General features: G+C 42.0%; 1 long non-coding RNA gene across 2 annotated transcripts; it reads right to left on the reverse strand.

Annotated features, from left to right (window-relative positions):
• Positions 1 to 27,543: 27,543 nt before the first annotated feature.
• Positions 27,544 to 99,945, reverse strand: LOC135187749 (uncharacterized). Of its 2 annotated transcripts, none has more exons than XR_010307431.1 (3): positions 99,782 to 99,945; positions 79,743 to 79,881; positions 27,544 to 27,783 (listed from the first exon to the last, which is right to left on the reverse strand). It is a non-coding gene; the product is annotated as an uncharacterized LOC135187749 (long non-coding RNA). The 2 variants fall into 2 exon arrangements; XR_010307433.1 differs by lacking the exon at positions 27,544 to 27,783 and adding an exon at positions 77,572 to 78,421.
• Between the last annotated feature and the right edge of the window lie 38,115 nt (positions 99,946 to 138,060).

The raw sequence follows: 138,060 nt of genomic DNA on the forward strand, positions 1-138,060 counted from the left end.
ATGTTTCCAGCTTCATCTCAGGCTCCATACCAAATGCAACAAGTTCTGAACTAGAGGCAGGGGGCACTGGATATGGAAGATCTCCACTACTGGCCCTAGATTCAGGTTGTTCCTAGCTGGATGAGTCCCAGTGTTTGCAATCATGGCCTGCTGGGGTTGAGAATCATATCATGAGCATGACTGGATGCTGCAAAACAATCAAGCGTATTTCAGAAAGCACAAGATACTGAACAAAATTACTGACAGATTTAATGGATGAGTCTCTGTGGGAAGATATCTCCTACCCAACCAGATTCAAAAGTGGCAATGATTCCACTGTGCATGAAACAGTGTGGCATTGCCAGGTAAGTTTTTTTACATCCCATTTCATGACAGTGCATGTGAACAGCCTGCATTAATGGCAGTCAAGATATACAGGGAATCCTCAAACATCAAAAAAGGTTATATTCTACAACTAAGTTCATTCCACAAAACAGTGGAGCACTTAACCACACAGCAAAGTGTATTCTTAAACACACTAAAATCTCACCTACATTTCAGACCATATTAAAGCATTTTCACAACTCGATGAATTTCATTGCTTTAGGCTGCAAAGTAGATTTAAAGAGGTTAAAAGGTGTACAGTCTTCGTTTTAAAATTTTAGTGATTTTTCATTTCATCTGAAAGTGGGGTCTGAATTCCTGTCCATAGAATGGGCATCTATGGCATCATCGAATTTTCATGGAGAGAGTGGTCAGGCACTGGAATGAGCTGCCCAGGGAGGTAGTGGACTCCCTGACCCTGGATGTGTTTAAGGGTAGTTTGGATGTGGTGCTTAGGGATGTGGTTTAAGATGAATCTTGTAGAGTAGGGTTCTAGGTTGGACTTGGTGATCCTGAGGGGCTTTTCCAACCTGGACATTTAATTCCAGTGAGGGTAGTGAGACACTGCAGCAGAATGCCCAGGGATGTGGTGGATGTCCCCACCCTGGAGGTGTTCAAGGCCAGGTTGAATGGGGCCTTGAGCAACCTGCTCTAGCGGGAAGTGTCCCTGCCCATGACAGGAGCTAGATGATATTTAAGTTCCTTCCAATCCAACCCATTCCATCAAACTATGAACTACACAAACATCCAGTGGCAATTTTCAAAATGACACCAAGCTGCTGTATCTAATTTGCTCTGAGACTATTTCTATAGATTTGTCACAAGCATGTGCCCAAATGGAGCAATAACTGCAAGGCAGTACTGTTCAATAAGATATAATGACTATTTATTCTGTTTTCCCCCTGCTCTTTTCCTTTACTCTCTTGCTTCCTAGGGCAAAAGTTCACAAACACAGGACTGTCTCATCTGTTTGCAAGATGACTATTACCACTGAGGCTTCCCAGCAACTTCAGTTTACAAATATTTGGCTGCAATATGAGATGATGTGCCTTGCATTGTTTGGAGTTTTTTTCACCCAGAATGAACTCTCACACAAAACTGTTATTAACCTCAGCTTCATAGTGATAATTGGTACTCAAATGATTAGAATTATCATTACCATTTTTTTTTGTTGTGTAATACTCAAAACTCCATAAAGGAGTTTTGATTTCTTCAGTTCTTTAACTTTCACAGCAGCAGCAAAATAGCACTTTGGATAAGTTGTGTATATCCCAGGAGACTTCTCCTCAGAGAAGAAAAACAAAGAGGAGAGGGAGAAAAGGAGGAAAAAAGTAAGAAATAAAATAAAAAATAAAACAAAAATCAATAAAAGATAAAGGAAATAAAAAAGAGAGTTAGGGGAGAGATAGTGAGGGGGGAAAGGGGAGAGAGAGGGGGGAAAGGGGAGAGAGAGGGGGGAAAGGGGAGAGAGAGGGGGGAAAGGGGAGAGAGAGGGGGGAAAGGGGAGAGAGAGGACAGAGAGAGGGAAGGGAGAAAGGGGGGGAGAGAGAAGGGGGGTGGGGGAAGGGAGAAAAGAAAAAGGAGTCAGTCAGAGGGACTTCCTTCTGCTTGTGTTAGGCTAGTATATAAACGATCACAGAATGTCAGGGGTTGGAAGGGACCCAGAGACATCATCGAGTCCAACCCCCTGCCAGAGCAGGACCATACAATCTAGCTTAGGTCACACAGAAACACATCCAGATGGGCCTTGAAAGTCTAAAAAGAAGGAGACTCCACAACCTCTCTGGGGAGCCTGTTCCAGTGTTCTGTGACCCTTACAGTAAAGAAGTCCCCCCTTGTATTGAGGTGGAACTTCTTGTATTGCAACTTACATCCACCACTCCTTGTCCCATCACAGGGAGCAAGTGAGCAGAGCCTGTCCCCCGCCCCCCCCCCCCCCCCCCCCCCCCCCCCCCGACACCCAGTCTTCAGATATTTATAAACATAGGAGGTAAATATAAGTGGGAACAACAAACATGAGCCCTGAGGCTTTGGTCACCACTGTCATACACAGAATACTTAAAGAAATGAATGCAGAATCCATGAGGTCCCTTATTACTACTTCAGAAACTTGAAAGAACAGTAGAAATAATTGACCTGCTTTGATTATTTTTAATGGCATTGGCAGTAATTGCAAGTATAATTTTGATGTTTCTAATATGGTCTAATTTCTACACAGTCTGCAAGCATGAGGGAGGGTTCCTAACTCACTGGTTAATGCCATTAAGAAGATGACAGGGAGTTGTTTGCCAAATAGTCTTTACATCTGTTCTTTAAAAAAGCTTTATCAATTCTGTCTTCACCCTCCTCTTAGTTAATTGAGAACCTTGTTGCATATCTGTTTTTTCAGTTGGGCTTTGTGGTGGTTTAGGTGTTATCCGCCACCACACACTTTAAGAAATACCCAGACTAGACTCAGACGGGCTCTGGGAATATAAATGAAGCTATTTATTTACAGCTAGCACAATATACTAGCAGCTATTTACAGTATATACAGTTATATACAGAAATATACAAGGTAAAAACAATACAGAAGCACAACTCCCCTCCCAGAAACCTGAGTCCCCAGGAGGGGCTCTCAACCACCCCTGCCCCCAGTCCTAAGGAAAAATAGAGGTTCAGCCAAGAGGTTAAGCAGCAAGGTTAGTGGCAGGCGAGGTTAAGGAGATGCAGCTCAGCCAGAGCCCAGCCCGAAAGTGAAGGCAAAAATGGTGAAAGTGTTATCTAATGTTTACATTCTTCTTCAGCAAGGCTCTGAGGGAAGGAGACATCACCTTTTTTTTTTTTTTTTTTTTTCACAGCCTATGGTCTAGTTCCTCTCACCAAAACATTCTAGCCTGCTTCAAACTAGCACAGTCCACCCCTGTCTACTTCACTCAGAGTATTGCTAAGAACTACCTGATGTAATCTAAACCAATATTTACACTAAAACAATATTTACAAGTTCAGTTCACATTTCATTCTGACTATCTCAGATGTAGGTGATTCAAAAGCTCAGAACAGTTTGTCTTCTCACAGATGAGACAAGAACAGGGACTCCCAGGTGACGTTGGGTTCGTGCTCATGTACTGTAGATTCTCTTGTAGATTCTTTCAGTGTTGGACACCGATGGTACTTAGAACAGAAAACTCCTAACAGCTTGTATTATACACTCTGAATTTAAACTCTCTCAGCTAAGGTTAGATTTCTCTGTGGAATGGATTTCACCATTCTCCTGCATTACCCAGTAGGTGTGACCAGGACCTTCAGCAGACACCACCCCTCGGACAGGTTTCCCTTCACCTGACGGTGAAAATACCCAAACAGTTTTCCCTAACAGATTCTTTTCACGTACAACAGGAACTTTATCACCGTCTACTGTTTGGACCAAGTCTGATTGTGCAGGTCCTGCTCTGTTTACTGAACCTCTACTATTTACCAACCAGGTAGCTTCTGCTAAATGTTTGTCCCAGTTTTTCAGAGTTCCACCCCCCATGGCTTTTAGGGTGGTTTTCAGCAAACCATTGTAGCGCTCAATCTTCCCTGAAGCTGGAGCATGGAATGGTATGTGGTAGATCCACTCAATACCATGCTCTTTGGCCCAGTTTTTCACAAGATTGTTCTTGAAATGAGTACCATTGTCTGACTCGATTCTCTCTGGAGTTCCATGTCTCCACATGATCTGTCTCTCCAAGCCAAGAATGGTGTTGTGTGCAGTAGCATGTGGCACTGGATAGGTTTCCAGCCATCCGGTGCTGGCCTCTACCATCGTTAGCACATACTGCTTGCCAGAACGAGATCGAGGTAAAGTGATGTAGTCAATCTGCCAGGCTTCACCATACTTGTACTTTGACCATCTCTCACCATACCATAAGGGCTTGATTCGCTTAGCCTGCTTAATAGCAGCACAAATGTCACAGTCATGGATGACTTGGGTGATAGCATCCATGGACAAGTCAATTGACCTATCGTGTGCCCATCAGCATGTTCCATCTCTGCCTTGATGTCCAGATGAGTCATGGGCCCACCGACCTAAAAACAATTCACCTTGGTGTTTCCAATCAAGGTCAAGATCAGAGTTGGTATCAACTTGAGCAATCTTAACAGCTTGGTCTGCCTGCTGGTTGTGTTGATGTTCCTCAGTAGCTCTGCTCTTAGGCATGTGTGCATCTACGTGCCGCACCTTCACTGGAGTTCTCTTCAGCCGTGCATCAATGTCCTGCCATAGATCAGCACACCAAATAGGCTTTCCTTTCCTCTGCCAACCATTCTTCTTCCAGTCCTTTAGCCAACCCCATAGAGCATTGGCTACCATCCATGAGTCGGTGTAGAGGTAAAGGATAGGCCAATTCTCATGTTCAGCCACATCAAGAGCAAGTTGAACAGCTTTTACCTCAGCGAACTGACTGGATTCTCCTTCTCCATCTTTCGTTTCGGTAACTCTCCTGGTTGGACTCCAAACCGCTGACTTCCATCTTTGCTTGTTCCCAACAAGATGACAGGAACCATCTGTGAACAAAGCATAGTTCTTTTCCTGATCAGAGAGATCACCATAGGGAGGAGCTTCCTCAGCACAAGTTATTTTCTCCTCCAGAGGTTTGGAACAGTCTGTGCCTTCCGGCCAGTTGGTGATCACCTCCACCAGACCAGGTCGGTCAAGATTACCCATTCGTGCTCGTTGGGTTATCAAAGCCATCCATTTAGACCAGGTTGCATCTGTGGCATGATGCGGTGATGAACCTTTGCCTTTGAACATCCAGTTTAGAACTGGCAAGCTAGGAGCTAACGGCAATTGTGACTCAGTTTGAATCACTTCAGAAGCTGCTTTATTAGCTTCATTCTGATTCCCAGAGTTAATTAACAGTCACTCAAATGAATTAGCCCCACGTTGGGGAAGCCAAATTAAAAAATATGTGGTGGTTTAGGTGTTACCCACCCCCCCCCCCCCCACTTTAAGAAATCACCCAGACTAGACTCAGACGGGCTCTGGGAATATAAATGAATCTATTTATTTACAGCTAGCACAATATACTAGCAGCTATTTACAGTATATACAGAAATATACAAGATAAAAACAATACAGAAGCACAAGTCCCCTCCCAGAAACCTGAGCCCCCAGGAGGGGCTCTCAACCACCCCTGAACCTTCCCCCTGCCCCTCTCAACCTTACCCCAGTCCTAAGGAAGAATAGAAGTTCAGCCAAGAGGTTAAGCAGCAAGGTTAGTGGCAGGCGAGGTTAAGGAGATGCAGCTCAGTCAAAGCCCAGCCCAAAAGTGAAGGCAAAATGGCGAAAGTGTTATCTAATGTTTACATTCTTCTTCAGCAAGACTCTGAGGGGAGTAGACATCAGCGGGTTTTTTTCTTTTTTTTTCACAGCCTGTGGTCTAGTTCCTCTCACCAAAACATTCTAGCCTGCTTCAAATCAGCACAGTCTTACAACTAACTTTCCAACTTAACACTGAGTGAAACTTCTCTTGTTATAGGATGATCACAGAATGGTAGGGGTTGGAAGGCACATCGGGAGATCATCTAGTCCAAGGCCTTCTCTAAAGTGGGTTTGCCTAGATTAGACAGGAACATGTCTAGGTGTGTTTTGAAATCCTCCACAGCTTCTCTGGGCAGCTTTGTTCATCCTCACAGGATTAAGTGAAAGCCATTACCCCCTTGTCCTATCAATAGAGCTAGGCCCATTCTCTTGATGTCCACCCTTTAGACATTGATGATCATTGAGAAGATTCCATCTCAGTCTTCTCATCCACAGGCAAACAGCCCCAGGTCTCCCAGCCTGTCCTCATAAAAGAGATGTCCCAGTCCCCTTGCTATCTTCATGACTCTGCATTGGACTCTCTCCAGTAGTTCCCCGTTTCTCTTTAACTGGGAAGCCCAGAAATGGACACAGTACTCTAGGTGCAGTCTCATCAGGGCAGAGTAGAGGAGGAGAAGAACCTTACCTGACTTTCTGGCAATGTTCTTCCTAATGCACCCCAGAACACAGTTGGTGAACTCTCCTCTCTCAATTCCAATCAACGTAACAGGGGACAGGTAGAAGTATGTTTTAAATAAGCTGATTTTTTCCATTGCAGTAACATTAAATAACACTTAAAAATGTCTCTCCATTATCACAACGACGTGAGTGATTAATATTTCAAATTAATTTATAACATTCAAAGTGTTCTCAACTTTGCACATGCAATTATGATGTTCAGCTGGCAGTGCCTGACTGAGGACAGCTGCTGACTCAGATTCCTGAGAGAAAACAGAAGATTCAAAACCAATTTTAGGTGTAGTTGGCAGTGAAAAGGATTTCCTTACATAGCCTAGCATGTTGAAAAATCAGTTTACTACTCATAATGCTTAGATGCTATGTTAAAGTCTGAGCTGAGCTGTTCAAAGTTGCTTGTTTTGATTTGAGACTTTTTTCATAAAGACACAGGAGCTATGCAATTCAGAATGCAGTTCCAAAAATATTGCTATCAAAGACTAAATTATTTTTATTACTCAATTATGATCATATAAAGCCTGTCTACAAACTAGTTTTGCTGAAATTCAGTTATTTTACACCAAGGAAACTACAAACTCAACTTTTTTTGTTCTGTCTTATTACAAGAACAGACTACAAAGGTTTGATTCGTTTTTGAAGCTGAGAAATTTCAGGTTTCTTTTTATTTTGAACATACAACATTCCAAAATTATGAACGTAATGCTTTATATACAAGACTGACTTAAGTGCCATAAAACTGAAAGCAGGTAAGTTCAGCTCCTGTATTGGTAGAAATTCTACATCTAAAAGTTTTTACATGATAATGGAGATAACCTATTTCAACAGAAGATGCTTTGCAATGCTATTTGCTCAGACACAACCGTTAAAATGAGAATCTCTGCCTTGGTGAGACCACACCTGGAATACTGTGTCCAGTTACAGGCTGCCCAGTTCAAGAGAGACAGGGATTTGCTGGAGAGAGTCTAAAAGAGAGCCATGAGGATGAGTAGGGAACTTGAGCATCTCCCCTGTGAAGAGAGGCTGAGAGCCCTGGGGCTGTTTAGTCTGGAGAAGAGAAGGCTGAGAGGGGATCTGATCAACATCGAAAAATATCTGAGGGGTGGGTGTCAAATGGAGGAAGGCAACCTCTTTTTGGTGGTGAGCAGTAATAAGACAGGGAACAATGGACACGAACTTGAACATAGAAGGTTTCACCTCAACATGAGGAGAAACTGTTACAATGAGGGTGCTGGAGTCCTGGAGCAGGCTGCCCAGAAAGGTTGTGGAGTCTCCTCTGGAGATTTTAAAAATCCTTCTGGATGTGTTCCTGTGTGAGCTACCCTGGGTGATCCTGTCTTGGCAGGAAGGTTGGACTCAATGATCTCTGGAGGTCCTTTCCAACCCCTAACATTCCATGATTCCATGGATCAGAAGCAAATGAAAGCAACCTTAGGGATAAGCCCAGGAAAAACTATCCAAACGAGTGAGAAGAGAAGTAACTCTGCACAAGGCTTATTTTCGGTGACAGGTTTAGGTTCCCTTTAGGCCAGACATTTGGAAGGAGTTCTTCACATAAAGAGTGATTGGCCATTGGAATGGGCTGCCCAGAGAGGTGGTGGTGTCCCCTTCCCTGGAAGCATTTGAAAACAGACTGGACGTGGCACCTGGTGCCATGACTTAGTTGATTAGATTATGCTGGGCAACAGGTTGGGCTTCATGATGTCAAAGGTCTTTTCCAACCTGATTGTGTTTCTGACAACAAATAGAGAAAAGGCCTGAACTCAGCATTAGCAGAAAGAAGGATTTTTCTCTTTTGATAAAATGTCCTTGAAAGGATACATCAGTTTTATGCATCTTCTCTGCCAAGTGCTCTTCACAGGGGATTACTATTACCTTACCTTTTATTGCCACAACACTCCAGAATTTTGTTACGCTCCATGCTGTGCAAACACAAAACAAAAGGAGAGCTCCTGCCACAAAAGGCTTCATTGTCATGCAGAGAGAGTCTCTGCTGACAATCAGTAGGGGTTAGGAAAAGAAATTTGCAATCCTTCAAATCCAGGGTAATTTTTCCTCCTTTTAAAGAGCCATGAGGATTTCCCTTCCCATGGTACACCCACCAAAGACCCTCTCACAGTATTAAAGCAATAACTTTCCATCAAAGATGAGCAGTTATTGCTGTTAAATTTATGTCTGAAATTTCATCTCTCTGTCTTGATTTTAACAATTTATAGCTCTATTAAGTCATGTGAAATAACCATAAGAACTACTTCTAAATTAAGGACTTCTTCAATTATCTTATTCTATCTGAATGTCAGTCACATTTAAATTAATGAGCACAGCCTAAAGCCATGTCTGGGAATATGTAGTGTGCAAACTCCAACTTTTAATTGTAGTTATCATACTAGGTAAAGAAGGTCTCACTTAAGTTCCTCTCTACATAGCTTACAGATCACCTACATATATACTTTATGTGGAATTAGGCAACGATTCTCTTCTAGGAGTTCCACTACATTCTACATACTGGTTTGTTTAATTTTTGACTTTAGGTGATGGTTTTATTTCTTTGGACATACCTTCCTTCAGGTCAGTTGAAAGTGACAGCATGCTAGGCAGGTTTTCCCATGGTTAATATCTCTTAGCTTAAAATCCACCCAATTCAGCCCTCAGCAGGTTTGGATTTATTCTACTTCATACCTGGAAAATGTATTTTATGGAGGTAAATTGTGAGAACATTTCCTATATCACTACAGCTGGATTTAAAGAATGAGTTCTCTGCAGTACACACTAGCTCCAAAAAAAAAAAAAAAAAAAAAAAAAAAAAAAGAGAAAAAAAAATACTTTGGCATCTGTATTCTGAACCATATTAGAGATAACAGATCTACTTTCCCTCCTTCAAACTCAGCCCATGTGTTTCAGGAACAAATGTTAACAAGGCCTGCATGGGAAATAACATCCTGTGGAGCATTCTCTGTTACTTTTCCCTTGAAAAATAAGCGTGACAGAGATTAGGAATCATAGAATTAACCAGGTTGGAAGAGACCTCCAAGATCATCCAGTCCAACCTAGCACCCCACTCCATCCAGTCAACTAGACCATGGCACTAAGTGCCTCATCCAGGCTTTTCTTGAACACCTCCAGGCAAGGTGCCTCCACCACCTCCCTGGGCAGCCCATTCCAATGCCAATCACTCTCTCTGTGAAGAACTTCCTCCTAACATCCAGCCTATACTTTCCCCAGCACAACTTGAGACTGTGTCCCCTTGTTCTATTGCTGGTTGCCTGGGAGAAGAGACCAACCCCCACCTGGCTACAATGTCCCTTCAAGGGGAAGAACTATCATTCCATCAGCGATACACTGAGCACGTAACGTAAATAACTGATCACTGATGAGCTACAAAGTCACTTAAAAAAAAAAAAAAAGCCCCCCCCCCTGTTATTATAAACCTTCAGGTAGTTGTAGACAGTGATCTTATTACTGTCTACAACTACCTGAAGGGACATTGTAGCCAGGTGGGGGGTGGCCTCTTCTCCCAGGTAACCAGCAATAGAAAAAGAGGACACAGTCTCAAGTTGTGCCAGGGTAGGTATAGGCTGGATGTTAGGAAGAAGTTCTTCACAGAGAGAGTGATTTCCCATTGGAATGGGCTGCTCAGGGAGGTGGTGGAGGCACCGTCCCTGGGGGTCTTCAAGAAAAGCCTGGATGAGGCACTTAGTGCCATGGTCTAGTTGATTGGATAGGGCTGGGTGATAGGTTGGACTAGATGATCTTGGAGGTCTCTTCCAACCTGGTTGATTCTATGATTCTAATTCATTACCCAAAACATACAGTGTATATTTCATCAAATCCAGGCCATTAAACACGTAGCCCTCAGTTAGTGCTCGTGGAGCAGAGAAGGGCAATCTGTTTCTATGCCCTGCCTGGGAGTCAGGCAGTCTGGATTCTATTCCTAGCTCAGACCTAAACCATTAGGCCAGTCACTTCATTGTTCTGTTCTTCATTCTATGTTCTTAAATGAGATAATAGCATTTATCTTATTATTTGGTCCCTCCAAAATAGAAATTCTTCATGTCAGATGCATTTTCTTACTGTATACATCTAGCTCCCTGGTGCTTCTGGATTTTGGGGGAGTTTTGGCAATGACTGCTGAATTTACTAATAAGAATGGAAATATTCATCACAGGGTTAATTTTTTAAGGCTAAAGCCTAAAATACATTCCTAAATCCCTTTTGAAGTGCTCAAACAGGGAAGAAAGAGCGATTCAGTTAAGAGGTAAGCAAAGAAGACAAGTCAAAATTAAAGAAAGATGACATCAAGCCGTTGGAGTAAGTCCAGAGGAAGCCACAAAGATGATCAGAGGGCTGGAGCAGCTCTCCTGTGAGGACAGGCTACAAGAGTTGGGGCTCTTCAACCTGGAGAAGAGAAGGCTTCGAGAAGAATTTGTAGTAGCCTTCCAGGATCTGAAGAGGGCCAACGTGAGTCCCTGGGGAGGGACTATTTAAAAGGTCTTGTAATGACAGGATGAGGAGTAATGAGTTTAAACTGGAAAAGAGGAGATTTAAGCTAGATGTTAGGAAAAAGTTCTTTCCAGTGAGGATGGTGAGACACTGGAACAGGTTGCCTGGGGAGGTTGTGGATGCTACCCCTCAGAGCTGTTCAAGGCCAGGTTGGATGAGGCCTTGAGTGACCTGTTTTAGTGGGAGGTTTCCCTGCCTACGGTGGGGGGTTGGCACTAGATGATCTTTGAGGTCACTTCCAACCTAGGCCAATCTATGATTCTATAATCCACACATAAAAATATATCACTGCCAGTTGCAGCTTGGTTAGAAGAATCAAAGTAGAGGAGAGTAAATAAGTGTAAAATATATTCTGGTTCTTCAGAAAAATAAGGAAATAGATTAATTTTTACATTTCCATTATTAAATTTTAAGATGTTTAAATAAACTTAATTTTCTTATTTTCCCAAGTTCTGCACCTGCTCACCCTTTGTTTGTTTTAGTTCTTTAGTTGTGTTTTCCTATCTGGCAGTGAGTTTTGCTCTTCTTAACAATGGCTCTCATTCAGACACTGCCTTTCATCCTGTCGTGTTTACAGATAATGCAAACAGAGTCAGATTCACTTCAGAACACATTCTCAGCATTGTCTTCACTATATGGTTTTCTTCAGAGCTTGTCTACTTTTGCTCCGTGTCATCCCTTGACAAGACCTTCCAACCTGCACGGATAACTTGTAAAGGCTTATGGATTCCTCAGATATGTTGTGGATACATAGGAATTCTGCTTGCTGATAGAATATTTCCACAGAAGTTAATGAAAGTTCCAATATCTTCCATTTAAATCCCTGCTTAGGGAATTAATAGAGATGTAAACCACAGCTTTGCATACAATTAACATAATATTTGCAGCAAAATCTGAGGCAGTAAAATGGTGTCTAATATTTTCTCTGGGACAGATATCGCCAACCAAGGACTGGCCTTGCAGGGGTTCGGCATGAAGCCATTTCTACCTTCAAAGTTCTGTGGCTTTCAAGCAGGAAACATTGCTCACGTTGATCGCTCTGTGTTTACAGAATATTGACTTTATTATCTTAGGCTACAGAAACATGAAGACAAGAGTTTTTCTCTTGTGCTGAGACAGAGCCAAAGAAAACAGGGTCAATCCTCATTCACAACAGGGATCCTCAGATTGTATTTAGCATGACCTTTGCATACAGCTAGTTGTTTGCTCTGCTCTCCCACCAATTCAGCTGCTTTCCCATCTGCACCTCTGTGACTGCACAAAGTTCCTGCAACACAGGGCAGAAGCTTCCCATCTTCTCAACAAACTACATCTTGGAGTAGGGAACAATTGACTTATGCTTTCCTCTGCAAATTTAAGTACTGTCACTGAGACTTCATTGCCATGAATAAAAGATTGAATATCAATCAATGTGAGATCAGAACCTAAAATGCAAGATACAGCCCAAATCAGGAGCAAGTCAGCTGTGTTCCTGTGGCTAGGAACTGGTTTTAAATCTGTGTACAACAAGCATTCTCTGACAAATACTGATCTAGGAGATTTTTTTTTCCTACCTACAAAGCAGTATTTCCTAACAGGATGCTGTGTCCATCCTACACTGCACTCCTGCCTTTCCGTAAGATTCGTGGTTATAGCTTGCTGCAGAGTCACAAAGGTTGGAAGATACCTCAAAGATCATCCAGTCCACCCTTCAACCCAGCAGAGAAGGCTCCACTTTAAGCTATGTCCCTCAGCACCAGGTCCACACACTGCTTAAACACTTCCAGGTATGGTGACCCCACCACTGCCCTGGGCTCACTATTCCAATGTCTGATAACCCTTTCACTGAAGATATATTTCCTAACATCCAGCCTAAACCACTTCCTCTAGTCCTGTTGCTCGATACCATGGAGAACTCCCATCAGGTAGCTGTAGAGAGCAATGAAGTCTCCCCTCAGCCTCCTCTTCTCTAGACTGAATAATCTGAGCTTCCTCAGAAGCTCCTTATAGGCCATGTGCTCCAGATCCTTCACTAGCCTTGTTCCCCTTCTTTGAACACACTCCAGCGTCTCTATGTCCCTCTTGTAATAAGTGACACAGAGCTGAACACATGAACACAATACTCAAGATATGGCCTCACCAGTGCTGAGTAAAGGGAGACGATCACCTCCCTGCTCCCGCTGGCCACCCTGTTTCTAATCCAAGTCAGGATGCCATCAGCTTTTTTGGCCACCTGAGCACACTGCTGACTCACATTTAGTCGATTGTCAACCAATTCTCCCAGGTCCCTCCCACTGTGAAAACTGACAAAAGATAAAATGACAAATGCTAAGACCAGCCACACTGAAATCAAGCACAATTGCTGCATAGAAGTTGTTGCAGTTTGTTTTCTGGAGCAATAAACCCAGTAGTTCCGCTTCCAAACTTTTGAAAAGAAATACAGAGACACAAAAATCTAAAGCCAGCAACACAAACACTACAGCAGGAAGAGATTTTTTGTCTGGGAAAATGATCAAGACAACCTAAAAAAGTGTTATTTCTTCCTAGAGCAAGGAAGAATTTGGAATTGGTGCATTTTCTAATGAAAGAACATAGCTCAGGGTATCTTGGGTAAACTCTAGTAGAGATTCCAAATTTACATGTCATTTTCAGCCACCCTTAGTCTGATCTAGCACATCTTTCAAACGAGAGTCATACACAGATGGAACTGTAGCCCAGCAGATTAGTTTCTGTGTCTGCAATTAGAAAGATAATTCATCTCTTTCTGCAACTTCTGGACTGCCATTTCATCTGTCCCACAATTAGAAATATGAAGGGGAAAGAAAGCCATTGTAGCAAAAATGGACACAGTATGAAAGAAAGAAAAGTGAAGTTAGTAATGAAACATGTTTTGTTCCACTTAGGAACTTTCAGGTGATATTTAAAGACAGGTTTAGTGCACAGAATCTGTCACTTTGGACAATTCACATCACTGATGTTTCCCTGCAGTTCCAATTGGAAAGGATAAATTCATATCATCATAGGAAAAAATGCAGCTCTACTTCCCACCTCCCCCTTCTTTTGTACAATACTATTTAAATTTCTACCTAGATTAGTGTCTTGGTTCTAGTTTGAATTTCTCAAAGACTCAAAATATATATAGCTAACAGAACCAATACAATTATAGGATGCCTTCCCCTCTCGCCTGTTTTGGAAAGAAATTAATTGGATGTAGAGAGGAAAAGGTAAAACACACCCAAATAAATAGTCTTACATCAATTTGGAAGCTAAAAGAGAAAACTTCAACAATAAATATAAAGCACTTGAGGTAAGTGAGTTAGAAAGAGGTATAGGGAAGGAAAAAATAAGATACAAAAAATATCTATATACAACCAGATTGATGGCAATGGATTTGTCCACCTCGTGGAAGGATGGGCACGTGGTAAAACAAAGAGCAGCAGGAACAAAAGGGTGGTGCTGGCAGGCAGGGAGACAGGGCAGGAGAGATGGAAACAAGAAGTTCCTCTGTTTTTATAGGGGGCTAGATGGGAAGTGGGAATGGGCTAACCACTACACCTGGGGCCAGGTTCATACCCACCCCTGGGGAGAAGGCAGGAGGACCTAAGGTCAGGTTCAAGACCACTCCCCCAGGAGGGTTAACCCTTTACAATTAGGAATTCTAATGTATTCTCTCAGCCTTCCTAACAAAAGGAAAGTTATTATTTTTTGTCTTTTTATGATGCTTTAATAGAAAAATTACAGCATTTTATTATGAAACATTATTTCTAAGACTGTAGGACAAGTTAAACACATTTAAATCACTGACAGTAAACCACTATAAGATCTGAACAAAACAGATTTCCCATTGTTTTGGCCACAAGTCAGACTAACCTTGCTTCACAGGATTACAGGTTATTAGGGGTTGGAAAGGACCCAAAGAGATCATCATGTCCAACCTCTCTGCCAAAGCAGGACCATACTATCTAGCTCAAGTCTAATAGGAACACATCCAGATAGGCTTTGAAAATCTCCAGAGAAGGAGACTCCACAACCTCTCTGGGGAGCCTGTTCCAGTGCTCTGGGAACCTTACAGCAAAGAAGTTCCCCCTTGTGTTGAGGTGGAACCTCCTGTGCTGAAGCTTACATCCAATTGCTCCTTGTCCTATCACAGGAAACAAGTGAACAGAGCACTCTTGATCCTCAGCCCTCAGATATTTACAAACATTTATTAAACCCCCTCTCAGTCTCCTCTTCCCCAGACTAAAAAGCCCCAGGTTCCTCAGCCTCTCCTCATCAGGCAGTGCTCCAGTCCACTAATCATCATTGTAATTATTTTGAGTAAGTTCATTCGTATCAGGAGATTTCACTCAAATGCTATTTTCACAACAAACAAACAAAGAAAAAAGTCCAAAATCGCTATATTTTTACATATTTTCTGCTGTATACATTCTTGGTTAGCCATATTTTCTCATAACCTGTAATAATCACCAATGCCTTTGACATCAAAGTGACAGAACAACCAAAATGAAGTTGTAATAATCCTATGAAATATCTGTTTTGCTAATATGTAACTTCTAACAAAGGACAAAGGAGATTTGCTGAGCCAAGAGCTCAACATAATCTTCTGTAGGTCAACAGAGTTTCACAAGGGAAAATATATCTTGCTTTGTTTTTAGCACAAGTTCTATTCCTGCTTTGAGCAATCTCAAAAACTATTTTTTGATAATCATTTGTTTCCAAGTACCAGTAGTATGGAAAACTCTGACGCTTTTTTCTGTGACATTACAAAAAGCATGTTAAGAAGTCATATATGGGGAAGGAGAAAGAAAGAGCACAGAGAAGCTTGCAAAAGAACCTCACTTAAGGCACTACATGAAAAATAAGTGTTTGACTAGATGAACTCAGTGTGTCCTTAGTAGATATCTACCTTTATATATGTCGTGCATGTCTTGAATCAAAAGCAATTGAGCTTAAATAACAAATACTAGAAATAGAGGAATACAAAATCCCAGTGAGTGAACATGAACAATACTCTTGGTGTGCAATCCAGTAAGCACATGGAATTGTTAATATCACTGAAAGAGCACTGGACAACTGAAATTGCAGGAAAGGAACTGGCACAAGAGGAAAATAAATCAAAGGCTAAACAAAACCTTTATATAGAAGAAAAAAAGAAATTAATCTAGAAGCTGTCAAGGAACTTGGAAGATGTAATGTATTGAATGAGGCAATGCCACAAGGAAACAAATGTGGAGAGAGATAAGAAAAGTGTTGAGAATGCAGTAGGAAAAGCGTCAAAGAATGACATAACTGATGAAGCAAAAAAAGAAAACATGGGCAATAGGATGAGACTCATGTCACTTGTGAGATCACCAGTGAAAGCTGTAGATCTCTTATGTATCAATGAGGAACCTGCCAAAACAAAAGCCTGCATCTTTCTAATAAAAAGCAAAGAACATTTCCATTCCTTCCCAGAAACAAAATTATGAAAAGAAATATGAGGCAAAATCTGGTGCTAAAGTGAGATACAGTAGCTCAAACATCATATTTGCTTCACATTAGAGTACCCTGGATATACACCACACACACTGGTCATCTACAGATGAAACCAAGGAAAAGTCACCACAGGGAGCAGGGTTTAATTTCTCATGTGTGTGTAACATCTTTATTTTGCAAAGGTCTACAATGATAAAGGCACAATGAGTAAATCTGAAGGATTGAGATGTCAACTTAAGGTTTTTTAATGTATGATTTCTCTTAGTCTGTGATCTTCCAAGCACGTGGCAGGATGGCTTAGTGTTAAATCACCAGAGGATGTCATCTTACAAAGTGCCACTGAGGATCATTGGACATTAAGGACCTGAGGGCACCAGCTGATGAAAAACTCAACATGAGCTGGCAATGGTCATTTGCAGTCTCATTTTGATACTCAGCTGCATCAGAAGTAGTGTGATCAGCAGGACAAGGGAGGTGATTCCTTCCTTCTACTCTGCTCTTATGAGAACCCAACTGGAGGACTATATCTGGTTCTGCCATGGTCTAGCCTTGAGCTCTGTGGTAAAGGGTTGGACTTGATAATCTATGAGGTCTCTTCCAACCTTGGTGATACTGTGATACTGTGATACTGTGGTGCCCCAGCATAAGAAGGACATGGAGCAGCTGGAGTGGATACGGAGGAGGGCCATGAAGATGATTAGAGGGCTGCAGAACCTTCCCTATGGTGACAAACCAAGAGCTTGGGCTGCTCAGCTTGGGGAAGAAAAGGCTCTAGGGAGACTTTACAGACTTCCAATATCTGAAGGGGGCCTACAAGAAAACCATGAAGGGACTTTTTACAAGGGCTTGTAGTGATAGGGCAAGAGTGAATGAATTGAAGCTTGAGGAGAGCAGATTTAGACTGGAGATTGGGAAGAAAGTCTTCACAGTGAACATGATGAACATGTTCACTGGGACAGGATGCCCAGAGAGATCATGGATTTCCTCTCCCTGGAGGTGTTCAAGGCCAGGTTGGATGAGGCCTCGAGCAAGCTGGTCTACTGGAAGGTGTACCTGCCCATGGCAGGGGGGTTGGAATTAGATATCTTTAAAATCCCTTCCAACCCAATCTATTCTATGAATCTATGTATTAAAGCACTAGTCTAAAAGTTACTCTCATAACAAGATCTTTATTCAAAAGGCATACTTCAAAATGTGTGACTTTTGACTAGAACGTGTCTCTCCCATTGGTTAGAAGTATTTTGCTACATTTATCGTAATATCATAAATTACGCTAAAGAATACATAAACATCACCCAAGGGAAGATGCGATACTGGTGAAGAGAACAACTGAGTTAAACCTGAAGCTTCTTAGTAAAGAACTTTAGGAAAGTTATTTTTAAAAAAGGCTTGAAAGTTTAACATCCACAAACTAATTTAAATGTCAAAGTAACTTGCTGAAAGTTAAACATACAATTTAATGTACAAAATCAATATGACAGGAAAGTGACTGCACAAGAATACATAAAAGGTGAAAGTAATATTCTCCTATTCACTCCTACATACTTTAATACCTTCTTGAACTGAAATAATGTGAAAAACATTTTGCATTTGCAAACTGACTCAGATGTAACCTTAACTGTATTAGAATGGGTACAATAAATAACCTATATATTATCTAATGTCCCACTAAGGTTCAGTATGCAACAATGAAATAAAATGCTAAGGTGACTAAAGGAATCTGTTAGAAATTGAATTCCAAGGTCTCTGTTAGCAATTAGAGAACTTTTTCCTATTGCTCATCTCAGCAAGAACTATTATTCTCCTAAGAGTACTTCTAATCAATATAAGAAAGCTTTGAATCATATCTTTCTGGATGCCACTTCTACCCTTAATGTCTCACAGGGTTCAAAATGTTAAACTATAGCCAGGTACACCACTGTCAAAACTTCCAGTGCTCCACTTTTTTGTGTGAAACAATCATCTGGCAGAGCAGCTATGTCAGGGGCTTACAAAACAGACATCTTATCTATCTACTCACAGAAACTTATCAGGAGGTTAGATGACAACTACAAAAAGAGCATCTTATTCCCTGAACAAATTTAGTCCTATTTCCTTAAAATCTTCACCAAACCACTGAAATTATCCTTAAGGACACCAGTAGAGCATCTGGCTACTGTAATACTAAGGATAGTATCCTTTTCGACACTGCATAGATGCAATAAAACACAATAGAACCAAATAATCAGGGGACAACACCCTATTCTGACTAGATGCAAAGCACCTTTGAATATCACAAGATTAAGAAAACCCAACTTACTCCCTACGACAAACTAGAAGGACATCTTTTTCTGTAATGCATACCATAATACCAATAATTTGCCTGTAGGTCAAGTTTAAACAATACTTTTTGATCTCCAGTGAACTCTCCCTGCATTTTCTAGGAAAGATAACTGTGTTGGTAGAAAGAGATCACATTTAAATATCTGGTTAATTTTCATCATTAAGAAGGAATCAGAATGAGTATCACAACACCTGATTTTCTAAGTGTGGCTGCCATTAACAAATGGGTTACCCAGAAACAGTATTATTAATCCCTTTGGCGACTCTAAGGTTTAGGACAGGGTCAGAGTATCAGTAGCTCTGAGTTTTAGGGCATATAATGCTAGTTTATTCAAAGGAAACTCAAGCAGGTCCAGAGGAGGCCACAAAGATGAGGAGAGGGCTGGAGCAGTTCTGCTTTGAGTACAGGCTACAAGAGCTGGGGGTCTGCAGCCTGGAGAAGAGAAGGCTTCGAGGAGACCTTGGAGTGGCCTTGCAGTATCTAAAGGGGGCCTACAAGAAGACTGGGGAGGGACTGTCTTGTAAAGACAGGATGAGGAGGTTTGAACTGACAGAGGGAGATTTAAACTGGATGTTAGGAAGAAGTTCTTTCCAGTGAGGGTGGTGAGACACTGGCACAGGTTGCCCAGGGAGGTTGTGGCTGCTCCCTCCCTGGAGGTGTTCAAGGCCAGGTTGGATGAGGCCTTGAGTGACCTGTTCTAGTGGGCAGTGTCCTGGCCTATGGCAGGGGGGGTGGAACTGGATGATCTTTGAGGTCCCTCCCAACATAAACCATTCTATGATTCTATGAAATACGTCTGAATCTCCTAAATGGAATCTGGCTGCAAACAAAATCTGCATTTTCATCTTCCTTAACAAGTTAAGCAGACTATAACATTTGTTAGGTATGTTCTGCTGGGCAGAGAGCAATGCAATACATTCCTTTCTTAGCCTTAAGTTTACATCTGAAAGAATTAAACTGTTCTTGACTTCATTGTCCCATTGTATCTCTCCTACATCAGATAAGATGGGTGTGCTCTTGCTCTCTTTGAAGTTGTATCACTCACTCCAGTGAGAGTGGGATTTGACCTGCATATTTAAACAACATCTAAACAAAGAGCTTGAAAGACATTGTGTGTAGTTTATACAGCAATATCCACCCTTCATTTCTGAGTACAAGATATCTTGTTCTGTTATGGAAGTACTTGAATTATTAGAATGATCACTGAAAAGCTCCCAACCAGAAGATCTTTACCATTCGGCCACATTGTTTCTTATCAGTAATTTTTTTCCTGTCCCATGGAAGCACTCTTTTAATTTAAACAACTAACCATTGAATCAGAGCAGTATTCTTTGTTTAGTTAAGATATGAGCCCTGAGACACAGCAGCCTGGCAAAACAAACCTGAGTTATTTGATTAAAGAAAAAGCAAGGTTCCAGTGGCTCAATGAGTTATCTATTCCTGGTATCAACTGAAAGGTTCTTCAAAATATATAACACAATTCTCATCAAAAATAATGTGTGGGAACTCACTCATTTTGTAAATATAGGGAAATGAAGTATTTTGCTCTACACTTTCTATAGTTTCCCCTTTCTTTCTCCAACTTATTTGTGCCTCCATCTCTTGCACTACCACCTAAAATAACTTTCTTACCTCTCCACATACTTTCTGTCCAAAGTCCAACTGGAAAAATTGTAGGGCTCAAGCACCAGGTGCTAATGCTGTCAGGACAAGTTACAGAATGTTGCCTGGCCAGGTGAAGAACAGTTCCTTGATTGGGGCAGATTCAGTGTTCTGCCAATTCTACTTCTAAACAGTATGAACAGTCTTGCTGTATACACTAAGTGATCTCACAAAATCCTCAAATCTCACAAGATTATGCTCCTGGGTTTCTTGTATTTAAGATGAGTTTGTACATACTAATGAGAAGTTTAAAAAATAGAACTGGCAAAATTATCAGCATAACTGCATATATACTCTCTCCTCTGATCGAATGTATGAGGGGATAATTATGTTTCTTCTCTTTATTAATCTCTTACCATTGTAGCTTGAAGGAGGTGTGGGCTTCCAAGCCCTTTGAAATGATGAACTTTGTGTAGGTGTAAGTACATTCCAAACATAACTGTATTGCTGGTGGAGGAGGGAATAAGAAAGTGCCTCTGAAAGTTACAACATAAACCAGTAAAATCCACTGAAAAAAACAGTAAATGATAACCTACTTTGGAAAGCTAAGGTAGCCACCAAAACCAGAAGAAAAATGATCTTGAAGCAGCCTGTCCATATCCATTGCTATTCACCTGTCATTTTTGTCACCAGAAGAACAGTAACATGCATTACAATGAAACTCAGAGTAGCTCTCCCATGGACAGGGACACTCTACCCTAGAGCAGGCTGGCCAGAGCCCCATCCAGCCTGGCCTTAAATACCTCCAGGGACAGGGCCTCAACCACCTCCCTGGGCAATCCCTTGCAGGGTCTCACCACTCTCATGATGAAGAACTTCCTCTCCACGTCCAGACTGAACCTGCCCCTGTACTCAGCACTGGTTAGGCCACACCTTGAGTGCTGTGTCCAGTTCAGGGCCCTTCAATTTAAGAAAGATGCTGTAGTGCTTGAACGTGTCCAGAGAAGGGCACCAAGGCTGGTAGGGGGACTGGAGCACAGCCTTACAATGAGCTGCTGAGGGAGCTGGGGATGTTCAGTGTAGAGAAGAGGAGGCTCAGGGCAGACCTCATTGCTGTTTACAACTACCTGAAAGGAGGCTGTAGCCAGGTGGGAGTTGGTCTCTTCTCCCAGACACCCAGTGGCAGAACAAGAGGACACAGATTCAAACTGCACCAGGGCAGGTTTAGGCTAGATGTTAGAAAGAAATTCTTCACAGCAAGAGTGATTTGCATTAGAAAAGGCTATCTGGGGAAGTGGTGGATTTACCATCCCTGGAGGTGTTTAAAAGGAGGCTGGATGAGGCACTTAGTGTCATGGTTCAATTAGAAAGGTTAGGTGATAGGTTGGACTCGATGATCCTGGAGGTCTCTTACATCCTGGTTAATTCTATGATTTTGTGATTTGAAGTCATAATAAGTAAAACCAGTCTCAAATACAAACATAAACTGTAATCTCTAAAGAACATGGGTTAGAAGACAGTCTTCAGGAGATGTTTTCAGTGTTTCCTTGCACACTAGAAAACAGCACTCCATTGCAAACATGCATCTTGGTTACACCCGCTGTAGTCCTAAACTTAAAGGCACCTTAACATTCTTCATGCCTCGAAGCTGTGCTTGTGACCAGGACATCTGTGCTGGCCTATTTGTGTCACTGCATAGCTGCAGTGAATGCAGAGTTTGCTGTCCACAGCAGCTTTATACAATTCACATTTTAAAAATTATTTTGATTTCTTTTCTCCCTTCACATTTTCACAGGGAATAAAAGCATAATGACCCCACTCCACCCCAGATGGGTATTTCCTGGTAATTAATTAATGGCAGTTAAGGGATTTTAGATTTGCTGCTGGCACTCCATGCAATGAATTGTCAGCCATCAGGAAATACCCTCCCTACCTCTCATATCTGCCAAATTACTAATTAAACATCCAATACTGAAAAGCAAACATGTTTATCTTGCTATTGGTTTCTGCTTAAATGAAATTAGAGTTCAAATGAAATTAATCAATTAAATCTTTTACTGTCAAAAATCTGAGCAATAGGATTTGTACCAGTGACCACCTTTATTGGTGGAAAAAAGACCATAAAGAAAATTTTAAATGAAGTTGCAAAAGATATAGGCAACTCTGTCTGAAGCCCTATCCTTATTAAATCAATGTAACTATTGGGTATGGGCACACACAATATACTTTTAATTGTTGCTTAGATCCAGCTTCTCATGATAATTTTATGACTGAGTAGAAATGGTTAGAAGCCAAAAAAATCACTGAAAATGTCCATGTATTTGATCTGTGTTTGCTAAATAGGAAGACATGAAGAGAGAGACAACGAAGGAGAAAGGGGTGAGGGAGAGGAGAAGAGTAGGGGCATGGGGGAAAGTGTTCAAAATGGGTCTCATTTTGAGGGAATAAATTCATAAAAGCAGTTTAAATAAATGAAGGCAAAGTGGTGTTGTTCACCTTTGACTGTATAATTCAGGGCTCAAATGGCACAGCCAGGATATTTGGGAGCTAGGGTCAACACCTCTCTGTACGTGAGTCAGAAAAAATATTTCAATCAAACAGGTTTCTTGATTCCTTCGTCTCCTATAGGAGATTCTTATGCCCCCTACAATACCTATAAAAAAGTAATTCTTCCTGCAGAAGTTTTTCTATTTTTGATAGAAGGAAGGAAGGAAAGTATGAGTAGTAATGCAAATAGTGAATTTGACATGCCCCAAACCATCCCATCAACTGCTTGTTGACAGTGTTATAGACAAAAGGAAATGTCCCTCCATAGCTAGCTTTGAGCAGCTTCATAATTTTCAATACCATTGGCTGAAACTGGTGTGTATCTATCTATATATATATAGATATGTAAAGTTGAATTAAACATTAAGATTTATCCAGAAATGGATTTACCTCTTTTGATGAATATTAAAATAAATTATTTTCAAATTGACTCTTAAGAAAAGAAATCAGTCTGTGTTCGAGCTGAATAAATAAATCATACTAATGCAGTCCACTGACTTAAAGGAAATTGCTCTCAGGTCTCACTGCTGTAAATGCCCAGCCCACTCTTTATATTTCTGTCTTCTGCAGAGATCAAACACAGTTGTAATTGTTAACAGGGATTACACAGGAGATGTGCTCAACTACGCTCAGGCACTGGGTAAATAACTCTAAATTTCTTTTGATTTTCTTATTATCTTTCAGTCTGTTGCACAAGTGTAGGACTCTTGGAAACGTTTAGCATGACAAGTGTCAGTGTCCATTATTACCTAACATCATCAGAAACAGCCAGAACAAGAACAGGGGGAGCGGTTTCCAGGAATGATGAGGAAGGCTTTGTTTGGATTATCCCTTGCTACAGTGATTACCACTGATCAGCACCATGAGTGGTAGGTAATTACTCATTTTTTAGCCTCTTCTATGATGTCATTTCAAGAAACAAAGCTTTCATCTCTTTAAATGTTATCTCTTGCTTTGGCATACACTTCACTTGGACCAAATCGCATGTTCTAAGAGAAGTTAGGAAAAGAGCTACACTTTCCACATTTGCAAAATGTGGAGATATGTTTTTTTGCAAAAATTGGAAAGCCTTAGGATTTATCAAACATATCTGTCTTCCCTTTGTCACCTAGCATCTTGAAAAGTAAGATCTCCTGCTAGAATAACTGCACTTTTTCATTAGACTGCTGTAATTAATTATTATAAAAATACTTTCAGAGTACAAATCATGTGTTCTTCACATGCTTAATTAGTAGGAGCCTGCATCAGTGCCTAATGGAGTCAGTGAAAGACCTTGAACTGATGGCAGTTAATGAATCAAATTTTTTGTTGCTAGTCAGGTTTAATAGGCTTTTCAAAGGAAGCAGTGAAGGGCTGATAGAACATCTGACTCCATTCCTTTTAAATAATTTTCTTTTCATCTTTTTCAGAGAGATGTTCAGAAGCTGTTGACAAGAGACTTGCTGTATTTCAGCTGAAACAGAAGACAAACTTCCCCTTTACTTCAGTAGCAACATATTTTTATTTGCCCTAAGCTCTTCTCAAAGGTCTTCCTGTAATTTTAGATATGTGCTTTACCTACAAGACAACAGATTGTTTTGCAGGACCATAACAAAACCTCTGAGTCAGTGGAATTGGATCTTTTGGGGCCAGCAGGTACTTAAGGCATGTACTGTAATAAGGCACGATATTATGTTAAGAAACACAGTTGATCTATACCATACACAAATGTTTAAACATTTGGCAGCATAGAGGCTGACAGGCAAAAATGTTAGTTCTGACTGCAGCTGGTTAACTTGTTAGAGTCACTCCTCTGAGAAATTTAAAACACTTATTACTTGTCGGGGTACAGAGGCTGGCGAGAGGCGAGATCGGGGTACTGACGACTCGAGACAGCAGCTTCTAGGCATCAGTACATCAGTACGATTTATTAAGGCAATGCAATGGTTTATATAGCCCCCAGAGAGGGTGTGCACAACCAGCCTGGGGCTGGCCGAAGTGGACAGTACAGATTGGCCCCAAGTTATGTGTAAGGCAGAGATAGGTTACCAGTGGTAAACAACCTGTGAGTACCACCCAGGGGGGCTGGCCAGGATCAGCCCCCTGGGGCTGTGTCCACCCCAGGGGCCTTCAATTACTAGGGTCAAGAGCTTGCATCCTTTATTTCATCTTTTTATTCTTTTTAAAACAAAGAGAAAAAACGTGTCCCTGTAGAAAAGAAGCATCACCTTTTCAATCACCACATGAAAGTACAGCTACAGTTAACAGAAGCAGTATTTTAAAAGGTGGTGGAGCTCTACGTACTTCTAAATGAAAGTTCTGCCTTTCTAATACACTTGAATTCACTTGGGGGAAAAATATCTCTACCTTTACTGAGCAGCAAGGCTTTATTCAAAGGAAATTTATGGTTAGGTGTTCTACTATTCATGTTACTATGATTCAGGGTATTAAAAAGTGGACCTGCAGAGAGTAAAACAAATGTTTGCATCCTTGTATCTCCTAACAGCTACCCTAACTTCAGTGCCAAGGCTGTTCTGAATTAGGGCAGCAGCCACAGAATCACAGAATGTTAGAGATTGGAAGGGACACTGAAAGATTATCTAGTCCAGCCCCCCCTGCCAGAGCAGGATCACCTAGATTAGGTCACACAGAAACGTGTCCAGGCAGGTTTTGGATATCTTCAGAGAAGGAGACTCCAAAGAACTGAAACTGCACAGAGAGGGCCTGAAACAATCTGGCACTCTCCCTTTGCAGCTGAGCCAGGCAAGCAAGAGGAGATGTGGAAAGGAACTACCCACCAAACTGGGTGAAGTGGTTGCCACACCAAAACACTGTCCTGCCATTCAGCAAGACTTGGACAGACTAGAGGGCTGGGCAGGAAGAAATGTCAAGTGTAGAGTCATGCACATGGGAAAGAACAACCCCAGGGATCAGTATAGGTTGGAGGCTGACATGTTGGAAGGCAGCGAAAGGGAAAAGGATCTGGGGGTCCTAGTTAATGGGGGGCTGACCATGAGCCAACAGTGTACTCTGGTGGCCAGGAGGACCAACGTCATTTTGGGGTGTATTAGAAGGGCTGCTGTTAGTAAGTCAAGAAAGGTTCTCCTGCCCCTCTACTCTGTCCTGATGAGGTTGCATCTGGAGTACTGTGTCTAGTTCTGGACCCCCCAGTTCAAGAGGGACATAGAACTGCTTGAGAAAATCCAGCAAAGAGCCACAAGGATGGTTTCAGGGAATGCAAAGAGCCTGAGGGAGCTGGGGCTCTTTAGCTTGGAGAAAAAGAGACTGAGCAGTGACCTCATTGGTGTTTATAAATATGTAAAGAGTGAATGTCAGGAGGATGGAGCCAGGCTCTGCATGGTGATGCCCAGTGACAGGACAAGGAGTAATATGTGGAAGCTGAAGCATAGGAGGTTTCATTTAAACATGAGGAGGATTTTTTTTCCCTGTAAGGGTGATAGAAGACTGGAACAGGCTGCCCAGAGGAACTGTGGAGTCTCCCTCTCTGGAGATATTCAAAACCCATCTGGATGAGTTCCTTTGTGATCTGTTATAGGTGACCCTCCTCTGGCAGGGAGTTGGACTGGATGAGCTTTCAAGGACCCTTCCAGCTCCTGACATTCTGTGATTCTGTGAAGTACAAAGAAGTATAATCTGCCTCTGAGATATGGATATCAAATAAAGAGGAGATGCAACTCCAAGAATCTTCCAATTTACATCAAGGTTGCATCTGCCCCTGGACCTAGTACAGAGCTTTATAATAAGATATACCAATTCTGGACTGACAGATCTAAATACCTATGGTAAGGCAACTTAGGTCCAAAAGTAACCACCTGAATGAATCCAGGCTTTCTATCTTCCAAAATTCTTTCATCTCTTCCACCTTCAGGAAGAGCTGTAAGAAACCAATGTATCCAAGCACCAGATACCCAAAGACAACACTCTTACAAGGCTTGTTCTGTGTACACACAGAATGCTTACACCTCAGCCCTCAGTCCCATTCAGGGAGCATTAAGTGTCTGTTGACATGACTGCATATGGACTGCATCCACTCCACCCATCTACCCAGGTCTGAGACAGCTCCCATCCGGAAGCCATGCAGCAGCACTAACTGGATGCTGAGAGGCAAGGTATGATAACTCAGGCTCTGTGCCACACAGATTAGGTTACACAACTGCTGGCCAGAAATGCCTCACATCCGGCCCACTTAGATTACAGGGAGAACAGATTCATAACAATATGTTCTTGTACTCTCACACAGGTAGACATACTTCATATTTTCTCAAAACATAACAGTACAATTCCCACACCTTCCTTTATTGGCAGATGGTTTCAGAGGGGAAGGAAGTAGTTTTACTGTACTCAGTAACTATAATCCATTTCCTCGTCGAAAAAGGATAGCAACACCTTTTTGAACTACTCAAGTATCAACTGAAATTTTGCAGAGGAACTTGTGAATAAAACATTAAACGAGTTCAATAAGCAAAGAAAAATATCTAAGGGTATCTAAATGTGGCAGAGCACATCGAAAAGTATATAGGCATACTTCTAATTCAGTTTGTCTATAGCAGAAGTTCAACACATGATCTGATTTGTGTATGCACTGGAGAGGTGTTAGCTCAAAGCCACTACAACTGCAGGACTTACAGACAGGCAGAAACACATTAAGTCAGTATAGGAACAAGCAGCAAAGCAATGGGACTGAAAACCTGTAAAATAAAGATAGATATTAACAGAATATTTATCGATTAATAAATGGCCATACATGTACCTGATATAAAACAAGAATCCTGCAACAACAGAATTGCTAATAGGCTGCAAAAAAAAACCCCATCCTACTAAGCCAAATGTTGTGATAAAAAGTAAAAGCTATGCATAACAAACAAACTTCTCTGCTGAAGAATGTCCTCTTGTCTCCAGCCTTCTCAGAAGGTAACTTAAAAACACAGTGCCCGGTCCTTCGGATTGGCCTGTAGGACTCCAAGGTCACAGAAACAAGCTGTAATTAAAAAGGGTGTAATGAGGAAAGGTCATGAAAAATGAATAGGAACATGACCCGACACTACACAGCAGAGAAGTACAAAAACAAGCGGGGTGGGAAGGCGCCAGCCAGAATGCTTTCCTATCTAATCAGCTGTGTCTCTGATAAAGGAGGAAGTAAGTTAAGGGAGGGAGTCTCCATCACTTTAAACAATCCCCAGGACTCCATTTCTGCGAGGCTAATGTAGTGTTTTTAGGATTGGGGCCAAGAGAATACTAAAAGGAAGCTTAGCAGTCACTATTTGTCAGCTTCATATTTGCTGGAGAACAATAATGATCTGTTCGAACTAGGACAGCAAACACTTTTCCTAAGCCACTTATCAGTGTGAACGCAATGGTGCCTACTTCACTCCATGAAGCCTCACAAAACAAAGCCTGATCGACATCTCTGCCATGGCAAAGTTCTTCGTTCACATTGCAAATACCCAGTCCCCCACTGACTTTCACAGTTCACTTCTTCTTAGCTATCTCAACATTTCAAACACACTGTTCTGATCCCTCTTTTTTTGTAGCAGGCAACAGAGGTATACAAGAATCAGCTCTACTATAGTTTAAGGACTTGAGCACTCAAGGAGAAATGATCAGTAAATGTATTTGCAGGGTTGTCTACCATGTAACTATAGTTTTTGTAATAAGCAAAAGTTAATTCTTCCAGGAGAGAGGGAAAATAAACAAACAAAAAACTCAAACCAAATTAACAAACCTCTCCCCCCATCCCAGTCTTGAATTGAATAGACATAAGAATGGGGAGAACATTACTTATATCATAAGCTATTTTCTTGCTTTTTAATGTCCACAATTTGCTTTTAATTTCTCTATTAACTTTTCCCTTGTCAGGTAGCAGATGATGAGGTTTGCTACACTTTTCTCCATTACTTTATAAAGTTCTTACCCTTCAGTACTCCAGACAGTCCATGAAGTTACTTGCATACTGTAACCCAGGATATTGATTTTTGGTTTTATTGTGCATAAATTATATTCAAAGGGTGGCAAATATCTAAAATATATTTATTCTATTACCTATACCATTCATATTTAGCTGAATAATTTCTTATTGCAACTATAATGTTGTAAATAGCACAAGCTAGATCAACCTGCCTATGTGCAGCTGGCAAGCAGTGCTTAGAAAGCACTTCAATTTCAGAAGAAAAGAGCCCTCATGGTAGAATGAGGCAGATTATTTCAAAGACTGAATACTCATTGTATTTTTTTCTGTATAAGACTCATTTTAGCACTAATTATCTCTTGGAATATTGCTTATAAATCTGACAATTTCTGAACTCACTGCATGCTTTGCTGTATGTTAGCTGTTGAACTAGCTCTGTGCTTTGTTAGTGGCCTATTTCTGCTGGCAGGGAGTACGTTGCTTTATTTCTTGTATGGAGAAGTATTTATTTTTGTAGCAATTAAAAGCTAACAGAGAATTAAAAAAAATACACAGAAACTTGAGCTGGAAATCTGAAATAAGGAGAGCAGTCAACTTAAGATATGTATTTTCTAGAGTCCAATGGCTATTATGTGAAGCACCAATATCAATCATATAATTTTTAGGGTTGGAAGGGACCTCAAGGATCATTTAGTTTCAACCTCCCTGCCATGGGCAGGGACACCTCACACTAGATCAGGTTGCTCAGATCCACATCCAGCCTGGCCTCAAAAACTTCCAGGGATGAGGCCACCACCTACTCCAGCGTCTCACCACCCTCATGGTGAAGAACTTCTTTCTAACATCCAATTTGAATCTATCCACTTCTAGTTTTGCTCCATTCCCCCTAGTCCTATCGCCACCTGACACCTTAAAAAGTCCCTCACCAAACTAGTCAAACTGATCCATCTATCAAATTGATATCCATCCTCACACTAATGCTCTCTGTCAAAGCTATCTGAATTTAACACCTAAGGTCATTTTACCCGAACTGTGGTAGTTTACTCTGCATCCCATCTAACAGGCAGAATCATCAAATGGAACAGGCAGCAGGAAACTTCTCTAGTGTAATGGACCATGAGGATCTCTGCCTTGAGCAACTGAAGGTGACCACCAAATGAATACTGTCCAAATTGTCCGATGCCCATAGGAATTCTCCAGGAAGGCTCCACATTTTGAGAGTTCATTCATAAATATGTTCCAGCTCTTTGCTGCACTGGTTCCAGACAGCACTCCAAAACAGAACTGCACCATGTTTGAAATTATTGCTTTGGCTTTGATTCAATAATTACTTTAATGAGAAAAGTGAGTTGTTTATATTAAGATCTCTTACTTACAGAAGACAAGCTGCTAGAATTCATTAGTTATTATTAATGCAGGTATACAGAACATTGCAGGCTTCAGCTCCCTGGGATTGGGTAATTGTAAAAGGCTTTAAAGCGAAGTAGCTTCTTCATTTGCATGAAGGCCAAACAGCATCAAAGATTTTAAAAAGACTAACTGATCTGCATGTACCTTTTTACCATCTAAAAGCAAAAGCCATGGAACAAAAGATTTGAATATCTCACACAATATTCCACTAAATTCCAGAGCATGTTCAGATCCCTGTAAAAGTCTCCATTTGTACTCTGGATAAAAACATTGAGATGAGTTCTCCAGTTTGCCCTGTTCCATGTGACCCCTCATCACCACCATTTTAGAGTCAAGGGTTAAACATCTGTTTCCAAAACCAACCAATCTAATAATTTTCCATGCTTAAATCATTTCAAAGATGCTGAAACTACTTCTCCCCCAGTCCCATACTCAAACAATAACAAAGCCTTCAAAAGCTACAATGTGATACATTACAAAGTTGGAAACAAAGCTACATAAATTATTTTATTAAGACATTTCAATACCTTCTCAAGTTTCCTGAGCCTGAATTCTGAATTTTGAAGTTTGACCTAAAGTAAGTATTAAGGCAATATTCAGACACCATTAGGCTGCATTTGTGGCTGTGCTAGTTTGAAGCAAGCTAGAATGTTTTGGTGAGAAGAACTAGATTATAGGCTGTGAAAGGAAAACAATGGTGATGTCTGCTTCCCTCAGAGTCTTGCTGAAGAAGAAACAAAAGCATTAGATAACACTCTCACCATTTTGTCTCTCTTGTTTGGGCTGCTGACTGAGCTGCATCTCTCTAACACCCTCCACTCACCTTTGCTGCTTAACCTCTTGGCTGAACCTCTATTTTTCCTTAGGACTGGGGTAAGGTGGAGAGCGGCAAGGGGGAAGGTGCAGGGGTGGTTGAGAGCCCCTCCTGGGGACTCAGGTTTCTGGGAGGGGAGTTGTGTTTCTGTATTACCTTTTACCTTGTACATGTCTGTATATAACTGTATATACTGTAAATATCTGCTTGTATATTGTGCTAGCTGTAAAAAAATAGCTTCATTCATATTTCCAGAGCTGACTGAGCCTAGTCTGAGTGATTTCTAAAGTGTGGGGGGGCAGGGAACACCCAAATCATCACATATTTTTATTTGGTGCCCAACGTGGGGCAAATTCATTTTGAGTGACTGTTAATTAGCTCTGGGAATCAGAATGAAGCCAATGAAGCAGCTATTTTACTTAGTGGGGGCTATTGTGTGGCCTGTTTTCTGTTTTCTTGTGTATAATTGGATCAAAGTCCAAACTGGTTATTTTTTGCTTAATATAGTTTTTAAGAAGGTCAAAGCTAAACTTGCAACCCTTTTCTGGAGATGGGGGGATCTCATTCTTGGGTATGCTGCTTTTAATGTCACTGAAAATTTTACTAGTAATATTATAGGGGTATTTACCAATGAAAGTATTTCTGCATTATCTACCACACTGATGAGAGTGATCCAGCCCAAAACTGAGATGTCAGACCTTTGTTCAGGATTTTGTTCATGTCAGACTATGGCGTTTCTGTCAGGTGTGAATTTATGTCTTGTAATTTTGATTTTCATATTAATTCTGGCATTGTGTAAGAAAAATTCAAATGCAATGCCTGTAAGAACTAGGAAGGTCTATGTGTCCAAAACGAAAGGGACAGTGTCACAAAAACAAAGCAATTCAAACCAAAACAAAGATAATTCAGGGGCAGAGCAAAGGACAGCCACACCACCTCCCTTTCCAGATTCTGGGAAAGCTGCCAATAGTCCTAGTGGGAAAGATAACACGGCAGGATTGGCAGGCATCCCAGGAGTACAGGCAAATAATCAAAGCCAAGATGTTCCCTCAATTAATAGCACTAGTAACACTAACTCAGCCAGTTTGAATCCTCAGCCAGCAGACAACCAGAACCCTGTTAGCTCTAAGGCAGATCTGAACTCACAGATCTCAGGTCAGACCCCCAGTGATTCAAACCCTCCAGTAGACACATCAAAGTCTGTGGCAGCTCAGGCCACATTGGTGCCAGCCAAAGCCCGAGCAAAAACACCTTTGACAAAGTGTGATTCAAAAGAGGATATAAGAGAGGGTACCTCTGGTGAGGAAGAGGAGACATATAGTCTTTGGGACCTGGTGAACATGCTCAGATCCCAGTACTCTGATGAGAGGAGCGCTGTGAGGTTGGCTGCCAAGAAAGAGTATAGTTCAAATGAGTTTAAGAATGCTCTTAGAAAAGTTCTGTTTCTAGGCCAGGGACATCCAGATCAACAAGAGGAAGAGGAGAAGGATGACATCCAAGAATCCAACAATCCCCTCAGAGAGGTCAAGGAACTTAGAAAAGAATACTCAAGGGAATCAGGAGAGTCAATCCTAAGCTGGCTAGTGAGATGCCGTAGCATTGGTGCCAATGCCCTGCAGGTAGAAGACAAGTCTGCCAAGCAGCTAGGACCACTCACCAAGGAGAGTGGAGTGGACAAATACCTAGCAAGTACTCTTGGTAAGGTTAGCTTGTGGACATGCCTTCTATTGGCTGTGGCTAGGAGATATTCTTCCTGAGATGATCTGCCAAGGGCTGCCAAGAAGTGGAACACCATTGAGCAGGGAATTAAGCTTCTGAAGGAGTTTGCTGTGAAGGAAGTGCTTTATGGAGATCATGGCACACATGAGCCTGATGACATTCCTTTGGGAACAGGTCTCATGAAGAAGCTTATTAAGCTTGCTCCTTCATCCAATCTTGGACAGCAAGTTTCTATCAAGGAGTGATAATAGAAGGTCTATCACTGTTGGTGAATTCACTGACCAGCTCAGGCAGATAGAGGACAGCTTGTCACATTCTGGTTTAGTCTCTGCCATACAAACAATGACTAAAGAAATAAAGGGGATGAAAGATGGTATTGAGAATAGCATGAAAGAACTGAAGAAGGACCTTAAAACCTCAATTTCCAACCTGGCAAGAGATATCATCCCTGCATCATCTGAATGGGTGCATGTTTCTGTTGCGGAGGGCAGTAAAAATTCGTGGCCGAGAAGAAAATTTATCAAAAATAGATATTTTTTATTTTTACAAAACCCGCCCCCACAACTATATATACAAAGATTAATTTCGTTTGATAAACAGGTTCAGTTGCATGAGAATTCTACGAGGATACCATTAATAATCTGACTATATATATTTGGAAGTCAGTTTTTGGAAAAGGCTTTAGCTATTAATTAATAGCGGTTTTCTTACTAAATTAAGCTAAGCCAAATAACTCACTCAGGCTGGCTCGTGCAGTCGGTCTTCCTCCTCCAGCGGCTACAGGAGTCGTTAAGGGTCGTTAAGGGTCGTTAGGCAGACAAAGGTGTGCCTAACACCAAAGCAAGTCCTTTATCTCTCTGCAGTCCAGGCACAGGAGAGTGAGCGAACTCGTCCAGGCACAGGCAAAATCCAAAAGCGGGAACCCCAAAGGCGGGAAGACCCCCAATATTTATACCCTTCGCTAGACAAAGGGCAGAGTTACCACACTTTAGGCGCGAAAGCGCACGGCCAATCCCAGCCTGGCTCCAGCGCGGGAACTCACGGGGCAGTCGCCGCCCCCTTCTCGGCTGCAGGGCAGGCGAGGGGGGGGGGAAACCAGGCGGCTTTTCCCCTTTCCCCCCGAAGTCCGGGCAGGAGAGGAAATTAGGGGTACAGGACTCCAGGACATCCCACCCCGGTGGTAATGAGCATCTTTGTCTAGAACTTGAGTGAGAAGTGATCCCCCTTCAATTTAGGAACCTATTAATATATATATATGGCTTAGCCTTTTCCAACATTAACAATAGGTAATATATTAATCGCCCCAACAATATTTAACAATACTTAACAAGGCTTAACAATAGCCCAAACAGTATTAATAAAGCTACACAGTCAATTTGAAGATTGCTCTGTTCCTGGTAGAGCAACCAAGTTCATGGCAGAGCCTTAGATGCTCTGAGTCCATGGCTGGAGGTCACAGTCCGTGGGTCCTGATGCCATCATCCACTGGCCACCCCGGTGATATGACTCCATCTCTCGTGTAGCTGGTTCTCCTTTTCCCAGGTGCTGGTCAGGTGGTCAGGAACTGGTCCTCTGCCTCGACCTTAACCTGTAAGGAGACAAAAATCTGCCTCGGCCTATAAAGGCCAGGCTTAGCAATTAATAGTTGGGGACGATCCACCGTGCACTGATCCGGTGGCCTTTTGTACTGGGGCAGGTGGTCAGTGACCACGTGGCTCACCTAGGCAGCAGGTCTTTATTCTGGGGGCTTCTGTAGCTCTCCCCGTGACTGCTGACCATTAAAAGCTGCCGAGCCACTATTACACTAATTCAGTGTTTTGCCTCCCGTGTGGGAGACGAGAAAGGGTTAACCTTTCTGTCTGGGGACGAGCTGCAGTTCCCAGCGGGGGGGCTGCCGCTTCTGGGCGAGCCGCTCTGGGAGCCACCGCTGGGCGTGCCGCTGTCGCTGGCCCTGAGTTTCTCTCGGCTGCCTCTGGATTTTGCAGCCGATTTCTGAAGGCACCGCACTAGATCCTTCAGCTGCCAGTCTGCCAGCTGCCTTAAAACAGTTTTTGGTACCCCTAAAGTCAGGGCTTGTCTATACCAGCTGTTCTTTTCTCTGGGTCTCCAGTCACTCTGTTGGTCTCTGCCCCTTCCCCTCGGGGAGAAGCCTGAAGGACCCGTCCCCCTGGGGGGGCAGTCCTGCACTGGCCGGACCTGCCTGCGCAGAGTCCTGGGATTTTCTGGGGGAGAAGCACGAGACTGTCTCTCCCCAGCCCCTTTTCCTTCAGGAGACCCAAACCCAAACTGCAGCCCGTGGGCATTCAAGTCAGTTAACAGTTCAGCCCAAGTCATTACGTGCTCTTTAGCACCATCGTTCTCTGCATTTTCTCCAAGCACACGTTCAATTTTCTCAACGTTCCTCATTAGTTGGATTTGCAGAGTTGCTGGCAAACCCTTCATAATAGGGTGCAGTCTCTCCGGGTCCACAGGGGCATAAAATGGGCAATCATAATGTCCCTTATCATAGATAGCCTGGACACAGGCAAGTCTGCGGAGAGCAGTGATGAGCTCAGAGGAGCTGGTGACCTTTAGTTCCGTCGGCTCCCCCCGGTAGGCTGGGCGGACACTGCTTGCCCAGTAGGCTATCCGGGCGGTGAGGCTGTGTGTCCCCTCGGGTTCACGTGTCAGGAATACATCGTCCCCCCAGTCTCCAGCAGCTTCCTGCGAGTCTAGAAGGACCCGGTCCCCACCGGCTCGGGACACTCGATACACATAGTCAGCGACTGAGTCCCCAGGATCTCTCGCATATTTGACTTGTAAGTCACTGAGCTGTGCATCTGTAAACTGTTTTTTGATCACGGTGGTCCCTGCACCGCCTTTCCTGCCCTTCACGGACTCAATTCTTATCACAGGCAACACGTGCCTCTGCACCGCGGCGCCCTCCTCACCGGAGCTCTCTTCACCGCTAGCTACGGGAGAGTCCGGTCGGGACCTGCGCTTTCTGCGTGGCTTTGAGGCTTTCTGCCGCGCAGAGGCATGTGCAGAGGAATTCTCTGAGTCTCTGGCAGAGTCTTTTGTGCCTGGTTGCGGGGAACTCCTCTCCCCCGAAGAGCCCCTCGGGGCATTCTCTGCCTTTCTCCCCGATTCCCGCGAATCACTCCATTCAAATTCAGACACGGAGACCGAAGAGGTGGTGTCTGCAGGCGTTACAAGCCTTTCTTTCATCCGGGCAGTCAGTGCCGCGGTCAGGCTCTTTGTCTGCGCCAGCATGCTTTCCCAGATACTTTGGCATTTAGCTTTTTCGGCTAATAAATCCTTTTCCAAGGCCTGAATTCTTTTTTCATAATTTTCAAATTCGGCCAGAGTCTGGGTCACGACTGACCCCAGAACAACAGAGAAATGCTCCATTGGAGACTCAGTAATCACAGGGTCTGAGCGCTCAGCTAATTTCTCCAGGATTTTCTCCGGATTTTTACAATTTTTCTGAGCCCAAATTAAATCAAGACCTGTGATTAGGCATCCCTTTTCTTGTAGAAATTCTATGATTGAACTACCCTGCATACACTGCGCCATAAGGTTGCGGAGGGCAGTAATAATTCGTGGCCGAGAAGAAAATTTATCAAAAATAGATATTTTTTATTTTTACAAAACCCGCCCCCACAACTATATATACAAAGATTAATTTCGTTTGATAAACAGGTTCAGTTGCATGAGAATTCTACGAGGATACCATTAATAATCTGACTATATATATTTGGAAGTCAGTTTTTGGAAAAGGCTTTAGCTATTAATTAATAGCGGTTTTCTTACTAAATTAAGCTAAGCCAAATAACTCACTCAGGCTGGCTCGTGCAGTCGGTCTTCCTCCTCCAGCGGCTACAGGAGTCGTTAAGGGTCGTTAAGGGTCGTTAGGCAGACAAAGGTGTGCCTAACACCAAAGCAAGTCCTTTATCTCTCTGCAGTCCAGGCACAGGAGAGTGAGCGAACTCGTCCAGGCACAGGCAAAATCCAAAAGCGGGAACCCCAAAGGCGGGAAGACCCCCAATATTTATACCCTTCGCTAGACAAAGGGCAGAGTTACCACACTTTAGGCGCGAAAGCGCACGGCCAATCCCAGCCTGGCTCCAGCGCGGGAACTCACGGGGCAGTCGCCGCCCCCTTCTCGGCTGCAGGGCAGGCGAGGGGGGGGGGGAAACCAGGCGGCTTTTCCCCTTTCCCCCCGAAGTCCGGGCAGGAGAGGAAATTAGGGGTACAGGACTCCAGGACAGTTTCTGCAGTCAGGAACAGACACCCACCACCTGCAAGGCAATTCCAGCCCAGAAGGAGACAAATTCCACCTAGACATTAGCAATCACGTGCGTCACTGTGGATAATTCTGCGTGACCAGTACGGTGAGAACATGAACAAATGGAATGGTCAACCTACTTCAGCTCTTTCAAAGAGAGTCAGGGAACTGCAGAGGGGCAGAAACAGAGGCAGCAATGCCAGAAAAGTAGCTGTCACTTCTTCAGCTGCCCAGAGCAATTGCAATTATTCCAACAACACCAATCACTGTGTATACCCTACATGCCATATTCAGCATTAAGGGTGCCCTGCCTCCAGCCAGGAGGAGGAAAGAGATAGTGGAGAGAACCGAATCTATTGGAATGTATTCATTAGGTGGCCTGGCAGTTCAAAAGTTCGGAAATACAGGGCTTTAGTTGACACAGGTGCTCAGTGTACTTTGTTGCCATCCAACTCCAAAGGGACAGAGTCCATATCCATTTTTGGAATCACTGGTGGATCTCAAGAGTCAACTAAGTTACAGGCTGAGATCAGTTTAACTGGTAAAGAGTGGAAGACACATACTATTGTAACTGGTCCTGATGCGCCTTGCATTCTGGGAATTTGACTTTTTGAGACAAGGTTGTTTCAAAGATCCTAAGGGTCACAAATGGGCTTTTGGAATAGCATCTGTAGAGATTGAGGATGGTAAATTGAAATTGTCCATCTGACCTGAACTTTCAGATGAATCTACAGTTGTGCGACATCATGACATAGAGGACCTGGAAGTGCCAACTGCTACTCAAACTGTTCACCACAGGCAGTACAGAACTAACTGTGACTCTTTGTTGCCCATTCATCAGCTGATTCATCAACTGGAGAGTCAGGCTGTCATTGAGAAAGCTCATTTACCTTTCAACAGTCCCATCTGGCCTGTGCGTAAGCTTAATGGAGACTGGAGACTGACAGTTGATTTTCGTGCCCTCAACGAGGCGACCACCCATGAGCGCAGCTGTGCTGGAACTCCAGTACGAGCTGGAATCAAAGGAGGCTAAATGGTATGCAACCATAGACATTGCTAATGCTTTCTTCTCTATTCCCATAGCAAAGGAGTGCAGGCCTCAGTTTGCATTCACCTGGAGAGGAATCCAGTACCAGTTCAATTGTTTGCCTCAGGGGTGGAAACACAGCTCAACCATCTGTCACTCAGTCATCCACAATGCACTGGAGAAAGGTAAAGCTCCAGAGCACATCCACTACATCGACGACATCATTGTGTGGGGCCAAACTGCTGAGGAAGTCTTCGAGAAAGGTAACAAAATCATTGACATTCTGTTGCAAGCAGGTTTTGCCATTGAGAGAGACAAGGTCAAAGGACCTGCCAAAGAAATTCAGTTTCTGGGAGTGCGGTGGCAGGATGGTCGCCGTTACATTCCTCAGGATGTGATCAACAAAGTCTCCACCAGGGCAGTACCTACCAATAAAAAGGACACACTTTCTTTCTTGGGTGCAGTGGGATTTTGGAGACTACACATTCCTGGTTTCAGTCAGATTGTCAAACCTCTGCACGATGTGACTCGTAAGAGAAACAATTTTGAGTGGGGACTTGAACAACAAGCAGCCTTTGATCAGATCAAGCGAGTAGTCCATGCAGTGGGCTTGGGACCTGTGCAATCTGGTCTGGACATTAAAAACATTCTGTACACGGCTGCCAGTGACAATGGTCCAACTTGGAGTCTTTGGCGGAGAGCTGCAAGTGAGACATGTGGTCGTCCACTTGGTTTCTGGGGTCATAGCTACAGAGGTTCAGAGGCAAATTACACTGCAAGAGAGAAAGAGATACTAGCAGCCTATGAAGGAGTGAAAGCAGCTTCTGAAGTGATTGGAACTGAGTCACAATTGCTGTTAGCTCCTAGCTTGCCAATTCTAAACTGGATGTTCAAAGGCAAAGGTTCATCACCGCATCATGTCACAGATGCAACCTGGTGGCTGAACGTGAGAATTGGCCTATCCTTTACCTCTACACCGACTCATGGATGGTAGCCAATGCTCTATGGGGTTGGCTAAAGGACTGGAAGAATGGTTGGCAGAGGAAAGGAAAGCCTGTTTGGTATGCTGATCTATGGCAGGACATTGATGCACGGCTGGAGAGAACTCCAGTGAAGGTGTGGCACGTAGATGCACACATGCCTAAGAGCAGAGCCACTGAGGAACACCAACATAACCAGCAGGCAGACCAAGCTGCTAAGATTTCTCAAGTTGATACCAACTCTGATCTTGACCTTGATTGGAAACACCAAGGTGAACTGTTCTTAGCTCGGTGGGCTCATGACTCGTCTGGACATCAAGGCAGAGATGGAACATACCGATGGGCTCGTGATAGGTCAATTGACTTGTCCATGGACGCTATCACCCAAGTCATCCATGACTGTGACATTTGTGCTGCTATTAAGCAGGCTAAGAGAATCAAGCCCTTATGGCATGGTGAGAGATGGTCTAAGTACAAGTATGGTGAAGCCTGGCAGATTGACTACATCACTTTGCCTCGATCTCGTTCTGGCAAGCAGTATGTGCTAACGATGGTGGAGGCCAGCACTGGATGGCTGGAAACCTATCCAGTTCCACATGCTACTGCACATAACACCATTCTTGGGTTGGAGAGACAGAACATGTGGAGACATGGAACTCCAGAGAGAATCGAGTCAGACAATGGTACTCATTTCAAGAACAATCTTGTGAAAAATTGAGCCAAAGAGCATGGTATTGAGTGGATCTATCACATACCATTCCATGCTCCAGCTTCAGGGAAGATTGAGCACTACAGCGGTTTGCTGAAAACCACCCTAAAAGCCATGGGGGTTGGAACTCTGAAAAACTGGGACAAACATTTAGCAGAAGCTACCTGGTTGGTAAATAGTAGAGGTTCAGTAAACAGAGCAGGACCTGCACAATCAGACTTGGTCCAAACAGTAGACGGTGATAAAGTTCCTGTTGTACGTGAAAAGAATCTGTTAGGGAAAACTGTTTGGGTATTTTCTCCTTCGGGCGAAGGGAAACCTGTCTGAGGGGTGGTGTCTGCTGAAGGTCCTGGTCACACCTACTGGGTAATGCAGGAGAATGGTGAAATCCATTCCACAGAGAAATCTAACCTTAGCTGAGAGAGTTTAAATTCAGAGTGTATAATAGAAGCTGTTAGGAGTTTTCTGTTCTAAGTACCATCGGTGTCCAACACTGAAAGAATCTACAAGAGAATCTACAGTACATGAGCACAAACCCAATGTCACCTGGGAGTCCCTGTTCTTGTCTCATCTGTGAGGAGACAAACTGTTCTGAACTTTTGAATCACCTACATTTGAGACAGCCAGAATGAAGTGTGAACTGAACTTGTAATATTCATTAGTGTAAATATTGGTTTAGATTAGTTTACATCAGATCTCAGCAATACTCTGAGTGAAGTAGATGGGGGTGGATTGTGCTAGTTTGAAGCAAGCTAGAATGTTTTGGTGAGAAGAACTAGATTATAGGCTGTGATAGGAAAACAATGGTGATGTCAACTTCCCTCAGAGTCTTGCTGAAGAAGAAACAAAAACATTAAATAACACTGTCGCCATTTTGTGTTTCTTGCTTGGGCTACTGACTGAGCTGCATGTCTCTAACACACCCTTCACACTTATTAGCTTGAGTGGAGTTTTAATGCTTGCAATCAATGCATAACTATGCAGCATTCCCAAGGATATGCAATTATATGCAGTTTTTGGGGAAGAAACAAAATCCACTGTCACTTGAGTTAGTGCTTCCTCTGATAACCCTTTGCCTACGTAATTAATCATCACTCGTGAAACGTTACTACAAGTTCCAAATATAATTCTACACTGCTCCAAGTGTACAAGTCACTTTTTCTGACAGTAATTTGTTTCTTGATATCATGGTTTTGAGTTTTGCTGAATTAAGATAAAGAAAAAACAAGAGGCACTTGACCTGTTACCCAAGATACCATGAAATTCTTGATTAAGGGGCAAAAATAGAGGCAATCACTTTTTATATTTTCAGGACAAACTAAGTTAAACAATTCATTAAAGGACACTTCTGTGAGCCTTTTCTACATTATTTTTTTCATGTGTTCCTTATGTATGAATCTAAAAGAAAATTCCCCTCCTCCCCCCCCCAAGACTGTACATGCTCCAGGGGCTTATGTTTCAGTTAAAGTAACATCCCACTATAAGTAATATCACACCTAATTAACAGGGAAATTAAACTGTTTTGACAAATATGTTTTAATAAGGAGAATAAGTATTCTCTAGAATTCTTTATAAACAGACAATACTTGTGCTCAACATAAACATTAAAAAACAAGCAAACAATCAAAAACAAAGGTAGTTTAAACAGAATACCTAATTTTGATGTACCTGTTTAGTATTAGTTACTCTACATCTGACTTGCATTCGTCAGAGATGGTATCATTCAGGTGATTTATACCCTTCAGAAGACATCCCAACTTTATGTGTAAGTGGATTTTTAAAGTTTCTAAAAGGCTGCAACAGTTTTTCACACACTTAACAGTATCATAGAATTGGTTTGGTTGGAAAAGACTCCTAGGGTATAGAGCCCGACTGTCAGCCAAACACCACCATAGCCATTAAACAACATCCTCAAATGCCATATCCACACATTTCTTGAACACCTCTAGGGGACAATGACTCCACCACCTCTCTGGGTGACCTATTCCAATGCCTGACTACTCTTTCAGTAATATTTTTTTCCCTAATGTCCAAACTGAACCTCCCCTGATGCAACTAGAGGCCGTTTCCTCTGGTCCTATCTCCTGACACAGAGAAAAAAGACTGACACCACCCCCACCCCCCCCTTATTACAACCTTCTTTCAGAAGGTTGTAGAGAGCAATGAGGTCTCCCCACAGCCTCCTCTTCTCCAGATCACACTGCCCTGGTTTCTCTAGACCCTTTGCAGCTTTGTTGCCCTTCTCTGAACATGCTTCAGCACCTCAATGTCTTTCTTGTAGTGAGAGGCACAAACCTGAATTTAGTATTTGTGGCGAGGTTGAGTACAAGGAACATAATCACTTCCCTATTCCTGCTGGCCACACTTCCTGATCCAGGCTAAGATGTTGTTGGCCTTCATGGCCACCTGAGCACACTGCTGGCTCATGTCAACTAGCACCCTAAGGTTCTTTTTCAGGCAGGCCCCTTCCTCCCCACCAGCTTGCCTTTCAGCACATGGGGATGGCCTGTTCCTGTGCCTTTAAGAGTTCCCTCTTGGACAGTGTCCAGTCTTCCCAGACTCCCTAGGCCCTCAGGACTGCCTCCCAAGGGACTCTGTTCACCAGTCTCTGAAACAGGCAAAAATCTGTGCATGAGAAGTCACAGGTGGCAGTTTTACAGACCCTCCAACTTTTCCAACAACTGCATTTCATGATCACTGTGGCCAAGACAGCCTCCAACCACTATACTGACCATAAGCCCTTCTGTGTTCACAAACAGCAGGTCCAGCAGGGCACCTTCCCTAGTTGGCTTCATCACCAACTGTGTCAGAAAGTTATCTACAAACTCTAAGGAGTTTTGGGACTGCTCCCTCTTTGCTGTGTCATAGTTGCAGCAGACATCAGGGAAGTTGAAGTTCCCCCCAGGAACAAAGGCCAGCTATCATGAGACTTTTACCAGATGCTAAAGACTATTTTAGGTGTCTCTTCCTCCTGGCTGGGTGGTCTATAACATGCTCCAACTCAGATATCTGCTTTGTTGGCCTTGCCCTGATTCTTAGTCACAAACATCACCATCAGCAACCTCAATGCAATCAAAACACTCCCTAACATACAGGGCCACACCACCACCTCTCCTTTTTTGCCTATCTCCTCTGAAGAGTTCATAGACATCAGTTGTAGCACTCCACTGGTGTGAGACATCCCACAATGTTTCTGTGATGGATACTGTATCATATTTTTTCTGATAGGCAATGGCTTCCAGCAATTCTTGCTTGTTTCTCACACTGAGTGCATTAGTGCAGATGCACTTCAGCTGGTCTAAAGGGTCTTGCCACCTTTTTGTGCTGAGAAATCCCAGTTTCTACCTGGCTGCTTTCAGGTGCTCCTATGCTGCCCTCAGGCTTATTTCTAGCCAACCAGTTTTGTGCCTTTCCATCTCCAAATCTAATTTAAAGCTCTTTTAATGAGCCCTGCTGGCTCCTGGGCTTCCCCTCTTAGACAGGTGTATCCTGTCTTTTGCCAGGAGGCCTGGTGTCCTGTAAATCAACCCATGATTAAAGAACTCAAAGTCATGTTGGAGACACTAGGCTTGGAGCCAGGCATTGACCTCCCAGCTCTTCCTGTTTGTCCCTTCATCACACCCCATGACTGTGGGGAAAGAAGAGAACACAACTTGCACTTGCAATCCCTTGACTAGTCATTCTAAGGCCCTGAAGCCTCTCTTAATTGCCCTTGGACTTCATCACTGCTTGCCTGAAAGCAGCAGATAGTAGACTGAAGACCACACCTGGAAAGGTAACTTCTCACTTCATTAGCCTAGGCCCCTGGGAGAGAGCAGACTTCTCAAAGATATGAGTCTGGCCTTCATATCAGACCTTCCACTCCCTTCAGAAGCCCATTATGAAGACCAAACCTTGGCAACTCCTCCAGTTTGGCTAGTCCATCCCCCATGTCACTGTTCTAATTCTCTTTGCAGAGCCATAATTAGTGTGCAAATAATTAGTATATTCCAAAAATTAGAGGGTTACCTACATATAGCAAATTAAACTGAAATATGAAGAGGGCACAGCTTTTAAGTCCAACACCTGGACTATCAGATGAGTTTTAAAAATTTGGATGATAACAACACTACGAACAAGAAGATGCAGACCTTTTTTACCCTCTTTTCTTCATTTTTGTAATTTCCACTAAATAAATTAGATTTGGATTTTGAACACCGAGAGGTAAGTACTGAAAGGACTTATTTGAAGAAAATTGACAACACGTAGAAAAAGCTCTCCTAATTATACACAAACCTAAGCATCATTTTTCAGGTTGAATTAATAACACCAGTGGAGCGCCTGGGTAAAATGACTCTTTGTTCACCAATATGATTAGATGGTCATAGTCCACTTTATTTCTGTGATGCAGAGACTTATATGCTTTCCTGCAAGAGGCGTGCTCCACCAAGATTGGTTACATATAGAGGGTACAGAGTTACATGTGTGGCATGGATAGGTCAATATACCATAACAATCTGAGGATCAGCCTCTGGGACTGGCTAACTGTGCAGCTGGCACTCCACCCCCTGCAACTGCATGTGAGGAGTTGCTACCCAGTGCCTGGTATCAAACTCCCAATATGGATTCAAGGATGCTCCCAGCACGGGTTGCTCATGTTTATCATTTTGTGTCCTCTGCTAGCAAGAATCTCTCCAACATTGAATGAGCAAATATCCATGATTTTATGTTATTGATCAAGTTAGAAACAGTCAATTATTCTACTGGGACCATTCTTAGGGCATTAAACAGTGTGATGATCTATAATTAAAAAACTACAGTTCTAAGGCTCAAATTTTGATGGGATGTTCTGGAACATCACAACAGGAGGTCATCCAGACTTCTCAGTCCTGAGATTCTAGTCTATCCCTTCTTCCTAGCCACCAGTCCTTTTACCCTTTTATATTCATTATATACAGTATGTGTTGCAGGCTGGCATCGTGTACCACCATGTAATGGGCCTTGCCGGCTAATACCATGAAAAGATTTTCCTCACAGTAAGGTAAATCCAGATTGTTTACATATGAGGCTTCTGGATTTTTGCACTGCCTGAAGGTAGGTACAAACAGACGAAAAATCCAATCTTGGCTCTGTACCCTTATCAATATGTTTGCAGCCACAAAATAGGACAGGTGTTTTCCACTGTGCCAGAAGTCACCCACAAAGCCAATAGTCAGCCTGTCTACCATCTGGAGCTCAGAAGCACTTGCACTCCATCATCTCCCATTTCAGTGTGACTAATTTATTTTACAGGTGCCTTGTTGCAGTCCATTTACACTGAAAAAAAAAAAAAAACCAAACAAAAAAAACAACCAATCCAACCAACCAACAAACCTTCTTGGGCACTGGCTTCAGTGTTTGCAAACCTGATCTCATAGTGGCATAATTACAACATTTGTTTTGTGACTCATTCAGTGATTACGTGCCAACTGCTAACTGGCCACTCCTTGTCACTCACTATTTGTCAGCACAATGTTTATCCAAACCAGAATGTGCTGACCAAAAAGAGAATGCTGTTAAAAATGCACTTAAATTAAATCACAAAGTTGCTCCTCTTCTTTTTTTTTTTTTTTAAACCTCCCTGTGTAATTTTTGTCATGCACGACACAATCACTGAAGATGTGTATCCTATACATTGAAAAATCATAGCAGTTTTTGGTGTAGTTTCAATTCTTCTCTGTTACATTTTAAACAGATTTAACAACAAAGCCTTAAAAAGACTTTTAGTGCCTTCAGATGTGCATTGACTTTAGATTAAGAATATGCTCCTAAGCCCATCCCTGATGTTTTCTACCACAGAACAAGGGCAAGTTGCTTGCTAAAACTCATATGAGTCTCTACACACTTGCCCAGGTAATGCTGGAGGAGAAAGCGGAATGGAGAGCAGATAGGGACAGTGATAGCCTGGCTTACCCAAAGGCCTTCAAAGGTATCTGAGAAAAGGTTTCTTTACATTTCAGACTCCACAAATTCTGCTAGCACATACAATTTACACAATTAATCACTGTCATCTGAGATGAATAATACAACGTTCTACTATACCAAGCTGAAAGTATTACACGTTAAAGAAGCCAGTACACAGCAATTTTGGTGATTCTTGCAGTATGACTGTGCAATCTCAAGATATATGAAAAATTTGGTTAATGACATATAATGTTCAAATAAACATCAGTTGGCTGCTTTTAGAAATTAAATTTGACTTTCTGTTAAACCAAGGCCAAGATGGAGAGAGAAACAACATTTCAAGATGCTAGAAATACCATTCAAATTATACTTGAAATGCTGAACCTTATAACCACCATGCAGATAGGCCAAATAACTGCTTTTAAGACTTGAACTGATCTACTGGTTGCACATACACACAGTTTGATATACACAGTAGTGTACAGCTGTCAAACCAACACAGTCTTGCAAATATAAGCTGACAGGTACAGAACTGTAAATTTTTTTTCAAAAGTTACCAAAGTGGTAGACAAAACTCCAGTATTTCATTTACTGGAAAAGACCTTGTAGTAGCCTTCCAATATCTGAAGAGGGCCTATAGGAAGGCTAGGGGGGGGCTATTTCCAAGGTCTTGTAATGACAGGATGAAAAGTAATGGGTTAAACTGGCAGAGGGGAGATTTAAACTAGATGTTAGGAAGAAGTTCTTTCCAGTGAGGGTGGTGAAACACTGGCTCAGATTACCCAGGGAGATTGCAGATGCTCCCTTTCTGTAGGTGTTCAAGGCCAGGTTGGATGAGGCCTGGAGTGACCTGTTCTAAAGGGACATGTCCCTGCCTATAGGGGGGGCAGGTAGGAACTGGATGATCTCTGAGGTCCCTTCTAACATAAACCATTCTATGATTCCATGATTTAAATTTAATTCCTTCTACTCAGCCACTGTAAGGATGGCCCTGGACAACCTGCTTTAGATGATGCTGTTTTGAGTAAAAGCATTTAGCAAGACAAAGTCAACAGGTTCCCTGCACAGAATCACAGAAACATTCAGGTTGGAAAAGACCCTCAGGATCACCATGTCCAACCTATAACCCCTCTGTAGTTCTAAAAGAAGAGCTCTATGAAATGAAATCAAAAGGACAATGGAAACTATCAGTGTTCTGCTGAGTTCTAAAGCTGATGTCAAAGAAATAACATATTTTAATTTATTTATTATTTTTTAGTTCCCATTTGGTTCTTCTAGAACTAAGAGAAGTCTCAGGGGTGACCTCATTGCTGTCTACAACTACCTGAAGGGAGGCTGTAGCCAGGTGGGGATTGGTCTCTTCTCCCATACAGCCATCAACAGAACAAGGGGACACAGTCTCAAGTTGTGCCAGGGGAAGTATAGGCTGATATTAGGAGGAAGTTCTTGCCAGACACAGTGATTTCCCATTGCAATGGGCTGCCCAGGGTGGTGGTGGAGTTGCCATCCCTGGAGGTCTTCAAGAAAAGCCTGGATGAGGCACTTAGTGTCATGGTCTAATTGACTGGCCAGGTCTGGGTGATCTTAGACATCTCTCCCAACCTGGTTGATTCTATGAATAGCTAAAGCTACCCTTGTGATTATACTCTGGATTATATCTATGTAAAAAATGCCTTGGAAAGGAATTATTAACCTACAGTAAACACATGCCATGGTGTTGTGGAGGGCCTGTAGGCCCGCAAAGAGGCTTGTTTATGCCTTACCTCGCCTGGACATGTCTTTCTGCCAGGACCCCTGGTTGTAAACAGGTTGTGTAAGCCACACACACCCAGCTTGTGTCTCCCTGGGGCAAATCCATGTGATCCCCATATTTGGGAAAGTCCAGGCAAGTAGCTTCTGCCTATTATGGTAAGGTTGGCTTACTGCCAACCTGATTGGTCACTCTAGTGGCCAAAGAGGCCATTAATCTTGGCCCACAGTCAATAAATAGGGGTGAACAGGTAAGCAACGTCCTCTGACCCTACCTGCAGCTCAGCTTGGACCCTATTGCAGTGCCCTGCTGCTCTGACTCACCTGCATGGCACAGACTCTGCACGGCTCAGACTCTGCACGGCTCAGACACAGCTCTGACTCACTTGCAGCGCTCAGCCACTCAGGCCCCCATGCTCGGATGCCATTGTATAGCTCCAATGCTCAGAGGCTCAGACCTCATGCTTTGATTTATTCACAGCTCACCTGCCTGCGTACCTTAGATGCAGAGCTCATTTAAGCCTGCACATAATATATATATATGAGGAGCCTATAGCCTCCTAAGTCAGATGTGCACATCTACACACTATATTGCTACCAGGACCAGATCCTGCATTGCATTTACCTACGGAGCTCGGACTCCTAGCAGACACACACGCAGCCTGAAACCGTGAAGAACCGTGTCAGACAGCACGATATTCTTCTCCTGCTTCTGAAATCCTGCCAAGCTGATAATCCCTGGACAAAGCATCCAGAAGGAGCCAGCAACACCAAGGCAGAGATCGTCATTTGCCAGGAGAACAAAGGTTAGAGAAAAACCAATATTTCCCTACAAATTGGGAAGATTCATCTTCTCCCCTCAAGCCGGGAAGATTCCAGCCTCAAAGAGTCCACAGGCAGAGACCCTTGAGAATTGGACACTAGGCACAGGCTGTGACACAGCCCTGGAGGGTGATTAATAATTAACAACACTTGTGAGTAAAAGCTTTGATACATCTGTAATATAAGTTGCCACTACCATAGAGCAGAAAGAGTTTCAGCCCGCCCTGCTGGGCAAAGAGCATAAAGATCCCAAGCGGCATTAAGACGCAGGGAAAATTCCTCTCTCTGTTTATAGTTTGAATGTTTGCTAGTTAAATAACAAACCCCTGTACATATTTTATCCTAAATTGTTTTCATAACCGTGTGCTGAACATTAACACAGTGGTTGAGGGTGGCAAGAGTTCAGAATATTGAATTTAATAAATCTATATTTTTATATTAAAAAATTATCACCCCAATTAATTTCTCACCTCTGCCAAATAGGTGTAGGCACTGAGAGCCCCCTCCACAACACATGGAAGTGCACTAAATGGATGGACTGACTGTCACTCCTGCAGAAGTATTTCACAGCATACCTAAGTTCTCATTTTTGTCTTTGGTAGATGTCAAACAGATAATGAAATCTCTACAGTAAGGTTCTTGCTCTTTCCTGTGATGAAGGAGCAAACATATAATTGTGGTTTAAGATTATTTATTACTCAAGAAAATCAGAGCAAAGGAAAATGTTCCCTGTGATATAGCATGCAGAGTAAAGTGGTTGTCTGTAGATACTGCCAAATTCCCAGTGTCTTTCCAATGATATTATTCATTTCTCCATTTCAGCCTATAGCTGGGCTGAAGAGTAATGAAGAGTAAGAAACTTCTGTCTTACTCTTCAGCTGAGCTACAGGCATTTCTCAGCTTCATAAGTATTATATACAGGATAAGTACTTAAAGGTTTAAAAAATAGAAACACCTTGATTCTGCCTCATTGTAAATGCTATCCACATGTCATTTAGCCTTAAAAGTCATTAGCTTGTGATTTGATTTAGAAGTATTTCTTAAGAGCAACAAGAAAGACCTATTGCCCAGCCCCGTTCACCAACAACCAAAGATCATGGTACTAAAGAGCAGCTACTCATGCAAAAGTCACAAGTGCTTCCAAGTAGTTAAAGTAGCAAGAATCACTTCAGTGTTCTCTCAAGATACTTTAAACTCAAGTGCCTGGACTGCAATGTTCCTCGTGGATCTGTGATTCAAAACTCAGTTTAGTCTACTTTAGTAACATGACCCTAACCTTTCTGACATGCTTATAGGGAATGTCCTACAGCTTTCTGCCTCTGGTTTTGTGTGTGTGCCTCAGATATCTGTAGAGATTTAAGTATGGTTCTTACTAAGGCCAATTTTGCAAACAGAAAATCTGCGAAGCATCTTGAAGTCCTCAAACCAGGAAACTAATACATACAACTAAGTATAGATTATCACTAGTCTTTATGGAAAAGCACTTTTGGAAGTTACTTCTTCAGTCACTGTCATTGTCCAGTAAGCCATTTTGTACTCTCAAATGAGCACAGTCTGAGTCATGTGTTCTATTACAAAGGAAACTAATGAGGAAATAAAACTACTCCATTAATGGAGGCTGTCTGCAGGAAGCTTATTCATGTGCATTAAGAACAAAACACATCTGATACTATCAGATAGGATACTAGGATAATACAATGCCATATATTGGATGTCTCTCCAGGGATATTTACTTTCATTTGGACAGCTTGTATGGAAACAGAAAGTGGAAAGTTTGGGATTATTTATAAAACCACCTGGTTGAATTTATGAGACTCAGGTTGTCACACAGGTAGGAAGAATCATGACACAATATCAAGAAATCATCCATGCCTCTCCAACTCTGCTCAAAACTCTTGTATGCTCCCTAACAGGCAACTGAGGGATAGAAGAAACATCCACAATGAACAGCCTTCATGAATTCTGACATTAACGAGACAAAGCAGCTCCCCAGGCCACATAATTGAATATCCAGACCACAAGAGCACCTACATCTTAAGATTTTGCTGAAATTCAAGATCAGAAGTTATTAAAAAATGAGTTCTGGAAGCAATGGTATAAGATTTTACCACCAGCTTAAGTGGCAATGAATTTGCACACAAGAAATAATAATGATTTGTTATTAATTTTCAACAAAATATGGAGCTTAAACCACTTAGATATTGTTAACAAATGTTGTGGTACAAGGTTATGTTAGGTCTACACAACTAAAAGATGCAGAGAAATCTAATAAAAATAAATGTTTTCCAGACTATACCTGCCCCCGGCACAACTTGAGACTGTGTCCCCTTGTTCTATTGCTGGTTGCCTGGGAGAAGAGGCCACCCCCACCTGGCTACAACCTCCCTTCAGGCTCATCTTCAGCCTACTATCTATCAGTACCCCCAGGTCCCTTTCTTCCTGGCTGCTTTCCAGCCACTCTGTCCCCAGCCTGTAGCGCTGCTTGGGGTTGTTGTGGCCAAAGTGCAGAACCCTGCACTTGGCCTTGTTAAATCTCATCCCGTTGGCCTCTGCCCACCTATCCAGCCTGTCCAGATCCCTCTGCAGGGCTTTCCTACCTTCCAACAGATCAACACCTGCTCCTAGCTTGGTGTCATCTGCAAAATTACTGATGCTGGACTCAATGCCCTCGTCCAGATCATCAATAAAGATATTGAACAGGACTGAGCCCAGCACTGATCCTTGGGGAACACCACTAGTGACTGGCTGCCAACTGGATGTGGCACCATTCACCACCACTCTCTGGGTTCTTGATCCATATCAGAGTGAATCTGTCCAAGCCACGAGCTGCCAGCTTGACCAGGAGATTCTTGTGGCAGACAGTGTTGAAGGCTTTGCTGAAGTCCAGGTAGACTACATCCACAGCCTGCCCCACATTCACCAGGCAAGTAACCTGGTCGTAAAAGGAGATCAGGTTGACGAGACAGGACCTGCCCTTCCTAAACCCATGCTGGCTGGGCCTCATCCCTTGGCCATCCTGTAGGTGCTTTGTGATGGCACCCAAGATGACCTGTTCCATGACCTTGCCTGGCACTGAGGTCAGGCTGACAGGTCTGTAGTTTTCTGGCTCCTCCTTACGACCCTTCTGGCGGATGAGCATCACATTGGCAGCTTCCAGTCTTCAGGAACCTCTCCAGTGAGCCAGCACTGCTGATAAACGATGAAGAGTGGCTTGGCCAGCTCATCTGCCAGCTCTCTCAGCACCCTAGGATGGATCCCATCCGGTCCCATGGACTTGTGAGAATCCAAATGTCTCAGCAGGTCCCTTACTTCTTCCTCATGGATTAGAGGAGGACTGTACTGGTCCCTGACTCCATCCACCACTTCAGGAGTGGAGCTGTCCTGGAGACAACCTGTCCCACTATTGAAGATTGAGGCAAAGAAGGTGTTAAGCACCTCTGCCTTTCCCTCATCTTTCGTCACTATATTCCCCTCTCTATCTAATAAGGACTGGAGGTTGTCCTTGGCCCTTCTCTTGCCATTCAGATATTTAAAGAAACATTTTTTATTTTCCTTGACAGCCACGGCCAGCCTGAGCTCCAAGTGGGCTTTTGCCTCTCTAATTTTTCCTCTACAAGACCTAGCAACTTCCTTGAACTTTTCCTGGAACACCTCCCCTCTTTCCCAAAGGTGATACACTCTCTTTTTAATCTTTAATTCCTTCAGTAGCTCCCTGCCCATCCAGTCTGGCTGCCTCCCTCGTCATCTCCTCTTCCGTCTCAATGGCACAGCTGCTCCTGTGCCTTCAGGAGTTCTTTCTTGAAGCAGGTCCAACCTTCCTGGACCCCTTTGTTTTCAAGGGCTTTTTCCCAAGGAACTTTCTGAGTTAGTTCCTTAAATAGGCTGAAGTCACACCAATTATGATAATTAATGTCTAGTGCTAGCATACTTGCTTTCCAAAACATTAGTGAAAGAAATATCCATTATTGAAGTTTCCATGTCCATTTCTATCAGCTCTCCTAATTAATCTGGTGTTTTTTTATCCAGTGATAACTCACTGATTATGCTGTCATTTTCAGGTAGTGCCATATGATGGCCTATATGATGGAGAAATTAAATACTTCAGTATCAACAGCTTGCATGTATACAGGTCAATACTCTAGGAGGAGGGCAGACCAAGGAATTCAGTTTCCACCTTACTGTCTGTTGCAAAGATTGCTGTTAAAACAATTAGAATCAGTCCAAGAAGATTTGCCTCTTTCCTCCACTCCATGAAGACTTCTGTTTTTATCTGATGCAGAAAAGAAAGACTGTAAGTAAATGTTTTTTGACAGAGATTTCTGACATTGCAAAGTGTTGCTGCAGGTCTAGCACAAAATGAGCAAATGTGACTCAGTTGAGTTTACAGAAGCAAGATTTCCTTTTGATTTATCCTAATGCTGGCTGTAAGAAAAGCTGCTTATCTTACTGGTGTACTTTGTACAACAGGGAACACCACAAATTTAGGAAGAAAATACTTCCAATTTCAGAAGAATTTTTTTAAAAATAATTTACAAATATATGTGCTTTCTTGGGAACCGTAATTTTCTCCTCTTCTCATCATGGAGTCTGCTTCATGGAGCCTGACTAAAAAGGCAGAGATTTCATCAGTAAGCCTCAGGATTATTCTGCCAGCAAGGCTCTACATCTGACATTCTATATTCTGACATTTTATTACTAGCTGTGATCTGACCCAATGGAATGGCATGGCATAATCAGATGACTTCAAGTCGGTGGAGGATTTGGAGAAAACAGCTTCTAGATGCACCATTGCATGTTCATGTTGATGTGAGAGGAGTTCACAGCAGGGACACAAAGAGTGTTTTTAAGCTACTCATTTTCAAACTAAAGTGAAGGAGTGGCAACGAATAATAAATTTTGAAGTGGATTTCAATTATGTCTCTTCAGAAGTCTCCTATGTGCTTTCACTACACATTTCATTTTTGCCTAGGAGGCCAATGAGGAATTGAGAATTCGCAGAGGCTGCAGAAACATGTAGGATTTCTTTTTTAAATCTTTTTGCTATCCCCATTTGTCTTCCAAAATGGTCAGTGATTAAATAAGTTACCATGGCATTAAAAGCTGTGCTTTTAATGTCAAAGCATTTATGCTCAACAAAAGGAGGAAGAAGAGCAATGCTTTTCTTGTTACATGCTTGTACGCAGTGCCTACCACAAAAGGGTTTGGGCACATCATAACAAACTTCCATCTCATGATCTGATTGTAAAAAAAATTTTGCATACCACGACATCACACACTTGAAGTGATATTTTGGTTTGAAAAGGATTACAAACACTCTCGAGCCCACTGGATAGAATCACTTCACTCGCTGTCATACTTTTCCACCACCTGCTCTTAGCTACCTTCAGAGAAAGGCACCACATCAGACCTTTGATCTTACATTTACAACATTTTGTATATTTATACTGAGAGTATCTTAAGATCTATATTAATCTGAGGTAAATGTTGTCAGATACATGTAAAGCTTATTCCCCTCATACACTCAGTTTATGGAGGGCCCACAGGTTATGATTTTATTTTTCTTAGTTTTATGTGACATACTCCTTTAGAAAATAGTGCCTGTGAAAATGGGGCACAATTGGCAGTGTTGTTTTGCCCTGTGAAAACGGCCTTCTTGAGAAACACTGTATAATTGAACTGCTTAGTACATGGAACCACAGGGAACAGTCAGATCCTGAAATTACCATCAGGAACAGAGTTCAACTATTTGAAGCTCTTTGAGTTCTATTCGAATAGCTTGAATCTGTTTGCTTCTTTTGGGTAATTTCTTTCTCTCAAAGAATCTACAAATACATCATGAAAATGCTTCAGTTTATGAAGTCACAGGATGAGCACATTCTTCTCTTTAGAAAACAATTTGTCTTATTGTGCTACTATATAATCCCTGAATGCACTATGGAAACAGACTGGGGATAGTTGGACTTCAATGGGAATTGCTGTTATCTCAATGGAAACAGGATACAACCCTAAGGAAATTGTACTCATCAGTATAAATTGAAAAAGTAGGGTGGAATTAGTTTTCGTGAAGAGCTTTTTACACCCGTAAAGCTTTACTCTGAACTAAGCATGCTCCAAGACCTTTTGTCCTGTTGACTCAGCCTTTGAGGTGTTAGTGCTCAGTTGCATTGATTCCACAGTTTGTCCAACTGCAACCTAAACTCCACAGGTAAGTGGTCTGCTTTAAAAGCCAAATAAATAAAACACTCAAGAATATGGGTTATTTTGAAAGACTTTTTAAGAAAAGAGGATTTTAAGCTTTTTTAGAGCTTACTCTAACAATGACTTCCAAAGCATTTTCACTTGAGTATGCAGAACAGAGAGGACTATGACCTCCAACACAGAGGAAGGGAATAAAATGATCTGAGAATATCAGAAGATTATCTTCTGAACCGAACTTGCCTCAAAATAAAACCCCAAAAAACCAACAAAATTATCAGTGTGTGTCATAGCTACACTCTGTTACACCATATCTTTTAAACATTTGTTAAGCATGCACCATGCAACACAAACATATGGCTGGGAACAGAATTTTTCCAATTTAAAATGGTACCAGTGAGGATTTCCAGTGTCAATGGCATCTATAAATAATTGACAAAACCTCACTTTCAAATAGCTTTCTTACCTTCACCTCAAGAATTTCAGTTTAAAAAGTTACTATTCATATTCCATTACAGTAGCAGTGAAGACACAATATGATTTCAGATTATCTCAAAAGAAATACAACAAGACAAATATTTGGACTAACAGGAACCTATGCCCAGAAAAGATGATCAACTCTGAATAATCCTTTCGGATACAAGCAATTACTACAACTTCCTTCCAAAGCCAAATATTATCACAGAATCACAGAATGTTAAAGGTTGGAAGGGACCTCCAGAGATCATTGAGTCCAAACCCCTGCCAAAGCAGGATCACCCAGGGCAGTCTGCACAAGAATGCATCTGGGAGGGTTTTGAAAGTCTCCAGAAAAGGAGACAAATACATAGGAACAAATAACAAACTTCATTTGTGCAATAATAATCCCTGCCAAGAAAGCTTACTAGTTAGGATTTAGATACAGTGAGTAAACTAAAAAAGTCACCTAACAAAGAAAAAGGGAGATTTAAACTCAAAATATGGCAGCTGTATAACTTCATACTTAGGAGCTGTTTAAAAATAGACAGAAACAGTGGTAAGTGGTTGGTTTTGTTTTGTTTTTAATCTGAGTATTTTCTCACAAAATGAACTTGTTAAACTGCTCCAAGATCATTACTGAAACACTAGCAATTAAGGGATTTTGAGTATTTAATATTTCCTTTGAAACTCAAATATTACAGAAACTGGGTGGAAAGGAAGGGGGAAAAAAATATATCATTTGACTCCCAGAAAAACTAAAATCCTCAGAACACAGCTCTCACCATGCTTTCATAAACAGATTTGAGTTCAGCTATTGACTTACAAAAGAATTTGCCAGCTAAAGACAAAACCTCTAGCCAGTGATTTATGACAATGGTAGGAAATGCACTCAGAGCTGGGGCTGCTCCCAGAATTTTTGCAAGTAAAGCAGAAAAAAACCCTCTTTGAAACAATTTGCTTATATGAATGAGCACATGATAAACACAGCATGCTCTGGCTCCATGGAAAGAGAACAGAGTTGGTTTAATCAAACAGGAGTCATTGAAAAACTTCATAAAGTACTTCAAATATGAAAAATTACTTACAAAAGTAGCTAATCTTTCTTTCAGAAACAGAGAGATTCTGAAATGCCATCACTTTCTTCCAGGGATTCATCTCTTACATTATCATTTCCCTTCTGGTTTTCATTTTTCAGACTTGCCATGGTAAAAGTAAGTAGCTTGGCTAGCCTGTGACTGAAACGTCCACATCACCATGGCTATTTTTTGCAAATCCTGAAAGAAACCAATCCTATGAAGTTGGACGCTTTGAAAGGCAAGATTCAATCCACATGTGGATCCTACACTTAAATGTTGACCCCAAGATCACTGCAGCTAACATTTCTTAGGATCAGAGCCCTGGTGATTGCACAGGGACTGTAGCATACTTGTTATTATTGAAAATAAACATTTCAATATAAAATTAAATAGGATACCATAAGTACTGCATACTCAGCTTCCCCATAGGTTGAAGACCACTAGAAGAGGGGTAATTTTGGCACAGATGATGTCTAGGAAGAATTCTCAGGGAATAGAAGCTGTCCTACTACATCACTGATCATGCTATTGAAGGGAAGAGGTAGTACCCACTCAGAAATGTAATACTCACAAACATAGATGTGACTACAATAAAACAAAAGACAATTATCAACAATAGAATTTTAAGCAGATTCTTTTTGTAAGATTCTTTAGGAGAACTTATTGCAAAGGACCCTGCAGCAAACACGAAGAGTTTGTAAGATATTTAGGAATGTCCTCTTGAAAACAGAACACTTGTTCAGTTTTTGTTTGATATTAAGAATTTCTCCCGTGAGACTCACAGTGATATCATCACTTATCAGCCAAAAGATGCATCAGAACTGAACTAATGAAATTAACTTTCTCCAAGACAGAAGTTTACAACCAAAAGAGACAGCTACAACTCCCTTTCAGGAAAGAAGCAGCAGTAATAACATCTAATTAAAATTTGATATAAAGTTTTGTAAGACTTTTGTAATGTAATAATACAGAAGAAATCTAATCTTGGAACTAAGATAAGATCTATCACTTGACAGGTTATAAAAGATTTTAAAATAACTTAACAGAAATATGACATTATTATTTCTAATGAATGGTGCCAACATGAATCAAGTAAATAAGTGCAGATTGCACAGCCTATAAAAAAAACAATAAATTCTGTTAATGAAATTGTTGTATTCAAGAAATCCCCTGGCACGTTGATTGTTCTAAATCCAAAGTGATGTTTCAAAAGCAATTACAGTAGCCAGGTCTTCATTTTCCTGTCTCACAGTAAATCAAAGCAATGTGCTGAAAGTAAATCAGTTGCAATGCAATTTCTCAGTGATATTGTCAGTGGCCAAAAAGCAGCATGTGCTCCCCACTATAAACAGTTAAATTACTGACTCTTTAGCAGTGCTGAAGAGGAAAATTGTGAAAGCTTTTAATCTCAGAATGCATACTTTTAACAAAACACAGGTTCACCAATAGAAGATGGATGCTTAAACATAAAGACAAAAAATATTAACAGCATGCTGCTATTTGATTGTCAGGTCCTGCACTTGGGCCACAATAACCACAAGCTACAGGCTTGGGGCAGTGTGGCTGGAAAGCTGCCTGGCAGAAAGGGACCTGGGGTTTGTAATTGACAAGCAACTGAATATAAGCAAGCAATGTGCCCAGGTGGCAAAGAAAGCCAGTGGCATCCTGGCTGAGATTAGAAATGCTGCGTCCAGCAGGCGCAGGGAGGTGATTATGCCCTTGGACTCAGTTCTGGTGAGATCATACCTTGAGTATTGTGCTCAGTTTTGGGCACCTCAATACAATAATGATGTGGAGGTGCTGGAGGCAGTGCAGAGGAGGGCAACAAAACTGGGGAAGGACCTGGAGAATAAGTGTTATGAAGAGCAACTGAGAGAGCTGGGGATGGTTAGTTTGAGGAAGAGAAGGCTGAGGGGAGACCTCATTGGTTTCTACAGCTACCTGAAGGGATGTTGTGGAGAGACTGCTGCTGGTCTCTTCTCACAGGTAATTAGTGGTAGAACAAGAGGGAATGGCCTCAAGCTGCAACTAGGTAGATTTAGAGTGGACATTAGGAAACATTTTTTTTCCCAGCAGGAGTGGTTAGGCATTGGAATGAGCTGCCTAGTGAGGTGGTGGAGTCACCAATCCTGGATGTATTCAAAAGTTGTTTGAATGTGGTGCCTGCGGATTTGGTTTAAGGGTGAACTTCGTAGAGTAGGAATAATGATTTGACTTGGTAATCCTGGGGGTCTTTTCCACTTGGAATGTTTCTGTCATTCTGTGATTTATCAAGCATTGCCCAATAAGCTATACATAAAATTACATCTAGGGCTGGCTAAAAAAGCACAGGACAGCTTCCCTCCACAGGCATTGTGCAATGCCAAGCACTAATGTTTGGCCAGGAGGCTGCAATGCACCAACACATTTGTACAGCTTCATGCCTGTGCCTGTTTGGAAATAACCTAATACACAACAAACTGTACAAATTCCATGTCCCTGTGAAGCACTGAGGTATATAAAGTTCATACTGACAAGTCTAACTGCACAGAGTCTTGGTCATGGAAGACCACCATGTGAAACAAAGTAAAAGCAAGGAAGCAAGGAACCAAGCAAGCCCAATGCTTGGTCTCTGCAACATCTTATTTGCCAACTGAATGAAAATGATGCCTTATGCTTTCAAAACAGCTGCTTTGGCAGGCTAGAACAAAAATGAAAGGGAGGAAGACAAAAGACCAGTCAGAAGTTTTCCAGTTCTTTTTCAGTTATTCTGCAATTATTCCTTTCTTTCCAAGGAAAATCATTTGGTTCTGATTTTGATTAAGAGTTTTTAGCTGGGAACTTAGGTCAGGAAGGGATTTCTTGGAGGTGCTAGAGTCACAGGCTAATGGGACCTCCTTAGCATAAAATACTCATCAAGGGACTGGTCCCACTGTATACTTGTGTATCTACATGGAGAAGCAAGTCCTACTTGGGACAGATGCTTCTTTGACCCATATTCATAGTTCCATGGGCAAGGCAGCAATACTACTACTACTGCTATGACTACTGGGAGAAAAAAATTGCTAAAAGGGTTTCATACTTCCATAATAATATCTAACTGACAAAGATTATTTCCCTGAAAGTAAACAACAGAAGATCGAGGATTCATTATTCAGTGTTCACATCATCTTTTCAGCCAATGAATTACCTGAAAAGCTGCCAGCTTTTCCACAAAGTCAGAGCATACTGTGTCCATGCTGTTTGCCTTGAATATGCACTTGCTTTTTCCAGTAACAAATAGCTACCTCTCTGGCAATTTATGCTGAGCCCTTTGCTGCAACCTTAGCTGTAACTCTGGCAGACTTCCAAGACTATCTTTTCAGAGACTTTCAAAGCAATCCAAAATCAGCAGGCAACACGAAAAGTTCTCAGCCCCTCCTTGGGCTTGCACATTGGCCTCAAACAGTTATGCAAACGTAAACACAATAGCAGTTCTTTCCAGTGTGTTTCTGGAGCATGCTTTCCATTTTAATGTGGTTTGTTAGGCACTGCCTGCTCTGCAATGTGAGCCACTGCACAGAAAGTGTGAGCATCAGGGGGATTTGCTTCAAAACTACACTCCTAGAAGTGCACAACTAGGAGTGGCTTCTCCATGTAGATCCACGTGTACATAGTGGGACCAGTCCCTTGTCGAGTATTTTGCACTAAGCTCTGACTCTAGCACCTTCAAGCAATCACTTCCTGACCTAGTTCCCAGCTAAAAAAGACAAACTTTTAATCAAAATCAGAGTGGACTACAGCAAAAATCTAGTGAAGCTGTGTTGTCTTTGTATCGCATTACAGAGGTTTAAATACTTATACTGAGTTTTCGTGTTAGAGTCAAGGCTGGATTTTTACTTCTATGTTCAGTAAAAAGTGAAAACCACAAGAGATATGGGCTGCCACTTGGCCCACAGAGGAGGCAGCCAGTTTAAAGCTTATTCTGGGGAGAGCCCTTCAGAGAACCATGTATGTCAGGGATATCCTCACTGCAGAAAGGTGCAGAGCATAGCAGCAGACATGATTGATGACACAAAGCTGTCTGGAGTGGCTGACACACCAGGGAATTGTTCTGCCATTCAGCAACACTTAGGCTGGAAAATTGATTAGAGAGAAACTTAAAATCCAACAAGGGCAAGAGTAGAGTCTTGCACCTGAAATAGAACAACTCCAGGCATCAGTATAGGTTTGGGACTCACCTGCTGAAGGGCCATAAAGGGGAAAAGGACCTGGGAGTAGTGGATGGAAGGTTGACCACGAGTCAGCAATATGCCTTTGTGGCCGAGAAGGCCAATGTCATCCTGGGGTGTATTAGAAGAGCTGTGGTTAGTAGGTTGAGGGAGGTTCTCCTCCCCCTCTACTCTGCCCTGGTGAGGTGACATCTGGAGCATCATGTCCAATTCTGGACCACTCAGTTCAAGAAGGACCTCAGAGAATTGCTTGAGAGAGTCCAGTGCAGAGCCAGAAGGATATGTGACCTCATCAACGTTTATAAATATGTAAAGGGTGGGTGCCAAGAGAATGGATCCAGGCTCTGCTTGGTGATGCCCAATAACAGAACAAGGGACAATGGATGAAACTTGAGGCATAAGAAGTTCCATGTTAATGTGAGGAAAAAAAATTTCCCTGTGAGAGTGACAGAAAACTGAAACAGGCTGCCCAGGGAGGTTGTGGAGTTTCCCTCTCGGGAGAGATTCAAAACCCACCTGGATGCATTCCTTTGTGATCTGGTATAGGTGATCCTGCTCTGGCAGGGGGGTTGAACTGGATGAGCTTTCGAGGTCCCTTCCATTCTGTGATTTAAAAAAGCAGAGATACAGGCAAAGATAGGTAAACACCTACCTTTCCATAATAAACTTTTGCCTTACTATAACAGAAGTACAACATTTTCTCCTCTCTTATGAGCACAGCTTCATATTTCTAGCACTTGTGAAACTGCTGTCAACTGATCAAAACACAGAGATTCTATTTTCACAACATATGACAGAAGAAATAATGATCTCTTTTTTTATGGCACAGGCCAACCCAAGAAGCTGCAGAGCAGCAAAGCACATCTCTTTGAGGATTTCCAAGACCTGGTGATAATCATTCTCCATTTTGTGTGTGTTTGTCTGCCTAATTGCTAGTAATGAAACTACAAATACACACTTTACATTTAATGACACTTAGATATATCTTACACCAGGAAATGAGGATTCCACAGTTCAGCCTTTAATCTTAAAGCATGGCTAAACTGATAACAAATCTTATTTCTTAAAAAGGCAGCTTAAATAGACCTTGAAGATAATTCATAGAATGGTTTACCTTGGAAGGGACCTCAAAGATCATCCAGCTGCTCTTGCTACAGCCCAGTACACAGCTGTCTGAGCTGCACTCACACTGCCAGCTCATGTTGAATCTTTCAGCAGGGCTGCTCTCAGCCATTCCCCTCCCAGCCTGGATTTGTGCTTGGGATTGCACCAACCCAACCTTACATGTGGCTTTGTTGAATGTTGTGAGGTTGGCCTGAGCCCACCTCTCCAGCCTGCCCAGGTCCCTCTGGATGGCATCCCTGCCCTCTAGCAAGTCAATACTTAACTATATTAAGTTTTCACACATCAAATTCCTGTTAATTCTACCAAATTTCTAATTTACTAGCATTATATTTAGTATGGCCAGGGTAAAAATCCTTTACCAGTGGAAAATAAAACCATCTGCCACCTAGGAAAATAAGCATTAAAAAGTTAAGATCTCCAAAACACAAATCAGATCCTACCATCCCCTCCAACAGCACTGTGTTTTCATGACTTGGGAAAGTCTCCTCTGATTCTCTCAGCATATACCAACAGTTTGTTGGTTTGTGATTGGTTGTTTGGGGTTTTTGGTTGTTTGTGTTTTGGTTTTTTTTTTTTTTGTGGTTGTTCCCCCCCCCCCCCTTTTTTTTTTTTTCCTGCAGTGAAATCTTTGTATTTTTTCTCTTCTACACAATGAAACTCTTCTTTTGTTTCTTGGATATTTAAAGGTAAGGAGGTTCTATGTAATCTTAAGGAATAGATAACCAATGTGTTTTAAAATGAAGCCTGTTCACATCTGTTTCTAACAACCATTAGAGTTTTAGCTAATTTTATAGCTAATGTAACAAATGAAAGCTTAGTAAGAGAAAGGTTGTATCCTGTCTGAAGAGACTTCTTGGATTATTTTGACTATAATCAGTTTTCTCAAAGGCTTTGCATTATGTATCTCATGTGCTGAAACTTTTTTTTTCCTTCTTTACCTTTTTCCTTCCTTACATTTGATCAAAAAATCTCAATTCAGAAAAGACTGTAGCCAGTGTTGCAAGACTGAGACACACAAAAAAGGACTCTTGAACAGAGCAGGTCATATTAAGTAGGACTTCTGATTTTGCACTTGTCTCCAGGCCCATATACACATTTAACTAACAGATGCTGGATTGCCTAACCATCTTTTCTGCAAGAACAAACACAGATTGATATTAATTTCTGCAGATGCAATACTTCAAGTTTCAGCCAAATGAAAATTCAGAGTTTGTTATTTTCAACACAAAAGAGGGTTCTTCTAATAATGTTATACCTATCATCAACTCAAAAAAAGTTAATATTTCTTGGTGCTTTCTGTAATAATGTTTCTTTACTACTGTGTCCTTTAAATATTATAGACTGAAAATTTCTTGTGCTTTGCAAAAGTCTTAATTTCCTCAAAACTTCAGCTTCTGTTCTTAAAATTAACCCAGTACAATCTAAGTTGTTTTACTTTCTATTCCAAATATACTGTTTTTTCCTTTAAAAGGAGAATCTAAATGCAGTGTATATTTAATCTCAACACAAAAATCAGCACTGCAGTGCAAATATTTCACATGGAAAAGCTAACCAGAGTAATCCAGGTTTTATCTCAATACTTAAATATCACTTATCTTAGAAGTCTTTTTTTTTTTATTTTTTAGGCTTTAAAAAGCTTAGAACTTTGTGAGAAACTCCCTTTTCTTTTTAAATGACAGAAACACCTATTTTTCAGAACAATAATTCACAATAGCTGAGTTTCTGGAACTCAAGAGACACTTTTAAAAGTGCTGTCCAAGCTTTATTTTACTACAAACCACAGCAAATGAAAGAGAAATACTTGGAGAACAAGCGCACCACATACACACGCAAGAACTGATGTCAGAACTAGTTAAGGAAGTTTCTAATGAAAGAGTTAAAAACAACAACAAAGATGATGATGACAGATTTTTTTTTCTCTTTTTCTTTTTTAAATAATGAAAACGAGAAAGAGTCTTGATTCTTTCTCGTTGCTACAAGTGACACTCCCCTTCTCAGATTGTGTAATAAGTGAGCAACCATTATGAAAATTTCACCCATGTCAGGCTTCAAACCTGAGGTCATACCAATATACTGACTCCACGGATTTCCCTTTCAAATGGGATGCAAACAATGAGGACATGCTGTTCGTTAGCAAGTTACTCCCTTCACACAGCAGAGCTAATGCATTGAGGTGAGTAGTTTGTGACCTTCGATATTTACTGAAAACCAGCAGAACTTTCCTATGAATCACAGTCACATGAAGAGAGCTTTAAGAAAAGCACCGTTTCTGGCACGCGCACACAGCCTCCCAAACAACAACAGCTCTGCTTTTGGCTTTTCTTATTCACAAGATTCTCACAGCAATGCTGCATTAAGCAGGCCAACCAAGAGAGTGACACTAAGCTGTAAAAAAGAAGCGTTTCATGTCTGTTTGCATCTGCGGTGGAAAACAAGACTTGTCTGGATTCTGTGGCCAATAGAGAACATTGGCAAAATAGCCTGAAGTTTTCCTAGCTATAAGGCAGCACACTAGAAAACCTAACAGTTTAACAAAGAAGCTCAGCATTTTCTCCCATCGTTTCACTTTTTTTTTTTTTTTTAGTATTGCTGATTTGTTTTCTCCTGCTGAGGCAAAACAGTCTCTTTCTCTTTTATGTTTGCCTGAAATGAACTGCAATAACTAAATAAAAACATTCATTCTAAACTATGTTGCTCCCCACAGACATCCATAGAATGGTTTAGGTTTGAAAGAGACCTCAAAGATCATCCAGCTGCAACCCTCCGCCAGAGGCAGAGACACCTCCCACCAGACCAGGTCACTCAAGGTCTCATCCAACCTAGCTTTGAACACCTCCAGGGAGGGTGCATCCACAACCTCCCTGGGCAGCCTGTGCCAGTGTCTCACCACCCTCACTGAAAAGAACTTCTTCCTAATATCTAGTTTAACTCTCCCATCTTCCAGTTCAAACCCATTACCCCTTGTCCCATCATTACAAGACTGTGCAAATAGTCCCTCCCCAGTCCCACTGCAGGCCGCCCTCAGACACTGGAAGGCCACCTCAAGGTCTCCTCAAAGCCTTCCCCTCTTCAGATTGAAGAGCCCAAACCCTCGCAGCCTTTCCTCATAGGAAACCTGCTCCAACTCTCTGATCATCTCTATGGTCCGCCCTCTTGACTTGCTCCAGCAGTTCCACGTCTTTCTTGTGCTGGGAGCTCCATCAAACAAAGATCTCTCTGTGCTTTACTCTTAATCTGCCATGGGATCAGTAACCACTGTTTGTGAGACACATGGGACAATAAATAATGTTCCTGGATACCTTTCTAGTATCAGGTATTTGGAAGAATTCTGGCACAGAAGAGAAGACAATGCTGACACAGTTCATGAGGCTTCCCTGAGGAGGCTGCATTAATTCACAGCAATTGTGGGTTTGCTCTCTCAAAGAATCCACAGTGCCTCCAATTCCTCAAATCATGCAACATTCCCTAGCCCTTCTTACCCCCTCACAGCAGGTTTTGAGGAAATTGCCTGAGCTGCTGGAGCTACAAATCTGAACCCACTAAAAACAAGACAAGATGAGAACAACCTCCCCAATAAATAATATTCATATTAAAATTTGTATAATTTCTGTATCTAAACCCAATCACTTTTTTTTTTACACTTCAGTTTTCCTAGACAATAAATTCCATGGTAAAAATTACTTTGATGGGATAATAATTGTGAAGCTAACTCTAGATATATTCATCATGATTAAAAAGGGGGGGTAAAGCTCTTGACTGTGGAGAAGAAGTGGCAATTCGTGGAGCATGATCAATTTTAGAAATAATTTTGTTCTTTCCATACATTGTGCAGTCACCAGTGGAAAAATCCTATTATTTCCAAAGTTAAAAGGTTATAAATCAAACAAAATAGGAAACAACTCCTCAAGCCCTCTGCAAATAGAGCACAGCTGCAATAACAGTTCAGTGGAACAAGAGTTTGGGTATATTCATTCTGCAAACACCTTAAATCATCAATAGCCTTCATTCTAATTGTGTTTTATTGTGCAATAATAAATTCTTGTTCTATTTGGCAGCTCCAAAGTTTAAGCTGAAAAATTATTTATTATATTTTAGCACTGTTTACATTTAATCTTAGACTAGCTAAGATTGGTTGTGTGACCCTAGTCCCAGGTCAAATAACAGACCTTTTACCATGTTATGTGATTTAAGGCAAAGTACCATCTGAGCTAAAATAAGGAAGCTGTAAAGGAAAGAGGAAGCGGGTCCAGGCACTCTCTAACACAACTGATTGTAATAAATCAGCTGGACAGTGAAGTGGGGGGGGGAAATTTTCATAAGATACAGGCAGGATGTTTGTCACGTTTTACAAAACGATGCTCAGTTAATGCATAAGCAGCTTTTCCCTTGTGCAGTTGAATTCTTATTTTTAACAGGTTTATACTTAGAAAACCAGCTGATGATTACATCTTTTCCATCAGTGCTTGAAACTGGAGATCAAAGAGCAAGTTAGAGGCTTTTGTCATTTGAAACTTATCCCAGCAATCATCAGCGCTCAGCTGCCACACAAGCAGAACAAAATGCCATCCCAAAGCCAAACTATGATTTCTGAGTGGTTTAATTGGGGAAAGAATGAACACTTAGTTCCACAGAGATTTCACCTAGAATGAGGAATAAACAAATGAGAGAAGAGAGAGGAGAGACATGCATCAGCTACAGTATAACCCTCATGGTCAAGACTTTAAGGATCTTCCCGTATCCTTTAGCTCATAGAGTATGCTACTGGGGGGGTTTCTGTCACTGAACACTTCTCTATGCCAATGAAGGTTCTTTCCACACACAATGACCAAAGCTGTAAAACCTAAAATCAGGACTTAGATTCCAAATCTTCTAATTCTTTTTTTTCCTCACAATTAGATACACAACTTTGCTGCAGCCCATTCTTGAACATCAGGCTGTCACAATATTCTCCCGTTTTCATAAAACTCCTGAAACCTACCATGGGAGTATTAAAAAGATGAGAGCTTTTCAACATGACATACAATTCAAAACTGAACAAAATCAGCCAACTCTATTCTGAGACAACCTAGTAAGAGCCAAGCTGCCAAGCTCTTTGTGCTGTGAAGTGTGTCAATTCATTTGCATCTTCTTTTTTTCACACTGTAATGACCATTCACCTCTACATCTATGACTCCAGCAACACTATTTGCATTCCTTTTATTAATAATGACACACCTCATAGGAGACAATATGGATAAAACCATAGTAAAAAAAAAAAAAAAAAAAAAAAAAAAAAGGATACTTCAGAAATTACTGAATCCAAAACACATAAACACATGCAAGTAAAATATATTGGCAGACACATATTGCTTCATAGCACATTTTTTTACTACAGGTCTCCAGACAATTGCAACACTCTAAAATGTAGGTATCTTTTGTAAGTTACTCTCTAGGAACCAGCTGCCAGATGGGTGGTGTGTATATCTAAACATTCATCTTTCACATCACAGCCATCTATGATTGTATAAATGCTGTGTAGCTCTACAAAATAGGTGCAGGTTTTTTTATCCTCAGAAGATTTCCACCTGCAGGCTAGACATCCGAAATAAATTCATGTGGAAAACTGTTGGAGATGTCAGTCCAGGAAGGCTAATGCATATGTGCTGGTGCTTAATGGCTCAAAGTCAAAGAAGTAGATGGTCACAGGTGGAGTTCCTCGTTATTAGGGTCTGGAAGTACTCAATACAGAATCATAGAACTCTTTAGGTTGGAAGGGACCTCCAAGATCATCCAGTTCAAACTCCTCGCCATAGGCAGGGACATCTCCCACTAGAACATGTCACTCAAGGCCACATCCAACCTGGCATTGAACACCTTCAGGGAAGGAGCATCCATGACCTCCCTGGGCAACCTGTGCCAGTGTTTCATCACCCTCACTAGAAAGAACTTCTTCCTAATATCTAGTTTCAATCTCCCCTCTGCCAGCTATCTTTATAACTGATTGCGATGATGAAACAGATGCACACTTACTAAGTCTGAGGATGACACCAAGGTGAAAGGAGAGGTGGATACAGCAGAGACAAGAGCTACCTTAGGAAGAGAGTGTATCAGGCTAGCAGAGAGGACTGAAAAAACAAACATGTGAGGTTTAAGAAAGATAAATGCAAAGTCTTGCATGTGGGATGGAGTAAACCCAAGCAGAAACACAGGCTGGGACTTCACTAGCTAGTGTGTGGCTCCGGAGGTATGGGATACAGCAGTCATCATGGAGGTTAGCCATATCCTGGGCTACATTAGTAAAAGTATAGACAGCAGATCAGGGGTTGTCATGACTTAGCTTTTCCAAATCTGGAGTGCCACATCACATTTAAGTTCTCCCATTTCACCAGAGACACAGACAAACAAAAAAGGCCCATAGAGAGCCACCAAGATGATAAGACAGTTGGAGAATGTGAGGCATGAAGAAAGGACCAAGGAGATGGGTTTGCTCAGCCAAAAGAAGAGTAAGTTTGAGGGAACTATTCAGCCTTGAAATACTTACCAGGCAGCTACAAAGAAAATAGCAATACTGTCTTCAGAGGGGTAAATAGTGACACGATGAGAGGAAATGGGCACAAGTACCTTCAAGAGGAAGTCCATGTAGTAAGGTGAAAAATTCTTCAGCATGAAAAGATTTTTGAAATTGCAAGAGATTACACAGAACAGTGGGAAAATGCCTACCACTCAAGCTGTACCCTATAGAAATCCTCTCTCTTATTCCAGTTCTCACTCTTACCAAAATTCTAAATGGTTTTAAAAATAAAATAAAAAACAAACAAAAAAAAACACACCAACACCAGAACAGGTAATTTCTGAATATTATTTTACAATATAGTGCGGCCACCTTGAAGGGGAATGTTAATTCTGCAATTATGTGTTTAAAATGCAGCCTCATTCTCCATGGAATTAACAGAACAGATCAAAATTTCAATTGAAATTCAACCTTAAAAGTATTTCACCGGTAAATTTTCCCAAATGGATTCTACAAGCAACAATCACAGGAAATTCACTCAACAAACAATTCAAACTCTAAGCTGAACTAATTTTCCCCAAAATAATATATCCCTAGGCTTTTAGGTGTTTGAAAGCTATCTGTGAGGAGAATTTTGTCAATGAGAAGTTATGTGCTGGAAATAAGCAGTCAGGCTCATAAATTAAACTGCATGTCATGAAGTCCATCTCTTTATATCAGCATCCATTAAAGTAACATTTATTTCAATCATATAGTAGCAGCTTAACAAGATTAAATAAATTAATGACAAGAAAAGAGATTAACTCTGCTGGAAGCATTTCAAATACACTGTTTGGACACACATTAAGGGTTTGACGGGTAGACTACTGGCTTGATGGTCACACCCAAAGAGTGGCTGTCAACGGGTTCATGTCCAAGTGGAGGCCAGTGACAAGCAGAGTCCCTCAGGGGTAGGTCTTGGTACCAGTCTTGTTCAACATCTTTGGCAGTGACATGGACAGAGGCACTGAGTGCACTCTCAGCAAGTTTGCTGATGACACCAAGCTGTGTGGTGCAGCAGACATGCTGGAGAGAAGGGATCCATCCAGAGGAACCTTGACAGGTTGCAGAGGTGGGCACAAGCCAACCTCATGAGGTTCAACAAAACCAAGTGCAGGGTCCTGCATCTAGGTTGAGGCAATCCCAAGCACAAATCCAGGCTGGGCAATGACTGTCTGGAGAGCAGCCCTGAGGCGAGGAATCTGGGGGTGCTGCTGGACGAGAAGCTCAACATGAGCCGGAAGTGTGCACTTGAAGCATCAGAAGTGTGGCCAACAGGTCGAGGGAGGTGATTTCCCCCCTCTACTCAGCTCTGCTGAGACTCCACCTGGAGTACTGTGTGCAGTTCTGGAGCCCCCATTACAAGAAGGATGTGAACTTGCTGGAACATGTCCAGAGAAGGGCCATTGGGATGATCAGAGGGCTGGAACACCTCTCCTATGAGGACAGACTGAGGGAGTTGGGGGTGTTCAGTCTGGAGGAGGCTCCAAGGTGACCTTATTGTGGCCTTTCAGTATCTGAAGGGGGCCTACAAAAAAGCTGGGGAAGGACTATTTAGGATATCAGAGAGTGACAGGACTAGGGAGAATGGAGCAAAGCTGGAGATGGGTAGGTTCAGACTGGATACGAGGAGTGAAAGCCTGGAATGGGTTGCCCAGGAAGGTGGTTGAGGCTCCATCCCTGGAGGCGTTTAAGGCCAGGGTGGGTGGGGCTCTGGGCAGCCTGCTCTAGGGTAGGGTGTCCCTGCCCATAGCAGGGGGGTTGGAACTAGATGATCCTTGTGGTCCTTTCCAACCTGACTGATTCTATGATTCTATAAAGAGTGCCCTCTGTGTTGAGTGCTGGGGAAATACATTACTAAGATGACTTCCACAAGACTGGCCTGACCTACAGCCTACTTAAATCCTTTTATTGACAGCTTACGCTTCTGATTAGTGCCATATACACTTCTGTTTATTTTGTCAAACACTCTAGGTCCCCCCTACCTCACCAGGCATCTGGTAGTTACTCAAGGAAGTTACATTCAAATGTAAAGAAATACTCTGCTTTAACATTTTTCAGGACAGTCACTTATCCAACTTGAACAAGGCTTTGCTTTCTTATATATCCAGACCTTTAGTGTGATATTTTATAAAACAATAACTTAAACTTTTAAGAAAAATGAGTAAATAATCACCTAGGGAAAACTTTTATATTGTTCTAATTAGTATTATAGTAGTTGACCATGAGCCAGCAATGTGCTCTGGTGGCCCGGAGGGCCAATGCCACTCTGGCATGGATTAGAAGGACTGTGCCTAGTAGGTCATGAGAGGTTCTCCTGCCCCTCTACTCTGCCCTAGTGAGGCCACATCTGGAGTACTGTGTCAAGTTCTGGGTGCCTCAGTTCAAGAGGGACATAGAACTGCTTGAAAGAGTCCAGCACAGAGCCACAAAGATGATTCAGGGAATGGAACATCTCTGTTACAAGGAAAGCCTGAGGGAGCTGGGGCTGTGCTGCTTGGAGAAGAGGAGAGGTGACCTCAACAGTGTTTATAAATATGTAAAGGGTGAGTGCCAGGAGGATGGAGCCAGGCTCTGCTTGGTGATGCCCAATGATAGGACAAGAGGCAATGTGTGGAAGCTGAGGCATAGGAAGTTTTACGTAAACATGAGGAATTTTTTCCCTGTGAGAGTGACAGAAAGCTGGAACAGGCTTCCCAGGGGGGTTGTGGAGTCTCCCTCTCTGGAGATATGCAAAACCTGCCTGGATGTGATCTTGTATAGGTGATCCTGCTCTGGCAGGATGGTTGGAATGGATGATCTTTAGAGGTCCCTTCCAGCCCCTGACATTCTGTGATTCTATGAAACATTTTCTTACTGTGTGTGGTGGAGGGGCTGCAGCCCCAAAACAGAGGCCTCTCTCTGCCTCTACATGCCTGGACATGTCTTTCTGCCAGGACCCAGGTAGTAAACAGGTTGTGTAACACACACACGCCCAGTCCATGTACCCCTGGGGTCCGCCCAGGTGATCCCCATATTTGGGAGAGTCCAGGCAAACAGCTTCTGCCTATTAAGGTAAGGTTTGGCTTGCTGCCAAGCTGATTGGTCACTTTAGATGACCAAAAGGGCCACGAATCTCGGCTTACAGTCTATAAAGAGGGGTGCAAAGGAGCAACACGTGTTCAGAGGTTCAGACTTAGCTGTTCAGACTCAGCTCTGATCCACATGCAGCCCTGACTTGCATGCAAGGCCTGGACACAGGATCTGGCCCTCACTTGCAAACCTTCAGAGGCTCAGACCTCTTGCATTGATCTTGACTCGCAGTTAAGCTGTCTGCGAATCTTTTGGAAGCAGAGCACATTCACACCTGCACTTGATACATATATGGGGAGCCGATAGCCCCTAAGCTGAGAGCCAGCTGAGCTTACTGGCCTGATATCTCGAATTATCCACAGAGATCAATCTCCCTGCAGCCTGGCACATATTGCATGCCCGCTGCTCTGACCTGAAGATTCAGGTCAGCAGACCTTCCAGATTGTCTGCAAACTCACAAACACAGCCTGCTAGCTGTGAGAAGACAGTGCCAGAAGCTGCATGGACAAATCCTCCTCCTGCACCTGGAAATCCTGCCAGCTGATCATCCCTGGACACGCAGCATCCAGAAGACCAGCAGCATCGAGGCAGAGACCACTTCACACCAGGAGAGAAGGTTAGAGAAACCCTGTTTACTCCAGAGACTGGGAACACTTATCATTCCTCTGCAAGCTGGGAAGATTCCAGCTTCACAAAGACACGGACACACTGGGCATGCTGTGACACAATCCCGGGAGGGTAATTAATAATTAAGGGCAACATATTTAAGCAAGCTTTAATTTCTTTGTAACAGAGCAGACAGCTTTCAGCCCCTGCTGGGCAAACAGCATAGCTCTTAAGCCTAAGGGAAATTTCTCTCTGTCTATAGTTATTGATAATTTGATATTTCCAGTTAATAATCAAATCCTTGTACATAAATATATCATATCCTAATTGTTTTCATAACCATGCACAAAAGAACTATTCAGTGGTTGGGGGTGGCACGAATTTGTAAATGTTAATTTTAATAAATAATTTTATAAAAAATTAATACCACCTCAAATTCATTTCTCACCTCCCCCTAATAAGGGAGGCATAGAGGAACCCCCTCTGCAACAAAGTATCACACTGCTTTCTTGACTCTGTCTCTAATGTCCATAACAGTGTCACTACTGGGGGATGAGATTATTCAAATTTCATTTCACTGGGCTCTGAACTCACAGTATCACAGTATCATCAGGGTTGGAAGAGACCTCACAGATCATCAAGTCCAACCCTTTACCACAGAGCTCAAGGCTAGACCATGGCACCAAGTGCCATGTCCAACCTTGCCTTGAACAGCCCCAGGGACGGCGACTCCACCACCTCCCCGGGCAGCCCATTCCAGTGTCCAATGACTCTCTCAGTGAAGAACTTTCTCCTCACCTCGAGCCGAAATTTCCCCTGGCACAGCCTGAGGCTGTGTCCTCTCGTTCTGGTGCTGGCCACCTGAGAGAAGAGAGCAACCTCCTCCTGGCCACAGCCACCCCTCAGGTAGTTGTAGACAGCAATAAGGTCACCCCTGAGCTTCCTCTTCTCCAGGCTAAACAATCCCAGCTCCCTCAGCCTCTCCTCATAGGGCTTGTGCTCAAGGCCTCTCACCAGCCTCGTCGCCCTTCTCTGGACACGCTCAAGCATCTCAATGTCCCTTTTAAACTGGGGGGCCCAGAACTGAACACAGTACTCAAGGTGTGGTCTAACCAGTGCAGAGTACAGGGGCAGAATGACCTCCCTGCTCCTGCTGACCACACCATTCCTGATGCAGGCCAGGATGCCACTGGCTCTCTTGGCCACCTGGGCACGCTGCTGGCTCATGTTCAGGTGGGTATCAATCAGCACCCCCAGATCCCTCTCTGTCTGGCTGCTCTCCAGCCACTCCGACCCCAGCCTGTATCTCTGCTCATTATGATACCAAGCTACATATTTCCTATTCTTCAGTTAGGTTTTCCAGAATCTAACTGTGACTGTCAGATTCATGCCATCTCCAAATTTAGTTTCTATTTGATACAAATAGGAAAGCCACAAGAGCAGAAATGCAGACTGAAAACAAAGCTGAAAAAAAAATCCATTTGCGGTGATTGGGCACCCGTCAATGTACACTATTGATTTCAATTATCATAGTTAGTCTAATATTAATATGAAAGATCAAAGTTAGAGCTTTTCATTTAGCAAGACAGGGAGGGAGACTATACAGAGATCCATCAGGTCACTGTGTCTTATCTTATGTGAACAATCATTCATATTTATTCCTATTCACTATGCTTTCATAGTCCATCTTAAAAGCAAGTTGTGAGGTTTTTCTCTCCACTATTTAGATACAGATAGAAAGCTTCTCATTTAGGGCCTAAATTTATTCATGCCTCATTTATACAGATATTTTACTTTGTACTGACATACAATTTAGCTTAGATAAAGCTACTCTCAATAGGTACATGCAGGGAGAAAGAGAAACCTCAGCATGCCTTTTTTCCTAGGTTTATATTTTGTTGGCCTCCCTTTGTACACTAAAAAATAGGAGAAGCCATAAAACAGAACCTTGAAATATTTGTCAAACCCATTAAAAAAATAGCACTGTTATCACATTTTGAAGCTGTGAAATAAATGACCTAAAAACTTGAGTAGCAGCCTAAAGGATGGGAAATACCAAAGTGTGTAAAAGCAAAATGCAACTAGTTGAGGCTGACTTCCTCTGATGAATACAGAGGACTAATTTCTCTGATTACCAAATGGAATATTCAGCCCAGACGTCTTGTATCTGCAAAATTCAAAGACTTATTTGCAGAAACAAGACCTCTGAGCCTTAGTTTACTGAGCTCTGTAATCCACAGTGAACCAACAGTCCAGGCTATCAGCTGGGAAATTTTGGATGAACGAGTGAGAAGGGTTAAGGTGGATTCTGCATTAAATTTATACTAAGTGTTCCCTTTAAGCAACATGCAAAATTCATCTGAATTGCTAAAGCTAAGTGAAATAATAACAAGAAAGCATACCTGATATATGAGAGACCCATATAATGACTTGAGCAAAACAGGGGTGCAGTATTGCTTTCAGTGCTTTCCAAATGGAAATGCCGAACAGCCACATCAGGTTTGAGTCTGAACCACTCTGAACTACTATTCCAGCAATTTTCAAGCAGAAACCATGTGTGACTTCTCATGCTAACAGTTATAACAGATTTAATGTCATTTTAAAGGGCCTTTATCCTGTCTCACATCTGTCACATTAAACAATGTTCCATTCATAAACATTTATCTTTCTTCATTCCCAGGTTTCAGATTTCTCCTATGCCTTGCTCCAAATACCCCTCTTCTCAAATCTTAACAATGAGAGTTCAAGTTATACTGTCTTCCCAGCAGAGTAGGATTCAATGTGCAAACAAATCAGCAACATCCTTTAAAAGTAACTGATGCTAAACAGCTTACTACTTCTGCTTGCCAAAATATCACTGCATATTAATTCCACAATGCCCCTGCCAAATACATATGTGCATTGTTAAAGACCATGCATGTGCCACCTTTACATTCTGAATACAGATAAGGACACAGGGCTGGCACTGAATAACGATTTGAACACTTACTTAGTCTGAGGTGTACAGCCACAATTCAGCAGCTTAATAATTCACCACCACACATTCCACCACAGAAGAATTGATCTAGTTGGGGATGCCTCTGCTTACTGTAGGGTGTTTGGACAAGATGACCTGTAAAGGTATTCTATGATTTTGACTGCAGAAATATAACAAACCAGTTAACTAGTCACTAAGCAAAGTTTAAAAGCTCCTCAACATTTGTATTCCTCCAGGAAACACTCCTTTTGCTTTCCTTCAAGGAGCTGTCAGACTATGAAGCTCATTATGTCTGTACACAATTGGAGAAGTACAGCACAGGCAGCTCTACCAGCTAAAATGAAGATTCATGTGCCACTCTTCTTCCAGAACCTCTCGGTTCTTTTTTGATAAAGCCACAAGAAACGAGGATCATTGGGATTTTTTTCTATTTTCACTTGTAGCTAAATAAAATGTAAAGGAACATGCTGATACGGTCTATCATCTAGGACACCAAATTATTATCTCTAGGAAAAACTGATACTAGGTTGCATCCACAAGAGCAGCAGCAGCATCAGAGATATCCCACTCTACTCAGCACCTGTCAAAGCACATCTGGAGCACTGTGTACAATTTTGGTCTTCACTGTACTCTGGAAAGTGTCCAGAGAAAGGCCATGAGAATGATCAGAGGACTGGCAGATCCGCCATGTGAGGAAAGGCTGAGAGAGCTGAGTTTCTTCATCCTTGAGAAGAGAAGGCTTAGGGGAGGTATTATCATGTTTCACTACATAAAGGGTGGCCAACAAGAGAATGGAGTCTCCCTTTTCATAGAGAGTCACATGGAAAAGAAGAGAGCTAATGGGTACAAAATTACTGTTGGGGAGATGCCCACTGGACTACAGATGAAACTTCTTCACTGTGAGAACAGCCAGATGTTGGAATTATCTCCCAAGAAAGCGTTAGAATACCCCACTTTGGTCAGTTTTACAACTCAGCTTGACCAGATGCTGGGCCAGCTCACTTAAACTCCACTGTCACCTAGAAAGGTTGGGCCAGATGATATTTGGGGTTCCTTCATACCTGGCATTCTGTGATTATGCCAAGTTTACCAGCACTTTGCAAACAGGTCTTAACTACAGAAAATAAATGTAACACCCCCAAATGTAGGGAACCATCAGAGAATACCAGAGCCCTATATTTCTATCTATTAACTTTCAGCAGCTATGTGACCTGCAGTAGATTTCTATTATATTTTTTCCTCTCAGTAAGCTCGGAATATCATCATTATTTCACACTTATTTAAACCACTGGAAATTAAAATCTGTTGGTTGTTTGGAGTTTTGGTGGTTTTTTTTTTTATAACATACCATAAAAGCACACTTTAATTTTCATCCTCTCAATTTAAGGGACTGGCATCATGCTCTAAAAACCCAGACAAATGCCTAAAAGATGAATGTCCTTTCCCTTGGGAACTACTGCCTTTTGTACATTTAAATGCAATTCCTGGCAACACAATGAACAGTGAATAAATCTTTCTTAAAATGGCAACTGCTGGTTTATTTTACTAAGTTTTTTTGGAGGGAGATCTGGCACTTCTCTCTGTTTAAATTACCTTTCAAGGCAGTAATAATGCATCTGTGTTTGGTAATAGGAATCTTAAATTCCTTCCTGCTATTGTATAATGTTTCTGTTATTTTTTTTTCTCTTCAGAAGCTCTGCTGAAATTTCAGAGGTCTTGGTGTTGTCTGGGGGCAAAAATCAGTCCAGAGATAAGCAGAGGCAGTTACATGAACTTATCAAGTCCCATTTGCATTTACACTATGAAATAAATTTATCAGACTCCTCCAGAGAATCCAGAGAGGATGTTGAGGTATGATTTTCTGCAGTACAACAAAATGATTCCACAGTGACATGGTCTGACTGCATACTCACAAACATGACATTTTCAGGCTGTAAACTATTTATCATAGAATCACAGAAATGTAGAATTGTCAGAGCTTGAAGGGACCTCAAGAATCATCTATTTCCAACCTCTCTACAGGGCAGGGACCCCTCACACTAGGTTCACATTGCTCAGAGCTACATCCGGCTTGGCCTTAAAAACCTCCAGGGATGGGGCTTCCACCACCTCCCTGGGCAAACTGTTCCAGTGTCTCACCACCCTCATTGTGAAGAATTTCTACCTAACATCTAGTCTGAATCTATCCACGTCTAGCTTTACTCCATTCCACACTCCCCCAAGTCCTATCACTACTTGACACCCTAAAAAGCCTCTCAGCAGCTTTCCTGTAGCCCACTTCAGATACTGAAAGGCCACAATAATGTCTCCTTGGAGCCTTCTCCTTTCCAGACTGAAAAGCCCCAACTCTCTCAGTCTGTCCCCACAGAAGAGGTGCTCCAGCCCTCGGATCACCCTCATGACCCTTCTTTGAACATGTTCCAGCATGTCCAGATCTTTCTTTGTCACACTGGCTCCAGAACTGGATGCAGCACTCTAGATGGAGTCTCACCAGAGTGGAGAAGAGTATGTAGTACAACATACATGATTTTCTTGTTGTTCCTTATACTAGGACTTCACATCCTTCTCACTCCAGCGATCCCTTTCCAGCCTACTTCTTCCTTTATTCTACAATTAGCACTTCACAATAGTCTCCCCCTGAAGTTACAAGGAGACCTATTTCTGCACTGTCAAGTCATAACCTTGTCCATTTGACCTACACAAAATCACTTGTCCAAATCCTTTAATACTTTCCATCTCAACAGCTCACTCAGCTCACTTGTCATCCATACTGCTTGCAAACATTTCCTGCCATATCTTAGCTCTTAAGAACCTCTTCATGCAGCTAATTGCCTCCACACATACTCCTTCGGACTTAGTCTGATAATGAAATTATCCAAACTCCCCATTATATCATCCTGTGAGTTCTGGATTCCTAATGTACTAGGTACCTGCTTTTACTCAAGCAATTGGGAAGAGTCTTTGGAATAAATTTAATCTATAGTTAAACCTATTGAGCTCTCATTTAACATAAGAAACATGTAAAGCAATTGCCAGCTTAGAAGAGTAATTTTTAAAATCAAATGACAGTTGTTGGTTGTTTGGCACAAACAAAACCATCTGTCAAAATGGTAAAACACCAAAGAGCTAAGAGGAAATAACATTATACCTAAATGTTTCAAGATTTAACTGCTGACAAAATGTATTCTTGTAAATCAAAGGACAAAGTCTTAGCTTTTATTTGAATCAAAACACAAACCATCAAGTTTGGCCATTGTTCACATGAAAAATTTGTTCTCTGTTTTGACACCTGGAGACTGATTCATGTGAAGAAGGTGCTGCCTATATTAGCTTATATTCCTAAGGATTACTTGACTTTGAAACAGCAGAAAAAACAGTATTTCACTTGCAAGATCCTGATCTAACAAGCAGTACTGAATGCAAAATAGAGCTATGTTTTGCTGCCGAAAAGTAGAGTCAACAGTCAGAAGACAGGAAGGTAATTAAAGGTTTGGCTTAAAACCAGGCCTAGAACAGTTGTCAGAGACTCAAGGCATTGTTTTCTTAAGTGTCCATTAAATTAAATTAAAGCTACAAACACCCAAGAACCTTCAAACCAAAACAAACCATTTACCAATCCTGCTGTATGACCTGACATCATAGTTCTCCTGCTTTTATGAAGCTAACATCCACACTTGGATGATGGTATCCAAGGAAAGAATCCACAGTTCCACTGTTTTTATCCATCTCCCTGGGAACAAGTTAAATTCATCTGCAAAGGTTTACTAAGGTATTCCCTCTGTGTTTATTCTGGAGTTGGAGAGGTTGTTCCACATACCAATTGTTCTGCACTGCAGCTGATCAAGTGAATATTCAGGAGAATACCTTGTCAGTACTTAACGTGGCCTGAAGCAGTGCTCATGTCTGCTGGACTCCTTATCTGTGATCTCACTTACTGCTTGTAACAAGGCAGGAAAAGGTAGACGTGGGAGCACAAAACAGCACCAGAAATTTTCCTTTCCTACAGAGTCTCAGAATTTGTCTCTGACTTCTCCTTTTTCCTCATTTTGCTGTCTGCCACCCCCTAGAGCAGGAAAAAATGAACAAAATTATTCCATCCTTGGGTGGAAGTTATCCATAATTTTCAGAAAGGCAAAAGAATTACCTTTGCTCCCTAGTGTTTCACAGATTGTACTGGGTTGGAAAGGACCCTTAAAGGTCAGCTTGTCCAAACCCCCTGCGTTGAACAAGGACACCTCCAACTAGATCAGGTTGCCTAGGGCCACATCAAGTCTGATCTTGAACGTCTCCAGGGATGGGGCCTCAGCTTCTTCATAGAAAGGACTAATCAAACAGTGATTAGGAAGTCGTCATGAAAATAAAACAAGAGAAGGTGCAGCACTGATTGCAGAGGTGGGGGCAGGGGAGGGCAGGGAATGAGTAAAGAAAAAAAATAATACCGACAAAGGAAAAGCAACAATACAAAAAGAAATGAGAAGTGAAAGACTAATATAGAAGAGCAATCAATAAAGTAAGTGTAAATGAAAGAAGCAAAAAGAAACAACACAGGAGGAGAGAAACATGGATGCAGGAGTACTAAACGAAGTGCCACAGGTCTAGAGAAGACAGAGTAAATCTGTGCTCACTGGTAAGGCCTGCTGAGTAAATACAAGCTAAATATGTACAATCTAAATATTTCAATTTGAACCCTATACTAGTAAAGATAATTTCATGTGCTTCAAAACCAACTGCTTTAATACAGAAAAGCATTTTTTTCCCATGCAAAACTGAATTAAAGGTTCTTTGGCTATGGCATTTTCCCCACCTGGATTTATCATACATTTTTTTCTGATGAAAATAAATAATCTCCAAATTTGTCAAAATGAAAAAGCTAATATGACCTAGTACTGAAAAAGATGTGGGAGATAAGTAAGCAAAGCGGGAGTGAGAATTTTTAATTATTGCTACCTAGAGTTCTTTTAAAGTGTCATTACTTACTAAAGTAATAAGTTAATGTAGCATTCTGGGGAGAGAAGGCTTTCTGTTGATATTGATGAAAGACTGCACCCAAACCAAGAAAATGAGGAAAATCAAATTCAATAAAAACATGAACTTATTTTCTTTGATAATTCTGCTTTCAAATGTATTTCCTATCCCTACCATCCTACTTGTACTGGGATAAAATCTATAAATAGGGAAACTTGCCTCAGATTTCACAGAAACTAACAGCAGCTGCTTCTCGATTACACTTCACTCATGAAGACATTTACACCTGTGAGTGACTATTTTAATCAAGGGATCCCATTAGGTTATCTGCATGCTGGATTTTATCAAACTGTACACTCTGTAGCTAGCATAATGAAATTAGCACTTCCACCAAAGAGCCAGGTAGGGAGTGAACTTACTAATAAAAGGTAATGTCATGCCAACTTTTCCAAACAGCTCTTTTGTTTTGACTCTCCATCTGTCCTCTGCCAATACGGAATCCACTCCTCATCATGGCCAATCTGTTTATGAAGATGTCTGTTTCCAAGCGGTCACAGCCTGACAGGGGGGGGAAAAAAAAGCGAGCTATGGTACAGCCAGAAAATACTGAGAGTATTAAAATTAATGCCAAGAAAGACACTGCTCCCTACTGACTCATCTAGATAAGAGCAGAGAGCATTTTCCCAGTAATAAATTTCCTCAGTAACAAATTACTTATCCACAGATAAAAGAGCTTAGAACTATCAAACAAACCTCTGTAAACCAGTAGCCAGATACTTATTTTTTAAACAGAATTTAGATTAAGCACACAAAATGCAGTGCTGCGAGGAAAATTAAACAAGGAAGATGCTCAATATCTCCAAAGTAATGCCTCTTCTTCTCCTCTAAGTCTTAGAAAGGGAAAATTACAAGAAAAACAAATCCCACACAAATAAACCAGATAATATTTATTAATGATTACTGTAGGAGGAAGGATATTGAAATTCTTAGCAATAGATGGAACTATTTTACTCATTTTTAATCTGGCAGCTTCAGCTATGTGCAGCATTTCACCACCCTTCCTAATTTCATCTGAGATCTGAAAGTGGAAAGCTGGAATGGTGCCACTGCATATTAGCACTGATTCAGTTGTGTTTTAGAGACATGGGACAGAGCAACACCAGTAACACTTTCATGGACTTGACAGTTTGCAAAAACCTACCAAGATCTGTACTTAGATTGTTTTGATGTGCTGGAATCACATATAAGGGCTCGTCTAGCCAAGGAAATGCAAAAGAAGCTGGAACATCAGTCTTAAGCCTGATTGCTGTTCTCTACTAACTTCCCACAAAGTCACTTCCTGAGAGGTAAATGGGGTACTTCGTGGGTTAGTTTAAACCATTTCCAAAGGCAACGGCATTCCACTATAGGAAAACGCTTGTATTTCATCACTGCTCAGAAGCTAGTGAGAAATATCAGCCTTTCACTAAGAACTTTGTGCTGTTTTCTTATGTAGACACTACATTGATTTAAATGCTGGGGAAGGGAAATCAGAACTTCTGAACATTTGTCCAAATTTATCCAGATTTTTCCATCTACACAGACAGACGGACACATTTCCCCCCTTCTGTTTCTGATCTGCTTCTGACTGTAAATAATCCAGCTTTTTGCAAAAGCTCTTGTTTTGTGAATGAACCCTGGGCTAAATTTTCACTGCTGTCCAGGAGCTGGGTTTGCCTCTTTGCTTTAAATTTACACTAGTAAATAACTCTAAGCCCTAAAAACATGCACTCTACTTTACACTAACAGTTTACCTGGCTGGGAATGCATTCTGCATAATAAGACAAACTGTTTGCTTGCTGCATCGAGTAGTAGGCTGTTGAAAGGATTTGTGTTTTATGCTGGGCAGTATGATAGCAGATATTTCTCTTACACTATGTTTTGAACATGCACACAGGCTGGTAGGCTGCATAACAGTGTTTTCAAGCTGCTAGGCAGAAATAGGATAAGGAATGGCAGGACACAGATATCCATCTTGACAAAGTGGCAGCTATGGCACATTTAAAATCTTGCCAGTGGTCATTAAACTACAAGGTACAGAAGAACTTTGCAGGAGATGGCAGTAGGATTCTGCTTTCTATGAATGGATAGATATGTTCAAATTCTCGTTGCTGTGTTGGTTGCCCAGTTTAATACGCTGCTGTAAAATTCCATTATCAATGAAGATGTCGCAGCTTGTCACATCCGCCCTCCTCTCTCCGGCAAGAAATCAGGAAACAAAGGCAATTAAGAGTTCCAAGAGCCTGCCTTTTCCCAGCTGTACCATATCTTCCTCAGTTTAAGGTAGAACAATTGCAGGAAATGGTGGAATTGTAGCTTTTTTTCCTAGAAGGGGACTTTGAAACTTAGAAAAGCAACGCCTATCAGTGCTCTACTTACACAACCATGAATTGGAGGAAACTGGGCACATCAAGTGAATTTAAGCTGACTGACATGACACAGGACTAGATTGTCACTTCCTAAAAGGGATGGGCAAATACACTCCCTGGATGCACCTTCCTCTAACATTTCCTGTGCTTTTCCCTATTAACCCACTCCCAATATTCCACAGAAAAGTTTGGTATGTGAACACTCAAAAAAGCATCAAAAGCTAGCAGCTCTGGCACTGAAATGTTGTAAATGCAGGAAGAACAGACTTTTAAGGCAGACAGCTAAGAGATCAATCATGAGCAGCAGCTGAACCGACAAGCTCACTGCCTGATGTTGCAAAAACACTGCTGAAAAGCCCAGTGTGGGCCCTAACATTTTGGAGTTAAAGTAGCCTCTTGACTTCACAAGTCATATATAAATGCAAGCTTATTAAGCACTAAAGACACAGTGGGGGGAAGTACTGTGTTTGAAGCCATTAGTTCCTATGGAAAATTCATTATTAACAGGATCTGAAGCCACAGCTGACATCTTAGCAAGAGATATTTCAGATAAGGAATAGAGATTGAAGCGCAAGGCATTTCCTGGGGATTAATGACTGGCTGGTGAAAGCTAATGGCACCTGGCTGAGCTTCAGGCTTTGAAACCCAGCTGATCTCCAGGTCCCAGGAAATACCTTGAACTTCAATCATTAATGTTACTGTAATATGTCAATTAAATATGTACATGTGCACACAGGTCTACAGTGTTTTAACAGGGGACTTGCTGTTTCCGTTGGCATTCTCCAGGACATTGCTGCAGAATTAGAGCTCTGTAAATTAGCCAGCTTGAATCATTTCTCAACATGCCATTCATCTTATAATAGATTACATATGGTATTGCCACTTGCCAGGCTACAGCACAGACATTTTGCATCTATTTCTTCACATCTTCCTGTTTTAAATGTCTGCTTGGAGAAATAAGATCTCTGGGTCAAAACTAGATTTCCTCCTTTAATCACATTCAGTCACATACCTGCTCTGAATTGAGCCTGGAAGTTTAGTTGCATGTGGTTTACCTCCCAAGTAGTAATTTTAAATAGATATGCATTTTTTTTTTTTTCTTTTTGGACACATACTGGTCCAGAATAAGATTTTACACTCCTAATCTCTCAATATTTTGCCTATCCAAACTAGACACTGGCACTGCTATGAAGACAACCTACCCACTCCCACAGTAAGCAATCAGAGACTATTTCTGATGTGCATCCTGAATGTGACTTAAGCACACACTGATCCAAACCTAGGAGGAACTGTTCCAGGCACAGTGCTATGCTGACTTGCTTTTGTGATATAAGCTGGTGTCGCAGCAGTGCTTTATACACGCCATGCAGGAGGCAATTGCAGCATTGCACAAGAGTGCTGTGTCCAGCTCTGGAGCCCTCAATGCAGGGAGGACACAAACCTGATTGAGTGGGTCCAGAGGAGGACCACAAAAATGATCAGGGGAACTGGAACACCTCTGCTACAATGACAGACTGAGGAAGCTGGAGTTGTTCCACCTGGAGAATGGAAGGCTCTGGGGAGACCTAATAACAACCTCCCAGTACCTGAAGGGGAGCTGCAAGAAGGCTGTTTATGAAGGCCTTCAGTGATAAGACGAGGGGCAATGGTTTGAAATTAGAGAAGCATAGATTTAGACTGGATGTTAGGAAAATGTTCTTCACAATGAGGGTAGCTGAGCACTGGAACAGGTTGCCCAGGGAGATAGTAGACGCCTCATTCATGGAGATATTCAAGGTCAGGTTTGATGGGGCTCTGGGCTAGTGGAGGATGCCCCTGCTCTCTGCAGGAGGGTTGATGAGATGACCTTTAGAGGTTCCTTTCAACTCAGGTGATACTATGGTCATATCAAACAGATGCCTCTGCATTCAAGCTCAGAAGCAGCCCTGAAGGACATGGGAGGACAATGGGATACAGCTCTCCAGTGTTGCCACTTTTAACTTGTTGAATGAAACAGAACAAAGTCACATCTTTAAATTTACACAGAAATATTCTTCATGGAACTGCAACAGATAACTTTGACTACTGCAGTTTTCTGTGCTGCAGGTAAATAACAGCTGAACTCACTTTAGTTATTAACATTGTGGGGGCTTTTTAAAAAAATCACAAAGGCATTGGCAAATTCGGGATATTTGTCACTGAAGTCACTTCATTTTAGCAGTACTTTTTCATTCCTGGCCCAGGATGCATGCTCATAGCCAGAATAGCTCAGAGAAAAATCAAAATTTTATGCTCATTCAACAGAATTTGAGACTGAGGTGAAGAGGTTAAGCCTCAGACAAGGCCACACAAAAGGTCAGCAGAAAAACTGAGAGCAGAGGTCAATAGTTCTGATTTCCAGTCCCCTTAGCCTAAACACACAGCTCCTTTCCAACAGTTAGTTCCACAGGAATTCTCTCAACCGCAACCAACCATAAACTCCCTTTAGAATAAGATTCACAATCTCCTGGTTCATTATTAGTCTGCAAACAACAGGCAATTGGAAACACAACAATTTTGCAAGCTTATGGTTCTGTTTAATAACAAAAGTGTTCCTCGTGTGTAGTTAATAGTAAATATCAGTAATCCAACATTTTTACTCCTTCTTGATTTTTCTCATCACAATAAACACACACAAAGGAACTCTATTGTAGAATTTCTAACATTTATGTTCCTGCAGAGAGAATAAGCATAAACTGCACATATTCCTCCCCATGGGTAGCACAATACTCTACAAGTCCATTAGCAGTGCCAGGGTACCAGCTACAGCTACATATCATTTCCCAAAATGCAGGCCACTTCTTTCCTCTATTGAACTGCTTTATTTTTTTTCCCCTCCTCTTAGCTGTAACTTCATAGCCATGCATAGCACAATATACTCTTGCACCAGGTGTGGTCCTGAATATTGAAAAAACAGCTGCAGACAAGATTTGTCTCCTTTTTATGCTATACGCAATGAAGTGCAATTTTGCCTTTTTGCTCTCATGAGGAGAGCTCTGGGACTAATTTAATTGCAGATTTTTCCTTTTTCTCCTGCCTAACACAGATCCTGTTCTAATCTAATGACTAATGCTAGGGCCAGGAAAGGAACAAGTTTATCCCAGCAGGAACAAAACCTCAGGATGAAATAAAGGAGCTATTTTGTCAGTCTAAATAACTGAGAATTCAACTTTTTAAAAAAATGGAAATCGTATTAACATCAGTTACTTCAGATACAGTAGAACTGTTCTCTTTCTGTGTTAGTTTTTCATGAGTAAAAAGAATCAGAGTGTAAATTCTATGTGAATTCTGGTTGCCAAGCTTTTGATCTGCTGGTATCTCATAAATTATAAACTACAGAAATTTTAAACCATGCTCTTCTTCCAAGAAATTTGAAGAAAATTATTAGACAGGAGAAAATTAATGAAGAAATGTGAAAACAGAAGGATTATCAGAAGCAAAATTTTATGGTGTTACAACATTTGTCTCATCTACATAGACAAGCAATCAAACCAAAGTGGTTAGAGATATTTAGGTCCCAATTTGACTTATCCCAGTAGGAAGTTCAAACTGGATCCAAACTAAAAAAGAAATTAAGAACCAGAGACAGAGTATTACTGTGGATGGATTTGTCCAACATGTTATCTCCCTCCCTTAGGTTTAAGAAACAGAAGTGGGACTATATTGCTGCCAAAACCAGCAACTAGCAGCCCAACAAGAATGATGAAGTGCATTTTAGAGAGGCAGTGATAGTTGTCACTTGTAGCATGCTCAGGCCCTGGATAATGCAAAACCAGATAGAGAGGCACCTCTGCAGCCTGAGTAGCAAAGGATGGTCAGAACTGCCTTGGAGAAGAGGTGGTTGGTATTAGAACACATATTTTCTGATCCATCATTAAAGTCTTTGCACAATTATTACTGCCTACAAATTCCTGGAATAAAGTTCTCAGCACCATAGCACTATGCTTTCTGTAAGCACCAGGAACAGCATGTCCAAATAGTCAAGGCAAAAGGAGCCACTAAACTGCTATTAAGTGGATAGTTTACCCAGAAACTTCACCAGATACAGCCCTTTGCCACCTGCTTGGTAATTACAGGAATCTACAAGTCAGCTATCAGCATGAAAATCTCCAAAACAACAATTGAAGGTAACTGTGTACACACTAGCATCCAAGAAGTTTCTGAGTCACCAGGATTTCTATTTAAGGATTTACTGAGTGTTACAAGGCCTTCCCAATTATTCTGTAAAAACAATAACGAACAAAGTGGGTTACTGTCTTGTGTGCATTTTAGATTGTAACCACATCCTCTGCCATTCCATAACAATGTTCCAAAGTCTGCTTCCATGTAGCTCTTGCAAAGTACCAGATATTACATTTTTCTTTGTCAGATAAAATCTCATTTCGGGTTTCAGTTGTTCAGTCTAGTTTTTACACTGGAGGAGAAAGTTAATCCACTTCACAGGACATGTAAGCAGCTGTTTAATGAAGCTGCCAACAACCACCTTTTACGAAAGGATATAAATAGACAGAGTGGATTCTATTTATGAGCCTCCAGTTCTGAGCCAATGTTCCTTTCAATCCCTCTGCCAGTCTCAGAAACAAGACACAAGAATTGAAGCAACAAGAGAGAAAAGCTGACCTTCAGCAGCTGGGAGAAGCTGTGATGCAGGTCTGAATCTGCATGCCAGAGTTTTGGGAAATTTTGTCAATTTTTTTTTTCTAAATCCGATTCACATCTTGTGACTTGTAATCACTTCTTGGAATGAGGAAGAACAGTAGCAGAGCTGTGGATTTTGTATAGTAACAGAGAACTCTGGATATGCCCTCACATTTATGCCAAAGGATGTTTCTGTGAATATACTTTATGTCCTTTTTTGAAATCCAACCTCAAGACATAACTTCTGCACAAAGTTGTGTCGGTTTCAGTGTTAACTGGGATATGAAGTCAATACAGAATGTTGCCTGAACCAGTTCTAACACTCATTTCTTAACTGTGCATTTTGAATACTATGAATTAAAAGCACCACTTTCATTTTCCCCATCAGCCCATTCTTCAGTGCAGTGAAGGAGCATCAAGCAAAACTGGAAACCAAACCTGACCTGGTGAAATCAACAACAGCCACAGACTGAGAGAATGGTTATATTTCTAAAACAAAGCCTGTAGTTACTGAAAATTAACCACACTCCCGATGAGATTTGGTACGAACATCTAAAAACAGAGGAAAAAATAACTAAGTATACAAATTATGGATGATACAACTGCTGAAAAAGCAGACAGGACTGGCCAAAAGAGGAAAAAACTGGCAAGACCCTGTCAGTCAATAAAAAAATTATACAAGAAATAGAAGCTATATGACTTTTTTTTTTTTTTTTTTAATTCTGTGACCAAAAGATAAAGGCAGGTCTAACCAGAAGCAGATAATATGACTTTTGTCACAAGCCTGAATATCTGAAGAGGCTAACTCTCTTGGTATTTTTTTTCCACTTATTATGAACTGCAGAGTTCTGAACAGCTGATGTTTTCTGGATCCAGCAGGCAAACACGTCAGCAGGAGATGAACTACAGTACACCCAGTTATGTCAGGATTCTGCATGGCTTTTAGCACTGGGCGTGAACGGTAACTTCCAGGCATGTGAAACCCAGAATCAGAGGCATTTCTCACACCATTGTGGTAATAAAAAATCCTCACATTTAAAAAGCAACTTGCAGAGGGGGAGCTTACTGGGGGTTGATTATTATTTTCTTTTAATGGTGCATAAAATCCACTATTACTGCAAGAGAATTCTTTTGATGCCTCCTTGCTAAAGCCTCACTATTATCGTGTTGCCTGTTGTGTGTTCAGGGAAATCGTGCATGATGAAAATCAACTTGAGTTTTTACCATTGCAGTTCTGAAGACATGCCTGAGGAGGTGGAGCAGTCACCATCCCAGGAAGTGTTTGAGGGGAGGCTGGATGAGGCACTTAGTGCCACGATTTAGTTAATTAGAAAGGTTAGGTGATAAGTTGGACTCGATCTCGGGGGTCTTTTCCAACCAGGTTCATTCTGTGATCCTGTGAGAAGGTATTTTTCCGTTTATGGATTTCTGCAGTTTTCTACAGTTTCCCTGGAAATATTGTGAATCCAAGATTGAACAACAGAAGCCCATGTTTTAAGATAATTAATATTTTCATCTTCACAAAATTTGCATGCAAGTGACATTTGTATTTTTGAGGCTCTGTAGTATACACACAGCGTAACTAGGATGTCCTTGCACAACCTTAGCTATTCTCGAGGATTTGAATTACAGACTCTGACAATGATTCCCAGATTTCTTTCCTCCTCACTCACTTCCCTTTTGTTCACACTTGTAATTCAAACTGCTTCTACAGAATCTTCTTCAGACATCCTTCTGCCAAATGAAAATCTCCTCCCAGGTCATGTCTCCCCTCCACCCCACACACACACACACACACACACACCCCACCCATTTTGCTGTAACTGTCAACAATTCCACCACTGTCTCTATCCCACAAATCCTTGAGTACTGGTATCATTTTCAGCTCTTCTCCACTTGCAAAGGTTCCATGCGCCCAAGCACATATTTAACGTTAATCCTACTGCCCTCCACATAATCCCTCTGCAGGAAAGTTTCAAAATAGACATCAAATAAACACAGACTGGTTGAATGAAAGGAGGATTTACCAGCCATGGAAGACCTTACATAAACCTGACAGGAAAAAAAAAATGAGCTCTTACTCCTGTGAAACAAGTTGTCCTTGGTTGCTCATGCCAATTATTAATCTTCTGGTATAGAGCAATAAGAATGGTACAGAACGATAAGAATGGCACAGAACGGAAAATAATCATTAGCAAGTCAACAATACTTTAGGCACTTACTGAAAAAACACCATCCACATTAAGCAAGACAGCCTGCTGTGAAAGCCTTATGTAATATCAGGTCCTATGCCTATTTCATAGTTTGGGGACAGCTACATCTTTGTTACAGAACATATAAATAAATCACCCATCATAACTGGACTTATTTAGTCACTTCCTCATCTTAATTCTATCATCCACACAGTCTTAATTCATCCACTGGCACAAGCTCTTTGATTGCTACCTTTAAGTCTGACCCTATGACATAATTGAATATCTCCAGGAATGAGAACTGAATATCTCCATGTCCCTGGGCAGCCTGTTCCAGTGTTCCACTACCCTCACTGTAAAGAACTTGCTCCTAACATCGAATCTAAATCTGCTCTTCCATGGTTTGAAGCCATTGCCCCTCATCCTGTCATTGCAGGCTTTTGTAAACAGTCTCCTCTCCATCCTTCTTGTACACCCCCTTCAGCTACTGGAAGGCCACTATTAGGTCTCCCCAGAACCTCCTCTTTCCTAGGCTGAAAGATGAAAAGCCTTTAAGCTATGATTTCAAGATTGTTTTGTCTTTTGAATGAAAGTGTTAAGAAAGGGGTTGAATCTGGGTTAGAAGCAAGTTGTAGTGAAGCTGATATAAAAAAAATATTAAATCACCTATCAAATATATAAAGAAATTTTCCCCAAACTTATTTACAATTAACACACAGGGATTCTATTATGTGGACAGTAAAATTATTTTTGCAGAATGTATATATACAGTCAGATAAAATTTAATAATTTAGGAAGGGGTTTAGAAAATGTTTACAACTGGAGAGTCTTGCAGCACAAACTGCTGCTTAAAGGTTAAACAAACTTTCACAAACTTCAGAAAAGAGAGTCAGTTTACTCACTGGTTAGAGTCTCAATATTTGTAAACCAAAAGTATACATAGAACCATAAATGAGAAAAAATATAGTCCCAGCCAGGTGGTGATGATGTGGTAGGCTGTGCAAGTTTGAAGCAGGCTAGAATGTTTTGGTGAGAAGAACTAGATTACAGGCTGTGGAAAGAAAACAATGGTGATGTCTGCTTCACTCACAGTCTTGCTGAGATGTATAGGAACAAGAAACAAAAACATTAGATAACCACTCTGACTGGGCATTCACTCTCGCTTGGGCTGCTGGCTGAGCTGCATCTCTCTAACACACCCTCCATTTTGGGCTAACCCACTTTGCTTCTTAACCTCTGGCCAAACCTCCATTCTTCCTTGGGACTGGGGTAAGGTTGAGAGGGGTGGGGGGAAAGTGCAGGGGTGATTGAGAGCCCCTCCTGAGGACTCAGGTTTCTGGGAGGGGGTAATGTTTCTGTATTACCTTTTACCTTGTATATTTCTGTATATAACTGTACCTACTGTAAATATCTGCTTGTATATTGTGCTAGCTGTAAATAAATAGCTTCATTCATATTCCCAGAGCCGGCTGAGTCTAGTCTGGGTGATTTCTAAAGTGTGGGGGGAGCAGGGAACACCCAAACCATCACGCAGGCCTTTGCTGCTTCTGTAGCTCAGATTGAGCACGTTGTCTGAGAAGATCCACAGATGCAAGGCAAACCCTCTGTGGCTCTCAGGAGGTCATCAGAGCAGTCAGCCACCTGGGCAAAGCAGGATCCAGGCCTGTGGGCTGAAGCAATCCACTTGGATGCTGTGCTGTGAGGGTTTGGGTATTACTCACTCCCCACTCTTATAATATCACCCAAACTAGACTCTGCCAGCTGGAAATTAAGGAATGAAGGTTTATATTTACAGCTTAGCACAATATACAAGCAGATATTTACAATATATACAGAAACATACAAGTTAGAAGTAAGAGAGAAAGACAATAACCCTTCAGACCTCAGAGTCCCCAAGAAGGGCTCCCAACCACCCTTCCACCTCCTTTCCATCTCCTCTATGTTATCCCGTACTTTGCCTTATGTGCAAGGTGAGTTTGGAGGACCAACCAGGTGGGTTAGAAAGCAGAAAGACTAGTGACACAGAAAGAAGGAAAGTTCAGGCAGCAGCTGCAACAGAGACCCACTGTTATCATCTATGTTTTGTGTTCTTGTTTTTATACATCTCAGCAAGCCTGTGAGTGAAGTAGACATCACCGCTGTTTCCTTTTCACAGCCTATAATCTAATTCTTCTCACCAAAATATTCCAGCCAGCTAGACAAAGCAGGCTGCAAAACAAGGCCAAATACAGTGTCTGTGATAGACTGAGAGGCACTAAGGCCCCTGTCTGCAATACTGTGCTTCTTCCCAGGGAAGAAAGGGGAGGGGGGGTGGCAACCACAAGGTGGGTATTTAGGGTATGTATTCTAGGTATAATTTGGATCTTCCACCACAGAAAGAAACCACAAAAAGGAACTTGAATAGGTTCTGCATTCCAGTTTGGAGCTCCCGGACTGCAGCAGCATCTCCTTGAAACAAACATTACCATAGACAAGAGTAACATGCACTAATGATGGAACATTGTAAGCTGAAACAGTTACAACACATACAGTATGAAAAATAAGGGATTCAAGCCTTTTTGTTTCCTTTAGTCTATCTTAATTCAACATAAAGTGAACAAAATGACCCATCATGTTCATTATTACCTGTTCTAGTGGGAGGTGTCTCTACCTATGGCAGGGGGTTGGAACTAGATGACTTTGAGTTCCCTTCCAACCTAAACTATTCTGATTCTATACCTCAGAAATTCCTCAGATCAAGCAAGTATAGTACATATTCTGCATTATCAAGCTGAAGTATTAAATTTGAAAGATAAACCTACTCTAACTTTCATGAATGTGCAGCATTTTCAATTATAAGTTAATCTTCCACATATATTTTCAAATATAATCAAATGTTGGCTTAAGGATTATAAGTTGCCTGAAATAAGATGAATGGGGCCTGATACTTAGCAGAATTTTCACTTTATAAAGTCAGAATTTGCTCTTCTTGTCTAACCTCTCTGCTGTTATTTTTTTCCAAGCTGTTGGACTGAATGAAGTGGTTCTATTCAAAACCATAGCATGAAGCAGAAATGGATTTTACAGAATTAGCAAAGAGAAAATATGAATCCGAGCCTACCAGATCAGGAAAGTGACAAAGACAAAGCAGAAGAGTCCCTGGTAATAGCTGCAGCTTACTGCCAAGCATTGCTCTGACAGACAGCTACAGCTTCTCTAGTTTCAGATAAGAACCATCAAGATGATGCTCTTTGCCAGAATTCTTAGATGTTTTTACATAGCCCTAAATATTATTCACTGGCTGACAAGAAGGTTTGGGTATGATACAGATATTTAGCATTTATCTCGTATAAATGGGCAAAACATTGCCTAACCTTGGTATTTCTCAATCAGTGAGTATCATAATTCCCTCAGCACTGACTACAAAAAATTTGTCCATGAAAATATTTTCAACTTAGAGGGTACTATCATTACTGACTAACCAATCTGACTTGTGAGTTTTGATTAAGAAAATAGTTTCCATAAGTACCCATGGAATATATTCCATGGAACACAGCACTTGCTTTTAAAGCAGGCGGGGGAGGAATCTCAAGAGATTAAGTCTTGTCTCCACTGTCTTTGAACTTATCTCTTCCTAGTTCATAGATGTTTTCAGTGTCATCTTTATAAGTACCATCTGAGTTTGTCATTGTGCATTCTGCTTTCCCATCCGTGACTCAGTGGTTTCTATCAGTTCAGCTCATAAACAGGACAAGCAAGCAAGCCCAGAGCCATATGGGAACATAAGTGCAACTAATTACTGATTTGTTTTAGTTTCAGCCAAACTTGGACTTGATCCTAGTACTTTCTTCACAGAAGCCATTTTTCACATGCTCAGGCAAAGCAAAGGAAAATTCAGTTGAGATTTAAGCAGTCAATGCATAGTTTGCAGAATGCCTATTTCTTAGAGCTTAGAAGGGCCTGTTAATGACTTAGCTGCCCATATCCACAGACTGGTATTAACACCCACATTTCCTACTAGGGAATACATTTAGATAAAGCTTAATTATTTTTGAGATGCAGAGGTGATGAGAGAGCCAATCCCAGCACAAGCCCATTCACAAGCTTAATTTTTCTGGAAACAGGCAATGGTTTGTAGTGAAATATACTCCATATCAGCATAGCCCTGGAGCATAGGTCAGGAAATAATCTTCTCTCAGAGAAAAGTCCTCCAGCAGCCACAATTGCTCAGTCAGCAGACCCCACATAGATACTGTAGCAGAGAATCACATAATCATAGAACGTTAGGGGTTGGAAGGGACCTCAAAAGATCATGTCAGAGCAGCATCACCTAGAGTAGGTCACACAGGAATGTATCTAGATGGATTTTGAATGTCTCCTGAGGAGACTCCACCACCTCTCTGGGCAGCCTGTCCCAGGGCTCTGTCACCCTCACAGCGGAAACATTTATCCTTATGCTCGCACGCACCAGCTTGCACCCATTGCCTTTTGTCCTGTCATTGAGCATCTCTGAGCAGAGCCTGGCTCTGTCCTTTTGACACTGCCCTTCCCATATCTATAAACTCAAATGAGGTCACCTCTCAGTCTCCTCCAAGCTAAAGAGACTCAGCTCCCTCAGAAGATACAACTGACAACATAGTAGCCCTTCCTACAGAGGGGATGTGCTATAAAACAATAACAGACATCCACCTGGAGGAAAAGTCTTACAACTACAGTTTTAAAACCCAATTTTACACTACTTCCTGGTGGTTCTTCAAGATTTAAAAATCTGGTTATTTAGTGGTTTTGTTGAGACATCTGTAGCATGGGTTGTTTTCCTGTTGGATTTGTTGGATTTTTTTTCCCCCCCAATAGTTAACTTTCTTTTGTTTTCCCTGCAGGAGTTTAACCCAAAAATTAAACAAAAACTTCCCAGAACGTTTGTGCATTTAAAGATCATTTAAAGAAAATACACACACAAGAAAACGACAAACCAAATGACAAAGCTGTGAAGGATATGAAAGCAGTGCACACACACACACAAAACCCCCAAACACCTTACAAAGCATCAGACAAGATGAAGAGAGAAGGAGCACCACCAAGAAACACAGAAACATTCAGGTTGAAAAAGACTCCCAGGATCACCAGGGCCAATCATTATCCCTGCTCTACAAAGTTCACCCCAGGCACCACATCTAAGTGACCTTTAAGCACAACCAGGTGACCCCACCACCTCTCCATTCCAATGCTTGACCACTCTTGCTGGGAAAAAGTGTTTCCTAATATTCGATCTAAACCTACCCAGTGGCAGCTTGAGGCCATTCCCTCTTGTTCTATCACTATTTACATGTGAGAAGAGACCAGCAGCAAAAGAAGATACGCAACTGGAAATTTCATAGTTGAGGAAACAAGATGAAGAGTCACATGGAGTAATTTTTCCTTTGATATTCTATTCCAGAGGAAAGAGAATTATGTTTTCTAAGTGAACCTCACTAACACTTGCTTCGAGATGCTGAAATTTTGCTGCTTCTGGATGACATTCATACATTGACAAGTTTTTAGAGCCTTGCATTTGGTATTCATCCAACTGAAATAATTTTCCTGTCATTTGAAAGCATTTTTTATTTATTGTGTTTTTACGCTTGATATCCTGACAAAACTAGCACCCACTGTTCAGAGGTCATAGAAATTTTTCCTAAACAATATATCAGCACATAATGTTCATAATAGATGGCTCCACTGAGGCACAGAAGCTGCAGTTTGAGGAATACAAGGACTAGAACAATTAGGAAAATTGTTCCTCTAAATTTCAGACTTGTATTCTTTCATTTCAAATCTCTTCAGAATCAGCACAAAGAAACAGCTCATCTTTCTCAACACAGCTCATCTGGACAAGCTTATGATTTCACTCAGAAAAAAAAAAATCAAAGCCCTTCAAACATTACAAAAACCAGTAAAATGAAGAGAATAGCATTTGTGCAGAAACAAACAATTGAACACAACATTTGGCTTTTATTCCCTTGCTTGATTCATTGAGAAGATGGAAGCCAAAATGCCTTTTCTTGTGTGTTTTTTGTTTTAATTTAATGCCAATATCAAGGAAAAAAACCATTTGGTTATTCTACACAATATTATAATTGAAATTGCCAGAGAACACAACATCTTTTGCACAGAGTACTGAATGTACCCTGCAACTTTCTCAGGTTTTATTTTCAAAATTAAAAGGGCTACTTGGTGCTTTCTTTAATGTCTTTCCATAGAGACAGAGCTCTTGTAAAGGATTCAGTCTCTAAGACACCTTCTCTTACCATCTACTTGGCAATACTAAAGATTCAGTTTTGTTTGAAGGATGTAAGTCCTGTTAATTTTTCTGGACTATAGTGAATCGTTTTAATATCTAGAGTGAGAAAGTCTGAGATCTGAGAGGTGTTTTTATGAGTGTTTTATTAATGGACTATTTAAACACAAAAATCACTGCACAAGGTAAAAAACATGGAAGGGAAAAATTCTAATTCTCCATCCAGATTCCCCTACAGATTATGCTCATTGCCAGGATTGTTCTGCTTTTTAAATGGCAATTGAAATCATCTGGAAGATAGTGCAAGACTTTTGTGCACCTCGATTTTTACAAGGTTTTATTGTAAGCTGTGAGAACTAACTGACAATCTCAGTTTTACTACACAATAAGGCTAAAATTCCATAAGTTTTTAAAAATCCCGTGTGTGATCAGGTTTTTCTTTTCATGGCTAAGCCAACGCCGACAGAACACAGATGCTCTAACATGGAATCTGCAGTGTGACCTTCAGAATTTGCATCAAAGAAGAGGAGAAAGACACAGATCTCCTGTTTTTTGCATCCATTTTTAAAACAACATACTGATTTCTTTTTTATGCTAAACAAGTTTTCTAAGTTTTTCTGACTCATTATCATCTTCCTCAGGATAAATTTAAAAAAAAAAAAGTAACATTGGCTTCAATATTTTGTAAATCTGGGTACAAACAATTTAACTCATGATCTCTGTTCCCCAGATGGCATGCATCACTATAATACTACTGATTACACTGGAGCTACGACATTAATATCTAACATGTCCTTGAACTAGGAAGATTTGTAACAAGGGAAAAAGCTTCCAGATTAACAAGCAGAGGACTGCAGTCAGTTAAGAAAAAGCTACACAAATGCTGTATTTATTTGCAATTTGGCAAAAAGTGTCCTGAAAATTTAAAAATAGCTGGAAGAATGAGATGGAAAAGGACAAATTTGCATTTCATAGGTACACCCACTGGATTTTATAAGAAGTTCTGCAATACGATAAGTGTAAGAAAAGTTTTCTGTCCTTGTAAGCTGTTGCTTCTTGGGAGCACACACTGAAAACATGCAAATATTCAGAAAAAAAAAAAAAAAAAAAAGTGAAACAGCAGCAAAGCAGACAATTACATAGTTAGAATAGCAGACAAGAAAATTCAAGTAGCTACTGTGTATAGCAAGCAGTTTGCAAGTAAGTGCCCATTAGCACACTATAAAAACTTGAGATCCCTCTGAAAGTAATGCCTGCTGACAAATCTTACAGTCATTCTGATACCTGTTCAGCTTGTGGCTGCGGCACAGCACAAGTGAAGCTTCCTTGCAAACAATCCTTTCCGTATTGCAATCTGACACTACAGGTGTTGGGCCATAAATACAAAAGCAAGTACATAAAAAAAGTTTATGTCTGTTATAAGTAGAACTTGTAGCTATTCTAGAGTAACAAAGGATCTAAAGTATCCTGATTACTGTTTTGTCCTAATAGCTTCTGAGTGTTAACATTTTTCTTCTGTAGTGACAATTGCATAAATCGGACAACTTTAAAATCAGGTAACAGACAATTTCAAGTGTTGCCTAAGTAGAAATGATAGTAAATAACAGAGAACAGGAAATACATTCACTAAGCAAACATGGATATGATCCTTGTTGGCTAGACCATTGCTCCACCTAAAATAGCAATAGAACAAGGGGAAAGACATAACTGTCCTCGGAGCAATCCTTATGGCTTGGCTGCCATCCCTCAGAGCCAGGAAAACAAACGAGTGGCCTCCACAAACACTGACAATCGAGGTGGCTGTTCCACTCAATTGCCAAGCTTCTTTTAGCTTTAAGTCACCTTTTCATCTCTTACCTTAGCTATATATTGTTCATATGACACCCACGTGAACATAAGACATGCTATAAATCAGTGATTCAACTAAAATGCCTGAATAAAAAATGATATAGGAAAGCTGCTTCCATCAGATGTTCTCTCCCTAATCAAACAGTTCTTACTTGCCTGAGGTTTGTTCCAAGTGTGACAGGATATTACACCTCCCATACCAGAATACATTTCTGCTTAACAAATTAATTCTAAAGGGTGTGGTGGTGGGGAGGAAGCAGCCCTCTAAAGCTACCCTCTGGCAGCCATATTCAACCTTAGTCAGATATACTTCAAGGAAGGCATACTTCAAATATTCTGTCTTTAGGGATTTTGATTCTTTGATTGTGTCTATGTACTGTCTCTTCTTACAAACATCAGAAACAAAGCTTAGTTGTACTGATCACACAGCAAGTGTGTAATCCATTAAACAGTAGCTTTAAGAACAGATACAATCATTTAAATCTGTAATTTGTCTATGTCTTACTTTGATGATCTCGGAGATCTCCTCCAACCTGGCTGATTCTGTGATTCTACACCAACATGACACTGAAATTGGGATTGGCAACTAGAAATTAAGGAGGACACTGGAATCAGCAACTCAAACAAGGCAGTGGCAGTCAAATAAGCATCAGGTGTCATTCAGGACAAGTATGAAAAATCAAGACAAAGTGCTTTATTTTGTGACTGCATAAAATCTTGCTGTACCCACATGCTGAGTGCTGAATGAAGCTCTGATCACACCTGAAAAGGATGCAATCAACACAGAAAAGGACCCTGAAGGGCAGTTGTAAATATCAAGTGGATGGAATAGCTGGCTCATAAGGAAAAATCAGCTGAAACTCTTCAATGGGAAAAGGGAAAACTGAAAGGGGACAATACAGAATCACAGAATATTAGAGGCTGGAAGGGACCACCAAAGATCAGAGTCCACCTTCTCTGCCAAAGCAGAATGGCTCAGGGTAGTCTGCACAGGAATGCAACCAGGTGGGTTTTGAAAGTCTCCAGAGAAGGAGATTCCACAACCTCTCTGGGCAGCCTGTTTCAGGTCTCCATCATCCTCATTGTAAAAAAATTTCTCCTCATGTTGAGGTGAAATCTTCTACATTCAAATTTGTACATATTGTTCATTGTCTCTTTGCTGCAGACCGCTGAAGAGAAAATATATATATTATAGCTAAGATTCATGTCACCAAGGTTCAGAGAAAGCTTAGAAATTGTAGAATCAACCAGGTTGAAAGAGACCTCCAAGATCACCCAGCTCTGTCCAATCAACTAGATCATGGCACTAAGTGCTTCATCCAGACAAATATTCTTTTGCAGAGTCACCATCAACTCCCCTGGCTGGTTCAGTTCTGGTGCATTGTGGAGTCAGGTGCGTCTAGCACAGGGCAACATGCATAGAGGTCTGCTACCAAACTTCTGCCAAATATGCCCCATACAGAGAGCAGGAACCATCCAGTTTCATTTTCTTCCTGAGTGGCTTCTCCTTGGCACTGCTGGAGGCACTGCTGTGCTAGACAATACCTCATGGTACTTTTCTCAGGAAAGGTTTGTTCCCTACATTAAAAACTGCTGGGCTTTGAGCAGTGTGGCATTTTTTCTTTGACTATGCTTTCAGCCAGGAATATTCAACTCCTCCGATTAAAAGTCAAATACCACTTGGATACACATATTTGCTCAGGGCTTTGATGAAATGAAGTGGATTTTGAAGAAACTTCAACACATATCCATGGATGTCTTACTTAAACGTTTATGCTTGCTGGGGAAATTAGCATTTCAAAATCCACAAGAAATGGCCATCCAGGTGAATGAGAAAAAATAGAATAGGAATATTCCTATCAAGTACTAAGCTTTAAACATCTTAATTACCATGTTCCTAAAAACAAATGTCAGTCTCCATTTTTGTAATCAGATTAGAGTTTCCACTGCATGCAACCTCTGTTTGCACTCAGATTAAATAAAAATAGATGTGTAAAACAGTTTAGCTCAAACCATCTTACTTATTTGTTATATCTTTTAACTAGCATAGTTTAATGGAGAGAGTTTTCCTTTTTTTTTTTTTCTGTTTTTATTTTCTAGTTGAATTTCTATTTTAAAATCAATGTGATTAAAGCTCCTCTAACCATAAATTTCCTGGAAATATTATTTCAGTGGCTTTCTTGTCTGAAAGAAAACTTGCAGCTGTTGTGTTTTGACAAATTTTGGCAGGGATGCATTTTTATGTTATGAATTATGTCACCATCTTGTGACAAACTACAGAATAATTTTGGCTGGGTCAGTTTTGGTCTAGACCTCAGTTATCTGCATTTAAACCTTTGATTAAAATGTATCTTTAAAAAATGTCCACAGATGTAGACAGCAAGGTAAAAGCAATTCCTTCTGTTTGCTTCAGAACAGTTAACTCATTGTACCAAACACCACCATGTATTTCTTCTCAATAGAAGCATTTAATGAACATGTGGTGTCAGAGTTACATGGAAGCTCAATATTCACCTTCATTGCCTGAGAAATACTTCCCCCAGCACAAGTTGTATCTGCAGTAATTGTTTTCTAGTAGAAGAATTTTGCTTTAAACAGGGCTGCTCCCATGCATCAATTTTAGCAGTCAGCAGTTGCCTAAGGCCTCAAAATGAGACAGCGAAAATCACCATTAAAGCAGAGGCTGTAGGAGAAGCTCAGGGGAAAAAGCCCATGCAGCTGTTGGGCATCCCTCCAAAAGGGCTGGGCACAGAGCAGGAGAGAAGTGGAAGCACACAGAAGAGGAGGCTGAAGATTGACCAGGCTGCCACCTCCACAGAATTGAGTTTTGCCATCCCCAGGCCTGAGGATTAAATAAGTTAATTCAATTTGTTTAATGAGGTGGAAAGCTTCTAACAAGCCCTGCTTTTAAATGTCTGGTCAGGAATACAGAAATCTCTCTAAAGCATTGAATCTACTACTTGCAGAGAAGAGGAAATGTTCCCTTGGGGTAACAATTAAGGATGGTGAGGGACAAAAGGATGCAGCCCTGTCAGGAACCTTAGCAAAGCAAAGCATTTTTCATTGGAGTGTATAGTCTTCCCAGAAACATTAATTACCTTTTCCATCTCCAAGGCACACTCTGCCCTATTTGGGAGCAATCCAGGTAGGAGGCTGGAAATCAGGTTTCCACTTAAAGGGTGTTTACAAATATTTTTCACATAGCTCTGATTTATTTTTCTGGAGGAGTAGATGAAGGTTCTGCCTTCAGATTATTTTCTTCCTGAAAGATAATCACAAAGAGGATGAAAAAAAATTAATTTGATATTATTGTGATGTACAAAATATCCCATAGTCCTACAATAAAAACTCATTTTTTTTCTACTTAAAAAGGCATTTGTGGAGCTTTACAAATCACTGAGGACACTGAAGGTATATGCTAAACAGAGACTACTAACAAAAGCCTGGTTCCAACTATATTCCAATTATTCTCTGAGCCTTGACAGGCAGCTTTTGAAAGCATATGGCATTGTAACAAAATGTTTTCAAATAAATTCACCTTGTCTTTTTTTTTCCTTCAGTGAGTGACATTTGGTCAGTGACTCTGACTCTCATGAATTTCAGCAAATTACAGTTCCCCAAATGGAATATTAGATTTCTGTCTAACAGATTATGATCCCCTCTGTGCATTATCTGTCATCTTCTAAAAAGACAAATATTCTTCAAGAACACATTTTTGGCCTTCAAAGATCCAATTTTATTTGTGCTGTGTGAACTCTTTCAACTTGGCACAATAACAGGGGAAATGTGGACTCTGCTATGCCATTAGAAATTAATTATACATAAAAAAGGAAAGCAGTAATAGAGAACGTATTTAGTAGTTCAACAAATACAAAACATCTCCGAATCCTTTTCCCAAGAGAGATAAAATTATTGGTATGGGTTCTGAGTCATGCAAGCTTCAACTACAATAAAGCTGAGACACTCTTTTCCTTCCCCTCCCCACCTAAAGAAACAATTCCATAAAGCAAGTCATGTGCTATAAACCAGCAGATACATTTCTTCTAATCATAATTCCATATGCCAAATGCCTTGGGGTTTTGCAATGAGGAATTCTCTCAACTGAAATCAAACAACCAAGAATCAGTTTTCTCCTTTTCAGCTTTTTCCTTTTAAAATATATAATTTCTGGTCTTCATGCACTTGAAAAGTGCAGGGAAAAACAACAAATCAAGGTCAAGAGGCTCTTAAGAAAGAACTCCAAATAGTGAGTTTCTAGGGTGTGAGGATTATGGAAAATAAGCTCAATAACAGTTTTCTAGCCAATTGATAAAACAGTTCTTTATATGTGTCAATTCCATGGTTTTATCACTAACCATAATCACAGAGTTTGATTTCCCCTTTTGCAGATGTACAATCCACATTCCAAACTGTCTGTTCTTCCTTCTCAACATTACTAAGCCTCTTCTCCTATGACACCTGAAGTGCTGTAATGGATGACAGAGTTGCTCTCAGGTCTTGTAAACAATGTACATGTGCTGGCAGTGTGCGTGTGCATCCCAGGCAGCCAGGTATGTCAGGCTGCAGCATGAGCAGTGTGGCCAGCAGAGCAAGGAAGGGAATTCTTCCCCTTTACTCTGCTCTCCTGAGATCCTGCCTGGAGTACTGTGTCCAGTTTGATCTCATCGTATTGAGGGCTCCAAAACTGTTGGAATGAGTCCAGAGGAGATGCTCGAAGAGATGGAGCACCTCTCCTACAAGGACAGGCTATGAGAGTTGGGGTTCTACAGCCTGCAGAAGAGAAGCTTGTAGAAGGCCTTCCAGTATCTGAAGGGGGCCTACAGAAAGACTGGAGAGGGGCTGTTTAGAAGATCTTGTAATGACAGGATGATGAGTAACGGGTTTAAAATGGAAGGGGAGAGATTTTGAGTGGATGTTAGAGAGAAGTTCTTTCCAGTGAGGATGATGAAATACCAGAACTGGTTGCCCAGGGAGGTTGTGGATGCTCCCCCCCTGGAGGTGTTCAAGGCCTCCCTGTTCTAATGGGAGATGTGTCCTGGAGTCCTGTACCCCTAAATTCCTCTCCTGCCCGGACTTCGGGAGGAAAGGGGAAAAGCCGCCTGGTTTCCCTCCCCCCTCGCCTGCCCTGCAGCCGTGAAGGGGGGGAGGACTGCCCCGTGAGTTCCTGCACTGGAGCCAGGCTGGGATTGGCCGTGCGCTTTCGCGCCTAAGGTGTGGTAACTCTGCCCTTTGTCTAGCCAAGGTTATAAATATTGGGGGTCTTCCCGCCTTTGGGGTTCCTGCTTTGGAGTTTGCCTATGCCTGGACGTATGTGTCTGCCTGAGCTCACACACTCCCCTGTGCCCGGACTGCAGAGAGACCTTCAAAGGATTTCGCTTTCCTATTGACACCTCTGTGTGCCTAACGACCCTTAACGATTCACCTGCAGCCGCTGGAAAGAAGAGGAAGACAGACCGCACGAGTCAGCCTGAGTGAGTTATTTGGCTTAGCTTAATTTAGTAAGAAACCGCTATTAATTAATAGCTGAGGCCTTTTCCAACTTCTGACTTCCAATATAGTCAGATTATTGACAGTATCCCTGTAGTTTAATTCTAATGTGACTGAATCTGCTTATTAAACTAAATTAATCTTTGTATATATAGTTGTGGGGGCAGGTTTTTGGGAAAACAAAAAATAACTATTTTTGATAAATTCCTGACTCGGCCACGTATTAATTCCTGCTCTCCCCAACAAGGTGTCCCTGCCTATAGTGGGGGGTCAGAACTAGATGATCTTTGAGGTGTCTTCCAACCTAAACCATTCTATAATTTGTTATAAGTCACTTTTCTTTTGACATTGTTTTCCTGGGCAACATACTACACCCAGGAACTGGAACACAGCAGGGGCTATAGTAGGACTCTGCCCAGGATTTTCCTGCTAATTCAAAGAAGGCCACTTGGCAAAACACTCGCATGCTTGTTAATATAGTGCAAAGTATGAGGGGGCCAACAATAAGCCAGTAAGAATACTACATAGAAGTACCTTCTATTAGGTACTATCTGGAAAGACGAGTAGCTAACCTCTGCTGAAAGGACAAGAAGAAAATGCTCTAACTCCTCATTAAAGTCCTGATACAACCCACTGAAATCACAGCAGCCCCTTTTTCCCAGACTCAAAAACAACCGTCTTCGTCTGGACACAGAATAAGGCTACCAAGTACTCATCCTGCCCAAATTTACCCAAGTTACAATAATAAAATTAGCTACAGCAGCAAAAGAAATAGGAAATAAAAACTAGAGTTCTAAAGCCTCCAACAGAAGGAGGACATAGAACTGTTGGAGTGAGTCCAGAGGAGGGTCACAAAGACACTCAAAGGGCTGGAGAAGCTCTGCTATGAGTACAGAGTTGGGGCTCTTCAGCCTGGAGAAGAGAAGGCTTGGAGGAGACCTTGTAGTGGCCTTCCAGTATCTGAAGGGGACCTACAGGACAACTGTGGAGGGACTATTTACGAGGTCTTTTAATGACAGGACAAGGAGTAATGCACTCAAACTGGAAGAAGGGACATTTACACTGGATGTTAGGAAGAAGTTATTTTCAGTGAGGGTCATGAGACAGTGGCACAGGTTGCCCAGGGAGGTTGTGGATGTTTTCTCCCTGGAGGTGTTCAAAGCTAGGTTGGATGAGGTCTTAAGTAACCTGTTCCAGTGGCAGGTTACTTAAGGCCATGTCCCTCTTGCACCAGACCTATAAATTCTTCTGAAAGTGTCACAGCTCCTGCCCTGGCAGAAGCAAAGCAAAACACAGATCTGAATTTTAGAATACCTCTAAGAGCACAGATGGATTTTGTTTTAAATTAAATGACTGGTAAGGCAAAACCTATACCATCCTCTGTGGACTAGCAAAGAAGTAGAACCCAAGGAGATGACTTAGGCAGATACTGTAATTTTACTGCTTTCAGTGGAGCTTTCCTGTGAATAAATTTAGAGAGAGATGTGCCCACAGATCAGCAGGTAAGTCTAGTAGAAACCCAGTTACATTATTAATCATTGTTACAGATAAAGCTAATGTAAGCCAGAGAGAGCTTTTGGAGCTGGACTCTTTCATGGAACACTTACAATTCCTTTCTTTCTGCCTGTTGAGTATGTTAGAAGCCTACAGTGGTAGGCCTGGTAGGACAAACATGGGCTTATCCATGCCTTGGTTTGCCCAGACATGTTCCCCTGCTCCCCTTCCTTCTGTGCTGGGGGAAGCAACCATGGAAGAGGAGGACAAAAGTCCTGGCTTCAGCCTAATATGGTGAGGCTTGGCAAAGTGCCAATCTGATTGGCTAATTTATGTCCAATGCCCCATTAGTCTCGCTCCAGATATTAATAAAAGGGATAGGCAGGTAGCACGGGGGCTGCTTCTGCCTCATTTGTGTCCTGAATTTGCCTGGAGAGCTACCAGGAACAGACTTTAAATGCCTGCACACGATCGGCCTGCACAGCCAGCACAACAGTGTGCCAAAGCTGCACACCACATTGCATCCTGCCTGTCCCTCTGCAAGTCTCTTGCCAAGATGGGAAGTCCTGAAGATACCCAGATCATCCAGAAGACCAGGTCAGACTTTCAGCTTCCTGAGAAAAGAGGCTGGGAAACTCGGACAGAAACCCTTCCATGTGCTTTGGGTACTGTCCGATTCATACTTTGTAAGTAAATATTTAAAAGCCTCTTCCAGTATAATATTTGCATTTGCCACTCTAAGAAATAAGTGATCTAGTTTTGCCTGTTCCCTGTACATATAAATTTCCAAACTCTGCATTTTTTTGAACCTTGTGAAAAAGTTTTCTGGCAAGTTTTAATGTTAAGAAATGGTTTTCATAGTTATTAACAATCATCACCTGGATATCAAAATTAATACAGATCACTAATTTTGCATAGTCTGTCACAAAGCCCTGGACAGATTAGCTGCTTAATTTATCCCCTTAAATTATATGCCTAGAAGAGGTGTGAACATCTCTGTCTGTGGTTTGCTATTGATACAAACTAACTTTACTTACTTCAGAGTACTTTGCAAAGTACCTTGACTCTGCTTCAAATCCACTCCAACAGCTATAATTAAAGCACAACTTCATTCCTTCATTCTCTCCTTCATGTCAAAATCGGTCCAACTTGCAAACTTCACCTATGACTCTAACCCAGTTTTCTTGCTCTGTCCCTTGAAGTACAGGTCTCTGAATACTTCAGTGTGTCTGCTTTAACTGAAGGCAGAACTGACCGCTTGCTGTTTGTCACAGTAATTAAACACCGTTTAACAACCACAACATTGAGTTCAGTCTGTTTCCTCAGATCTATACTGCAGTGCTAGTTTACCATAAAATTAATTTGCAAGTATTTCAAGGTACTTCACAAAGCTCGTTAAAGTGATAATTGCTCTGGATTTTGTTAATGTCTGCCTAGCTCACTGCAGAGGTCCAAGACTCTGTGCGTAGTGACCTTTGTTACGCCTCTGAAATTTTACTACTTTAAACCCAAAAGAACAGGCAAAAACCTCTACAGATCTGAATTGCTTTCCTATCATTCAAAAACCTAAGGTACTTCAGAAAAAAAGCTAAACAGGGAACATTACCCTCACAGCAGTTCCATGTGTTTGTTACATTGTTGTCATAGCACATTACAAATTTAGAACTCTTGCCAAATTAAGCCATTTACTACTGTATGTTCTCTTAAAATTATCATGTATTAATATTTTCTCCTAGAAGCACATAAGCGCCGACGGGTCAGACCTACTGCAAGGATCTCACACACCAATCTAGCTATTCATAAATTACAAGTGTCCCATGTATTTATTTTCTTTCTATTTATTTCTATCTATTTCCATTTCAGACAACAGTCTCTTTGCATTTTTATCATACTATGAGAACTGCAGCTTAGTTGTAGGCTTTTAGCTTTCCTGCTACATGGCAAGAATGAAATAGCAGAAAAAGAACAGCACAGATTCTCAGGAGAAATACCCTACTCCCAGCAGGTTGGAAGTAGAAATCAAGACAGAGATCTACCACCTAAACTGTCTCTTATCAAGAAGTCAGTTGCAGGAGAAATTTATCACCACAATCAGAACATTTCAGCATGGCTAGATAGTTAGACCTCCTCTGGCTACTACAAGAACTGTAGTAATCAAAGTTCAGTCCTGTTCACCACCTCCAATTCTTCCTCAAAATGCCATATGATGACTCTTGCTCCAGCATGAGCTCAGAGGTATGGAAAGGGTTTAACTTTACATCCAGTCAGCACTGCAGCTTTGTCCACAGATGATTCCTACAGCAATCTGCCCTTAAAATTAAAATCTTGTTGTACAGAAAATAGACCCTTAGCAAACTGATATCAATAAATCTAATGTAATCTGAATATGAAAATACAAAGAAGAAAAATGTAGCATGTATTTAATTTTTCCCTTCTTCATGCTCTGTTTCTTTGTCTTTTCACATGATGCTAAGCATTGCTATGAAATTTTACAAGGTTTGCTGTTTTCAAAGTTAGCAGCATTGATACTTTGCAATGCATTTCACCTTGTTTTCCTTTGGAGTACAATAATTTGCCAAATGCCTTAAGAAATCCAGAATAATGGTGCAACACCAGGACTTTGTCCAGCATTTCTTATTCTGATATAGAGCAAACAATGGCTAAAGCACAGAAACATAGAATGGTTAAGCTTGAAAGGGAGCTCGAAGATCATCTAGTTCCGACCCCCTCCACCATAGACAGAGACACCTCCCACGAGAACAAGTCACTCAAGGCCTCATCCAACCTAGCCTTGACCACTCCCAGGGTGGGAGCATCCACAACTGCATGCAGTTCTCAAACATGCAGAGGAGGGGAAGGAAGCTGGGGAAAGGCCTGGAGAGTAAGTCTTACGGAGAGCAACTGAGGGAGCTGGGGCTGGTTAATTTGAAGAGGAGGTGGCTGAGGGGAGATCTCATCACTGTCTACAGCTACCTGAAAGGACATTGTGGAGAGGCTGCTGCTGGTCTCTTCTCACAAGTAAATAGTGATCGAACAAGAGGGAATGGCCTTCATGCTGCCATTGGGTAAGTTTAGAATGGAGATTAGGAAAATTTTTTTCCCAGCAAGAGTGGCCAGGCATTAGAATAGGATGTTCAGGGAGGTGGTAGAGTCACTGGCCCTGGATATGTTTAAAAGTCATTTGGATGTGGTGCTGGGGGATATGGTTTAAGGGTGCACTTTGCAGAATAAGGATAACAGTTGGACTTGGTGATCCTGGGGGTCTTTTCCAAACAGAGTGTTTCTGTGATGATTTTTCACTTGAATTGCTTTACAGCAGTGTTTCCTATCAGTAAAACAGCATAAAATAAAAATATGTAACCAAAACAATTACTGCCACAGCTGTTATTTGTTTTTTTCTCCTGATTTTTCATCTTGTCCACTTAAATTAAGATTACTTTGAGATGAGGACTAATTTGTTACAAGAAGTTTTCTTTTTTGCAGGTGTTTCCATGATGCCCAGCAGCTTGCTCCAATTTTCTTACAGCAGGCAGCCTTTTGCTCATGAGGAAAGTTATGTTCACGGTGGTTACATGTCTAAAATGTCCTAGATTGCTACAGACAGCTTGTCTTTCAGCTGCATGAGAAAGCAGGTCATACAGGGGAGCAATGCCAAGAAAAGCAATTGCAGGTTGTGATGGTTTGGGTATTACCCACCCCCGCACACTTCAGAAATCACCCAGACTAGACTCAGCTGGCTCTGGAAATTGAATGAAGCTTTTATATTTACAGCTTAGAACAAGGGACAAGTAGATATTTACAGTATATACAGAAATGTACAAGTTAAAAGATAATACAGAAACACAACACCCCTCCCAGAAACCTGAGTCCCCAGGAGGGGCTCTCAACCACCCTTACACCTTCTCTCACATCTCTCTACCTTACCCCAGTCATTGCCTTGTGCCCAAGGAAGAATGGAGATTTGGCAAGAGGGGTTAAGAAGCAGGTTAGGTTAGAGAGAGAAATGCAGCTCAAAGCCTGGACAGAGAGCGACTACCTTGTCTATGTTTGGATTCTTGCTCTTACACCTCTCAGCAAGCCTATGACTGAAGCAGACATCACCACTGTTTACCTTTCACAGTCTGTAATCTAGTTCTTCTTACCAAAACATTCTAGCTAGCTTCAAACTAGCACAAGGTTCATGACTGAACACAAGTGAAACCCACAATGAAAACCAGTTCTCCTAAAATAAGTATCTATCCACTTAATCTCTTCCTGTGGGGACTTGCCTCTACGTTCTCTATATTTCTAACCACATGTTAGACTTTTGTTGTCAAAAAACCTCAGCAAACAAGAACAACAGAAAATCAACACCAAAAATTAACCTCCTCCTAAAGGGAGGTTATATCCAAGTGGGGAGGTCAGTCTCTTCTCCCAGGCAACCAACAATAGAACAAGGGAACACTGTCTCAAGTTCTGCCAGGGAAGGTACAGGCTGGATATTAGGAGGAAGTTCTTCACAGAGTGAGTGGCTTTGGAATGGGCTGCCCAGGGAGGTGATGGAGTTGCCATCCAAAAAGACTGGATGAGGCACTTAGTGCCATGGTCTAGTTGATTGGGTAGGACTGGGCATTAAGTTGGACTGGAAGATCTTGGAGGTCTCTTCCAAGCTGGTTGGTTGTATTCTATTCTGTTGCAAAAATCCTAAAGGAAGAAACCACACCACCAGAATCAACACAACATGCACAAGCAAATGACAATTACAAACATACAGAATACCAAACAAAAACAAAACTCAAACTAAATAAAAGCACACACAAAATACCTCCCACAATTGAGAAACCAGTAAGAATTTACCATTTGCCTCTAGTATGTTAGCCCAGATACACAACGATTCGGTAAGAATTATGGCTATTTTAATATGTTTGGTATACTGACATTTAGGTTAAAAGTTCTGGTGGGGTTTCTGATTGACTTCAAGAGAGGCAAAATATCCTGAAATAAATGTAATGATTGATAATAAAATTCATGAGGGGAAGAAGTTATTGCTTACTCACAGGACTAACAAGAACAGTTATTAGCCAAGCCTAAGTTGCACATGGCATAAGGAAAGTTCAAATATTACATAAGAATAAATGGGTTACTCTGAACAAACTATTGCCAAACCTTTGTGCTTGTGATGTCCACTGCTTACACCTTGAGCAGATAACAGATGTGACAGTTTGCAAAGGATTCCCCTTCATGTAGGGGAAAAAAAAAGTATTTTCAAAATCAGGTTAGAGTTTATCGTATAATGCCAGAAGTATACTATTAACACTGACAGAAATAAATCAGTTACAGGTCTTATTCTATAATGAACTACAAAATCTTCTGATGAAGCATACCACAGTGATGCAGAGCTGATAACCATGTAATGCTCTTTTACTAATTGTTGTACAGATTCACCGATTGCAGTGGGTAGAACCCTCAAAAGTCATTTTGTCCATCACCCCTGCAGTTAGCAGGCACACCTCCAACTAGGTCAAATCTTGATCTTGAATGTCTCATGGGATGGGGCTTCAACCACATCCCTGGGCAGCCCAGCCCCTTCCAGTATTTCACCTCCTAATGTCCAACCTAAATCTCCCCTGCTCCTGTTTCAAACCATTGCCTCCAGTCCTGTCACAGAATCACAGAAATTTGGAGGCTGGATTCACCAGAGATCATAGAGTCCAACCTTCCTGCTAAGCAGGATCCCCTAGGGTAGGTCACACACACACATCCAGACAGGTTTTGAAAGTTTCCAGAGAAGGAGACTCCACCTCTCTGGGCAGCCTGTTCCAGGGCTCTGTTACCCTTGCTGTAAAGAAATTTCTCCTCATGTTTAGGTAAAACCTTTGTAGCTTTTGCTCCTTGTCTTATTGCTGCTGACCAGTGAATAGAGATTGGACTCCTCCACTTGACACCCCCTCTTCAGATATTTGTATGCATTGATCAGATCTCCTGTTAGCCTTCTCTTCTCCAGACTAAATAGCCCCAGGTTTCTCAGTCTCTCTTCATAGGCGAGATGCTCAAGTCCCCAAAATCATCCTCACAGCTCTCCACTGGACTCTCTCCAGCACGTATCTGTCTCTCTTGACCTGGGGAGCCCAAAACTGGACACAATATTCCAAGTGTGGTCTCACCAGGGCAGAGTAGAGGGAGGAGACCCCTCCTAGACCTGCTGGCCACACTTTTACTGATGCATCCCAGGACGCCATTGTCTCCCTTGGCACATTGCTGTCCCATGCAGAAGTTGCTGCCCACCAGCACTCCAAAATCTTTCTCCATGGAACTGCTTTCCAGCAGGGCAGCCTTGAACCTGTCCTAGTGCCTGTTGTTATTCTTCCCCAGACAGAGGAGCCTATTCTCAAACTTCCAATGTGTAAGCGGGCTGGCTCACCGGCATGGAGCTGTGCCAGGGCAGTGTTATCCAGTAAAGCAAATGATTAGAGGTCTTGGGGCCAAAGCAATCTCAACCTGTCACTGCAAGACCTTTTAAACAATTCTTCCCCAGCCTTACTGTAGATTCCCTTCAGTAGGTATTGAAATGCAGCTTTAAGTTCTCCCAGGTGCCTTCTATTCTCCAGGCTGAACAGCCCAAATTCTTTCAGCCTGTCTTAATAGGAGAGGTGCTGCAGCCTTCTGATCATCTTTGTTCTACTGGCAATTCAACAAATACTAGTCTAGAATGCACCCATGTTCAACACAAGGTTAATGCTGTGAGTGTAACTAGGGACAGGCAAACTGTCATGGAAAAAAGATGACTCTAAATTCCCTCAGTTTTTCACCCTGTACTCATTCTCTTTCAAATCTTAGATGTTTTCAAATTTTACAGGGCATTGCTCCACTTTTTCCACACAAATGGCAAAATTTAGGGAGTTTTGGTTAGTTGTTTTTGTCTCACTTTTGCTAATTGCAATCAGTAAATAAAATCAAATTCCTATGCTTTTCCTGTGCGTTATGGAGGGGCTGTAGGCCCGAAAATAGGCTTGTTTATGCCTTGTCCTGCCTGGACATGTTTCCCTGCCCAAACCAGAGGTAAACACATTAAATGGATAAAAGGGGCACAATAGGCCTGGTGCCACAAAGTCTGGTCTGCCAGGACCCCTGGTTGTAAACATGTTGTGTAAGCCCCACATGCCCAGCTCGTGCTTCCCTGGTGTAAACCCATGTGAGCCCCGTATCTGGGGAAAGTCCAGGCCCGTGTTTTTGCATATTATGGTAAGGTTTGGCTGACTGCCAATCTGATTGGTCATTCTGGTGGCCAAGGGGCCATTAATCTTGGCCCACATTCAATAAATAAGGGTACACAGGTAAACAATGTGCTTGGACTCACTTGCAGCTCGGACTCCCTCTGCATACCTCAGACTCTCCCGATGGCTTGGGCTCCCCTGCCTGCGTACGTACTTAGTTGCAGAGCTCACTTAAGCCTGCCTATATACATGTGGAACCCATAGACTCCCAGCCAGCTGTGCACACTTGCATGCCACTCTGTTATCAGGACCAGATCCTGTATTGCCTGCCTTTACTTATGGAGTGCAGACTCCTGAGCAGCCACACACACCTTGCATGCCTGCTGCCTATCATTGCCTGGTAAGCGCCACTGCCGCTGAGTTACCAGGAAGCAGACTATGAATCGTCTGCATGTAATTGGCCTGCTAACTGCATGAGGCCATGCTCAGACCACACAGCACCATACTTCTCCTGCACCTGAGATCCTGCCAAGAATCCCTAGACAGAGCATTCAGAAGAAGCCAGGAGACAAGGGCGGAGATTGCATCCTTTGCCTGGAGAACAAGGTCAGAGACAGTCATTTCCCCAGAGGCTGGGAAGATTCATCCTTTCCCCTCAAGCCGGGAGGATTCCAGCCTCAAATTCCACAGGCAAAGCTCCACTGAAGTTTGAACACTGGCATAGGCTGTGACGTAGCACCGGAGGGTGATTATTGATTAATAAGAGTTGCAAGTAAATGCTTTAATGCCTCTGTAATATCTACTGCCTCAGCCATAGAGCAGAAAAGAGAGTTTTCAGCCTGCTCTGCTGGGAAAATAGTATATAGACCCCAAATGATAATTGCCGTGGGGAAAAACTCCTCTCTCTGTTTATAGTTTGAGCTGTTTGCTAATTATTAATAAGTTACTGTAGATATTTGTCCTAGAATGTTTTCATAACCATGTAAGATCCATTTTAATATTAAATACAGTGGTTGGGGGTGGCAAGAGTTCAGAATGTTGAGTTTAATATTCTATAAAAATATATATTTATTATCTCGCACCAATTAATTTCTCCCCTTAGCCAAAATCAGCGTAGGAGGCAGAATACCCCTCCACAACACTGTGAAAGCTACCTACATAAATCCCATTATCTATGTTCTTCCAAAGGCTAGTCTGGAATAGCACTGCTCTTTGTATCTAACAAGAGGTCCAGCTAACACAGTAGCATCAGAACGGCTCTCTTAAATTCATTGCACTCTATCCTTACTACATCCTAGTAAGGTCAGAATATATTATCCCTATTTTCAAAGTGGAAAATCGACATCCTGAGTAAACTGAACTACAGGGAGGCCTGGAATTGAGTGTAAGATTGTCCAACTGCTCTGCCATAATGCTGCTAGATTTGCCAAGGCAAATAAATCTTTTTCTGCTTTGTGCTATTTTCTACCTTATGCCTTCTTCAACTCTGAACATTACATATCTGAGCCCTGTCACATACTGCTGGACATGTGCTTGTTCTGGCACAGATGCTAGAGACCTGTCATTATGCTAGATCACTCTTCTTGTCTGTTATAGTCTGGTATTTTATACAGCTATGATGGCTATTGCTTAGCTTTCGTTACTCCTGCCTTTACTAAGTAAAGGCTTACATGAGACCTTCTAAATATTACTTTTTGGTTTTCTGTGCACTTATTTTTCTGAGTCAGAAATGTGATGCACTATGGGAAAAGCTCAAAGCCTCCAGTTACTCTAAAAGCAGGAAATACTAACAAAAAATCAGTTGCTCAGTGGAGGCTCAACTTGAACATGTGGATCTAAAACATCCAGAAAGAATCAAAAAAACCCTATTGCTTAGGCATTTGGCTATACAGGGCTTTTTGAACCCTGCTGCGTCACATATTTGGTATCCCATTATGGTCAAGCCCCAAAGTTGTTCAGATGATCCCTTCAGAATGTCTATTATAATATGTAGTATCTACTTTATCCATTGTGATAAGCAAGACCGTAGAACACCTTTGGTCAGAGCTCTTCAGGAGGCTGCCCACCTGCATATGACTATGACAGCTCTTGGAAGATGTTTAATTTTTCTTGGTGACAACACAAATTACTTTTAGCATGTAAACTGGACAGAATTGGGTTAATGGATAAATCTACAATCATCTTACATACTACTTTTCATGAATAAAAGAAGTCTGAAATGATACTGAAGTTGAACATTATTCTGTTTACCCTGAAGTTCAGGATTACTTTATGTACTTTGGGCTTCAGTTCTCAGGAGCAACACCTTAACTATTATTTCTCTAGCAAAAATAATCCATTTAGAAAAACTAAAATTTATTGCAGAAATGTAAAACAGTATTTACTCTTCTGGTGTTCAAGAATGCTTATAGGTCAGAGATGTTTTTTCCTACAAGAGGCACCTAATTTTTCCCATCTAACTCATCTAGCCTATCAGGCCACACCTTGAGTACTGTGCCCAGTTCTGAGACCCTCAATTCAAGAGAGATGTTGAGATACTGGAACATGTCCAGAGCAGGACAACAAAGCTGGTGAGGGGGCTGGAAAACAAATCCTATGAGGAGAGGCTGAAGGAGCTGGGACTTTATATCCTGGAGAAGATGAAGGAGTGACCTTATTGCTGTCTACAACTACCTGAAGGGAGGTTGTAGCCAGGTAGGGGTCAGCCTCTTCTCCCAGGCAAACAGCAATAGAACAAGGGGACACAGTCTCTAGTTGTGCCAGGAGAGGTATAGGCTGGATGTTAGGAGAAAGTTCTTCACAGAGAGAGTGATCTGCCATTGTAATGGGCTGCCCAGGGAGGCAATGGAGCTGTCATCCCTGGAGGTGTTCAAGAAAAGACTGGATGAGGCATTCAGAGCCATAGACTAGTTGACTGGACAGGGCTGGGTGCTAGGTTGGACTTAATGATCTTGGAGGTCTCTTCCAACCTGGTTGATTCTATCATCTTAGCTTTCATTTGCCCATTTTCTCAATTATATTTTCTTCACTGCCTGGCAGAGACATATAAGAGAAAGCTTAATGTGCCGCTGACCTTGGAAGCTGACATTCAGATGCCACTGTGTAGTAAAAGAATTCCTAGATCATGATGATGATTCATAATTTCCACATGCTTGCTAAAATGATATATTTACCGTTCAGAAGTAGGAAAGCAATGTTGATTTTAGGTTGTATTAGAAGGGCTGTGGTTAGTAAGTCGAGAAAGGTTCTACCCCTCTACTCTGCCCTGGTGAGGCTGCATCTGGAGTACCGTGTCCAGTTCTGGGCCCTGCAGCTCAAGAAAGATCTCACAGAACTGCTTGACAGGGTCCAGCACAGAGCCACAAAGATGCTGAAAGCAGCAAAGTGTATTCCTCATGATGAGAGCCTGAGGGAGCTGGGGATTTGCTGCTTGGAGAGGAAGAGACTGAGAGGTGGCCTCATTCATGTTGATAAAGATGTGCAGATGGAGTGCCAGTAGGATGGCCAGTGACAAGGGACAACATGGCATTGAATTGGTTGCTCTTTTTGATAAAGCCACTTCAAGGATACTCCATCATCATCATAATAACACACCTGGAAGTCTGGGAGTCTCCAGTTTTTAACCAGTGAAGTATTAACAATAAATACTATGTATTTCAAATTACAATTAATTTCCACTCTTTACTCTAGAAATAACTCCACTGACTAAACTGTAGAAAATGAACTCTGCTCATCAGAATGAGAAACTCAAACTGCAAGGGTTATCGGGTGTACTTCTATAGATTTTTGTTGGAATGATAGCTCCACCAGGACGTATCCAAATGGATGACCAATATAATCCTGTTCAAATGAAGAAATATGTTTAAAATAACTTTAAAATCTACAATCCAAGTGTATTTCAAGAACTCATGCTGCAGCTTTGCACATGAACTCTTTCCTAGATAGCATCTAACTTGTCTCTGTATTAAGTGTTCAGGCAATATTCTTTTCCAGCAGATACTCTCATAGGATCATTTCTTTATTCATATTTATCATTTATGTCTTTTAATCAACTCCAACTTGAATGTCTCAGCTTTTAAAACTCCTCCACTTCTTCCAAATCAATTGCTGAATCTCTCAGCACCCATTTCTTATTTATCCATCACTTGGATAAATAATTCATATTCAGTAATTTAATAATGCACTTGGATTCACATTAGCAATGAATAATAAAGCTCTGTTGTCTTGATTGAGAGCAACACCTCACTGTTATGTACTACTCAGCCAACCTGCCACTAACAGTGCAAGTCAAAGGATGGACATGAGCTTTATCTTTTCTTTTTCTAGTCTGAATTCAATTTCTGCTCATATCCAGTGGGCAGTTATGAAGCAGATAGTCAAAGGCAAAACATGAATGAAGGAATAATTCAATTATTTTGAACCTTCCATTTTTCCTCTGGATTGTTTTTTTGTGTTTGTTTTTTTGTGTTTGTTTGTTTGTTTTTTAGGAGGTGAGGGACATTCAGAAGCAGAAGCAAAGTGCCAGAGTAGACACTATCTACAGAGAAGAGCAGATACAGATTGAATGTAAGGAGTAAGTTCTTTTCTATGAGGTTGCTCAGGGAAGTGAGGCCTCTTACCGGGAGATACTCAAGGTGAAGCTCAACGGGGCCCTGGACAACCTGACGTAGTTGAGGGTGTTCCTCCTGGATGCAGTGGAGGTTGGACTGGATGACCTTGAGAAGTCCCTTCTAACCTGAACCATCCTGTGATTCTACAGGAAACAACAAGCACAGAAATATTATGTAATTCTATGATCTACATACATTAAATACTTTAAAAAGAAAACAGCTGACATTTGACAAGAGGCAGTCACACTCAAGATAGGATCAGTTACATACACATCACTAATTATTGCACAGTCTTTCTGCCATCAGGAGCAAGCAGGCATGGAGAATACTCCATGCATTCTTCTAATGTCTCTTCCCCAGAACATTTTAGAGCCTTTCTTGAACTCAAGAGAAGCTCCCACTGGTATGTGTAGAGACCAAAACAATATATTTGTTGCCCACTGCTTGGTGCAGATTCTCAAGATTACTCCAAATGAGACACTTTTTTCCCCACACCTCTCAGAAAAAAAACCCTATATGTGAAAAGTGCTCTTTTTCCATTCAGGAAAAAGGTGAAAAATGAAGTAGCATTTACACACTCATATTTAGGCCTAGAAGAATAGAAAGGGTAAATTTTTCAAAGAGAAACATCTATGTGAAAGAGGTGGGAATGAACATGTAACACTCATTCAGTGAGAGCCTGTCTCCAAGGAGAACTACAGTTATTAGAATAAGTGTATAATACAGCTAGGTTCATGTTTTCTCTGAATTAATAATTTGTAGTTACTGTAGCTTCTGCCTATACCAATAAAAATTCCAGACGTGATCTTTTGCCACTTTTTATCTAGAAGTCCTGCTTGCATAGAGGATAAAGAGGTGAAAGACCAAAAACTCTAAAAGTATTACGACTTATTTTTAAAAGGCAGACGTGTTTTTATTACGATGTGTAGAACCAAAACCCAAAAAGGCATAACTGATTTTTTTTTCCCTCTAAGGGTCTTTAAACTGATTTTGACAGAAATAGAATCTGTCTGAAAAAAAAAAAAAAAAAAAACACATCAAAAGATCAGGTGCGACTTCATGCTGAAGTACTTAAAAACTTACTGAAAACTACGGACAGTTATGCATTTCTATAGAAGATATTGGTCTAAACAACTCTGCAGATGTCATCTAAGCTACAATACAGCAGCAAGAATTATTTGAGAACTCCAAAGAAATTAAAGCTAGGCAGGATCAAATTCTAACAGCAAAAGGCAAAGCTTAGAGCTGGCTCAAATCACCAAATTGTCAGAGTTGGCTCTAGCAAGAATGGATTTAACTTTTTATCAGGCAGCATCTTCTATTACAGTGACTTTGCTGACGGCTATCTATAGAAAGCTGTTGCAGATTCCACCAGCAGAAGCTGACACAGAGCCAGCCTCCAGTGTTACTTTTTGCCAGAAGGCAAGAGACACTGGACTCCTACTGACAAACAGCAAATTGCTCTTTGGAAGCTATGATACATTTAAACTTGCAGATGCATCCGAGATGGTTTATCTATTTTGGAAGTGTAAGAGACATTTATGGCTCTTCAGAATGGTATTTCAAAAACGCTAGTAATACTATTTGCATCTTGGTCCAGACTACTGTATTTGTGTTAATACAAGCTGGCGAACAACACGTCACATGTTGATACTTAGTTGATGCAGACTGATAGAGATCCTTTGTTTGTAAGGGGTAGAGAAAGCAATTAAATACTGGACCTTATAATATCAGCAGAAAGAACAGGATTATTTCCGCAAAGAGGACTTCCTGTCACCAGGAAATTAAATGTTTCTCCTGGCAAAGAGTAAAGTGCACACAAAAATAAAAACTAATCTGTAGGCTTACACTTACATGCCTTCTCAAAGTTAATTAAGAAAGAAGGCTACCCAAGGTTCAATGATTGAGGCAATACCCAGGCAGGAACTTAACTCTGCTTCCAAAATTTGAAACAGACTGAATTCTATATGTTGAGCAGATTAACATATATAATACAGACAGATACCTATTGCTTGTTGCTAAGTTCTCTGATTTTTCAAAAGTGACTCTTTGAAGTCTAAAGACTTCAGAAAAAAAAAATTAACTTTCTGCACTATTGTGCTTTGATCTTCAAATGAAATCCAAATCCGTGTTTATCAGCTCTGTGCAATTCAATCTTTGTGGAAGCTACATTGACACTTGGAGAAGTGAAGAACTAGCTTCTCAGTGATAGCTTAGTCTATGCATCTTAGAAGCTGGTGGTACACAAAGAACCTACATTCCAGGAATTTGTATTATTAGGAAATGAAGACTAATTAAACTCTAGAAACTCAAAATACTTGGGCTCTTCTGAGAGTTGTGTGGCAAAAGGCCATGGGAGGAAGAGAGTCTGACATATCAACATAGGCAGAATAAAGATTCTTCAGCATAAGATTTACAGTTACATTTGAGTTAAGATGTTCTTGCCACCTGGAAAACCACACAAACACTTGTTTTCAAAGATGTGTCTGTCATAACCCAAAACATTGGTTTAGGAAAAGCATTTTAAATACATTTCTTAATTCCAGCCACTGCTTACTGGAGTCAAGTGACAAAGAAGAGCACACACATTCTGGGAAAGCTGCATTAAAATTATCCTTCAATATCATATGCTCTCAGAAATTTAGGAGAAAATATTCTAATAGGTCATCAATAATATTTTAGGACACTTTACAATGTTCACGTACTTTAGGTCTCTATAATTAAAGAGCATCTATGTAGGGACATACAAACAGCTCATTGCATTCAAATCTATAGTTAGGGCCCTAACTAGGCAAAGAAATCTTTATGGGCCCCTTTGAAGATCACAGCCCTGGAATCAGGACAGAACTCTCAAGCAAATATCTTGAAAACTTTACTGGCATCTACTCATGACAAAGTTGCACAGCTCATTCTCAGGCAGATTTTCTCTTCTATTTGTGTGTAATGCTTAGGCTTCAAAATAACCCACAAAAACTGAAAATGATAAAGTTAGTTTGCTTTTTCAGCAGCACAAATAATTTTTCTAACATACTAACAAAAAGGTTCATGCAAAAGACAGCAATATGGAATAGATTTGATACTGTAGAATCAGAGAATTAGTCCAGGTTGGAAGGAACCACAAGGATCAGCTAGTTCCAACCTCCCTGCCATAGGCAGGGACACCCTACCCTAGAACAAGTTGCCCAGAGCCTCAACCTTAAACATCCCCAGGGATGAGGCCTCAACTACCTCCCTGGGCAACTTATTTCAGGATCTCACCACTCTCATGCTGAAGAACTTCCAGGCTGAACCTACCCACCTCCAGCTTTGCTCCATTCCCCCTAGTCCTGTCACTCCCTGATATCCTAGAGAAGTCCCTCCCCAGCTTTCTTGTAGGCCCCATTCAAATACTGGAAGGCCACAATGAGGTCACCTTAGAGCCTCCTCTTCTCCAAACTGAACAGCCCCATCTCTCTCAGCCTGTCCTCATAGGAAAGGTGCTCGAGATCTCTTATCATCCCCCTGGTCCTTCTCTGGACACTCCTGCACATCCACTTCCCTCTTGTAATAGAAGCTCCAGAACTGGATGCAGTACTCTAGGTGGGGTCTCAGCAGAGCTGAGTGGAGGGGGAGAATCGCCTCCCTTGACCTGCTGGCCACACTTCTCCTGATGCAGCCCGCAGGGCCAACCAGATCCTGGGCAGCAAGCACACACTGCTGGCTCATGTTGAGCTTCTTGTCCACCAACATCCCCAAGTCCCTCTCCTCAGGGCTGCTCTCCAGACAGTCATTGCTCAGACTGTAATAGACTGGTAGTTTATTTTGACCTTTTAAAAACATTTAGAGAAGGTCAAAATAAAACCGTCAGGCAGTAATAACTCCCTTCAACACAGTAAGTCTGCGTAAATCTATACTGCCGCTCTGCGCAGAATGGCACAGGTTACTGCTCACAAGTTTAGGAATGCCAGTGGGTCATTGAATTACTTGCTGGCTGCATAAGAATCAGGTTGGAGCCATTATTTTCAAATGCCAGGGATAAGTAGAGAAGTACTTCATGTTTACTTCACAGTGCTCTGGCTGGAAGCCAACAGCAGCAAGGGAACTTAGAACTGCAGGATTGAATCCTCATTCATCTCACCCTTGTAGTCATGAAACTGTTTATGCAGATAAAAGGACTGACAGAATTGCATCAAGTGCCATGCCCTGAATTACTAAAGGCTTCCAAACACCCTTTTTCAAAAGGGCCCTTAAAGGGCTGATGATTCAATTTAATATACAGCATGGAAATATATGCTAGTAAAATGTGGTGCATTTGCAGTTGGTCTGTGGCAGGGTACGCTTCCGAGTTTGCACAAGAAATACAATCTCAGAGATTTGCCAGTCTTGTTTTACACAGGGACAAATATAATCCAGAAAACATACAGTGTTTATATGAAGGGAAAAAGAAATTATGTATGCAATGTAGAGGAGAAAAATTAGAAAGGCAGGTGGTGGATTTAGAACTGTTTTAACACTTCAGTTTTATAGTTGAAGCAAATTCCAACCATTGTGGGAAAGGTTAAAACAAGCTGAGACATCTGAGTTTTAAACTACTACAGCATTTACTTCTGTAAGCAATGTAACACCAGTCACACTTAGCACAGCAGACTAAGTAAAAAGCTTCAAAGAGTCAGAAGCCCTTCAGTTTGCCATCCTTTGATAGCTGCTTTCTATAACATCCCCTTGCTATCTCAAATTAAATGATAGTAGCCCTCTTTGAAAACCTAAGAACTTAGGTGGCAACAGCACACTTCCTTAAATTATCAGACTGCAAAAGGTCCGATTTTCTCTCAAACGCCCACATCAGGAAGTGATTGTGTTGCTGTACTCAGCACCGGTGCGGCTGCACCTCAAACACTGGGTTCAGTTTTGGGGCCCTTGCTACAAGGACATTGACGTGTCGGAGTGGGTCCAGAAAAGGGCAGCAAAGCTGGTGAAGGGTCTAAAGAGCAAGTCTTATGAGGAGCAGCTGAGGAAACTGAGGTTGTTTGGTGGGGGAAAAGAGGGAGAGGGGACCTTCTCAGTCTCCACAGTTACCTGAAAGGAGGCTAAAGTTAGATGGGGCCAGTCTCTTATCTAAGGTAATAAGCAAGAGAATAAGAGAAAATTACCTCAAATCATGCCAGGAGAAGTTTAGTTTCAATATGAGGGAAAAAGTATCTATTGAAAGAGTGGGTAAGTCCTCCAAAAGGCTGCCCAGGGAAGTGAAGCAATCACTATCTCTGGAAGCATTCAAAAAGCCATATAGATGTGGTGTTTAGGCACATGGTTTAGTGGTGGACTTAGCAGTGTTAAGGTAAAGGACTAAGCAGTGTTAAGGACTTGATGATCTTTGAGATCTTTTCCAATTGTAATGATTCTATGATTAATTTTGAAAGTTTAGGGGAATTATTAGTCACATTTCCCTTTTTGCCTTCACATCAGCATACCATGGCATAAACCAAACCACCTGCACTAATATCATCACACTCATCTTGATATATATTTTGATATTTTCTTCCAGAAATGCTTCATCTCAGAAAAAGCAGTCACTTCCCACTATTTATTTTGCCTTTCTCCTTTTAAGGTTAGCTACATTTTAAATCAGCCAAAGAAGATTTACTAGGGCAAACCCACAAGGTATTGTTCAGTTCTTCACACTTCTAAAGCCAGGGTGTTTTAAATCACAACAGTAAATGTTATCACATCAATATCACAAAGTATTCCTGCTCTCCACATGCTCCATGCTCCCCGTAAGCTGGTTCACTTCAGTGGAAGTGTTGGAACACCATGTAACAGAGCAGCAAGGACAGAACTGGAAGTTGGAGAGAAAAGCCTAAACTGGCACTAGCACTAAATTTTTTCACATTAAACACTCATACATCCAGTAGGCAGGTAGTGAAAATAGTAGCTCACAGCTTTTCCACAGTCAGCTCCTTACCTTTCCTCTTGGTATTCATGCCAGAACAACAATAAAATGGAATGACAGAGTAAAAAACAGATCATTACTTATGTCTCTTGGCAATGGGTCATATCTTATTGTTGTGGAGGGCCTGTAGGCCCAAAAGCAGGCTTATTTATGCCTGCTCTGCCTGGACATGACTCTCTGCCTGCACCAGAGGTAAACGAGCACAAAGGGGCACAACAGACCGGGGCCATAAAGTCAGTTGCCCAGGACACGCCCATGTGATTCCCATATTTGGAGTCCAGGCCTGTGGGTTTTATCTAGTATGGTAAGGTTTGGCTGACTGCCAACCTGATTGGTCATTTGAGTGGCCAATGAGACCATTAACTCTCAGCCCACACTTAATAAATAGGGATGCACAGGCTCATGTGAAGCCTTCCCCACATTACTTGCAGCTCCGCCACATGCTTGCCTGCCTGCCTGCGTACTTCCTTGCAGCTGTATGCCTGCCTTTAGTCAGCGTTAAACCCGTGGTCAGACTGCATGGAATCCTGCCTCTGCACCTGGAGATCCTGCCTGTGTACCCCTGGAGAGAGCAGCCAGCAGGATCCAGCAGCAGTAAGGCCAGAGCCTGCCATTTCCCCTGAAACCCAGAGGATTCCAGCCTCAAAGTCCACAGGCAGAGACCCTGAAGAATTGGACACTAGGCACAGGCTGTTGCAGTCCTGGAGGGTGATCAATAATTGATAAGAATTGTGAGTAGATGCCTCTGTAATTTCTATTACCTCTGCCATAAAGCAGAGAGCAGCTTTCATCTCAGCTTTGCTGGGCAAATAGTATAAGACCCCAGGCAGCATTAAGCCGCAGGGAAAACTCTCTCTCTGTATATAGTTTGAATGTTTGCTAGTTATTAATAAGTTTCTGTAGATATATATTCCCATAATGTCTTCATAATCGTGTAAAGAACAATTTAATATTAAAGTTCAGTGGTTGAGAGTGGCGAGAGTTGAAAATATTGGAGTTTAATAAATATATATATATTTTTATAAATATCCTCTCACATTAATTAATTTCTCCCCTCCGCCAAATAGGCGTAGGTACTGGGAATCCCCCACCATGACACTCAGGTGATATTACTTCAAGTGTTGGTGCAGCAGCAAAATACTATCAATTAACTTAGAAGAGGTAGAACAGAAGAAAATAAGTCTGGAACTCCCATGAATGTTCATAACATCCATAGGTTACTCTCAAGGATCCTGTTTCCAGTAGCCTGAAACAATCAGGATTCTAAATATGGGTTTAGAAACTTTACTAGAGAATAGGTAAACATATCACTCTTGAGAACTGCCATATGTATGAAAGGACCATAAGAACACCCCTCTGCTTTGAGGCATTTTCACCTGGGCTCAGGGTCAAGTCAGAGAGTGCAGCTGCAGGCTGTCCCTCTTCCTTCACCAGCCACACACAGAGGCTCCCAAGCAGCACTTCACCCCGGGCCAAAGCTTCATGCTGTGTGAGCTGATCTTAAGATGAGCCCCTCTCATTTACGCCTCTCCCCATACACACACCATGAGCAACGCCTGTTGTGATGCAGCCTAGCCTGTGCCTTTCATGGGCACTGTGGATCCAGCCCACCTGTGAGCTGATACCCTGACCTGTCTCATTTTTCTTGGTGCTCCTGCCAGCCATTCCAAGGCTGTGTCTGACCCTGGTTCACCTCCCTGGACCTGCTTTCCTTACCTCACTCGATCACTGGCATCTGTGTTACCATGCTCACCTTCTGGGTCACTTTCTCTCATGGAGCAGCTAGCCTTGGCTGCTCCATGACCTTATGTTTTGTCTCAAGGACTCATGAGGGAATATAAATTGCAGAAAATTATTTATAATAGTCTAATTATAACTGAAACAACTCTTATCCAGCTAGCTTGAGAAAATAAAGCCAAGAGGAAATATAGAATGAAATATCATTTAGGTCAGCCTGACATTTCTTGCAGGCAAATATCCCTTGTGAAAATTAGACTCCGAGGTCTCAAAGTGAACGTGGAAAAGACTACATCTGTTATCACTGATGTGATTGATGACATAACAGGGAAACTTCAGCTACACATATATAGTGCCATAACTGGCTGCCAATGTATATGTATGGGTAAAGTTTTTACACAGCCGCAGTGGAACACAAGAATATGAACCAAAACAGTAAAGTTTAAAGGGAGTAGATTCTTTCCAATAGCTATAACTTTATCAGCATCAAAATAACTTGATAACTGTGAAGATTTAAAACTCTAGGATAAGTAGAAGACTAATCTGAACAGCCTTGAGGGGAAACATAGTATAGCTTTGGTACAAACTATTCAAAACTATTCCAGTCATACAGCTCTTCCTCAAGTTATTCTGCTGAGAGGCATGCACTCCCTGTCCCAGCCTTCTTGCTTAAAGCCCGCAGAATGGGATCACTTGCAGTACATTGTCAGATGCAGTTCCAACAGTACATACAAAGATCAAGAGCTGCCATGGGATTATATTTCACAGAATCTCTGTTCTGTCATTAAGTTATTTGTAACAGACTAAATTTCTCAAATGTTCCTTGTCATCAGGGACATATTTCATCTCAGAGTTCTCTAGAACTGAATCTTTTCCTTCAATACAAGTTGCTTGTTCTAGAAAGAATCAATGTCTTTGTCTTTGAGAGCTACTTTCAAGCCAGATAAAAATGCAAAAGAGTAAAACAACTTAGTACTTGAACTGGCACAAACCTTCCAAACCCAGCAAGTATTGGAGACACAGAGCAAGACAGAAGGTCGTATTTATGATATGGAATAAATTAACTTCCACTATATATTGCTTGATGCATATCCCTCATCTGAGGAAAGTCTGATCTTCCTTAATCACAGAAGGAATTACCTACATCTGGGACCAGGCTATCTAATAATTACTGGGGTAACTGGAGACATGGGATCAGAACAGAAGCATTCTGGGCTAGTTCTCTGACAAAGCCAAATTTATCATCAACTACACTGGCAGTCAGCAGTGGTGGATCCACATAGCAGCAGAAATCACAGGAAAGTAATGCCACAACCATAACTAATTTTTCCATTAAAAGCAACACTGTGGAAAGCTGATCCTGAGCTTTCACAGGGCTGTGATGTAGAAAACCATCCACATCAGGGTACAGCAGGAGAAACCAAGGTGTGAGGTAAAACTACCTGAAGGGTGGTTGTGGCCAGGAGGAGGTTGCTCTCTTCTCTCAGTTGGCCAGCGCCAGAACGAGAGGACACAGCCTCAGGCTGCGCCAGAGGAGATTTAGGCTCGAGGTGATGTATAGGGTTAACACTCTGGGGGAGTAACCCTGAACCTGACCCTAGGGATCTTGGCCCCTCCCCAGGGGTGGGCCACACTCCAGGTGATGGTTAGCCCACTCCCCCCACTTCCTGTGGTATAAAAGAGAGGAGCTTCCTGCTCCTCACTCTCTTGCTTCACTCCCTCTCGACACACACACACTGCATACCAGCACACCACGTGGCAGCCACGAGGCAGATCCATACCACCGCATCGCTCGGGTTGTATTTTACCCCTTTTTGTATTTTGCTGTTTTCCCCTTCCCTATCCTTTGTAAACTTCCCTACCTCCAATACCTTCTTTCTAAGTTATTGTTAAACTGTTCCTTTTAACTTCCAAATCGAGTGAGATTGATTTATTTGGGTGTGCTTACCTCTCTCTCTCCCTATATCTACTCCCTATCTTTTGGGAAAGGAGGGGGAAGAGGGGAGGGCACTCTATAAATTCTATAAATTGTCATTGGGTCTATTAAATTTATTAGAGTCTCTGGGAACTTGCATTTGAACCCAAGACAGGGGAGGAGAAAGTTCTTCACTGAGAGTCATTGGACCCTGGAATGGGCTGCCCGGGGAGGTGGTGGACTCGCCGTCCCTGGGGCTGTTCAAGGCAAGATTGGACGTGGCACTTGGTGCCGTGGTCTAGCCTTGAGCTCTGTGGTAAAGAGTTGGACTTGATGATCTGTGAGGTCTCTTCCAACCCTGATGATACTATGATACTAAAACAACAGCAAAGAAATGCAGACCTCCTAAGATTTCTCAGGCCTGAAGTAAGACAAGAAAGTGAGATGTTATCAAGTACTGGCACAAATTAAGAGGAAAAAAAAAAAAAAGAAGGTTGAGAATGCTGAAGTGATTAGTAAGTACCATGGAGAAGGGATTGATAAAAGAGCGAGAAAACAAGTTTATAGAGCAAAGACAGAAAGAAATTGAAGGAGCTGAGTGTGCATAAACATTAATTACTCTGATTTCAGACTGCTTCATCTTGAGACCTTCCTTAAGAATAACCCAACTAATTCAGTTTCAGGTATTATAAAGGAGTTAAGAAGTACTCTGATAAACTCAGACAAAATGAACCAATTCCTGCAGTACAACTGAAGTGGGATGAGGCTATATAGCTGGTGACCAGTTTGGTCTTCAAGACTTCTGTTGCTAAACAGACAATTGAGGAGTGAGTCACAATTAGCTCGACTACCACTCCTTAAATTGCCTAAGTAGTGGCAAATATTAGAACACCTGCAGCTTGCTAAGTGAAATATGGAGTTTCACATAAAGCTTTGAAGTGATTCAGAAAACCTACATGATTGTTGTCAAACAAATATGCTTTATACACAGAACTGTCTGCAGACTTCTGAAGTCACAGCAGAATGCATTCAAGGATATGCACAGAACATCAGTTCAGCAGGCACAATGTCTTAAACAGGTGGAACACATAATGGCTTTAATTTCTGCAGACATAGAGGATTTACCTTTGGATAGGCTAATTAAAACCAGCAAACAAAGCCTCTACAACTAAGCTGGGAAAGCCTTCCAAAGACAGAAAAAAGTGAAATGAATAGTTAACTCTTAATCCAGTGACTTTGGCAGTACAAAGGGGAACGATCTGCAGATGTTGATCATGTTCACAAGCTGTAACAAGCATCTCCTGCTCGCTCTTCACAAGTACTGGCCTACACAGCCCACAGGCCTGACACAGGTGCACTCTGTCATTAATAGCTCATCTTGCTAACTACACTCACAGGCAGAGACTACAGACCTCTAGAATCATCTAGTCCAACCTAACACCTTCTAATTAACTAAACCATGGCACTGTCTCAGCCAGCCTCCTTTTAAACACCTTCAGCCATGGCGATTTCCACCACCTCTCCAGGCAGCCCATTCCCATGTCAATCACTCTTTCCATGAAGAATTTCTTCCTAATATCCATCCAGCCTAAACCTACCCTGGCACAGCTTGAGGCTGTGTCCCCTTGTATTGTCACTGGATGCCTGGGAGAAGAGACCATCCCCACCTGGCTGCAACCTCCTGTCAGGTAGTTGCAGACAGCAATGAGGTCTCCCCTGAGACTCCTCTTTCGCAAGCTGAACATCTTCAGCTCCCTCAGGCCACTTCTCGTAGGGCTGTGCTTCTGCCTCCTCACCAGCCTTGGTGCCCTTCTCTGGACACGTTAGAGCAGCTCAGCACCGCTTTTCCAACCTGTTAGATTCTGCGATTCTGTGACTATCTGCTCAACTTCTAACAACTAGACCCTCAGCTTAGGGCCACACTATTGTAAATGCTGGGTAGCCACAAAGTAACAGAAGAATGGGGCTAGAAAAGAATGGCAGCGTTAGATCTTTATGACCTTTTCATCTTGAAAGCTTTCTAGTCTGTGCAGACTATCGATGCTGTACTAAAAGCCTACCAAAAACATTCAGAAGTAAACAAAAATATGAAAAAAATAGAGATAATAAGAAATTTTCAAAGCTTATCCCAGTTTTAATGTGGCTAGAAATGGAAACCATTGTGGCAAATCATGTAAGAGATACTTGTGTATTACCATTCTTCAAACACAAAAAGGCCAAAATCCTAAGGAATGGTAGCTTCTTACTCAATCTTTTTTTAAATTGAGCTGTAGGTAAGAATCTACCTGTAGACACTTCACATTTCTTTCTTAAGAAGAAAGATTTTCTTTCTGATGAAAAATAAACAAAATTAGACACCTACATTTTTGCAAGAGTTAATTTTATTTATTTTTACTTCTGCAAAATTTGAAAGGGAAGATAAAGTCAGGAAAGGAATTTGTCAAGTTCTGAAACCCTCCAATACTAATTTCTTAATTTGGAGAACTTGTAAAATAATGATAACAGATTGTCAAATACTGTTATCTTAGGACATTCCTATTTATGCCAATGCACACATACAACAACAGCTTGTGGAAAAATCTGACTTTGTTGAGATATAAACCACATGACCTACCCCAGGTGATCCTGCTCCCTAGACAGTGCATTGAACTACGTGACCCTTCAAGGTCCCCTCCAACACATAACATTCTGCAATGTACAAAAGCATTGACACCCCAAACATTTAGCCCCAATTTTTCGTCTCCTTACCAGTAACAGCAGCTGACAGACAATTCTTTTTCTCTACAACTCTTCACAGCTTCTCCTCCAACAATGCTCCTCTCTCCTAGTATTAATGTTGAGGGGCAAGTGAAATGGAAAACACCTGAGGGGTAATTTAAGTGAAATGGAAAACATCTGAGTGGGAAAGACAGCTGTGAGTCTGAGGGCAGAACAAAAGGTTCTTGTCTCACTGCACACAGTGTTCAAATGACAACATCTCAAGAACTCTGCCCTACCTTGGGAGAACCATGCAATTCTTATGTGATGCAGGGCTCAGTGTGTCATAATGCTCCCTCACTTTGCCACCAGCTAGCTTTTGCCATCTACAGTTTCTTCTCTGAAGACTATAACTGCTCTCTGTCAAAGGAGGGGAGGGGAGGAGCAAGCAGGCTATCAGCAGGGGGACGCTCCTCTGTCCTGCTCAGTCACATGCCCACATCTGTTTTTTTCACCACTTTACGCTTTTCCATCTGTGACATATCAGTTGAGAGAAAAGTGGTGTTGAGAGACTGAGTCAATGTGGTGGAGGGCCACATAGGCCCAAATAGCCTTGTTTAAAAGTCTATGCTTGCCTGGACATGTTTTCCCTCCAAAAGGTATTTTTCTGTCTAAACCAGGGGAAAACAAATTAAGCGGACAAAGGGGCACAACAAGCCTGGTGCCTTCAAGTCTGGCTTGCCCTGGTTGCAAGGTTGAGGTGAACAAGTTGTATAAGCTCACATGCCTAGTGTGTGGGCCCACCTGTGCCCTCTCCATATCTGGGCGTACCAGACCTGTGGACTCTACCTTATTTGGCATGTTTTGTCCTGCTGCCAGCTGCTCATTGGACAGTACTGTGGCCAAAGGACCATCAATCTCAGCCCACATCTCATAAATAGGGCAATTCAGTGTTCCTGCCATCCTCCTCCACCTACTGCTCCTAGCCTCTTCGTCGCCTGGGGCCACTACTGCTGTATGGTTTCCAGCCCATGGTACTTTGCACCATCCCAGAGGAACCATCGACCAAGGCACTCCCAGCCAGCCGCTGCTCCAGCTCACCGTTTCCAGCCCGATCGTGCCCGTGGAGCCTTCTCAGACAGCGTGCCCCAATACCCAAACTGAACTATTCGGGTCCACAAGGACCAACAACGTGGCTTTGCTACACATATTCGGGACCACAGAGACTGTGACTCCAATCAGTGAGTAATTGAACAATCTCAATTTGAACAGCTTAGAAATTTCAGTGACTTTACCTGTGGCACTTTTATGCCACAAGACTCTCTATCCAAACCTTTCCAAACCTCTACCAAATTCCTGAATCCTGCTGTAAATAGGCATTCTGTAAAATAATTTCACAACCGCATACAAAGAACTTGTGTAGGTTAACTGTATATAAGTTTGGGGGGGAATTCTCTTTGTATATAATATTAAATCATTTAAACCCTTTTAAATTCGGCCTCTTATCTCACCCCAAACACAAACAAAACCCCTTCACAACAGTCAAATGATCTAGATATGTTCAGGGAAAAGTGCAAAACTCAAAACCTAAGTTACAAGATTCCTATTGGGAAACAAAGTCCTGATGGAAAACAAACCTGACCTCTGTAGTGCAAAATGATAACCAACACTTGTGTCTTTAACCTACTGATTTGGTTTATTTTGGAAAGCTGGTGACGAAACCCAAATTTGGTTCTCTTACACAGGGCTCAGACAAAATGTGCTTTACTTCAACACAGGCATTACAAGTAACCCAGAAAATGTCAGTAATCCTGATGGAGGGGCTGTGGCATGATTCTGATTTTTAAACCACAAGAATGTCTTTCTGTCTTCTCACAAATTAAATTTAAGAAATAACTAAATATAATGCAGAAGGTCTATTTAACTTACTTTAAACTTCTCAGATATCTATTATTAGTTTTAATGTATGGCTTTCTTAAATACCACATTATCTGTTTTTTTTCTTGCCTTCTGTTGTATCAGTCCCATCCCTTGTGAATTTTAATTATTTACGAAGATGAGACAAATGTTGTGTTAAAACATAAAAATAATTCTAAAAATAAAATTTATAAGCAAAACAACTGTCAAATCAATACTAATACTTTGAATATTTCGAATCTTATGATTCCAAGAACAACTTTATTTCTTACTGCTGGATTTACTCCACTGAGTAGATAGATCTTTGTTTCCTGAAGCTAAATATCATAGAATCATGGAATTGTCAGCACTGGAAGGGACCTCAAGATCCTTTTAGTTCCAATCCCCCTGCCATGAGCAGGGACACCTCACACTAGATCAGGTTGCTCAGAGCCACATCCAGCCTGGCCTTAAACACCTCCAGGGATGGGGTTTCCACCATCTCCCTGGGCAACCTGTTTCAGGGCCCCACCACCTACATGGTGGAGAATGTCTTCCTAACATCCAATCTGAATCTCCCCACTTCTAGTTTTGCTCCATTCTACCCAGTCCTATCACTACCCAACATCCTAAGAAGTCCCTCCCCAGCTTTCCTGTAGACTCCCTTTAGATACTGGAAGGCCACAATAAGGTCTTCTCAGAGCCTTTTCCTCTCCAGTCTGAACAGTTCCCACTCTCTCACATGACTCTTAGAAACCTACATTTCTGGCCAGGTTCCATAAAAAGAATGTGAGGAATTCTACTGTATTTTAAGTCTCTGTCTATATGATTGCCATAAGTGTTTTTATGTTCCTTATGAAAAAGGGGAATCAGAAATTCTGACTATTTAACTTCTTCCTACCCTTCCTTCTGCATTTCTTTGCATCAACAATTTACAAATTACAATACAAAATATTCTCTAGTTCCTCTGTTTTTAAACTCTGCAAGGTAAGATGACTTGGAGAAAGGGATTGGATTTAGCACTTCTAAACTATCAGGGTAATTTTTTCCTTCTAGAAACTCACATAAAGATAAGAAACTGGCTTATTGGCTATTTTAAGTTAAATTGGTAGTATTTGAAGACTTCCAGAGAAACAGATGGGGAAAAGGTTTAGTGAGGAAATATTTAATCAGCATAGATTTGGCAAATTAATCTATAAATGAAACCTTGCATGTGTGCTCTTTTCATTACAGGAAAGCAGTATCCCTGCTGCCAATCATTTCCCAGCATTGTCAGTACTTAAGTACACCTTACCACACATTGCCCCAGCATACTCAACTGCTTCAGCAACAGCCTCCTGTACTTAAGACCAGATAATACAGCCCTTCCTAAACCAACCAAACCAAACACCAAAATCTACATTCCTTGTTTTGCCCCATCCCCCAAGGATCCCAGTGGAAAATTCTACTTAGGGAGATTGCTCATTGGACAAATCCAGAACTGGAATAATATGGTTACCTAGGCAGGGATTTGGAGTGTGACTTTGATGCTCCAGTGGTGAATGATTTGGGGTTATAGATCTAATCTTCTACCTTAGTGAACTTAGCAAGCAAAATGAAAAAATGCCAGCTTTTCACTGACCCAAGTGTTTCCCATAAAGCCCACCAAACTGGATTCCTTGAACCAGTTTTGTAACAGCTTACATTTACATAATGGCAATACCTTATGAGATGCCACCATAATGTTAGCTTTTAAGTATTTTTAACTCCCATTCCTTATGTCACAGGAAAAGTATGCAGGGTCTTATACTCTGGAGAGCAGAGATCACAGTGTCAGGAAACTCAACAGTCACTTTGTTATACTGCAGTAGCTTCAACACATAAGCCTTCAAAAGGCAAAATATCCAGTGTGTGAAACCTTTTGATCTATTTTAGGGGAATTATACAACTAAGGAGTAGTGGCTTGACACTGGCAACTTTTTCTTATTGGCTTCCAGGCACAGCCATAATTTATATGCAACTCTTTAACAGAAATCTCTACTAAAAAGACTGTTGAAACCCTAGACAGCTTTTTTTTTTTTAGCCTTGCTGAGTTTATGAAATGCAACAGATGTTGTTCCTGGGACTTGTTCCTTTCTCATTGAGGTAACCATGTTCTACAAAGAATCAGAGCTCTCACCTGCATTTCTCCAAGCATATTAGATGAGGCTTTTCTGTCTACATATTTGTTAGAGATATTAACACTCATTTGCTTCCATTTACCACAGCTGCCTTCCATCTACTTCACATTAAATCATAATTATCCTTGTGATCTGCCTGTAGGGAAACCTCCATTCACCATACCTTTAGTATTAAAACAGCAAATAAATTTGGGGAACTTAGTACAGGCTATTGCATTTTACATTATTTGTTACATAGATTACCTAAAAGAACTAACCCATGCAACCAGCTACCCTGTAATAACAGATGTATGATCTCACAGACTGTAGAAGTGTGTAAAAAAGCCCCAGTTATTGAAATGAGTGAACATGTTGCTCCTTGCTCCTGCTTTTGTCAGCTTCAAACAACATGGAGAGAAGCAGGGTTGTTATTATGATGACACCCAGCAACACATTACCATGATTTCCCATCAGATGTCTGCCAAAAGAGCAAAAGGAAGTTCTTAAATATTTGAAGAAAGCAGATTTTTATACAGATATATGAGTCCGCTTCAGTCCCCAGGTCTCTCCTACAAATTATGCTAGAATTTATTTTGTGAAACTACAACAGATGAAGCAGCTTCAGTTCTGGACATTGGGAAAGTTTTTTTCAAAGAAAGAGTAGTCAGACACTGGAACAGGCTGCCCAAGGAGGCAGTTAAGTCACCAACTCTGGATGTGTTTAAAAGTCATTTAGATGTGGTGCTTGGAGATATCACACAGAATCACAGAACCATAGAATGACAGGGGCTGGAAAGGACCTTGAAAGATTATCTAGTCTAATCCACCTGCCAGAGCAGGATCATCTATACCAGATGTGATGGTTTGGAGAAAAATCACCCAGACTAGACTCAGCCAGCTGGAAGTTAAGGAATGAAGCTATGTTTACATCTTAGCACAATTCACAAGCATACATATGCACAGATATATACAGTTATACAGAAGTTAAAAGTAATGCAGAAACACAGTACCCCTTCCAGAAATCAGAGTCCCCAGGAGGGCTCCCAACCCAAACTCCCTTCCCCCTCCCTCTTTCCCTCCCTTCAGAAATAACCAGATCAACTCATGTATATCTCACATGATAAATCTGGAGATCTGAGGCAAGATGTCAAAAAGACAAGGATGTTAGAGGAAAAATGGTTAGGTCAGATTAGAGTTAAGGCAGAGGCAACCACAGAGACCAAACTGCCAGAAAAAAAGGAACAGAACAGAAGTGAGTGCTGAGAACTGTCTGAGAATTGAGAGAAATCAGTCTCAAATTGTGCCAGGGGAGGTATAGGCTGAATAACAGAAGGAAGTTCTTCACAGAGTGAGTGATTTGCCATTGAAATGGGATGCTCAGGGAGGTCGTGGAGTCACTGTCCCTGGAGGTGTTCAAGGGCAGACTGGATGAGGCATTTAGTGCCATGGTCTAGATGACTGGATAAGGCTGGGTGATAGGTTGGACTGGATGATCTTGGAGGTCTCTTCCGACCTGGTTGATTCTGTGATTCTATGTGTTTTGACTAGTTGTGTTTCTCAGCAGAAGAATGGGAGATATAGGGTGCTGATGGGTTTTTTCTTTCTTCTCACAGCTAAGGATTTAATTTCTCTCAGTAAAATTGTATAGGGTTAACACTCCTGGGGGAGTGACCCTGAACCTGACCCTAGGGGTCTTGGCCCCTCCTCAGGGGTGGGCCACACTCCAGGTGATGGTTAGCCCACTCCCCCCACTTCCTGTGGTATAAAAGACAGGAGTTCTCCTGTCTCTTCCTCTTTTCGCCCTCTTGCTCCCTACCTGCGTTCATGACCGCACACACACACTGATACTGCATACCAGCCACGAGGCAGAGACACCATCACACTACTCGGGTTGTATCCATCCCTGTTTTGTATTTTGCTGTTTTTCCCTTCCTTATCCTTTGTAAACTCCCCTACCTCCAATCCCTTTTTCTAAGTTATTGTTAAACTTTTCCTTTTTTAACTTCCAAATCGAGTGAGATTGATTTATTGGGGTGTCCCTACCTTTTATCTCTCTCCCTGTCTTTTGGGGAAAGGAGGGGGAGGAGGGGAGGGCACTCTATAAACTCTATAAATCCTATAAATTGTCATTGGGTCTACCAAATTTATAAGAGTCTCTGGGAACTTGCATTTGAACCCAAGACAATTTTATTTGGCGTCTCAACGTGGGGCTAGGTAGAAAGAATTCTTTCAGAGAAGATTTGGAAGTTAAAAAATGGATATTCTGAAAGTCTTAATCATTAACGCTTTTGCATGGCTGTTGTGGGGCTGGCTGTTAAAGTTTATAAGTTACCATGTCTTCTGGATTGTCATTGATATGCTCTGGGAATATTCTAAGCATTTGCCTGCCCGAGTCTATGCCTATTTCCTGAATTCTGTTAGTAATATCACTGTGTTTAGAAATGTTTCTGGAACATGGAATCAATCTGAGTATATGCATTGGAGCACAGAAGCTCCAGATATTTTGGGGGAAAAATGGTACTGGATAGCTGTTATTTCACTGTGTGTAAATTTGGGTTTGGGAATTAATAAGATAGCGGTGAACTGGGACACGTGGAAATATCGAGTGGGCGCCGCCATTAGGGTGCTTAGGGGGAGGGGTAGTCCTCACTGCCCGAGCTGCAGCTGCGGGGGATGGGCGACAGGGCAGACCGGGCAGACCGCCCCTAGCGCGGCTCCGCCCCGAACTCCGCCTCCGGTCCCGCCCAGGGCAGCCCCCCGGACCCTGCCCCCTCAGCCCAGCCCCCTTCACCTGGCGCCAATTACGACGCGGCCCGCAAGATCAAATCAAAACCCTCCCGCAGATACCGATCCAGGGCAAGGGACCTCTTCGGGAACCAGCACCCCCCAGCAACAGCAACCAGCTGGAAATGGACCTGATAATGGAGTGATCCTTATCAGCTCCACGCCCAGAAAGGAAATCAGGCACATAAGGCAGGAGTATGCAAGGGCAAACGGACAGTCCCTTTTAGCCTGGCTTTTGAAATGCTGGGATGCAGGAGCAGAAACAGTGGACCTAGATCACAGGGAGGCGAAACAGCTGGGATCCTTGTCGAGGGATGGAGGTGTGGATAAGGAGCTGGGAAGGCTCGATGGTACCCACTCACTTTGGGCCAGGCTTCTGATAGCTGTGAGGTACAGGTACCCGACTAAGGATGACATGATTTTCCATCCCCTTAGATGGACAGATATGGAACAGGGTATCTCATACCTGAGGCAAATGGCGGTTCAAGAGATAATTTATGGAGCCGACCAGAGGCCCTCGGACCCTGATGATGTCCGCATGAAGCCAGCCCTCTTAAAGAAACTGACTCAGTGTGCCCCTTCCACATATGCCCCCACATTGGGAGCACTGCTGCTGGGCAGAGACCCCAACAACCTTCCCACAATCAGGGAGTTTGTGAATGACCTAAGACAGTTTGAAGACAGTTTGTCGAGGAAAACCTTAATTGCCACTGTAGAGACCCTCACCCAAGAAATGAACGAGCTAAAAGCCTCTTTCTCTGAAATGCAGAAGGCAGAGGATGACTGCTCTTCACCTTCAGAATGGGTGCAAGTCTCAGCTATAAGGAACACACGCCGCCGTGCTCCTCCTCCTCCCCGCAGGAGACCAGCCCAGAGCAGACAGGGTACACACAGGGGGTCACTCTGGAGAACACTGTGTGACCATGGGGAAAACATGGATAGATGGCATGGCCAGCCCACCTCAGCTCTATGGGCCAGGGTAAGGGAACTGCAGGGGACAAACACAGGGAATAACTCCTCCAGAAGAGGGGTTGCCCCAGTGTCCCGCAGGCAGCCCTCTCGCTCAAGGGGTGGTGAAGCCAGTAACTCAGGTCCATGTGCCTCATGCAGTCACACTGCTCAGAATTAGAGGTGCCCTGTCTCCAGCCAGGCGGAGGCCAGGGATAACAGAGTATATTGGGACGTGTTTGTGAAATGGCCTGGCACTTCTGAAGCCGAGAAGTACAGAGCGTTGGTAGACACCGGTGCCCAATGCACTCTGATCCCCTCCAGCCACAGGGGGACAGATACTGTTACAATTGCAGGAGTCACAGGGGGGTCTCAGGAGTTGACTGTGCTGCAGGCTGAGATAAGCCTCACCGGGAATGTGTGGGAGAAGCACTCCATAGTAACTGGCCCTGATGCACCTTGCATCCTGGGGATTGACTTTCTCCGGGAAGGGTACTTTAAAGATCCAAAGGGGAACAAGTGGGCTTTTGGCATAGCAGCTGTAGAGACTGCAGACAAAGAGCAGCTGTCTATCATGCCTGGCTTGTCAGATGACCCTTCCGTGGTTGGTACCCACAAGGTGGAAGATGTTAAGTTACCTATTGCTTCTCGTGTAGTTCATCGCAGGCAATACCGCACCAACAGAGACTCCCTGCTACCCATACAGCAGCTGATTCGCCGCCTGGAGCAGCAGCTTGTCATCAGCAAGAGCCACTCGCCCTTCAACAGCCCGATATGGCCAGTGCGAAAGGAGACGGGGGAGTGGAGACTCACGGTGGATTTCCGAGGCCTGAATGAAGTGGCTCCTCCAATCAGCGCAGCCGTGCCTGACATGTTGGAGCTGCAGTATGAACTGGAAACAAAGGAGGCCAAATGGTATGCCACAATTGACATTGCTAATGCTTTCTTCTCCATCCCCATTGCAGAAGAATGTAGGCCACAGTTTGCCTTCACCTGGAGAGGAGTCCAGTACCACTGGAACAGACTGCCTCAAGGGTGGAAGCACAGCCCTACAATCTGCCACAGCATCATCCAGACTGCACTGGAGAAGGGTGGAGCTCCGGAACATCTGCAGTACATCGATGACATCATTGTATGGGGTGAGACAGCAGAGGAGGTCTTCCAGAAGGGTGAGAAGATCATTAATATCCTGTTGGATGCAGGTTTTGCCATTAAGAGAAGCAAAGTGAAAGGGCCTGCCAGAGAGATCCAGTTCCTGGGAGTTCGATGGCAGGATGGCCGACGCCACATCCCTATGGATGTGGTGAATAAAGTGGCCACTATGGTGGAACCCACTAACCGGAAGGAGACACAATCCTTCCTGGGGTTTGTGGGCTTTTGGAAGATGCACATTCCCGGGTACAGTCAAATTGTGAAACCCCTCTTTGACGTTACAAGAAAGAGGAATAACTTTGAGTGGGGACCTGAGCAGCAGGTGGCATTTGACCAGATCAAACGAGAGGTGGTCCATGCCATGGCCTTGGGACCAGTTCGAACCGGCCCAGAGATTAAGAACATTCTCTACACAGCAGCCGGTGAGAATGGTCCTAGCTGGAGCCTATGGCAGAAAGCTCCTGATGAGACAAGAGGCCGCCCACTCGGGTTCTGGAGCAAGGCGTACAAAGGCTCAGAGAGCAACTATACCCCCACAGAGAAAGAAATCCTAGCTGCCTATGAGGGAGTCAGAGCTGCCTCTGAGGTGATTGGGACGGAGTCACCACTCCTTTTAGCTCCAAGGCTTCCGGTCCTGACTTGGATGTTTAAAGGGAAGGGTTCGACTCCGCACCATGCCACAGATGCCACTTGGAGTAAGTGGATGGCTCTGATAACTCAGAGGGCTAGGATGGGGACTCTCGAGCGTCCAGGCATTGTGGAGGTCATCACCAACTGGCCAGAGGGCACTGACTTTGGAAAGCCAGCAGAAGAGAAGGCAGTGACCCGGGCTGAGGAAGCCCCCCCATACAGTGACCTCCCTGAGGAGGAAAAGGCATATGCTCTCTTCACAGATGGATCCTGCCGCCTGGTAGGCAGCAAGCGGAGATGGAAGGCTGCCGTCTGGAACCCCACACGCAGGGTTGCAGAGGCAAGAGATGGAGAAGGCGAATCCAGCCAGTATGCTGAGGTGAAAGCCATCCAGCTGGCCCTGGACATTGCAGAACGAGAGCAGTGGCCAATGCTATACATCTACACCGACTCATGGATGGTAGCAAATGCCTTATGGGGGTGGCTGAAGGAGTGGAAGAGAAATGATTGGCAGAGAAAAGGGAAGCCTATTTGGGCTGCTGATCTCTGGCAAGACATTTCTGCACACCTGGACAAACTGCCAGTTAAAATCCGACACATCAGTGCTCACATCCCAAAGAGCAGAGCCACTGAAGAACAGCAGCATAACCACCAAGCTGACCAGGCTGCCCACATCTGCCAGATTGACCTGGACTGGAAGCACAAAGGTGAACTGTTCTTAGCTCGGTGGGCACATGACTCTTCTGGTCACCAAGGAAGAGATGCCACAT

This window comes from Pogoniulus pusillus, chromosome 2 (genome assembly GCF_015220805.1).
Source record: "Pogoniulus pusillus isolate bPogPus1 chromosome 2, bPogPus1.pri, whole genome shotgun sequence".
Lineage (NCBI taxonomy): Eukaryota > Metazoa > Chordata > Aves > Piciformes > Lybiidae > Pogoniulus > Pogoniulus pusillus.